General features: G+C 43.0%; 5 protein-coding genes and 1 pseudogene across 16 annotated transcripts in view; 3 read left to right on the forward strand and 3 right to left on the reverse strand.

Moving 5' to 3' along the window:
• Window positions 1–4041: 4041 nt before the first annotated feature.
• ADPRH (ADP-ribosylarginine hydrolase) lies at window positions 4042–14241 on the reverse strand. Of its 3 annotated transcripts, none has more exons than XM_059687752.1 (5): window positions 14037–14241; window positions 12763–12865; window positions 11009–11332; window positions 8431–8791; window positions 4042–7260 (listed from the first exon to the last, which is right to left on the reverse strand). In XM_059687752.1, exons 3-5 carry the CDS (start codon window positions 11319–11321, stop codon window positions 6846–6848), a joined length of 1089 nt encoding a protein of 362 aa, XP_059543735.1. In that variant the 5' UTR covers window positions 11322–11332; window positions 12763–12865; window positions 14037–14241; the 3' UTR covers window positions 4042–6845. The 3 variants fall into 3 exon arrangements, with proteins under 3 accessions (XP_059543735.1, XP_059543736.1, XP_059543737.1); XM_059687753.1 differs by lacking the exon at window positions 14037–14241 and adding an exon at window positions 13196–13286; XM_059687754.1 differs by lacking the exons at window positions 12763–12865; window positions 14037–14241 and adding an exon at window positions 12498–12716.
• Window positions 14242–18235: 3994 nt separating this feature from the next.
• Window positions 18236–76795, forward strand: CD80 (CD80 molecule). 7 transcript variants are annotated; one of them, XM_059687762.1, is made up of 8 exons: window positions 18236–18743; window positions 21399–21702; window positions 29326–29384; window positions 31310–31630; window positions 51433–51714; window positions 58914–59027; window positions 60396–60511; window positions 61012–62854. In XM_059687762.1, the coding sequence occupies exons 3-7, from the start codon at window positions 29381–29383 to the stop codon at window positions 60494–60496; spliced, it is 822 nt and encodes a 273-aa protein (XP_059543745.1). In that variant the 5' UTR covers window positions 18236–18743; window positions 21399–21702; window positions 29326–29380; the 3' UTR covers window positions 60497–60511; window positions 61012–62854. The 7 variants fall into 7 exon arrangements, with proteins under 7 accessions (XP_059543745.1, XP_059543742.1, XP_059543740.1 ...); XM_059687759.1 differs by lacking the exons at window positions 29326–29384; window positions 61012–62854 and adding an exon at window positions 63643–63900 and having other exon boundaries at window positions 21399–21707; XM_059687757.1 differs by lacking the exons at window positions 29326–29384; window positions 61012–62854 and adding an exon at window positions 76086–76795 and having other exon boundaries at window positions 18237–18743; window positions 21399–21707.
• TIMMDC1 (translocase of inner mitochondrial membrane domain containing 1) lies at window positions 68203–95394 on the reverse strand. 2 transcript variants are annotated; one of them, XM_059687763.1, is made up of 7 exons: window positions 94909–95258; window positions 92431–92596; window positions 87482–87570; window positions 86531–86598; window positions 82898–82976; window positions 72094–72204; window positions 68203–69307 (listed from the first exon to the last, which is right to left on the reverse strand). In XM_059687763.1, exons 1-7 carry the CDS (start codon window positions 95115–95117, stop codon window positions 69157–69159), a joined length of 873 nt encoding a protein of 290 aa, XP_059543746.1. In that variant the 5' UTR covers window positions 95118–95258; the 3' UTR covers window positions 68203–69156. The 2 variants fall into 2 exon arrangements, with proteins under 2 accessions (XP_059543746.1, XP_059543747.1); XM_059687764.1 differs by lacking the exon at window positions 92431–92596 and having other exon boundaries at window positions 94909–95394.
• Window positions 95395–101314: 5920 nt separating this feature from the next.
• On the reverse strand, window positions 101315–122444 carry POGLUT1 (protein O-glucosyltransferase 1). The gene is given in 12 exon segments (XM_059687768.1): window positions 101315–101802; window positions 102238–102294; window positions 102989–103156; window positions 104431–104489; window positions 106032–106131; window positions 107485–107544; window positions 113148–113269; window positions 116615–116750; window positions 119530–119673; window positions 121463–121553; window positions 122299–122390; window positions 122392–122444. Coding segments are annotated over 12 exon segments (1239 nt in total). The 3' UTR covers window positions 101315–101645.
• A 6522-nt stretch (window positions 122445–128966) lies between these two features.
• The window catches only part of TMEM39A (transmembrane protein 39A), a 33605-nt gene continuing 18392 nt past the window's right edge, over window positions 128967–144179 (forward strand). The window contains exons 1-3 of one of the 3 annotated variants that reach the window (XM_059687769.1): window positions 128967–129303; window positions 130465–130651; window positions 138461–138683. In XM_059687769.1, coding sequence (XP_059543752.1) covers window positions 130539–130651; window positions 138461–138683 — 336 coding nt within the window. In that variant the 5' untranslated portion in view covers window positions 128967–129303; window positions 130465–130538. The remainder of the gene's footprint in view (window positions 129304–130464; window positions 130652–138460; window positions 138684–144179) is intronic. The other 2 variants (XR_009451866.1, XR_009451865.1) reach the window with 2 other exon arrangements.
• Window positions 142632–144179, forward strand: part of LOC132231845 (methylosome subunit pICln-like) — a 2244-nt pseudogene continuing 696 nt past the window's right edge.

Raw genomic sequence — 144179 nt, forward strand, 5'->3', positions numbered from 1 at the left:
ACCTTTACTTTCTTTGCTGCCAACTCCTGTTCACATTTGAGTGGACTTTGATGCCTGCAGGCAAACGATCCCATTTAGTTTGGTAACACAGGAAGTAGGGTATGTCACCCTACACATTTTAGAAATTGAGGATAGAGACCTTTCTACCAGGAGACATTGAGAGAACCCCAGTCGGGGTGTATGGTCGTCTTCCCCAAGGAGAATGTCAGGGCAAAATTCTGGTATGATTTTCTTCTCGCGGGATCCCCAGTGCCTAACACAAGGTCAGCCACGTAGTTGTTGCTCAAGAAATACTTGCTCGGGGAAGGCATGGTACATCGATCTCCTGAATTCAGGGCTGGTGTGGAATGACACCAGAAATCCCATCTCACTCCCAAATATTGCCTGCCCTCGAGTGGTCTCCAGTGGAGCTAGATCATCCTGCTGGAGATTCATTTGTGTGTTCAAGGTCATGTTTTCCAATTTCATTCATTCAGGTTCTACCTTCCCCACTCCTGCCATACCCGCTTACCACCTGTGCTAATATGTATTTCAAGTTTTTATTTCTATAACTTCCATCCACTGGCATTGACAATGGTGGATGGTTGTTCATATATCATCGCAAATGACAGAAAACACTAGTTTGAAGCATGGCCCTCTATTTAAAGTATAAACCTCTATTTGCAGCTCTACAGATCTGGAAAAATCTAAGGGTCTTCCTTTGATTCTGTCCCCCATTCTCCAGACAACCCCATTTAAGATTCACGCTCGCCCTGACCGGTTTGGCTCAGTGGATGGAGCGTCGGCCTGCGGACTCAAGGGTCCCAGGTTCGATTCCGGTCAAGGGCAGGTACCTCGGTTGCAGGCACATCCCCAATAGGGGCTGTGCAGGAGGCAGCTGATCAATGTTTCTCTCTCATCGATGTTTCTAACTCTCTATCCCTCTCCCTTCCTCTCTGTAAAAAAAAAAAAATCAATAAAATATATTTTTTTAAAAAAAGATTCATACTCTTTGGCTGTTATAGTTGAAAGTGCACGGACTCCAAGCCCAGACACCCTGAGGGGGCACTGGCCTGAGGACACCCAGCTCGTACACATGATGATACCAATGCCCATAAACGTGGAGTAGGAATCTTAAGTGAGGCAAGTGTAACCGAGCACAGAGAGAAATCCACGTCACCATCCAGGCATTGGGCGGGGTCTCCTCGGTGGCAGAGGAAAGGAGGCTCTTTGAGGAGAGAAAGGAGGAGAGTGAAGAGGCTCCATTTCGTTTCTGCCTGGTCTCAGCTCTGCCCCGTCCCTACCCTTGTCCAAAATTTGGGTCTCAAGCCCATAACTAGCTTTCCTCTTGACTTTACCTCCTAGTTGTGGGAAGGTGAAGAGAGGGCACAGGCTGCTGCTGTCACCATCTCACTCTTGGGTTTCATTTTGGCTTTGAATTTTAGAAAAAAAAAAAAATCTAATTATAGCTAACAATGAGAGTGTAGTGGAGGGTGTGCAAAGGAAAAAGCCTTTGGACATAAACAGTCCTGCTCCATCTCATCCAGCCGTGTGACTTTGGACAAATGGAGACTTCTCTAAGCCTAATTTCTCCTTCTGTTAATGGGCTGTGGTGAATTGCCTGACATACGGAACTCTTTCTCCCCCTCTTCTTTTTCCTTCTCTGAATGGAAACAGTCTCATCTACTCCCTACATGTCACTTTCTCAACTACCAACCCCGAAGATGAAAAAAGGATGGCAAGGCTATTCCCCATGCCATGCCATGCCATGCCTGGATGACCTCTGGATGACCTCTGGATCCGTAACCAGACTCCGGCAGCCACACCTCAAGGAGCTAACCCAGTGGGCTGGATGACTGTGAAATCAGAGTTTCCATTCCTCTCCCCACACTCCCAGGAGCTCTGTGGCTGGGGGGGGGGGGGAGGGGGGGGGCACATTTACCTGCCCTGGAGAGATAAAGAAAAATAATGGAGAATGTGGTGGTTGAAGAAGCTTGAAGAACAGTGGATGGATGAGGCCAATGTTAATTTTGTAGATCTTAAAAAGATACATATTGCCAAGACTGCTAAACAACATCTAGCAATCTTAGGTAACAAAGCAAGCAAATGAAGCACCATCACATAGCAGTTTATGTATGTTAACTTGGTAAGCATGACAAATGTATACTGTGTCAGATCATGTTTATTGATTTCTGTAATATTGTGCTTATAATTAAGTTTCTTATCTCTTTCCCCTGTTCATTCTTATCCTCTCACCTTCTCTCTCTTTCTCCATCCCTCTCTCCTCCCATCTCTACCCCCCCCCAACCCCCACTCTCAACCCCCCTACATACTCACACACCAACATTCACAGTCAGGAGAGAAGCCAGAGACTATGGACCAGATGCAGGTGGATGGGCAGAGGTGGTGACGGGAGTGTGCAACTGCTTTCTGCTGACTGTTCCTTTTTTCCTCACAGAAATAGGAAGCAGGGTCACCAGTTGAGTTTGGGGAAGAAGTTTTGAGGCTTGAGAAAATAGAGTCTGAAAGTCTAAACTCGTTTTGAAGTGTGCCTGTGATGAAGAGTGAGAATCTGCAAAGCAAATATAGCCGGTTCTCTAAAGTCTTTCCCTATTGTCTCCAATTGTGGCTAAAGTCTAATACCATAAAACAACAAATACTATGCCCCCATCCTCCTACTCCCCTCCCCATGTTCTAAAAAGAATGGAAGGATTTGAAAAACAAATTCCTGTAAGACTTAGAAGGTAGCAGAACTGCTCTGTGGTCAGACCTCCCTCCTGCACCTCCACCAGCTAAAAACATAAACTCATGAGTTATAGTTCTGAGGTGATGTGGGGCGTAGGGGATGGGGGAGTGCAGGAGGGGGAATCTTCCTTACCTCTCACAATAACCCCAATGAGGGTTTACACCTGAGACTGGTAACCTCATGAAGGTGATAGTGGCATCTGTTTCCAAGTTAGCTGTCCACTGGGCAGCCTGATCAGTCCTCAGGGCCTATGTAAGCAGGATGGGGGGCAATGTAAAGACAGTGGCAGGCCGGGCAGCTGTGACCAGGAGGGATGAGTTTCCCTCATGTTGAGTGGACCCCTCAGAAGACAGCTGGTTTGAGCCTTTTTGAACCTTTCAAACCAGTGCTCTACCCATGAGGCCAGTCTTAGGGCAATATGGAGAGAAGCAAGGAACCCCAGAAGAGGGAGGGGAGAAATGAAAGAGGCATCCAGGTCCCCATTTCTCCTCCAAGTCTCTTGGGCCAGGACTGACCTTGGTGGGGAGAAAGAAGAGCATGACATGGAAGTTTTAGAATTGATTAAACTGCACTGGGATTCCCACTTCTGGGTGTATCTGCAAAGGAAATGAAAACAGGATCTTGAAGGGGTATCTGCACTCCCATGTTCACGGCAGCATTATGCAGCATAGCCAAGATGTGCAAACTACCTAAGTGTTTTCAACAGATGAATGGATAAATAAATAAAATCACCTCACATTTTATTTATCCGTTCATGCCAGGGCTCCTCGCATGGGGCACCACCTTGCCGGGGCTGACCAGCAGCCCCTGAACGACGGATGAACAGATTACTCTGACACAGTCTCACTGTCGGGGAGAGGGCTAAGGGACAGCCCGGCTGAAGAAGCCAGGCAGCCCCAAATGCCTGCCTCGTTAGGCTTTTATTGGAATTTTTACCTATAGATACAATCAGTAAAGTGAGTAATCTTGAGAGGACACATGTCCTTTAGGCAAGGGCACCCAGGGCTTAAGCATAGGATTCCAGTAAACACCTGGGGGTCTCATATGCACAGACTTGTTTGGAAAGGTCAAGGAATAATTAGGGGCACTGCCTTCGACACTCCCCTAAGTCTCCCCTAAGTCAGAATTCCGATAAACAGGGCAGGCGGCCTTCCACACACTTCCCTTTTCTCAGAATGTCCTCCTTACAACTTTCCAACCAAGTCTCTTGTGCTCCCCAACACATTCATATATATATTTCTTTTTTTCTCCCATAACATGGATGGTCCTTGAGGGCATTATTCTAAGGGAATAAGCCAGCCAAGAAAGACAAATACTACTTTGTGTCATTTATATTTGGAATTTTTTTTATTTAAGTCAAATTCATAGAAAGAGTAGAAAAGTGGTTGTCCGGGGCTGGGGATTGGGAAAAACAGGAAGAAGTTGGCAAAAGGGTACAAACTTTCAGCTATAAGATAAATAAGGATCTGACTTAAAACATGGTGATTAAAATTGATAATACTGTATTGTATAATTGAAATTTACTAAGAGTAGAACTTAAATGTTCTCATACACACACAAAAAAGATAAATATGTGAGATGATGGGGTATTAATTAATTAGATGAAGGAAATCCTTTCACAATGTACAAATTTATCAAATCACAACGTACATTTTAAATATCTTATAATTTTTGTATATCAATTATACCTCAATAAAGTGGAAATTTAAAAAAACTGGACTGGGATGGACTGGATTGCGTTTTTAATACTCGCCACCCGACCCCAAGACCAAAAAACTGTGTGATCTGCCCAAGATGATGCTGGGGGACAGGAAAAGCAGCTTCAAAAGAGTATGCATGAGGCCTGAGTTGGAGAAAAATAAAATCATTTTGTTTGCTTCTTATCCAGACCATTCGCCAATTACAAAACAGGCCAGGCCTCACAATCCACTTGTTAAATACACTCTTCTGCCCTTTTCTATATATAAGATGTAAGCATCTCGGGTCTGCTGTCTGGTCAGTGCGAATAGAATTCTAGTGCTCCACCTTGCAAATGCAGGCTTTACTAACCACTGGTAGGACAAAACTCAGAAAGGGCCTTCCTGTCCAGATGTCGGCGTAGGTGAATGCTGTACTTGCTGTCCTCCCACATCCACATCAAAATTACAACTAAACTCAGAACCACCATCATTCAGAAACAACTGAAACCAAGCCGAATGGAAGTCTTCCAACTAAAGAATTAAAGGAGAAGCCACATCAAGATTGGTAGGAGGGGCAGAGACTCGCAGCGGGTTGATCACACACCCCTGTGTGGCAGATAAAAATCAGGAGAGCCCTGGCAGGTGTGCTCAGTGGTTGGAGCATTAGCGCACACTACAAAGGGTCTTGTGTTTGATTCCTGGTCAGGAACACATACCTGGTTTGCAGGTTCACTCCCGGCCACACCCCTGGTCAGGGCATGTGAGGGAGGCAACCAGTTGATGTGTTTCTCTCACATCAATGTTTCTCTCTCACTCTCTCTCTTCCTCTCTCCCTCCCTCCTTTCCACTTTCTCTGAAAAGCAATGGAAAAAATATCCTCATGTGAGGATTGACTACAACAAATCTTGGGAGGGGTATTTTGTCTACAAAGGTCCCCCTGAGGAGTGACAGGTCCCAACCCCACACCAGGCCCCCCAGCCCAGGATTCCAGTGTCAGGAAGAGAAGTCCCCACAACTCTGGCTGTAAAAACCAGCAGGGATTGTGCCTGAATAATCGGAGCAGGTTTCATCTAGGTCAGTGATGGCGAACTTTTTGAGCTCAGCGTGTCAGCATTTGGAAAAACCCTAACTTAACTCTGGTGCCGTGTCACATATAGAAATTTTTTGATATTTTCAACCATAGTAAAACAAAGATTTATATTTTTTATATTTATTTTATATACTTAAATGCCATTTAACAAAGAAAAATCAACCAAAAAAATGAGTTCGCGTGTCACCTCTGACAAGCGTGCCATAGGTTCGCCATCACTGATCTAGAGGGTATATGTGAGCTGGGGCTTGAAGGATGAGTACAAACTTCTCAGGAAATGAAGAGAGGGGCGATGTATTCATTGGACATCATTAGCAGTGCAGCATGATCAATTTGTTATTTGTAAAGAAAACTCTGGAGGGCAACGAAGACAGCAAGATTGGAGGTAGGAGGCTAACTAACCACATTCACGTAATGTAGGCTGATTACACATTTTCTGTGTGCTAGGTTCTGTACAGAGGAGAATAAAGACAAGTAAATAAGCAACAACAAACTATTAACATGTTAAGTGCCATGCCTAGGATCAGCACCTCCGCAGAGGTGAGAAATCCAAGTGAAAAATACTTGCTGCAAAAAGGTAAAAGAGGTGACAGATTTGAAGGGTATTTGGGAGATAGAATCATCTGTGCATACTGCTGGCTGTTCCCATGCACCTTACAGCTAACCATTGCAAGCATCGGAGTCTTTACTTGAAGGCATTAATGTTTGCCTTGCACAAGAGGAGGCTGAGAAGCACCAGGGGCTTAGTAGTGAGGACCACCAATGTCAGATGGAAGTCGGTGGATAAATACTCCAGGTTTGCTTGTCTCTCAGGGGGGACAACCATGAGGAATGCCTTACACAAAGGACCCACATGGACCGAGTCCCAGCTGCTGACAGTGGTAACCTGCTCATTACTGCACTTTGTACTGTCTCCCCTCCCTTCCCTGTCTCACATCCCCATGGTCCTACCAGTGCTCCCTGGTATCACCTCTCAAACTATCTGTACTCAAATCCTTGTCTCAGAGTCCACTTTTGGGGTAACCCAACCTGAAACAACAGAAAAAACTGAATGAAAGATTAGCTGATAAAGATGAAAATGCAAATAGGAGGCTATGAGATTTCTAGCTTGGGAGATGCTGACCGCATCACCCGAGTTAATGACCCTTCAGGAGAGGAAGACAGATAGATTCAGGGAGAACAGAATGAGCCTGGGAAGACTGAGTTTCAGGGGACCCAGGGACTTGTTACCTCAAAATTCCCTGAATACGTACAAGGTTAAGACTCTTGACTTTGGAAAAAGTGAAAAGAAACTGAGCAGAAAGGGCACTACACAAGAGAAAAAACCACCAGAAATGAACATCCTCTCTCCCTAAAGGGCAATTACAGTATCTTCCTTTGACCCAAGAGAATATAAAGCTCTAGCTACTTCCTCCAGCCGGTTTCTGTATTCTAGTTTCTCATAGTTGGAGGGACTCACTCCTTTAAAACCATGCATAACTCCCCACCAGCAGCCAGCAATGGCAGCGGTGGAATCACTATCTCCACCATGGAAAAAGGCTCGGTGGGCAAGCTCCTTCCAGGAGTCTCCTGCAGCCAGGATGGCATCATAGGCAATCATGGGGGCATCGTGTCCACTGCTGCCGCCCCAGCCCGAGTAGCTCACAGAGGCGTAGAACTGATCCCTCGCCTTCACATCGTAGGGCTTGGGGAAGGTAGGGCCTGATTCGCCGTCCAAAATCCCTCGAAGTTTTAGGTACCTTTCCCATTGGTCTTGGAAGTAGGACCTGTAGGAAGGAAAACAATCTACAGTCAATTGAAAAGTTGATAACCATAAGGAAAGGTACCAGATGGATGTGTGAACAGGAAAAAAACTCCAAGATGACTTCAACTTCTTGTATTAATATCATAAATGACATTAAAAATTTGCCCTGACTGGTTTGGCTCAGTGGATAGGGCGTCAGCCTGCGGACTGAAGGGTCCCAGGTTCTATTCCAGTCAAGGGCATGTACCTTGGTTGTGGGCACATCCCCAATAGAAGGTGTGCAGGAGGCAGCTGATCGATGTTTCTCTCTCATCGATGTTTCTAACTCTCTATCCCTCTCCCTTCCTCTCTGTAAAAAAATCAATAAAGTATATTTAAAAAAAAAAATTTCAAATTAACTCATCTAAGTAAGAGCCATTCAATAAAGTTTTGCTAAGGATTGATATAAATAAGGCACTGATACCTACTGCTAAATTAGAAAGGCATATAGCAAGCTAAAGGTGAGAATTAAAGATTTGTTTTTCTTGAACTGAGATTAATGTTAAGTCGCACCTTTCAGGGGGCACACTTTATTTATTTAGTCTATCCTTATACATTTTATTGTATTTTCTAATAAAAATTATATATATTTTAGGTGTACCGCATAATTATTTGATATACTTATACATGGTGAAATGATTACTAAGAGTTGTGTGCTGTTGTTTTTTCAAAAGGGAACTTTGGAAGATCATGATCATGGGTGATTTCAGCAAGAAGCCTCTGGACCTTTTTATTCTAAGAAAGGCAATGTGAAGTAAACTCAGAAAAAGGGGAAAATGTGGTTTTACCACCTTTTCTTACTAATTAGCAAGTCGACACTGAAAAACAAGTTCCAGGAGATGGACGGGAAAGTTCATCTCAGTCTAGGATAGCCACAAAGACTGTAGAAAGAACAGGATCCCTATACACAAGGGAAGCACTGCAGCTGCACTACTCACTGAGGTCTTCACTGGGCCACCCAGTGGCAACCACTGCTAGAACTTGAAGTCCTTAGCAGGTGGGAAGGGAGGGGGCTGGATGCAGTAGATGACAAAACTGGATGGTGAGAACCATGACAGTTGCTATGACCTAAGAACTCTAGGCATACACAGGCACGCACGTGTATACACAGATGCAACGCTTTTCCAGCAGGAGTATGCACCTATAAACTTACCAGTGCTCAAGATTCTTCTCCACAAAGTAGCCTGCTTGGACAATGTACTTTTTAGCTTCTGGTAGCACCTCCATCAGTCCTTTCCCCCATTGCCAGGGAGGCTTGCCATTCACAGCATAGGCTGTAAAAAGAGCAGACACAAGGGCTCCCAGGTAGCCGGTGGGGTGGTGGTGGGTCATTCGGCCACTCTCGATGCTCACCTGGATCAGCATGTCCAGCTGGCAGGGGTAAGGGAACCTGAGACCGATGCACATGGCTCGCATAGCAGCCCCACAGCCTCCCTCGTGGTTGTTAAAGGGAATCCTCCAACCATTGTCTTTGTCTGGCTCCAACAGCATGGCATTCTGCACTGAGGCGCCTCCTGGGGAAGAGTCAGAGAGGGTATGGGGTCAGTGTAACCAAAGCAAAGGCTCCAGCAGGGGGGAAGACCAAGCTCTGGTTCCAAGTCTCTTAAATGGAAACTGAAAACAAAACAAAACAAGAAAATTATGACAAACACCCTCAAACTCCAAGCCAACATTGTGCCTTACTTTATATATAACCCTTAGCATGATCCTATATAATAAAGAGGTAATATGCAAATTGACCGTCACACCCTTGCATAAGATGGCCACCCCCATGTGTTCAAAGATAGCTGCCACAAGATGGCCTGTGGGGGAGGGAAGTTGGGGGTGACCGGGCCAGCAGGTGAGGACAGTTGGGGGCGACCAGCCCAGCAGGGGAGCAGTTAGGCATTGGTCAGGCTGGCAGGGGAGTGGTTAGGGGGTGATCAGGCAAGGAGGCAGGCAGGCAAATGATTGGGAGCCAGCAGTACTGGATTGTGAGAGGGATGTCCCAGATTGGAGAGGGTACAAGTTGGGCTGAGGGACACCCCCCCCCCCAGTGCACAAATTTCATGCACTGGGCTTCTAGTAAGATTAATAAAAGAAGCAGATTCATATAGAGAGCCTTGGAATCTTTGCCAGTTATTACTGAGACATCACAATAACTCAAAAAGGTAAAGTATAACATACCCTCTTTTTTAAATGAATAAGCTAAGGCTCAGAGCTTAAGAACCTTGCTCAAAATCATGTAACCAGCTCATCACCAGCCCCATCAAAACCTTTTTCTCCCAGCCCAAGCCCTTAAAGAATCCAAGGAGAAACTGACAACTGGAATTCCCAAATGTCAGAAAGAGGACAGTTCGAGTGAATAGCGCTAGGCTCAGAGACAGAGCAATGGGTTCAGAGCCACAGTGTGCCCTTGCGTTTCCCCCACTATGTGAGAGCAGTGTGATCAGGCTTGTCCTATCACCCTATCCTACTGGAAACCGGGAACGCACACATGCACAAGCAGCAGCAGTTATATACGGTGGGGTGGGGGGTGGTGTTACTGTTCCCTTATGGTCAGTTATTCACAACAAGGTCATGGAAGGCATAAGTGGATAATGAAAACTTTCCACTTGTCAATCTGATGAGATATCAGATGTACAGAAAGAATGAACAGACTGGCTTTGAATGCCAATTCTTGGGGTCACCAGAGACCCTGGGTATGTGTGTGGGAGGGGGAGCATTTTCATCAGGAGGCACTTTTCATCAGCTCATAAACTGAATTGTGTCCTCTAAAATTCCTATGTAGAAGCCATAACCCCCTGGTACCTCAAAATGTGGCTGTACTAAGAGACTGGACCTTGAAAGAGGTGATGCAGTTGAAATGAGAACATCAGAGTGGGCCCTAATGCAATCTGATGAGAATAAGAAGAAATCTGGACACACACACAGAGACACCAGGGGTGTGCACCGTGAAAAAGAGGACGCAGATATAAGGAGGTCGTCTGCAAGACAAAGAGCAAGGTCTCAGAAGAAACCAAACTTGCTGACACCTTGGCCTCAGACTTTGAGCCTCTGAAACAGTGAGAAATAAAAGTTCTTTAAGCCACCAGTCTGTGGCAGTTTATGATGGCAGCTCAAGCTGACCAACACAGAAGGGGAGGTAGGTCAGATGGGCTAGGGAAAGGCGATTCAAACCACCTGGTGACCCAAGTGGCTGCAACAATGTCCCAAGCGGGCAAGAACACTTGTGAACAAACCTGGAAACAGAAAAGGAGTCTCTGCAAGACACTTTCCATTTTCTTTAAAAAGAAAAAAAAAATGTTTTCTTTATATTTGTTCATTACAAGAAACTTAGAAAATACAAATGCGCAAAAGGAGAATCAGAAACTATAAATACGCCCATTACACAGATATAATTAGGAATATCTTTGTGTATGTTCTTCCAGACTTCTCCCAAGAGATATACATGCATCCTTTATTACCAGTGGGTTTGTAAGATACATCGGGTTTTGTAACCTATTTATCTTTCACTTGATATATAATATCCTTCCATATCAGGAAATACTTATCTGTATAATTTTAAGTGGCTACAAATGTATTGCCATAATAAAATAAATTATGGGACATTTAGGCGGTACCTATTTTTTAATCACAATTATAAAAACTACTGTCTCCTTGATATGTAAATCTCAGTGTCAACACTGTAATGACTTCCTTGGGCCTGTTTTATTCTCCACTTGCCCAGTACCTCCACTGGCTGCCCTCACCTGGTGCCCGGCCATCCATGTCTTCCATGCAGTCTTGGTAATGCTTAGCAAGGAGTGAGTACAGTCGACCCAAGTCTGAGACTTTCCCGGCTTCCACAAGGGCGTCTGCCGTGGCCAGGTGCATCACTGTGTCATCGCTGACTCTCCACCTCTGCACATCTATGGCGTCCAGGCCCCCAAGCTGGGCCAGCTGCTGGTGGATCTTCTCCCCGCTCCTGAGGAACTCCCACTTCCCGTTGAAGTACCCCAAGGCATCGCCTGCTGCACTCAGCACCATGGCGGCCACATACCTCTCAATCAGTCCCCCACACATGGTGAGGCTGTCTGTAGGGGGAAATTAAGACACACAGAGGACAAGGAGAAAGAAAAAAGTCAGAAAAATAACAGCCGTATCTACATTTTATTGAGCATCCACTACTTGTAGGCACGGTAGTAAATGCACCTCATTTAACACTCACAACTAGTCTGTGAGGAATGTATTATTAGGCCCATTTTATGGATGAGTTAAATGAGGGTTATAGAGATAATTCCGTTTCAGAAATGCTAAGTGACTTGTCTTGGGTCACAAAGCTAAGTTGCATGGCTCAGGCTCCATCTGACGCCAAAGCCCACGATTTTAACTACCACTCCATCTTTGCCTCTCTGAGAGGGTCAAGCCCATTACATCCTGCAAGGCAAGCCAAGCTTAGCATTTTCTTTTTAGTGGGGACTTGGCCTTGGAAGTGCATCCCTCCTTTACTTAAACAATACTTCCCATTACAATGCACAGCTCACAAGGCACCTGCACATTCTCTGTTCTCATTTTTAGACAAGATTACAGTACCCATTTCTCAGATAAGAAAACTGGGGATTGCCCTAGCTGGTTTGGCCCAGTGGTTAGAAGGGTCTCGGTTTTAATGATAGTCAAGGTCATGTACCTTGGTTGCAGGCTTGACCCCCGGCCCCAGTCAGGCGCCTGCGGGAGGAAACCAATCGAGATACCTCTCTCACATGGATGTTTCTCTCTGTCTGTCTCTCTCCCTCCCTTCCACTCTTTCTAAAAATCAATGGAAAAATGTCCTCTGGTGAGGATTAACTTTTTTAAGAGACAGAAAAACAAACAAAAAACCAAAAAACAACAACACTGGGGCTCAGAGAAGGTACATTAACACAACCAGCAAGTAGAGGCACTGGGACCCGAACCTGCTGATTCCAGGCCACTCACCTCAGCACAGACCTACTTACTAGGCAATCTCTTTGTGCCTGAGCCTCTACATCTCTAAAATGGTGATAAAAATAGTAACAATTGCCTGGGTTTGTTCTGAGGAGTAAATAAATACATTGTTTTGTTAAGCACTTAGGCCAGTGCTTAGCACATCATAAGCACTATTTGTATTATTCATATACAACCAGGGAAAAGATTTTTCTCTTCCTGAACTAGAATACTTCCTTCTCACAACCTTCCTTTCAATAGCAATATTTAAATTTTGTTTTTCTTCTAAATGATTACCTTCTAGAGTCCTAGGAGCTCCACAAAGATAACCGCCATGAATCTAATCCTGGTCCAGTGCTGGTTCTCCTGCAGGCGCATTTCCAGGGCTCCACTGTACCCTGTTGCCTTAGCACTCAAGTTCTAGGACTCAAGTTCAAAGCCTTTACTGGGCCCATCCTGCCACTGCATAGGCCAGCTAAACACCTGTGATGGCTGGCAGACTAGCACCTCCTCAGCTCAAGCTCTTTCCACACCCAAGATGCCCATCCTCCCCCCCACTTACCTAAACCCTATGGACTCAGGGTTTATAGTCCAAGTACTGGGGCTTCCAAGAGTCCTTCCCGAGCTGCACTGCTGCTGGCCTGGGAAGGCAGGCTGGCCAGCACCTGGGGAAGAGTAAATGAAGACTGAGCATATCAATCCTGGTCATGCTGAATTTCTTAGCTCACAAAGGATGTTTGTAAACGTTATTTACATGCCCAGAAACTGGAGTTGGGGGCCACTAGACCTGAGTCTGCCAAGAGTTGGCTGTGTGATTGTGGGCAAGCCATCCACACTGGACCTGGGTTTTCCCAATTTATACTAGTAATTGGAGACGGGGAGGGGAGGGGTGGGGTGGGGGTGGGGGGGAGGGGGGGGAAGGAGGCCACAGATGCTCCCTGGGCTCCGGTCCTGTGCTGGCGGCTTCACAGGACCAGCTGTTAGTCCCTCTGTACCCGCTCTCCCAAAGTCCTCAGCTTCCTTTCTGTAATTCCTGGCTCCACCGAATATGTGTTTGTGACTTGCAAGCGGGGGCGGGACAATGACCACCTCTTTCCGTTGGAAAATCCTTTTAACTTTCACATGGAACTGCCCTAGCCTTCCGCTTTCAGACCGCGCTCATCCCCTAGCAGTGGTTCTCAGCCTTCTGGCCCTTTAATACAGTTCCTCATGTGGTGACCCAACCATAAAATTATTCTCGTTGCTACTTCATAACTGGAATGTTGCTGCTGTTATGAATCGTAAATGTAAATATCTGATATGCAGGATGGTCTTAGGCGACTCCTGTGAAAGGGTCGTTTGACCGCCAAATGGGTCGCGACCCACGGGTTGAGAACCGCTGCCACTCCTCAGTACAATTCTCTCCCCGACTCTAAATTCGAAACTAGGATTGCTCAGCTGCTTCCCGACAGACATCAACTTTTTGGGGAGGGGCGGGGGGACACGTCTGTCCCAGCCCGGATGGGGGTGGAGAACCTGGTCACCGCGTGGGAGGAGGGCAACCCCCAAAACGCTGTGACCCGGGTGTACCTGGTCCCTGGGGAGGTGGGGTGACCCCCAGACCGGCCGAGGAGGGGGAGGTAGGAGGGGGGGAGGGAGCGCTGGTGGGACCTGGTCACCGCCAGGAGAGGGGGCGGGAGAGGGGCGCCGGGGGGAGGGGCGGGAGAGGGGCGCCGGGGGGGGGGGGGGGGAGGGGCGGGAGAGGGGCGCCGGGGGGAGGGGGTGGGAGAGGGGCGCCGGGGGGAGGGGCGGGAGAGGAGCGCGCAGGGGGAAGGGGGGGAGTCGGGAGACGGGTACCTAATGGCGGACAAGGGGGGCGCGAGACTAGGGCGGGGCCGGGCGCGGCGAGTTCAGGGTCCCGGCGAGGCCTGGTCGCTTCGGGCGGAGGCACAGGGCGGCGGGGAGCCGGGCTCTGCGCGCCTGGGCGGAGCCTGTCCCGGGCGGGGCCGCGCCCCGAGCAGCCCGCCGGGGGCGCCTTCTGCTGCAGCCTCCCTGTCCTGCAGCGCCCTCCGGCCGGCGGGGACCGCAGGGCCCGCGTCGCCAGCGACCTCGGTCCGGCCGTCCCGTCGGGGACACGTGGGCCCCGGGCCGAGGCCTCTTCCTGCCGGGCTATGTAGCCAAATGCTTAGAAAAGGGCCCTTTTCAACTTCCTGGTCCCCTCGCCCGTGAAAGCGGACAAGAATAGTTAGCACTCCCTAGTGAAAGGCGCACCGCCTCTCCGGGCGGTGCGGGGGGAGGAGTCTGACCGCCCGGCTCTGAGATCCCTCCGCGCCCGCCGTAGGGCCTGGCCTCCCCGGAGCGGGTCGAGTCTCCGACCGGCTGCGTGGTGGCCGGCGGCGGGCCGAGGGGTGGGGCCGGGCGGCGACCGACCGCGGGGGAGGTCCTGGGAGCGGAAGGCCTCACCGCCTCGCTCTTTCCTCCCTTCCCCGTGGTTGGCTCCCTGCTTGCCCGCGCTGGGGCCGAGGGTCCGTGCAGCCCTCGGGGCCCGGTCGGGGGGACCGGGGCCTGCGTGGGCCAACCGCCGGCCCCCATGTGGGGGGCATTGGCTCCCCGGCCCACAGCGGGAGCCCAGCGCAGGCTGCCCCCCCCCTCCACCGGGCCCAGTGCAGCAGCGGCGGCAGTGGAGTGGGGCGCGTGCCCTGGCTCGGGGAGGCCGCCATGCTGCAGTGCGCCGGTCCCATGGGCCGGGCCTGCTCCGAGCGGATGCCGCTCCCCCAGAGCTGGGCCGCTCCACCGGCCGCACCCCGTTTGCTGGGCCTGTGCCGCCCAGATGCGCTGGAGTCGGTCTGCCCGCAGGCCAGCTGCGGGTGCTGTGCGGGGGGGCCATCCTGCCTTGTGGCGAGTTCGAGCGGCGGCAGCGGGAGCCGGACAAGGACTGCGCCCTCCATCTTGCCTTGGGTCCTCCATCTTGGGACAGAACCATGTGCGCCCTCCATCTTGCCTTGGGTCCTCCATTTTGGGACGGGGCCATGTGCTTCCTCACGGGAAGAAGCCGCTGCTAGCCACACCCAGGATTTCTCTGGATTAACCAATGGTGATCAAGGGAAGTGCACGCCATCACTATGACCACATCCTGTACCGACTGGCGCCTGGCCAATCGGCAGGGCCCACAGTGCCCTCTCCTGCCCTCACTCCACCCCCCTTTAAAACCCCCTGTCCCATCAGGCCTCGCTCTCTCGGCCACTGGACTTTCCGCTGTGTCGGTGGGTCTGGTGAACGGGGAGCGCAGGCCGGCTTGCATAATAAAGGACTCTTTGCTTTTGCATCGGACTGACTGGCTCCCTGGGGGTCTTGGGAACTTTGAAATCTGGGCACAACACCTAGGGCGGTTGCTAGGATTAATTTTAACTCTTGTCATTTATTTGGCAGCTGAATATTATTTTTTCATCCTGCTAGTTAATAAAAGCACAGAAATACTAAGACTACTTTTGTCTAAATAAATGAATGTGCCAGTTTTTTAAAAAAAAAATTAGAATCAATATATATGTGTACCAAGAAGAGGTTCAGGCTAGAATAAAGGACAGAGCATTTATTTGAGCAAAAGGAGACAAAAATCTGTGGCAGGTCCATTCTCGGAAATGCCAGACTGCAGACTTGCAAGGGCCTGCGTGCGGACCTTGAGCAGGGGTTTTCAAATGGTTTTCACACTGAATATTTTCTGCAAACAAAGCCTTACCTACGGCCATTATATAAAATTGATGGAAACTACGCTGCTTGGGGCGAAGCGGTGCCTGGACCCCAGTTCCCTTTCCCCTGTAGGAGATGGGGGTGGGGTTGGTCCTGGGGGGGGGGGGGCGGGCAGCCAGGAGAGAGGGCGAGCCCTGGAGAGAGCAGGGGCTGGTATTTACCAACTGGTGCAGAGGGCTTCAATGTTTTCAGAACTGTGTGTTCACGCCAGTGTGGCTGGGCCGACGAACTCATCTTTCACAGCAAGAAGTCAATCTAGACACACAAAAATAAAAATATGTCCTTGGAGAGCATAATCATGACTGCAACCTTTAATGTTCTCACAGTTTCTTTTTTTTAGTCTTGAAGGGATATTTTAGGGGAAGTGCCTCTTGTCTAGAGGAAATATTTATATGAATTCAGCAATTCCATCAACTTGTCTTTCTCTTTAGTGAAATTCAAGTAAAATTAAATTTAAAATTGTATCTGAAATGTGGTTGTTATCGTTTTATAAAAGTATCTCTACCCATCTGGGAAAAAAAAATCTGTGGCAGGCAGTTAGACACAGTAGCAGAGCAAGGACTATGGGCCAGGTACAGAGGTCACCAGGGCAGAAAGCCCCAGGTGCCTACCAAGGGACAATTGGAAGGTGGGCCCTCACCCCCAGGGGACCTTCCTCCCCTCTAAGATCAATGGTCCTGCTGGACCCCCTAACCTTCCCTTCCTAGAGACAAGCTCTAGGCCTCAGTTGTATTTGAGCTCAAGGCCTAGAAAAGCAACAAAGCCAGAGAGGAGATCCCCATGGCTGACCTCAGGACCAGCTGCATTGAATAATGAACCCCTGCCCAGGCACCAACCAATCAGTGGAGACCTAGACCCTGAGAGGGCACACCCGGAAAATTGCTGAATATTCTATTGAGATCATCCTCTCGGATCTCCCCTAAAATCTCCACCCTTAAGACCCTTAGCTCAGAGGACCCAGCATGCTCTCCCTTCCTCCTCCCATCTCGCCGTTCCCTCCCCCAGGCATTACCATGACCTTCCTTACTCCCAAGCTCCAAGGGCCCTGCTTCTACCTCTGTAACTTGTTTCCTAAGCCCATTTCATCTACAAATTACTACTTCTACCTCTGTGATTTTATAAATAAATATGGAGTCTTGGCTCTGAATTCTTTCCTAGCCAGACTCAAATATGGAGGTTGCTGAAACCAGGTGCAGTCTGACCCCACCCATCTAACAGTGCAGTTCCCGCAGCCTATGAAGGAGCAGCCCAAACTCTGCCACAGTGATCAAAGAAAGGCAGGGTTCATTAAGGCGAAAACCACAAAATGTAATTTTTTCATGCGAATGAAGGATTGCTGGCGAGGTTAACAGGGATTGATTAGTCCAGTATGCAAACTAGGGTGTTTCAAAACTCCAAAGAGGTAGAGTCCACTTATGTCCATGGAACAGTGGTTCCAGGATGTTTATGGCTCAGCCTGGCGCTGAGTTTAGCAGCAGGTTTAGCAACATATCAGTAGCTCTGAGAACTGAGGCACCAAACTCCATGGGCCTCATTTCCTTAATTGTCTCTTGACTCTTTTTAAGTGACTCAGCAATGTTATTTCATTTTATTTTTTCTATTATCATTCATATATTTTGTATACCTACTCAAATTTTTTATTTATTATGCCTATTTTTTCTGGCTGTAATGACCTAGACATGGCCTGAGAGCTTTTTAAAAATAAAATAAAAAAATTTTTGAGATACAATTTACATGTAATGAAATGCACTCATTTGGTGTGTTGTTCAGTGAGTTTTGATCATGTACCTTGGCACTCTCCACCTGGGTGACAAAGGGGAAAGCAATTATCCATCACCTTCCAGCCCCATTTGGTTAAGACTGGCCCCACAGGCATTAACTCCTCCCATATTTTCAGACTGCACACACTTGAGTGCAAAACTTCCAAAGGTCCCAGCCAAAGCAACAGAGAAGCTCAGGGCCAACAGCAGTCAAAGGTGCCGGCCCAGGCAGGCGCTGCTGTCAGGTTCTACCTGTGCAAAACAGGTCAGCTGGATTAGCACCGGCCGGCCATTAACCCACAGAACGCTCCAGAACTCTACAGAGGACATAACCACAGCAAGCTGGCTGGCAATGGGATTGGTTGGAAATGGGATGGATGAGAGGCTAAATCCTCTTCACCCCAGGCCTTGGTTCTGTCATTGTGGTCCCCTGAGGTGCATTCAGTGGTGCATTCAGCCGTGGTGAGGGAGACATTGTCTCCCTCACCACGGCTGCCAGGATCCCACTCTGTGAAGAGGGTGGGATGGAGAGGTGGGCATGCAATCAAGAGTGGCCTTATGAGCTGAGAACTCTCCAAAAGATGTCCACTACATATGATGGCCCATTCCTTCAGTGGCATGACTAGGGAGGGAGAACTCTAGGTGCTAAAACAAAACTTGCGATTAGAACAGAAGCAGGCAGCCCATAAAGCTCACAAGCATCTACTGCCAAAAGTCAACCCTCCAATCACTTTCTTCCCTCCCCCTCGCTACCCGCTGCTCTGTTAGGACAGTGTGTGGTTGGCCCCACCCATCAGTCTAAGAAACTGACTGAGCTCTCGGGAGCTTCCTCAAATCATATCATCATAACCATACCTTGTGCTTTTATTTAATTATGCCTGATGGAAAACTCGAGTAAGAGGAAGTTGGAAGGGGAATGCCGCCTCTGTGACATAGAACTTAAAGTACAACTGAGCAATTTGACAGCATTTCAAGCTACCCAAACGAGACCATCTCAGAAGAGGGTCCTCCTACTTTAATTTTCAACACAAGAGAAAAAGAGAAATTGTTCTTCAGCGTAAGTAAATTTACTATTATCTTAATATGGGATAGCTTGTTATGTCTTTCTTCTTCCCCTTTTATTAATAGATTTTCTGTTGATTTATTCTTTTTCGAAGAGGTATTTAAGAATTGAGACACTTGTTTTTCTATGTTAATATGTTAAGAAGGAAGTCGTTTCCAGGACTGTTGAATAAGAGTGGTGAAGGCCAGCGGTCCTGTCTTGTTCTGATCTTAAGGGAAATGCTTTTACTTCTTGCTCATTGAGTATGATGTCGGCTATGGCCTTGTCATTTATGTCCTTTTTAATGTTGAGGTATCATCCCACTATTCCCACTTTACTGGGAGTTTTTATCATAAGTAGGTACTGGATTTTATCAAATGCTTTTTCGGCATCTATTGATATCATCATGTGATTTTTAACCTTTATTTTGTTTATGTGATGTATCATGTTTATTGATTTGCGAATATTGTACCAACCTTGTATTCCCAGAATGAATTTTACTTGAACATGTAGTATGATCTTTTAATTGTATTGCTGGATCTGGTTTGCTAATTTTTTTTGAGGATTTTAGCATCTATGTTCATTAGAGATATTGACCTATAATTTTCTTTCCTTATAGTGTCTTTTTTTTTTAAATATATTTTATTGATTTTTTACAGAGAGGAAGGGAGAGAGATAGAGAGTTAGAAACATCAATGAGAGAGAAACATCGATCAGCTGCCTCCTGCACATCTCCTACTGGGGATGTGCCCGCAACCCAGGTATATGCCCTTGACCAGAATCGAACCTGGGACCTTTCAGTCCACAGGCCGACGCTCTATCCACTGAGCCAAACCGGTTCCGGCTCCTTATAGTGTCTTTATCTGGTTTTGGAATTAGAATAATGCTGGCCTTGTGAAATGAGCTTAGAAATTTTCCTGCCTCTTAAATTTTTTGGAATAGTTAGAGAAGGACAGGTGTTCATTCTTCTTTGAATGTTTAATAAAATTCACCTGTGGTCTAGGACATTTGTTTGCTGGAGATTTTTTTTTTTTTTTTTTACTGCTTCAATTTTATTAGTTGTAATCAGTGTACTGTATTCAGGTTTTCTGATTCGGTTTTGAAAGATTGTGTGTTTCTAGGAATTTATCCATTTTGCACAGGTTGTCCAATTTGTTGGCATATAGTTGTTCATATTATTTTCTTACAATCCTTTGTATTTCTGGTGTGTAAGTTGTCATTTCTCCTCTTTTGTTTCTGATTTTATTTATTTGGGTCCTCCCTTCTTTTTCTTGATGAATCTGGTTAATCTCTGTATCATTTATTTACTTCTGCTCTGTCTTTATTATTTCCTTCCTTCTACTTACTCTGAGCTTTGTTTGTTGTTATTTTTCTAGTTCTTTTAGGTGTAGTAGGTTTAGATTGTTTGAGATTTTTCTTACTTTTTAAAAAAATCCTCACCTGAGGAGTGAGGATATTTTTTCCATTGATTCTAGAGAGAGTGCAAGGGTGGGGTGAAAGGGGAGAGAAACATCTATGTGACACATCAATTGGTTGCCTCCCACATGTGCCCAGTGGTGGCAGGGATTGGAACCTGCAAGCATCAGGTGAGCAGGCTGATTCTCTAACCAGTGAGGCACTCTGGCCAGGGCTTTTCTTGCCTTTTGAGATAGGCCTGTAGTGCTAAGAACTTCCCTCTTAGGACTGCTTTCACTGTGCCCCATAGATTTGGGGTTGTTGTCTGTTCATTTTCATTTGTTTCCAGGTAACTTTTTATTTCTTCCTTGATCTCATTGTTAATACATTCATGGTTTAATAACATGTTATTTAGCCTCCATGTGTATGAATGTTTTTAGGTGTTTTTTTTAATTGTAATTTCTAGCTTTATAATATTGTGGCCATAGAAGATGCTTAATATAATTTCAATCTTCTTGAGTTTATTAAGACTTACTTTGTGTCCTAACATGTGATCTATCTTTGAGACTATTCCATGTGCACTTGAGAAGAACATATATTCTGCTTCTTTGGGGTGAAATATTCTATAAATATCAAGTAAATCTACCAAATCCAGCATGTCATTTGCCTTATTTTATGTCTGGAATATCTATTCACTGATGTCAGTGGGGTGTTCAAACCCCCTACTAAGACTGTATTGCTATCAATCTCTTCCTTAATGTTCACCAAGAATTTCTTTGTATATTTATATGCTCCTATGTTGGGTGCATATAGGTATACAAGGATTATATCCTCTGTTGTACTGATCCTTGTAGTATTATGTAGTGACCTCCTGTGCAGATGATGTTTTATTGAGTTGTACACTTGAAACTTGTATGGTTTCACAAGCCAATGTCACCACAATCTATACTAATAAAATGGTAATATGTGAATTAGACCAGATGTCATACCGGACATCCTTCCTGACAAAGCCGGGACCCAGGCGGTGCCGCCCAGGATCCCCGGGTGCCTGCCTGGGCAAAGCCACCCAGGGTCCCCAGGTACCTGCCCGGGCAAAGCCACCCGAAAGAGGAAAGCCTGGGTCTTGGGTGCAGGGGCCGAGGCAAAGGCGGTTAGGGGATCAGGCAGGCTCAGATTAGGATCCCCAGACTATTTTAGGCAGGCAACTGGAGAGTTTTACAAGCCACAGTGGACTGACCTTCCTTCCTGAGTGACTTTTATTTTCTTCTTTTTCAGGGTGTCTGAATAAATCCACAATCTTTTATATTCAGGATTTTAAAGACCTGGGTACATCATCAGCCTCTCCTCAGTGTGTTTTGCAATTGAGTCCTCTGTGTGAGGCAACTGAATTTCTTCTGCACAAGCCTGGGACTCGCTTGGAAGGTGCCCAGTTCTCACTTGGTGCAAAATTGTTTGCTTTCGTTTTTTCATTGTAAGGAGCAGAAGCCATGGGTCAAACAAAGTGGAGAACACTACCCTCCAGGTGCTCGTACCTCAAGCTCTTCCAGTCTTTGGTGCTGGCTGGTCATTTTTACTTCTCGTCAGGTAAGCAACTTGGCTGAGTCCATTGTTCCAGGGCTTAGAGGAATGGCAATCTTTCTAATTTGAAGAGGGAAAGAAAGCAGTTGAGGTGTATAATCTTCCTAATGTTAAAATTTTCGCTTGATGTGTATTTTTATGCTTTAGGTGTTGATGCCCTTTGTGCCCACTGGCATCTGACATTAAGTGGTATCAGATTTAGAATAAAACTATTTTGTTATTTTTAACTTACTACATAGGTATTTCATGTGTGTTCTGCAAAGAATATTTTATCTTCTGGAGGCTTTTGTTTCATCTTAGGTGCTAGGTTTAGGGGACTATTTAGAAGGGTGGGACTCATCTTAGCAATAGGATGGCTCAAACTCTATTTTTTCTATCTATCTATCTATCTATCTATCTATCTATCTATCTATCTATCTATCTATCTATATTTATTTTAGAGAGAGGAAGGGAGAGGGATAGAGAGATAGAAATGATGAGAAACAAACATCAATCAGCTTTCTCTTGCAGGCTCCCCACTGGGGATAGAGCAGGCATGTGCCCTGACCTGGAATCAAACCATCACCTCCTGGTTCATGCGTTGACTCTCAACCAGTGAGCCACACTGGCCAGGTCCAACTTTTTTTTTTTAAATATATTTTTATTGATTTCAGAGAATAAGAGAGAGGGAGAAAGAGACAGAAACATCAATGACAAGAGAGAGTCATTGCTGGGCTGCCTCGTCCATGCTCCACACCAGGGATCAAGCCCATAACCCAGGCATTCGCCCCAAGCAGAAATCGAACCGTGACCTGACTCATAAATCTATACCTAGCCATTGAGACATGTCCACCAGGCCCGACTTTATTTTTAAAATCAAAGCAAAAGCCCTAACCGGTTTGGCTCAGTGGATAGAGCGTTAGCTTGCGGACTCAACGGTCCCAGGTTCGATTTCGGTCAAGGGCATGTACCTTGGTTGCGGGCACATCCCCAGTAGGAAGTGTGCAGGAGGCAGCTGATCAATGTTTCTCTTTCATCGATGTTTCTAACTCTCTATCCTTCTCCCTTCCTCTTTGTAAAAAAGTCAATAAAATATATTTAAAAAACAAAACAACAAAAAAAACCTAAAAAGATAGCCCTAACCGGTTTGGCTCAGTGGATAGAGCATTGGCCTGCGGACTGAAGGGTCCCAGATTCAATTCTGGTCAAGGGCATGTACCTTGGTTGCGGGTACATCCCACGTAGGGGGTGTGCAGGAGGCAGCTGATCGATGTTTCTCTCTCATCGATGTTTCTAATTCTCTATCCCTCCCTTCCTCTCTGTAAAAAAGTCAATAAAATATAAAAAATAAATAAATAAATAAAATAAAATAAAATAAAATAAAAGCAAAAGATTTGCTTTCTGCTGAGCAGTATAGTATCTGGTTTCCCCAAAGTAAAAAGAAGGCTTTGGCTACCACAGTTTGCCAGTCTACAAAGAGCCGAGTATCAGAAGTCCTCATGTTAAGAGGTCTTACTTAAAACCTGTCTCACTGTGGTGTTGCCCAGAATGTCTAAGTTGGGAGGGAGAGAAGGAAAGGGAAGGGAAGAGAAGTTAGGGGACACAGATTACTTGACTATTTTGTATATATTTCATAGTTATATTCTATTTCCAACAGTTACAATTTTCTTCTGGGAAGTTGGGAAAGCACTCCCAAATTAGAGTCTTAGAGAGTCTAAATAAGTTTCAAAATATTTAGAAGAAAATTTGTACAGGCTTCCTAGGTGTGTGTGTGTGTGTGTGTGTGTGTGTGTGTGTGTGAGAGAGAGAGAGAGAGAGAGAGAGAGAGAAACAATAAAAAAGATAATATAAAAAGATCATTAACAATAAATTTAATAAAATTAAAAATGTATATTAAAAATTATAGCAGCAAAAAAACCGCCACACACATTAAAATGAAAACTAAGGCTTTAGCAATTATGCCAGAAAATTCATCATAGGCAAAAGGAAGACAATCTTTGAGCTAAAGAAAAACATTTAGGAAAGCACCTTGTTCTATTTTCATCTCATGGCACACATAAATTAATTATGTTAACATTCTGTGGCACACCAAAATATGTATTGTATTTGTTGCCAATCTGACCAAAAAACAGGTGTAATTTTGATTCATTCACACCAGACTATTGTTGTGTTGTCTGTTGTCATTGTTTTATTTGACAATCTAAGGGAAAAGAGGTCAGTGCCCCTGACTAAATAGTACTGACTATTTAGTATTGCATGTTGTAAGAATTCTTGTGGCACACTGGTGGATCACAGAATCACTGTTTTGTAGTTACATCCAGATTTTACTGTTGCTGTTCTGAGTCACAAATGAACCCATGAGCAAACAAAGTCACAACACGTGAAGAGCAGTGAAGTACCTGGTTCTGACTGTAAGAGCCCAAGATCAAGCAGACCAGGGTGGGCTGGGGCAATTGGGCAGCTGGGAGATAGGTGGTGGTGCGAGGATTCTCTGTGGGGCAACAGTCTGGACAAAAGCACAAAAGTAAGCATGAATCTGACACATGCGTTCATTCCTTTATTTAACCATTTATTAATTCAACAAACACAGCATCTCTTACGCACAGATCCTTTTCTCGGTCTTGGGGACAAGTGATGAGCAAAATTGACATGGCTTTTGCTTTCATGGAATTTATGATGATTAATGAAAATTAAAATGAAGAAAATGAAAATTAATCAAATAATCATTCAATTGAAGGTCTGACTAACAAACGCTGTCTTTCCTTGCCAGAAGGGAGAGTGGTGAGAGTGAACTGGGGAGAAAACAGAAGAAAACAGAAAGAGAAACCAAGGACTGAGAAACTGAAGGGGTGGGGACCTGTGGGGGTAGAGACCAGGCTCCGTAAGGGCTTGATGGCCGCAGTCAGGAATGTGAATGTTACTTGGAGGCCACCCGGAAGCCATGGAAGGGTTTTGAGCAGGGCGGTGACATGGTCTATCCCAGTGCGGCTCACACTTTCATTTTGCATACCAATTACCTGGGCCCTTGTTTAAATGCCGTTTCTAGCACAGGGGCCTAAGTATAGAAGCTGTCCCGGTGGAAATTCCAAAATGCTCAGAAGATTTTTGGTTCCTCTTTTCAGTCTGGTTCTGCCTCAACATAGGCATCTTGTAAGGGGGCCTCACATAGGAAGTCACTGACCTTTAGAAATACTTACACTTCTCAGTGAACAAAAATTTCTTAAGAACCATCATTGAAATTAGCTCATTTTCACCAACATCGGCATCATGGCAGAGTAAGAAGGCTTCTTTGTTTCTCTCCTTAAGTTGACAAGTCAGACAACTATAACTCAACAAAGGATCCCTTGCTCAACACACAAAGTCTTCCTGAGAGATCCACGCATCCGAAGGTGGGCTTATTGGAATGAGTAGGGGAGGGAGGACAGGGACTAAAGAACACGGTTCGGCACCCACCATAGCTCCAGCGAGCACAGTAGTGGTGATAAGTCAGGCCGCAGCCCTCCCTCAACAGCCTGGAGCATAAGAGGATCAGAGGCTGTGTCCCTCCCTTCTCCCATTGCAGCAGAGTCCAGGAAAGGTGGCTGGGATGCTTAAACAGCACAACAGGCTGGCAGCCATTGCTGACAGGAAGGCAGAGTTGTGAAATCATGAACTTGCCTCCCTTGCCCCACCCATCACCACAGACCCTCGCAGAGGTAGTGAAGACAACTCCAAAAACACAGTGGGGTCAGCTGCCATTAATAATGAGGAGGCAGTGATGGAAGCTAACAAAACTGGTTCTCCATTATGGTGTTCACCTTAACCAAGATGAGCAGGTCACAGAGGAGACATGCACCACTCCAGCGGTGCTGTGGCATTTTCCTCAATTTAAGCAATGTCATTAGTAAGAGAAAACAAAGACTTGTGCTATAGCACCATCTACTGGAAAACAAAAGAAAGTAACCTACCTAGCAGCCTACTCAAGAGCAAAACAGTATCTAAACAAGAAAAGCATTCCCTTCCTTGAATGCACAGACCTAGAAACATGAAGAGCCATGAGCAACCAAGGTAACATGGAAGCACAGAAAGAAAATGGAAAGTCCCCAGAAACCAAACTCAAAGTCATGGAAGACTTCAATTTAAATAACAGAGAATTTGAGATTGCAGTTATGAAGAAACTCAAGGAAGTACAAGAAAGGCCATTTGATGAGCTCAGGAATAAAATTAATGAACAAAAAGAACACCTTACCAAAGTAATTAAAATTATAAAAAAGAACCAAATAGAAATTATGAAGTTAAAGAACTCAATAAATGAGATGAGGAATGCATTAGGAAGCATTGGATATAGAGCAGACCAGAAGGAACAGAGCATCAGAAAGCTCAAAGATAGGAGCCTAAAAATGAACCAGGAGGAAGGAGAAAGAGAACTACGAGCTACCATATGACCAGCAATCCCTTTTCTGGGTATCTATCCAAATAATTTAAAAACACTTTTTTGGTAAAGATAAATGTACCCTTATGCTCATTGCAGCTTTATTTATAACTACAGGCCCAATGCACGAAACTCATGCACTGGTAGGGTCCCTAGTGACTGCTGGCTGTCGGCCAGGGCCTCCCTCCCTTTCCCCGGCCACCTGCCAGTGCTGGGGCCTCCCTCCCTTCCCCTGGCCACCTGCCAGTGCTGGGCCTCCCTCCCTTCCCTGACCATCTGCCAGCGCCAGGGCCTCCCTCCCTTCCCCCAGCCAGCTACCTGGTCGAACTCCCAGAAGAACTCCAGTTGAGGGGACAATTTGCATACTATGCTTTTATTACATAGGATAGCTAAGTCATGGAAACAACTTCCACGGATGATTAGTTAAAGAAGATGTGGAGAGAACCAAGATGGTGGTTTACGTAAATGCCAGCACTCGCCACCTCCTACAACCACATCAAAATTACAACTAAAATACAGAAAACCATCATTCAGAACCACCTGAAATCTGGTTGAATGGAAGTCCTACAACTAGAAAAGTAAAGAAGAAAGCACATCAAGACTAGTAGGAGGGGTGGAGGCAGGGAATGGACTTGTCCAACATCCATGTGTGGTGTTTGTTTGTTTGTTTTAATTGGGAGGGATATCTCCAAGGCCTCTGGTGAGAAGCAAGGGGCCCTTAGCTCCACACCAGGACCCTCATCCCAGAGTTCCAGAGCTGCGAAGAGAAGTCCCCGTAACTTCGGGCTGTAAAAATCAGCAAGGATTGTGACTGAGTGACACAAAGGCTGCTGGAGTCTCAGATAGTTCCTCGTAAAAGGCAGGCACATGTACTTACACGGTCCCACTTCCTCTGAGCTCCAGCACCAGGCAATGACTTTGGGGGGTCCAGGGGCATACAGGGAGGAACTGGATTGTCTGGCATCAGGGAAGGAACTAGGTAGCAGCTTTCTCCCAGCTGGGGGTGCTCACAAGGATCATTGTTCCTGTGCTGGGACCTCCCCATCATGACAAAGCTGACTGGCAGCCATATCTGAGTTTCCATCAGCATGGCTCACACTGTTTGCTCTGCCCTGGTGATTCCTTGAGATCCCACCCCATCCAATTTGCAGCCCCACCCAAGCTGTTTGCAGTGACTTTTCCATATGAATGGCCTGTCCTGGCTCAGCCTTCAGACTTTTCTAAAATCTCTCAAACAAGCAGCAACTGGTGTCAGCATGCCCAAAGTATCAATAAAAGGCCCAAGACCTGGCACTAGCAATAAAATGGCAATACATATATATCTATCAACAATGGAATGTGAAAAATCAAAATAAATGAACAAGAAATCTAATGAACAAAATAAACTGATGAATAAAATAGAATCAGAGGCATGGAAACATGGAACAGACTGAAAAATCCCAGAGGGAAGTGGGGAGGGAGGGTTGGCAATAGATTAACCAAAAATATTATATGCATATACCTGGTATGTATTACCTATGGACACAAACAATAGGGTAGTGAAGGCCTGAGGTGGGGTGGAATAGGGTGGAGGGGGACAATGGGTGGAAAAATGGGGGCATCTGTAATACTCTCAATAATAACGATTTTTTTAAAAGAAGATATACTACATGTATAATAGAATACTTAGCCATAAAAAATGAAGTGTTTCTATTTGTGACAATATGGATGAATCTTGAGATTATTGTGCTGAGTGAAATAAGTCAGATGAAAAAGGACAAGAAGTGTATTATTTCACTCGTATGTAGAATATAAAACAAAAACAATTATTTCACTCTTATGTAGAATATAAAACAAAAACAATAAATGCATAATAAACAAACAAAACTCATAGATACAACATAAACAACAGAATGGTGGTTACTAGTGCAGAAAGGGGGGTGAGGGGAGGATGAAGAGGGTAAAGGGGATCAAATACCTGGGGATGGAAGGAGGCTAGACCGTTAGATGTCGTATTCTAAACTTGTACACCTGACATTTCTATGTTATTAACCAATGTTACCCCAATAAATTTTGTTTTAAAAAAGTAGGTCACTTTCAGTTAAGATTTCTCTTTTTACAACATGTCAAAATCAGTTAGAAATCCTGGATTCTTTTTGGGAACAACTAACCTATTACTTAAAACCCCTAGACATGGGCCTCCCCAGGGGGTCTGTTGGGTCTGGGCATGGTGTGGGTGTGGGTAGGGCAGTTGTGAAAGAGCTTGGGGCTCAGAGGGACTCTGCACAGCATTGGAAAAGTGGCCATGCCTTCTGAATGAAAAATTCATAAAATATAGTCTGGGAAGGGATTTTGGTGCTACTGATGAGTGCTCAGGAGCTAACAAAGAGATGGAGTTTGGAGGCTGAAATGTTGGCATTTCTGCAATATGCCGATGGGAAAACGGGTAGAATGTTTTTAATGGGGGCCCTCTAGCAAAACTAGGTTGTAGGGCAACTGCTGCATGGATTGCAGATGGCAAAGAGATAGGAAGATGGATGTAGGTCTGTTTAGGGTAGCTGAAGAGGTCAGACATGGTCCAGAATGCTAACAAGGCCTTGTCTGGTGGGGATGATGGGAATCATTTCAATCTGAAGTCATGGGGTCAGTCCAGGGCTGGGGGGATAAAGGACTCTGTTTCTCAAAGCAAAAGCACTTGGTGGTGGGGCCCAGCTGGGGTGCCAGCAGTGCTGGCTTACTTATTCTAGCTCTGGGCTCTGAAGTTGAGAAAACCAGTAAACGAGGGGAGTGGCCTGAAAATCTTTTCTTTTTTTTTGCTAAAGCATAGCAGATGACATTTTTAATATATTTTATTGATTTTTTACAGAGAGGAAGGGAGAGGGATAGTTAGAAACATCGATGAGAGAGAAACATCGATTAGCTGCCTCTTGCACACCCCCTCCTGGGGATGTGCCCACAACCAAGGTACATGCCCTTGGCCGGAACCGAACCTGGGACCCTTCAGTCTACAGGCTCTATCCACTGAGCCAAACCGATTAGGGTGGCCTGAAAATCTTTGGCCAGAAAATGTAAAACTGGAGCAGTTTGCTTTCCAAGGCCTCTTTTCCTCCTCTGTAAAATAAGACCATCTGTACAAATGAATAATCATGAAAATTGCTTGAAGATCTCACATGTCTTAACTATGACTTCCAGATTCCTGTGGAGCCGAGCACATGTCTAACCTGTGGTTGGGCTCATATGCTAGGTTTCCTACAGCCCTTCTTCTAATGGGACTAGTGGACCTTCTTCCTCACTGTCTGTCGAGAGATAAATGGGTAAAGAATTCATTATCATCATTATCTTATTCTCCTTAAAATAGGAAGGAATTCTGGCACATGCTAAAACATGGATGAAACTTAAGTACATTATGCTAAGTAAAATAAGCCTGTCACAACAAGACAAATACTGCCCTGGCCACAGTTCTTTCTTTCTTTCTCTCTCTCTCTCTCTCTCTCTCTCTCTCTCTCTCTCTCTCTCTCCCTCAAATCAATTTTTAGAAAAACAACACCAAAGGAGAGTATCATGCTAGGTCAGCGGTTCTCAATCTGTGGGTTGCAACCCCTTTGAGGGTCAAACGACCCTTCACAGGGGTCGCCTAAGACCATCGGAAAACACATATATAATTACATATTGTTTTTGTGATGAATCACTATGCTTTAATTATGTTCAATTTGTAGCAATGAAATTGGGGGTCACCACAACATGAGGAACTGTATTAAAGGGTCAAGTCATTAGGAAGGTTGAGAACCACTGTGCTAGGTGAAGTAAGTCAGTCAGAGAAAGACAAGTATCACATGACCTCATTTATATGTGGGATCTAAGTAACAAACTGATGAAAGGAGTGGATCCAGAGACTCAAACATGAACAGAGTCTGGAATCTCAGAGGGAAGGTGGGTGGTGGGAGGCAATCAACAAAGGATCTTGTTTGCATATACGCATGGCCCAAGGACACAGACAATGGGGCAATGAGGTGGGGGGGGGAGGGGACGGGCTAGAGGGGGTCAATGGGGTAAAAAGGAGGCATATGTAATACTTTCAACAATAAAGAATTATTTTAAAAAGACAATTTGAAAAAAAGCTACATGCTATATTATTCTAACTATATGACATTCTGGAAAAGGTAAAACTATGAAAGTGGTAAAGAAATCGGAGGTTGCCAGGGGTTAGGGTGAGAAATGGATGAATAGACAGAACACAGAAGATTTTTAGGGCAGTGAACTATTCTGTATGATGCTGAAATGGTGGATACATATCATTATAAGTTTGTCCAAATCCGTAGAATGTATAACACCAAGAGTGAGCCTAACATAAACAAGGATTTGGGGATAGTGATGTGTCCTTGTAGGTTCATGAGTTGTAACAAATGTACCATTCAGGTACAGAACGTTGATAATGGGGAAGCTAAGCCATGTGTGGGGACACACTGTATAAGGTAAATCTCTGTACCTTCTGCTTAATATTGATGTGAATATAAAACTGTTCTTAAAAAAAAAAAAAAAAAAAAAGCCCAGCTGGAGTGGCTCAGTGGATTGAGCATCGTCCCATGAACCAAGAGGTCCAGGTTCGATTCCCAATCAGGGCACTTGCCCGAATTGCAAGCTTGATCCCCAGTGCTGGGCGTGCAGGAGGCAGCCTATTGATGTCTCTCTCATTGATGTTTCTCTCTCTCCCTCTCCTTTCCTCTATGAAATCAATAAAAAATGTATTTAAAAAAACAACACACCAAAATACTACATGATTCCACTTCTATGCAGTATCTAAAGTAGTAAATTTCATAGAAATATAAAGCTGAGTGTTGGATACCAGGGGTCAGGGAGCGGGGGGTGGAGGGAAAGGGGTATTGTTGAATACATACAGACAGAGTTTCAGATTTACAAGATAGAAAGGTCCTGGAGATCTGTTTCACAACAACGTGAATATACTTAGCACTACTGAACTGTATTCTTAAAAATACTTACGATGGTAAATTTTATGGGGCAGTGAGGTCCTGGGAGGGGAGCGGGTGCAGGCTGGAGGGTGTCAACTTTAAAAATGAAGAAAAAAACAGTATTGGCATCTAAAAAAAAAAATCAAAATGAATCATTTGAATATGCTTAGGCACAAGATATAACACTGTTACTGCCAACTCTGAATTCCTACTTGTGCAGGAATCTGTATTTACTAAACATATAAAATCTTGTTCTATTTGCCACTTCTTAGGCATCATCCAGGTGACCAAGCCGGTGAATGACAGGGCAGTACTATCCTGTGATTACAACATTTCCACTGATGAACTGACAAAAGTTCGCATCTACTGGCAAAAAAATAATAGTGATATGGTGCTGAGTGTCGTTTCTGGAAAAATGGAAGTGTGGCCCAAGTATAAGAACCGCACCGTAGCCAACATCATCAGTAACCCTTTCATTGTGATCCTGGGTCTGCGCCCATCCGACAAGGGCATATATAGCTGCGTCATTCAGAAGCCTGAAAAGGGAGCTTACAAGTTGGGACACTTGACTTCGGTGATGTTATCAGTCACAGGTCAGTGGAATTTTCTGATTTACTCTAAGCCCGCAAACTCTTCATGCCCTTCAAGATATACGCTTATTGAATTAGGTGAAAATTTTCTCCAAGAGGGATGTATCTCATTTTATTCCTTAGGGTTAAGTGAATCTCTCAGTAAACCCCAATTGGTTTCTCATTATGTCCTGGAAATATCTATTAGCATGCATTTCTTGCACTTTGACAATCCAAGTTTGTGACCATCATCCTGGGGCACTAGCATGACCCAAATGCCTTCTGAGTCATTAGGGGACTCGTTTGATTTAATGTAACTATACTATTAACTGCTCTTGATCTGGTAATATATTCGTGTGAAAGTATGTTGAAGGTAAAGGGTGTCCCAAAATTCACGCAAGAAGTAATTTTGATAAAAACCACAGGTTTATAATTAAAAATTGTAACTTTTTTATTGATTCATAAAGTATACAGTATAGGGTTACGTATGGAATAGGATATCGGGTAAATGGCCTCCAAAGCTTTGCTGGCACATACGCAATCTTTTGTTGAAATTTTCCATGACCAAAATGCAGCTGCTCAGGCAATAACAGTTAATGGTGCTCTCTATCACGACATGATAATCCAGTTTTTTGTGCCGTGGAGGCCATTTACCCGATACGCTATTCCATGCATAACCCTATACTGTATACTTTATGAATCAATAAAAAAGTTACAATTTTTAATTATAAACCTGTGTTTTCTTTTTTTTAAAATATATTTTATTGACTTTAGAGAGGAAGGGAGAGGGAGAGAGAGAGATAGAAACATCAATGATGAGAGAGAATCATTGATTGGCTGCCTCCTGTATGCCCCATCCTGGGGATCAAGCCCACAACCCAAGCATGTGCCCTTGGCCAGAATCGAACCTGGGACCCTTCAGTCTGAAGGCCGACACTCTATCCATTGAGCCGACCCAGCTAGGGCTAAACCTGTGTTTTCTACCAAAATTACTTCTTGCGTGACTTTTGGGACACCCTTTATAAGAGCAATGGAGGCATAAATATTTTTCAAATAGTATCTGAATGTCTATAACTATGGCTATTGTACTGTTATTATATGTACTAGAGGCCAGATGCACGAAATTCATGCAAGGGGCTCAGCCCTAGCAGCCATGGCAGCTTGCCTCGGCCCTTGCAGCCCTGGCTTCATCTGGAAGGTCATTTGGCTGTCCGGTCTAATTAGCATATTACACTTTTATTATTATAGATTGTGTATTTGAAGCTCTCATCTAGCAGTCACTCCTAAAAGTTAGATGTTAGAGAACTGAAAACATAATTTATGCCTGCCACAGGAAAGAAAATTAATTCATGAATCAAAGCCCTATTTATACATCTACTGTGAAGGGTAAGCATTTCCTATCTTGGGTAGAAAGGAGCTTGGACTCACAGGTGATAATGCTAGAGGACACCGAGGTAGCCTGAGCCTCCTTGAGAAAGACAGCCTGGGCCATGTCCTCACACTTGAAAAGCAAACACATTTCTTTTTCTTTCTGGGTAGTTGAGCTTTTAATGGAAACCAAACCTCTTAATAAAAGACATTATAATAATTATGTATGGTGCCAGGTGGGTTTTAGATTTATTGGGGGAAATCACTTCTTTTTTTTTAAATTGCTAAAGTATTACAAAGGGTATTACATATGTCTCCTTTTTTCCCCTGCCCTTGACAATCCCCTGGCCTCCCCTACCCCCCAGTGTCTTATGCCCATTGGTTATGCTTATATGCATGCATACAAGTCCTTCGGTTGATCTCTTACCCCCTCTTCTGCCCCCTACACTCCCCGGCCTTCCCGCTGTAGTTTAACAGTCTGTTTGAGGCAGCTCTGCCTCTGTATCTATTTTTGTTCATAAGTTTATAATGGTCTTTATTATCCATGAATGAGTGAGATCATGTGGTACTTTTCCTTCATTGACTGGCTTATTTCACTTAGCATAATGCTCTCCAGTTCATCCTGGATGCTGTTGCAAATGGTAAGAGTTTCTTCCTTTTAACAGCAGCGTAGTATTCCATTGTATAGATGCACCACTGTTTTTTAATCCACTCATCTGCTGATGGGCACTTAGGCTGTTTCCAAATCTTAGCTATTGTAAATTGTGCTGCTATGAACATAGGGGTACATATATCCTTTCTGATTGGTGTTTCTGATTTCTTGGGATATATTCCTAGAAGTGGGATCACTGGGTCAAATGGAAGTTCCATTTTTAATTTTTTGAGGAAGCTCCATACTGTTTCCCACAGTGGCTGCACCAGACTGCATTCCCACCAGCAGTGCACAAGGGTTCCTTTTTCTCCACATCCTTGCCAGCACCTGTCATTTGTTGATTTGTTGATGATAGCCATTGTGACAGGTTGTGAGATGGTACCTCATTGTTGTTTTGATTTGCATCTCTCGGATGATTAGTGACTTTGAGCATGTTTTCATATGTCTCTTGGCTTTCTGAATGTCCTCTTTTGAAAGGTGTCTATTTAGATCCTTTGCCCATTTTTTGATTGGCTTGTTCATCTTCCTTTTGTTAAGTTGTATGAGTTCCCTATAAATTTTGGAGATTAGGCCCTTATCGGATATGACATTGGCAAATACATTCTCCTATGCAGTGGGCTTTCTTGTTGTTTTGTTGATGGTTTCTTTTGCTGTGCAGAAGCTTTTTATTTTGATGTAGTCCCATTTGTTCATTTTCTCTTTAGTTTCAAGTGCCCTAGGAGCTGTATCAGTGAAGAAATTGCTTTGGCATATGTCTGAGATTTTGTTGCCTTTGGATTCTTCTAGAATTTTTATCGTTTCTCGTCGTACATTTAAGTTCTTTATCCATTTTGAGTTTATTTTTGTGTCTGGTGTAAGTTTGTGGTCTAGTTTCATTTTCTTGCGTGTATCTGTCCAATTTTCCCAACACCATTTATTGAAGAGACTATCCTGACTCCATTGTATGTTCTTGCCTCCTTTGTCATATATTAATTGAGCATATTGGTTCGGGCCGATTTCTGGGTTCTCTATTCTATTCCATTGATCTATATGTCTGTTCTTGTGCCAGTACCATGCAGTTTTGAGAACAGTAGCTTTGTAATACAGCTTGATATCTGGTATTGAGATCCCACCTACTTTGTTTTTTTTCTGGAACACTGCAGCTATTCGGGGTCTTTTTTTATTCCAGATGAATTTTTGGAGAGTTCGTTCTAGATCTCTGAAGTATGCTGTTGGTATTTTAATGGGAAGTGCATTGAATTTATAGATTGCTTTGGGTAGTATGGGCATTTTAATGATGTTGATTCTACCAATCCATGAACACGGTATGTTCTTCCATCTGTTTATGTCTTCCTCTATCTCTTTTTTCAACATCCTGTAGTTTTCTGTGTAGAGGTCTTTTACCTCTTTAGTTAAGTTTATTCCTAGGTAGCTTAATTTTTTTGGTGCGATGGTAAATGGGATTTTTTTTTAGTCTCTCTTTCTGAAAGTTCACTATTGGTGTATAGAAATGCCTTAGATTTCTTGGGGTTAATTTTGTATCCTGCTACTTTGCCAAATTCATGTATTAAGTCTAGTAGTTTTTTGATGGAGTCTTTAGGGTTTTGTATGTATAATATCATGTCGTCTGCAAATAAGGACAGTTTTACTTCCTCTTTTCCAATTTGGATGAATTTTATTTCTTCTTCTTGTCTAATTGCAAAGGCTAATACTTCCAGTACTATGTTGAACAGAAGTGGTGAGAGTGGGCATCCCTGTCTTGTTCCTGTTCTTAGGGGAAATGGTGTTAGTTTTTGTCCATTGAGTATGATGTTGGCTGTGGGCTTGTCATATATGGCTTTTATTATGTTGAGACATGATCCTTCTATTCCTACCTTGCTGAGAGTTTTTATCAAAAATGGGTGTTGGATTTTGTCAAATGCTTTTTCTGCATCAATTGATATGACTATGTGGTTTTTTTTAATTTGTTTATGTGATTTATCACGTTTATTGATTTGCAGAAATTGTACCGTCCATGCATCCCTGGGATAAATCCTACTTGGTCATGGTTTATGATCTTTCTGATGTACTGCTGGATCCGATTTGCTAAGATTTTGTTGAGGATTTTGGCATCTATGTTCATGAGGGATATTGGCCTGTAATTATCTTTCATTGTGTTGTCTTTACCTGGTTTTGGTATTAGGGTGATGCTGGATTCATAGAATGAGCTTGGAAGTGTTCCTTCCTCTTGAATTTTTTGTAGTAGTCTGAGGAGGATAGGTTTTAGTTCTTCCTTGAATGTTTGGTAAAACTCCCCTGTGAAGCCGTCTGGTCCTGGGCTTTTGTATGCTGGAAGCTTTTTGATGACTGCTTCAATTTCTTCCGTAGTTATTGGCCTATTGAGATTTTTAGATTCTTCCTGATTGAGTTTTGGAATGTTATATTTTTCTAGGAATTTGTCCATTTCCTCCAGGTTGTATAGTTTGTTGGAGTAGAGTTGTCCATAGTATTTTTTAACAATCATTTGTCTATCTGTGGGGTCTGTTGTTATTTCGCCTCTATCGTTTCTGATTTTGTTTATTTGGGTCCTCTCTCTTTGCTTCTTGGTGAGCCTGGCTAGAGGTTTGTCAATCTTGTTTATCCTTTCAAAGAACCAGCTCTTGGTTTCATTGGTTTTCTGTATTGTTTTTTTGGTCTCTATGTCACTTATTTCTGCTCCAATCTTTATTATCTCCTTCCTTCTGCTCACTCTGGGCTTTCCTTGTTGCTCTCTTTCTAATTCTTTGAGATGTAGAGTTAGATGATTTACTACCATTTTTTCTTGTTTTTTGAGATAGGCCAGTAGAGCTATAAACTTTTCTCTCAGGACTGCTTTCATTGTGTCCCATAGGTTTTGGATTGTTGTGTTTTCATTGTCATTAGTTTCCAGGATGTTTTTAATTTCTTCTTTGATCTCATTGGTAACCCAATCAATCCACTCTAATAAAAGAGAAACATGGTAATTAGCGTACGTCCGCTACCTTTCCCATTGGCTAATCAGTGAGATATGCAAATTAACTGCCAGCCAAGATGGCGGCCGGCAGCCAGGCAGCGTGAAGCTAACATGAGGCTTGCTTGCTTCAGTGACGGAGGAAACCAACGTTCCCGGCCTGCCTTGCCGGCCTCTGAGCTTGCAGTTTGAAACATTGTTACAAATATAGAAGCTAAAAAAAACCCAGAAACCTGCTTTCAGCCCACCGGGATCTCAGAGCTGGAGTTGTTACAGTGTTTCGATTATAGAATGCAAACAAACCAGATACCTGCTTTCAGCAGCAGAGGCCTCAGAGCTGGAGCCAGAGCTAAAGCTGGCCAGAATAAAAAAAAAAAAAAAAGATAAAAAGGAGCAGTTGGGAACTTCAGTCACCCGCCAGCCTGAAAACAGCCCTCAGCCCCTCACCCAGACTGGCCAGACACCCCAGTGGGGACCCCCACCCTGAAGTGTGTGTGACCAGCTGCAAACAGCCATCATCCCCTCACCCAGGCTGGCCAGGCACCCCAGTGGGGATCCTCACCCTGATCCAGGGCAAACCAGCCATCCCCCACCTGTGCACCAGGCCTCTATCCTATATAGTAAAAGGTTAATATGCCTCCCAGCACCAGGATCAGTGGAGCCACGAGGCCTCCCGGCACCCGGATCAGCGTGACAGGGGGCAGTACCCAAACCCCCTGATCGCCCTGAGGCTCTGTGTGAGACAGGGGGCGGGGCCACAACCTCCCTATCCACCCTGCTCTGTTTGTGACAGGGGAAGGCACCCCAACCCCCTGATCAGCCCTGCTCTGTGCCTGATAGGGGGGAGCTCCCCAACCCCCTGATCGCCCTGCGGCTCTGTGTGTGACAAGGTGCGGCACCCCAACCCCCTGATCAGCCCTGCTCTGTGTGTGACAGGGTGTGGCGCCCCAACCCCCCGCCCCCCCCCCCCCCGCCACGGGCCCTGCTCTGTATGTGACGGGGTAGAGCCATAACCTCCCCATCGGCCCTGCCCTGAGTGTGACAGTGGCGTGCCCCAACCCCCTGATTGGCTCTGCTCTGTGGGTGATAGAGGGCAGCACCCCAACCCCCTGATCCGCCCTGCTCTGTGCATGACAGGGAGGAGCTCCCCAACCCCCTGATGGGCCCTGCTCTGTGGGTGACAGGGTACAGAGCCCCAACCCCCCTGATGGGCCCTGCTCTGTGCGTGACAGGGGGCAGCGCCCCAACCCCCTGATTGGCCCTGCTTTGTGCGTGACAGGGGGTGGTGCCGCAACCTCCCCATCGACCCTGCCTTGAGTGTGACAGGGGGCGGTGCCCCAACCCCCCAATCGTACCCTACCCTGAGGGTGACTGAGGGTGGCAGCGCAACCTCCCAATCCGCCCTGCTCTGTGCATGACAGGGGGCAGCGTCCCAACTCCCCAATCAGCCCTGCTCTGAGCCTGACCAGGGGCTGCACCTAGGGATTGGGCTTGCCCTCTGCCACCCGGGAGCAGGCCTAAGCCAGCAGGTCATTATCTCCCGAGGGGTCCCAGACTGCGAGAGGGCACAGGCCAGGCTGAGGGGACCCCCCCCCCCCCCAGAGTGCACAAATTTTTGTTCACCGGGCCTCTAGTATTTAATAACATGCTATTCAGCTTCCAAGTGTTTGAGTATTTTGGGTTGTTTTTATTGTAATTTATTTCTAATATTATGCCATCGTGGTCTGAGAAGATGCTTGGTATGATTTCAATCTTCTTGAATTTGGGGAGACTTTGTGACCCAATATGTGGTCTATTTTTGAATGTGTCCTATGAGCACTTGAGTAGAATGTATATTCTGTGGCTTTGGGGTGAAGTGTTCTGAAGATGTCAATTAAGTCCATCTGATCTAGTGAGTCATTTAGGATTGCTGTTTCTTTGCTGATTGTTTGTCTAGAGGATTTATCCAGTGATGTCAGTGGTGTATTAAAGTCCCCTACTATGATTGTATCATTGTCAATCTCTCCTTTGATATCTACCAGGAGTATTTCTATGTATTTGGGCCCTCCTGCGTTGGGTGCATATATATTTATCAGGGTTATATCTTCTTGTTGTATTGATCCCTTTAGTATTATGAAGTGGCCTTCCTTATCTCTTGTTATGGCCTTCACTTTGAGGTCTATTTTGTCCGATATAAGTATTGCTACCCCAGCTTTCTTTTCCTTTCCATTTGCCTGAAAGATATTTTTCCATCCCTTCACTTTCAGTCTGTGTGAGTCCCTTCTTCTGAGGTGGGTCTCTTGTAGACAGCAAATGTATGGGTCATGTTTTTTATCCATTCAGCCACTCGATGTCTTTTGGTTGGAGCATTTAGTCCGTTTATGTTTAGTTATTATTGAAAGGTACTTGTTTGTAGCCATTTCTTTTTTTGTGTGGCTGTTTTCTTTCTGAGCTTTTTATTTCTTCTTTTTACACCAGTCCCTTTAGCATTTCTTGCATTGCTGGGTTGGTGGTGATAAACTCCCTTAGCCTTTTTTTGTCTGTGAAGCTTCTTATTTCCCCTTCAATTTTGAATGATAGCCTTGCTGGATAGAGTATTCTTGGATTCAGTCCCTTGCTTTGCATCACTTTGTAAATTTCCATCCATTCTTTTCTGGCCTGATGTGTTTCTGTTGAGAAATGATTTGATAATCTAATGGGAGATCCCTTGAATGTAACTTTCCGTCTCTCTCTTGCAGCCTGTAAGATTCTCTCTTTGTCCTGAACATTTGCTGTGGTAATTATGATGTGTCTTGGTGTGGGTCTTTTCGGGTTCATCTTGTTTGGGACTCCCTGTGCGTGTGTGACTTTTTTCTTCCCCACCTCAGGGAAGTTTTCTGATATTATTTCTTCCAATAGGTTTTCTAATCCTTGTTCCTCTTTCTGTTGTTCTGGCACCCCTATTATTCGAATGTTGCTTCGTTTCATCTTGTCCCATAGCTCCCTTAGGCTCTCCTCTTGTCTTTTAATTTTTTTCTCCAATTGCAGTTCAGTTTGGGTGTTTTTAGCTTCCCTATCTTCTAATTCGCTAATTCAGTCCTCTGCTTCTCCTAGTCTACTGTTGAAACTTTCCATGGTGTTTTTTAATGCAGCTATATCACTCTTCATTTCTTCTTGATGCTTACATAAGTTATTGATTTTTTTCATCCATTTCTTCTTGATTCTTGCATAAGTTGTTGATTTTTTCCTCCATCCGGTTTATGCACTCTAGGACCCTTATTCTGAATTCTTTTTCTGACATGTTGCATGCCTCTGTTTCACTTATCTGCTTTTCTGGCAAGTCCTCCTTTTCTTTCCTTTGGGGGTTTCTTTGTCTACCCATGTTTGATCTCACCAACAGATCTAGATGTTGAGTTGTTCAGGGGCTGCTCCTTGGATGGCAGTGGCTCCTCAGGCTGTGGTTGCTCCTTCGGTGGTTGTGGTAGCAGCTGCTCCTCAGTTGGCAGCAGCTCCTCTGGTGGGTGCTGCTCACAGCCATGGTGGCTCCTCTGGCTGGTTGGGGAGGCTTCTCACACAGCTGCTGTTCCTCAGACAGAGGGTGTGTTGATCACGAGGCTGCTGTTCCTTGGATGGGGGCGGGCTACACACACAGCTGCTATTCCTTTAACTGGGGCGGACTGTTCACGTGGCTGCTGTTCCTTGGATGGGGGCTGGCTGCATGCTGCTGTTGTTCCTCTGATGTGGTGGGCCACTTGTGGGGCTACTGCTCCTTGGACATGGGCAGGTTGATTGCAAGGCTGCTCCTCCTCGGATGGGGACGGGCCACTCACACGGCTCCTGCTCGTCGGACAGGTGCAGGCTGTGTGTGGCTCTGCTCCTCGGACCAGTGTGTGCTGCGCAGGGCTGCTGCTCCTCAGACATGGGCAGTATGCTCGTGTGGCTGCTGCTCCTCGGACCAGGGTGGGCTGCTGCTGCTCCTCAAATGGGGATGGGCTGCTCACAGAACTGCTGCTCCTCAGTTGGGGGCAGGCTGCTCACACAGCTGCTGCTCCTCGTATTGGGCAGCCTCCTCTGGCGGCTGCTGCTGCTTGGACGAGGGCAAGATGCTTGTGCAGCTGCTACTCCTCGGACTGGTGCAGGGTGCAGGCTGTGCGCAGCTGCTGCTCCTCAGATGGGGGCAGGCTGTGCAGGGCTGCCACTCCTCAGACATAGGCAGACTGCTCGTGCGGCTGCTGCTCCTCTTACCGGTCAGGCTGCTCACATGGTTGCTGCTCCTTGGATGGGGGAGCGGGCCGCTCACACAGCTGCTGCTCCTTGGACAGGGGCAGGCCACATGAGGCTGCTGCTCTTAGGCCTGGAGCAGGCTGCTCACGGGGCTGATATTCCTTGGACAGGAGCGTGCTGCTCATGTGTCTGCTGCTCACATGGTTGCAGTGCCCTGGACTAAAATGTTGGGCTGGTCAGAGGGGAGCATACTTCAGAACTCACAGGAACCTGCGCCCAGGGTGGCTGGAGACTCCGTGACCGTGAGACCACAGCCGAGGTAGCAGGTCCCTGGCAGGGGTGGCTGTAGAGTCCCAGGTGTTACCTGAGGGCACCCTGGGTGGAGGTGAGGCTGGGCTCTCAATTACATCAGCTCACCCCTTCGAAAAAGCTAGGCCTCTGAAGAAGAGCTGGCCTCCTGGTCCTGTTTGCAATGGTAGCAGAGGCTGCCTAGTTAGGCTAGCCCAGTTAGCCTGCCCCCGAAGGTCCTGCAGGGTCTAACTGTGCCTCATTCACTCACCCACACACACACACCCCACACACAACCACACACTCCTCTTTTGCTCCCTTGCTGCCACCTTCTTCCTGCCTCTGTGTCTGGGTCTAGGGCAGTGATGGTGAACCTATGACATGCGTGTCAGAAGTGACATGCGAACTCATATTTTTGGTTGATTTTTCTTTGTTAAATGGCATTTAATATATAAAATAAATATCAAAAATATAAATCTTTGTTTTACTATGGTTGCAAATATCAAAGAATTTCTATATGTGACACGGCACCAGAGTTAAGTTAGGGTTTTTCAAACTGCTGACAGACCGAGCTCAAAAGGTTCGTCATCACTGGTCTAGGGTGTAATTGACCCGTTCGTTAATGAAGTTTCCTCTCCAGGTGTCTGGTTATGTGGCTTGCTCTCTAGCACTTTAGCCGGACAGGATAAAATTCACCTTAACAAGACATGACCTGGAGAACCAAGATGGCGGCGATATAGGCAGACGTGTCCCAGGTCGTGTCCGGAGCAAATGGAGCGAGCAGCTGAAGCTAGTAACACTCACACTGAATTGGCGAAATTGCTCAGCTGGTGAGAGGGTTTACAGCCAGGAAGAGCAGAACTCCCCTGGTAAGGTAAAAAAAACCCAGGGATTTGGGCAGGAAAGTTTGCCAGACCTCTGAGCCCAGAGAGTCGGAGGGAGACCGCGTGGCAGACAGCCGCGTCCCTTGGGACAGGCACAGCCCCTGACGGGGGAAAGGAGAACCGCGGGATTCCTGGCGCCGCCAGGGAAATTGAGAGCTGGGTTCTGTGATCACGGAGGACTGAGCCTAAAGGGGGCAGCCTGAAGAGCTGACCTGACCATGCAGTCCCGGTAAGAGAAGAAGCTTACAGAAACCAAGCCTTCCCCGTTTCCGCGACCGGCATTTGTTTGTTTGTTTTCACTGAACCCTGTTCATGGGACATTTCGGATACAGACACTCACCTGTGCTGAAGAGAGGGAGAGTGTGCTGGGGAGTGGAATCTGGGGAGAGACTGGGGAAAGAGGGGGAGCCGGGAGAGGTGGTAGTGAATTGAGTGCTGAGACACCCCAGAGCCCGGGACTGGGGCAGCCACCCGCTCCTGAGAGGGAGTCTCCTCCCCCCAGCCCCCAGGCAAGGAGCACAGCCACACCCAGATTCCACCCTGTACGAGATCAAGGATTAAGATAACCTGATCAGTCCCTGGGAGTTAACAGGGTCTGGCCTATAGGGGGATTTTCAATCCCAGCAACAACATAGCGCCAGTAACTAACTATTACGCAGTCAGCTTTGGGCAGTGAACTTCCACTGGACAGAGAGGCCCTATAGCCTCAGAGGCCAACCCCAGAACACTGCCACCCAGAGGCTGACCCACAAACTGACACTTTGCTAAACACAAAATAAGGCAGTCTGGGAAATAAATGCGGCATGCTTTAAAATAAGGACTGTGGTTTACAACACAGAGGAACAGTATATCGCAGGGAAACTCAACACTCTCCTGAATACCTGGAAGGTCTAAGGCAAGTCACACTGAAGAATAGAAGAAACGAAGGACCTTCACTACTGCAATTTTTTTTCTTTTTTCACTTTTTAACTAAGAAACCAATTTTTTTTTCATTCTTTTTTTTTTCTTTTTCTTTTTTTTTCTCTTTCTTTTCTTCTTTTTCCATCACCTGATTTTACCCTTTTAATTACTACCTTCTTATTTTTAACCAGTATTATTACTGCTACCATTTTACCATTTTTTTAAAGTGCCATTTTATTTTTTCTTTATTTTATTTTGGGATTAGTGTTCACCATTCTATTTTCATCATTATATTATTGGTTGTTTCTAGTTTGCATTCATATCCAGGGAGCTGTTGCTGGAATTTGTTGGGATTAATGGCTGTTCTATAGGAGTATTCTCCTCATATAAAAAGTCTCTTCCCTCTTCCACTTCATTCTCTCTTTTCGCTCTTTTTTTTTTTTCTTTTCTTTTCTCGCTTTTATTTTCCCCCTTCCTTTTTCCCAATTTCATTTTTGCACTCCCTTTTTTTGGTCCCTACTTTTCTTTCCCTTTTTCTCTTTTATCTTTTTCTCTTCCTTCTTCCTTATCCCCTAATTCTCTTAATTCAGGTGGTCACCTTTAATTGGGGTTATTAATATCGTGAATATATTTGTGTATAGTGCCTGGTACGTGGTGCCTTGTTGTGTTGTATTTTGTGCCTTTAAATCAACGCAGCAGATCCAAGCAACAGCAACCTCCTGAGCACCTCATCCTCTGCTGAGGAACAGCAGCTGTACGTGAAACCTCGCCCCACCAGCCAGAAGAGCCACCACAGCTGTGAACAGCACCCACCAGAGGAGCTGCTGCCAACTGAAGAGCAGCTGCTACCGCAACCGCCCGAAGAGCAACCACAGACCAAGGAGTCACTGCCACCAAGGGAGCAACCACTGAACAACTCAACGTCTAGATATGTCAGTGAGATCAAACATGGGTAGACAAAGAAACCCCCAAAGGAAAGAGAAGGAGGACTCTCCAGAAAAGCAGCTAAGTAATACAGAGGCATGCAACATGACAGATAAAGAATTCAGAATAAGGATCCTAGAGTGCATAAACCGGATGGAGGAAAAAATCGACAACCTCTGCAAGAAGCAAGAAGAAACAGATGAAAAAATCGATAACATATGGAAGAAGCTAGAAGAAACAGATGAAAAAATCGATAACATATGGAAGAAGCTAGAAGAAACAGATGAAAAAATCAACAACCTAAGTAAGACCCAAGAAGAAATGAAGAGTGATATAGCTGCAATGAAAAACTCCATTGAAAGTATCAACAGTACACTAGGAGAAGCGGAGGACCGAATAAGTGAATTAGAAGACAAGGAAGCAAAACACACCCAAAATGTACTGCAATTGGAGAAAAAAATTAAAAGACAGGAGGAGAGCCTAAGGGAGCTTTGGGACAACATGAAACGAAACAACATACGAATAATAGGAGTACCAGAACAACAGAAAGATGAACAAGGATTAGAAAACCTACTCGAAGAAATAATATCAGAAAACTTTCCTGAGGTGGGGAAGAAAAAAGTCACACAAGCCCAGAGAGTCCCAAACAAGGTGAACCCGAAAAGAACCACACCAAGACACATCATAATCACCATGGCAAATGTTCAGGACAAAGAGAGAATCTTACAGGCTGCAAGAGAGAGACGGAAAGTTACATACAAGGGATCTCCCATTAGATTGTCAAATGACTTCTCAACAGAAACACATCAGGCCAGAAAAGAATGGACTGAAATTTACAAAGTGATGCAAAGCAAAGGACTGAATCCAAGAATACTCTATCCAGCAAGGCTATCATTCAAAATTGAAGGGGAAATAAGAAGCTTCACAGACAAAAAAAGACTAAGGGAGTTTGTCACCACCAAGCCAGCAATGCAAGGAATGCTAAAGGGACTGGTATAAAAATAAGAAATAAAAAGCTCAGAAAGAAAACAGCCACACAAAAAAAGAAATGGCTACAAACAAGTACCTTTCAATAATAACTTTAAACGTAAACGGACTAAATTCTCCAACCAAAAGACATCGAGTGGCTGAATGGATAAAAAAACATGACCCATACATCTGCTGTCTACAAGAAACCCACCTCATTAGAAGGGACTCACACAGACTGAAAGTGAAAGGATGGAAAAATATCTTTCAGGCAAATGGAAAGGAAAAGAAAGCTGGGGTAGCAATACTTATATCGGACAAAATAGACCTCAAAGTGAAGGCCTTAACAAGAGATAAGGAAGGCCACTTCATAATACTAAAGGGATCAATACAACAAGAAGATATAACCCTGGTAAACATATATGCACCCAATGTAGGAGCACCCAAATTCATAAAAAAACTCCTGGAAAATATCAAAGGAGAGATCGACAACAATACAATCATAGTAGGGGACTTTAATACACCATTGACAGCACTGGATAAGTCCTATAGACAAACAATCAGCAAAGATACAGCAATCCTAAATGACTCACTAGATCAGATGGACTTAATAGACATCTTCAGAACACTTCACCCCAAAGCCAGAGAATATACGTTCTTCTCAGTTGCTCATGGGACATATTCAAAAATAGACCACATATTGGGTCACAAGCAAAGTATCCCCAAATTCAAGAAGATTGAAATCATAAAAAGCATCTTCGCAGACCACGATGGCATAATATTAGAAATAAACTACAATAAAAACAACCCAAAATACTCAAACACCTGGAAGCTGAATAGCATGCTATTAAATATTGATTGGGTTACCAATGAGATCAAAGAAGAAATTAAAAACATCCTGGAAACTAATGACAATGAAAACACAACAATCCAAAACCTATGGGACACATTGAAAGCAGTCCTGAGAGGGAAGTTTATAGCTCTACAGGCCTATCTCAAAAAACAAGAAAAAATGGTAGTAAATCATCTAACTCTACAACTCAAAGAATTAGAAAGAGAGCAACAAGAAAACCCCAGAGTGAGCAGAAGGAAGGAGATAATAAAGATTAGAGCAGAAATAAATGACATAGAGACCAAAAAAATAATACAGAAAATCAATGAAACCAAGAGCTGGTTCTTTGAAAGGATAAACAAGATTGATAAACCTCTAGCCAGGCTCACCAAGAAGCAGAGAGAGAGGACCCAAATAAATAAAATCAGAAATGATAGAGGCGAAATAACAACAGACCCCACAGAAATACAAATGATTGTTAAAAAATACTATGGACAGCTTTACTCCAACAAACTAGACAACCTGGAGGAAATGGACAAATTCCTAGAAAAATACAGCATTCCAAAACTCCATCAGGAAGAATCTAAAAATCTCAACAGGCCAATAACTATGGAAGAAATTGAAGCAGTCATCAAAAAGCTTCCATCAAACAAAAGCCCAGGACCAGACGGCTTCACAGGGGAGTTTTACCAAACATTCAAGGAAGAACTAAAACCTATCCTCCTCAGACTACTACAAAAAATTCAAGAGGAAGGAACACTTCCAAGCTCATTCTATGAAGCCAGCATCACCCTAATACCAAAACCAGGTAAAGACAACACAATGAAAGATAATTACAGGCCAATATCCCTCATGAACATAGATGCCAAAATCCTCAACAAAATCTTAGCAAATCGGATCCAGCAGTACATCAGAAAGATCATACACCATGACCAAGTAGGATTTATCCCAGGGATGCAAGGATGGTACAATATCCGCAAATCAATAAACGTGATACATCACATAAACAAATTGAAAGAAAAAAACCACATGGTCATATCAATTGATGCAGAAAAAGCATTTGACAAAATTCAACACCCATTTTTGATAAAAACTCTCAGCAAGGTGGGAGTAGAAGGATCATACCTCAACATAATAAAAGCCATATATGACAGGCCCACAGCCAACATCATACTCAACGGACAAAAACTAACACCATTTCCCCTAAGAACAGGAACAAGACAGGGATGCCCCCTCTCACCACTCCTGTTCAACATAGTACTGGAAGTGTTAGCCATTGCAATTCGGCAAGAAGAAGAAATAAAAGGCATCCAAATTGGAAAAGAGGAAGTAAAACTGTCCTTATTTGCAGACGACATGATATTATACATACAAAACCCTAGAGATTCCATCAAAAAGCTACTAGACTTAATACATGAATTTGGCAATGTAGCAGGATACAAAATTAACCCCAAGAAATCTGAGGCATTTCTATACACCAATAGTGAACTTTCAGAAAGAGAGATTATAAAAACAATCCCGTTTACCATTGCACCGAAAAAACTAAGCTACCTAGGAATAAACTTAACTAAAGAGGTAAAAGACCTCTACTCAGAAAACTACAGGACGTTGAAAAAAGACATAGAGGAAGACATAAACAGATGGAAGAACATACCGTGTTCATGGATTGGTAGAATCAACATCATTAAAATGTCCATACTACCCAAAGCAATCTATAAATTCAACGCACTTCCCATTAAAGTACCAACAGCATACTTCAGAGATCTAGAACGAACTTTCCAAAAATTCATCTGGAATCAAAAAAGACCCCGAATAGCTGCAGCAATCCTGAAAAAGAACAAAGTAGGTGGGATCTCAATACCAGATATCAAGCTGTATTACAAAGCCACTGTTCTCAAAACTGCCTGGTACTGGCACAAGAATAGGCATATAGATCAATGGAATAGAATAGAGAGCCCAGAAATCGGCCCGAACCAATATGCTCAATTAATATTTGACAAAGGAGGCAAGAACATACAATGGAGCCAAGATAGTCTCTTCAATAAATGGTGTTGGGAAAATTGGACAGATATATGCAAGAAAATGAAACTAGACCACCAACTTACACCATACACAAAAATAAACTCAAAATGGATAAAGGACTTAAATGTACGACAGGAAACCATAAAAATTCTAGAAGAATCCAAAGGCAAGAAAATCTCAGACATATGCCGAAGCAATTTCTTCACTGATACAGCTCCTAGGGCACTTGAATCTAAAGAAAAAATGAACAAATGGGACTACATCAAAATAAAAAGCTTCTGCACAGCAAAAGAAACCATCAACAAAACAAGGAGAAAACCCACTGTGTGGGAAAACATATTTGCCAATGACATATCTGATAAGGGCCTAATCTCCAAAATTTATAGGGAACTCATACAACTTAACAAAAGGAAGATAAACAATCCAATCAAAAAATGGGCAAAGGACCTAAATAGACACCTTTCAAAAGAGGACATTCAGAAAGCCAAGAGACATATGAAAACATGCTCAAAGTCACTAATCATCCGAGAGATGCAAATCAAAACAACAATGAGGTACCATCTCACACCTGTCAGACTGGCTATCATCAACAAATCAACAAACGACAAGTGCTGGAGAGGATGTGGAGAAAAAAGAACACTTGTGCACTGCTGGTGGGAATGCAGACTGGTGCAGCCACTATGGAAGACAGTATGGAGTTTCCTTAAAAAACTGAAAATGGAACTCCCATTTGACCCTGTGATCCCACTTCTAGGAATATATCCCAAGAAACCAGAAACACCAATCAGAAAGGATATATGCACCCCTATGTTCATAGCAGCACAATTCACCATAGCTAAGATCTGGAAACAGCCTAAGTGCCCATCAGTAGATGAATGGATTAGAAAACTGTGGTACATCTACACGATGGAATACTATGTGCTGTAAAAAGGAAAAAACTCTTACCATTTGCAACGTCATGGATTCAACTGGAGAGCATTATGCTAAGTGAAATAAGCCAGTCAATAAAGGAAAAATACCACATGATCTCACTCATTCATGGACAATAGAGATCATTATAAACTTTTGAACAATAATAGATACAGAGGCAGAGCTGCCTCAAACAGATTGTCAAACTGCAGCGGGAAGGCCGGGGAGGGTTGGGGGGCAGGAGGTAGGGGGGTAAGAGATCAACTAAAGGACTTGTATGCATGCATATAAGCATAACCAATGGACATAAGACACTGGGTGATAGGGGAGGCTAGGGGACTGTCTAGGGCGGGGGGATAAAATGGATACATATGTAATACCCTTTGTAATACTTTAAGCAATAAAAAAAAAAAAGACATGACCCAAAGGGAACAAAGCATGAATGTACTCACGACACCGATAGCCCCAATGTCAGTGACCACCTGATAAAAGAGAATTAGGGGAGAGAAAAGAGAGCACAATTGATATCTAAGAGAGAAAAAAAAAAAGATAGAAGAGAAAAGAAAAAGGAGAATATATATATTCTCATGGTTGCAGTGCCCTGGAGAATATATATATATATATATATATATATAGAGAGAGAGAGAGAGAGAGAGAGAGAGAGAGAGAACACCACAGAACCAATAGATAAACCAAACAAATACAAACACCAAACACCCAGTAAAGAGGGTGGGGACAGAATCTGTAGAGGCTGAGCTTTTCTGGGGAACTCTAACCTTCCCGGCTGCAAACTGTCTCACCAGCTGAGTCTCCTTCGCAAATTCAGGATGGATGTTATTTCAGCTGCTCATTCTATTTGCTCCTGGACAAGCCTTGGGACACGTCCACCTATTCCACCACCATCTTGTCTCTCCGCACTTTAGTATCTTATTGGGGCTCAACTGTGTAAATGCAGGAGTGTCTCCAGGCTCCTGGAGGAATGCTGGGAAGGCCTCTCTGTCCTATTAAGGCATATCTAAATTGCAAGGGGGTTAGTAAAGGCTAATGATTAAAATCACAGGCTTACTAGTGTACAATTTGGACAGAGGTTTACCTGACTAAAAGACTACTTTTGAAAAAGAAAGGGGGTGCTAAACAAACTCTAGGGAAATGGTTATCTCGGGTGTGAGAAGGAGACAGGACAGCTGAGACTACACAAGGATCCTATATAATAAAAGCCTAATGTGCAAGTTGTCCTCTTGGGCGGTCTTTTTGACTGGGATTTTGACCACTCACTATGATTGCGCTGACCACCAGGGAGTGGCGCGGACAAGGCGGGTGTCGGCGATGTGGTGCTGGCAGCAGGTGGCAGTGGAGGAGCTGCCGGCCCCAGTGGGCCCCGATGAGAGTGGGACCATAGCAGGATGGTGGAGCAGGTGAGCAGGAGGCACCAGGCCAAAGCAGGTGCAAGCAGGGGCCTGATCGCCCCACCAATGGCCCCACAGATGGCAACCAGTGGTGGAGGTGGGGGGCAGGGCTGCTGCCTGGCTCCCAGGCGCTGAGGGAGCTGTGCTGTGGAGGCCTGACCCTGATTGATCACCCCGCAGGCAGGATGATGGAGCCGGTGAGGGGGCGGCACTAGGCCATGGTGAAGTGCCAGGCGGGGCTGCGGGGCTGCAAGCCTGGGGGCGTGAGCTTGGGCCAAATCCCCACAGGCCACCCCAAGGGACCCCACCTGTGCATGAATTCATGCACCAGGCCTCTAGTATTTATATAAGTTACTGTCAGTGTGCTGGTTCTCAAGTTGGATGGTCGGTTCATGGGTGTTCACTATATTAACTAATAAACAGACAAGTAAAAGAGCTACTTTGTGGCCTTAAAAGTCAGGATGAAAGGAAAGGAAACCAAGTACAAGAAAGGAAGACAAGGAGAGGGAAGGCTCTGATACCTGAAAAACTTGGATTCAAATACCAGTTCTGCCACTTACTGGTTATGATTAGACCTCAACTTCATTATTTATAAAATGGAAATTGTATTAAATTAAATCATATGAAATTAGTAATATTTAATCTTTTTTTTGCTACAATCTACCTCCCAGGGTTGTTGTAAAGACGAAATGAGGAAAAGTCCAGACTGAACAAGCATTAAGAGCTCACTAAATGTTGTATTATTTTTCTCTTCAATTCTTACAAATGTGTCAATATTTCTTCACATGAAGCTACTTCTCTTTTCTCTAATAACTTCCCTCCTACCTCTATCAAAAGTGATGAAGAGCCCTAGCCTGCTTGGCTCAGTGGATAGAGCATCATCCTGTAGAACAAAGGGTCCTGGGTTTGATTCCAGGCACGGGCATGTACCTTGGCTGCAGGATCCTCGGGCCCTGGCCCTGGTCGGAGGCAACCAATCGATGTATTTCACATCAATATTTCTCTGTCTTCCCCTCTCTCTTCCACTCTCCCTAAAAATCAATGGAAAAAATATCATTGGGTGAGGATTAAAATAATAATAATAATAATAAAAGTTTTTTAAAAAAGTGATGAAGAATTCCAAAGTCAGTCTTTGGATTATACATAACTACTGACTTATGGGAAGTTGTAAATTATATATAATTTTTGCATTCTTATTTTTTTAATGTATTTTTATTGATTTCAGAGAGGAAGGGAGAGGGAGAAAGAGATAGAAACATCAATGATGAGAAAGAATCATTGATTGGTTGCCTCCTGTACGCCCCACACTGGGGCTCAAGCTCGCAACCCGGGTATGTGCCCTAGGCCAGAATCAAACCTGAGACACTTCGGTCTGCAGGCCGACACTGTATCCACTGAGCCAAATTGGCTAGGGCTACATTCTTATTAAAGCTAGATATTTTATTAAAAATATAACACCTCCCAAAGAAAAAAAATATATATATATATATAACACATACACACACAGATATAATGATATATACTTATATCCTTGTTCTTTCTTTAGCTGACTTTCCTGTCCCAAGTATAACTGAGCTTGGAAACCCAGCTACAAACATCAAAAGAATAATTTGTTCAACCTCCGGAGGTTTTCCAAAGCCTCACCTCTCCTGGTTGGAAAAGGGAAAAGAATTAAATGCCATCCACACAACAGTTTCCCAAGACCCTCAAACTGAGCTCTACACTATTAGCAGTGAACTGGACTTCAATGTGACCAACAACCACACCTTCATATGTCTTGTCAAGTATGGAAACTTAACAGTATCACAGATCTTCAACTGGCAAAAATGTAAGTCACGTCCTGGGAAGTTTCTACTGTGGAGAACCTAAAAGGAAAATAACTCAGCCAGATACAGTTTAGAATTGTGCATATCGACTTTGACTGTATTTTTTGTAGTATTTTTAGACATGCAAATAAAATGAAATAAAATGTTATGGTGACATATTAAGGTCACTCACTGTATAAGGTATGACTATGTTACTAGATTAATTTTCTTTTTTTAAATAAACATTCTAAAATTAAGAGTACATATAATTGCTATTCATCAAATAGTCATCTTAGAAAGTTATTATAATAATGTTATTGTCCTTGAAAGCACTAATATTTGTCCTTCTTAGGAACTGCCCTCAGGGCTTTGGCAGTTTCGTTTTGGGCATTGCCTCTCCATGGTCCCATGATGTCAATCACTGTCTTTTGTGGGTGACAGTAAGTTTAAAGAACTACTGGTTCATTCAGAACCAAGTCTAGTGAAGGAGCTGAATAACAAGCTACTGTGGACAATGCCTGAAAAAATAGGTCTTTTTTGAGCAAATACCATGACCAGATGCTTTACAAATGGTAAACTTAGAGAATCCTCCTTTCTCTAGAAGTAAAATCATCTGAAAATATAAAATAGAAAAGGTTGGGTTTATATAAATTTGTGCATGACAAACCCATAATGGGCTGTTACAAGACAACCCAGATACTCGAGATACATGTCTAACCTGTATGCCTGATTATATAGAGAAATGACAGGCCTCTTCCACACCTCCCAGCCCCACTCCTAACAATGTGTTTTGTGGCTACATAGTAAGAAACAACACACTGAGTTTGCTATACAGTAGTATGTAAGTGTAAATATCTATAAAGAAGCTTAAGTGACCATCGCAACTGTCGCGACCGTCATGATCAAACAGATGGCCGAACAGGCTGCATAGGGAGACCAGGCCAGCAGGGGATTAGTGAGGGACAACCAAGTGACTGAGCAGCAGGCTGCATGGGGCAACCAGGCCAGCAGGGGGGCAGTTGGGAGCAACTAGGCCACGTGGGGGGGGGGGGCAGTTGGGGGCGATCAGGCCAGCAGGGGGTGAGCAGTGAGGGGCAATCAGGCCAGCAGGCAGAGGTGGTTAGGGGTGATCAGGCTGGCAGGGGGGGCAGTTAGGGGTGATCAGGCAGGCAGGCATGTGAGCGGTTAGGAGCCAGTGGTCCAGGATTGTGAGAGGGATGTTCGATTGGGATTGGGCCTAAACCAGCAGTTGGACATTCCCCAAGGGGTCCCGGATTGGAAAGGGTGCAGGCTGGGCTGAGGGGACCCCCCCCTCATGCACAAATTTTGTGCACCGGGTGTCTAGTAATATATAATGTATAGTGTGTCTTATGAGTTCCTCTTGTGACTGGTAGTAAAGAAGATATTTTAGATAGTCTCTAGTTCATTCTAGTGAATGATTTACCCTAGACCAGCGGTTCTCAACCTGTGGGTCGTGACCCCTTTGGCCATCAAACAACCTTTTCACAGGGGTCGCCTAAGACCATCCTGCATATCAGATATTTACATTACGATTCATAACAGTAGCAACATTACAGTAATGAAGTAGCAACAAAAATAATTTTATGGTTGAGTCACAACATGAGGAACTGTATTTAAAGGGCCAGAAGGTTGAGAACCACTGCTCTAGACCTTTCTGCTTGAGGAGGATTCTTTTTTTTCCTCACTAGATAATGAGATAAAAATTCCCAGGGAAAAATAGTTCAAATATATAACAAATTTTGATGATTTTATTGATAGTCCAAACTCCTCTCTCTCAATTATCTTTATATATTCTAAAAAATGTGTAAAAATGAATCTGAATAATATAGTAAATATTATTCATTAATTTAGCATTACTTTTCACTTAACATCATTATTTAATCAATTTTAGATTATGACTAAGGTGGGAAGTAATACACAAATTAGTAATAGCAGCTTCAGTCACATTTTATTTTAGACATTATTTATATTTGGAATATGGGTATATATGATATTCTAAGACAGAGGTTGGCAAAATTTTTCAGAAAAGGACCAGATAGTAAACAGTTTAGTCTTGTAGGTCATATGGTCTCTTGCAACAACTCAAATCAGCTATTATAGCATGAAAGCTGCCATAGACAAGACATAAATGAAGAACATTGTTATGTTCCAACAAAAATTGTATTTAAAAAAATAGGTAGTAGGCCACATTTGGCCTATGCACTGTAGTTTGCTAATTTATAGGAAATAGAATGTAGCTCTTCAATAAAAAGGTGGAGCCATATTTAAAGATGATATTATTAGACTACCAGCTTTATCATCTTTCCCCTAATAGGTCTTCTCTCAATTTTTCCTTCATGCTAAGGAGGAGCAGAATCCTATTTCAGTATAATTAAAATATGAGTTCTTTGCCCTATTTGGTCTACTTTCACTATGATTAATGAAGAGATGATTAGGTGTATGTGTTTATTCATTCCTTTATTCAATCTTTAGGTAGTTATCACATCGCAAGCATTTTGCTAGATACTGGTGTTGTTTCTATGGTCAGAGAGCTTTTGTGTATAAACACTTCAAACCTTGTTGACTGGATTGAAGGCATCATTTAGAGTCAAAGCAAATAATGCATTTGTGGGTGGTCAAGGACTGACTGCATAAGCACACACAACTTAGGTGTGCAGTTCATAGAAATGTTACAAGCCAATGTGAGTAAAGCTTTACTTTATAAGTATCCACTAAAAAACCCCACCAAATTTATTAATTAAATAAATCGGGTCTATGATTATTTAGTCTGGGCTTACCAAATTTGTTAAACCTTGATGTGCTAGAAGATGTGTGTGTGTGTGGGGGGGGGGGGGGGGGGGCGGGGCGTGCGTGGGGTGTGTGTGTGTGTGTGAGAGGGGTAAATTAGAGAGTACCACACATAGTGTCTCAAACTATCTGTGCAGATGTCTTCACATAACTATGCACTTAGATTCTGGGTCTGTTCTATGGTGTATTACCAAATTCCTAATAGGCATTATGACAGAGCCAGCTTACTGGTTCCTCCTTCTTTCCCTTAAACACACACCCTCTCTCTAGGCAGAGGGAGGCTTAAGGATGGATGGGAGTGGCCTCTCAGAGGAAGTCAGGTGTGGTCAGAACTGTGAAACTTTTAGAATCCCAAGAGTTTCTTTGTTATTTTGGGTGTCATTCCGGTCTTTCATGGCAAACATTGGTAATCGCTTCAAGTATCCATGTACTTTAGAGAAAGAGAAAATACCAGTCTTTTCTTAGTCTCCTAGGGGGTAGGTGCACTATGATCAAGTGTGTATTTTAGAACAGATATTGCAGTGTGTAGGAATTATTAGAGCCCAGGAAATCAGAGTCAAAGCAACCATTATGGAGGCTAGTAGGTAGGAGATGAGAAAAACCTGAACTAGGACAGTAGCTGCAAGAAAGTTGGAGGAGAGAAACCAAGATGGCAGCATAGGTAAACACCAGAAATTGCTGCCTTGCACAACCACTTCAAAATACAACTAAAAGACAAAACGGACATCATCCAGAACCATAGGAAGGCTGGCTGAGTGGAAATTCTACAACTAGAAGGAAAGAGAAAAGCACACTGAGACCCAGAGGAGGTGCGGAAGTAAAGTGCAGAGGTACAGAGGCACACGTGGAAAGGGCTGGCAATTGAGGACACGGTGATCTTTTTCAATCGGGAGGGAGTCTCAAGCTCCCGACTGCTCTGAACTCCAGTTCTGGGCGAGTCTCTGGGGACCCAGACTCATAGGGGGAGAAACTGGACTGTCTGGCATCGGGCAGAACTCAAGGGTGGCTTTTTCTCAGAGGTTCTTGTAGCGATTACTTTGGGAAACTGAGACCTGGGACCTCTTAGGGCAGGGCTGAGGATCAGCCACAGCTGTTTGCTCCACCCTGTTGATTCCCTGAGACCCTGCCCCACCCAAGCTGTGCACAGAGACTTTTGTGTATGAATGGGCTGGCCCTTTGCAATGTAAAATTACCTAACAAACTGCAGCTGGGTCAGAGAGAACCAGAACATCCAAAAGAAGGCCCAAGGCCCCACAGCAGCTTGCATTGCTTCACAGCTGGGCCTCATCTGGGCACCTCCAAAGCCCAAACAAAGAAGAGAAATCTGCAGATCTCTCCATAGATCCTGCTGGGTAGCCTCAGGAAGAGGCTAAATTAGCACCTCCTTAGAGATCCAAGAGCCAGTGTACCCAGTGGTCAGAGTGGGACCATCCAGATTACAACTCCTCAGATCCATAAGGGACACACTCAGGGACAGACTCAGTGAGCACCAAAGCCCCACTGAAGCAAGTCTTGCCCCAGAAGGGTGTCTCCAGCACAGAAGTTCCCCCATCATAGACACACCTGATTCTCACAGCCAATTGGCCTGGAGGTCAATTCCTCCCACTGATACCAACAACAGTCAAGGCTTAACTACAACAAGAGTGTGCACAAAGCCCACAAAGGGGTGCACCAAGAATGTCCACCTCAGGTAATTGGGGAGGCTGAGCCACTGGGCCCCATAGGACACCTAGCACACAAAGCCACTCTATCAACACAGGGAAGCAGCCAAAATGCAGAGACAAAGAAACAGGTCACAAATGACAGAAATGGAGGAAAGCAAACTACTGGTTATAGAGTTCAAAACCACAGTTATATGGTTTTTCAAGGATTTTCTAGAAACCGCCGATAAATTTAGTGAGACCCTCGAGGATATGAAAAAGGACCAACTAGAAATTAAGCATACACTGACTAAAATAAAGAATAATATACAGAGATCCAACAGCAGACAAGAGGATTCCAAGAATCAAGTCAAAGATGTGAAATATGAAGAAGCAAAAAATACCCAACCGGAAAAGAAAAAAGAAAAAAGAATCCAAAAATATCAAGATAGTGTAAGGAGCCTCTGGGACAACTTCAAGCATACTAACATCAGAATTATAGGGGTGCCAGAAGAAGAGAGAGAGCAAGATATTGAAAACCTATTTGAAGAAATAATGACAGAAAACTTCCCCTACCTGATGAAAGAAATAGACTTACAAGTCCAGGAAGCTCAGAGAACCCCAAACAAAAGGAATCCAAAGAGGACCACACCAAGACACGTCATAATTAAAATGCCAAGGGCAAAAGACAAAGAGAGAATTTTAAAAGCAGCAAGAGAAAAAAAGTCAGTTACCTACAAGGGAGTACCCATACGATTGTCAGCTGATTTCTCAACAGAAACCATGCAGGCCAGAAGGGAGTGGCAAGAAATATTCAAAGTGATGAATAGCAAGAACCTACAACCAAGATTACTTTACCCAGCAAAGCTATCATTCAGAATTGAAGGTCAGATAAAGAGCTTCACTGATAAGAAAAAGCTAAAGGAGTTCACCACCACCAAACGAGTATTATATGAAATGCTGAAAGGTATTCTTTAAGAAGAGGAAGAAGAAGAAAAAAGGTAAAGATAAAAATTATGAACAACAGTTACATATCTATTAACAAGTGAATCTAAAAATCAAGTGAATAAAAAATCTGATGAACAGAGTAAACCAGTGAATATAATAGAATCAGGGGCATAGAAAGGGAGTGGACTGACAATTCTTGGGTGGGAAAGGGGTGTGGGGGGTGCAGGAAGAGACTGGACAAAAATCGCACACCTATGGAAGAGGACAGTGGGGGCGGGTAAGGGAAGAGGGTGGGGTGGGAACTGGATGGAGTGGAGTTATGGGGGAAAAAGAGGAACAACTGTAATAATCTGAACAATAAAGATTTAATTTTTTTTAAAAAAAAGAGTTGGGGAAAGGAGTCGATTGCAGAGATATTCTGAATATAGATAGAAAGTCCACGGGAGCCTGCTGGGCACAAACACAAGCCTTCACTCTTGTTTGGGTAACTAATGGTGTTGCCATTCACTGAAATATGAGCATCTGTGTTAGATATGCTTTGGAAAGAATATAGTGAGTTCAGTTTTAATCAAGTGAGGTGCTGGCATCCAACCGTCTATTCAACAGCTGGAAATACAAATCTGGAGCTCAGAAATGGGATCAGAAATATAATATACAGATTTAGAAATCATTTAGTGTTTCAAACCTTAGGTGTGGATGAGATCACCCAGGAGGACTGGGGTCAGTGGCAAAAGTATGGGATCACAAATGGAACCATGGGGAACAACAAAATTTAAAGGACAAAAAGAGGAAGAAGAGCCTAAAAACAACAACAACAAAAACAACAACAACTGAGTCACAACCAGCAGAAACAGAAGAATGTGATGTCATGGAAGTCCAAGGAGGAAAACATTTCAACTTTGGAAAGTTATCCACAAGGCTTGGTAATCAGAAATATGAGAAACAATAAGTTAGTGTTTAATATTTATTGTAAGCTATTCCAGAGAAACCGGGAGAGGATGAGCTATGAATATTCCTTTTAATTTGTGTTCCTGCCCTTTCTCCAGATATTGTTGCCCCAAGGGGTTGAAGAATAGATGTTATAGCAGCTGCTCCTAATACTCTCTACCCGCCCCCCACCTACATCCTTCCTTGTGTCCCTGTGTTCCCTCTGTTCCCTGTGTTCTGCATCTGATAGCCAGGACGATCCTACCTAATACCAAGCCACATCCACTCTTAGTTCTCTGCTGAGCCTCTTCTACCAGTCCAGAAACTCTCTAGGCTGTATGGTGAAAAATGTGTATCCGAAAATGAATGCAGAATGAATGTTTTAGGTAGTTACTAAGAGGTGTGTGTGTGTGTGTGTGTGTGTGTGTGTGTGTGTGTGTGTGTGTGTGTGTGTGTTAAGAGAACATGCTAAGAGAAAGGGAGCAAGCATGACAGAGCTGGATAAGGAAAAATAAGGTACATCTAGAACACAAAATCAACTGATTATTATTAGTAATACATAGTAATACCAACTATAAAAGTGAGATTCAAAGACAGGGCGACTTTTAAAGTGTCTCCTTAGAGTCCTTTTTATGCTAGCTTAACTCAGTAAGTACAGAAGTTCAAAATTTATTTTTATTTCTCACATTCAATATCTGACATCTGGATTATCAGCTGCCCACAAGTATATATCTGATTTGTGAGTTATCAAAGAAAATGCTATCAGCTCAGTATTGGAGAGCTGACCAGGCAAAGAAGTGAAAAATACTCTTTGCAGTTCTGTCAAAATAAGAGGCATACAATGGGTATCAAGCAACTGGAAACACATTAGAGCTAATACTATCCTTTTTCCTCCACAGCTGAGCCAAAAACCTCTCCTTTTAGTCAGTCCTGGCTCTGGATCTTAATCATAGTGGTTGGGATTTCCGCGATCGTTGTTATTGCAGTATTTTGTTATTGCTGCCTGTGCAACAGTAAGTGCTTTCCTATTATCATCCTATAAGCCAGTGGTTCTCAATCTTCTGGCCCTTTAAATACAGTTCCTCATGTTGTGACCCAACTATAAAATTATTTTCGTTGCTACTTCATAACTGTAATGTTGCTACTGTTATGAATCATAATATAAATATCTGATATGCAGGATGGTCTTAGGCGACCCCTGTGAAAGAGTCGTTCGACCGCCAAAGGTTGAGAACCGCTGCCAAGCTCTATTAGTACAATTTAGCATCTTTCTGAGATGTTAAGCTATTCTCATTTTGGGAAAGTCTATGGAAATTTCAGTGTCTCCTTTCCATGGCTCAGCAAGTTCTATTCACTCACTAGACAGACATTTCTTGAACACCTACTATGTGCCTGGCACTCTACTAGGCAATGAATTTACGGAGATAAGAAATCACGGCCCTGAAGACACTAAATTCTAATTTAGTCCTTTCATTTCCCCCCTAACTTTATAATATTGTCTTGGAGACACTGAGGCTTGCTAACTAAGATGAAAACATTTCCGATGTAATGTAATATTCTAATTTTTTATTCAGAATTTGAGAAAAATCATAAATGACAAGATTTGGGGGACAGGAATCATTTTCTTGGAGAAGGGTAAAATGCACTAATGGAGTTAAGAAACTACATAGCCACAAGTGATTTTACCAATTCTCAATTCTACAGAATACATTTTGGGGTGAAAGATCAGGAGTAGTTGAGGAAAGAAAATACATCTAGGATATTTTTCCCTACAAGTTTAAAAGTTTGGCTTTACATTTATACTTCCTTCAATCTCTAATTAAATGAAGAGGAACTGCTAGGCCAGAGTTAAGGCCAAGTTTGCCATGAAGGAGTATCAACCTTTCTTGGAGGAGAAATCATATACACTGAGGGAAAAAACATCTACTGATTTTCTCAACCTTCAACACAAAAAATGTCAAAGGTCAGGGAAAACACTAGAGACTCTTTGTTATGAACAACTCAACCCATGGGTAGGATGAGAAAGGTCTGGTGGCTCAAGGATGGTTCTGATACAGACTACCCAGCCTTATCTCTCTAGTTCAGGTTTCCCATCCTTAGACTATGGACATTTGGAAATGAATAATTATTTGTTTTAGGGTGCTACTCTATGCATTGTAGTATGTTTAGCAGCATCCCTAGCTCTACTCCTTTATATCAATAGTACCCCTTTCCCCAATAATGACCATCAAAAATGTCTCCAGGCATTGCAAATGGCTCCTGTTGGGGAGGGGGTGGAAATCATCCAAGTTCTAAGCCAATCTGAAGGTTTGCTGAAATATATGGGCAGTTTAAGGGAAATTCACCTATCTGAATTTTTATTTTTTGTGTTTATCTTAAAGGACCTGCTGCAAGATGGAGAGAGAGAAGGAAGAGTGGGGAGAGTATGGAAATGAAAACAATCTCCCCTATCATCTCAGGATCTGCAGAAGCATCAGGCTGAACAGAACATCTAAAGGTAGCACCCTTTAGCTCTTCTCTACCATAGTGGGACATATGAGATCATGGCCATCAGGAGGCACAGGGTTTTCTTCCTCCCAGTAGCAAATTTAAGATCTTCTACTTCTTAACCCACCTTCTCAAAACCCTTTTTCAGATACTCTAAACAAAGGATTGGCACCTCTGTCCTCTTTCCCTGCAATTTCCTTCTTATAACCTCCTTTGCTGTTCTATTCTGCCATCTTGAAATGTTCCTCTCTTGTAAGCTAATTCAATGTCTTTCATTATATACAAAACACTAAGTTCATTTTGAAGTAATATTCCTGATCTAACTCCTTATTCTAATCATCTCATTTTCCCTGTTTCCCTCAGTACTGATGGACATAGATTCATGTCATTTATGAGTCACTCTGTACTAACTCAGCAACACGTTCATTGTTCTCTCTGCCTTTTAGTAACAAAGTCATCCTATTGATCCAACCACAGAGCCAAATTTCATAAAGAATTATTTCTCATCAGGTTGGTGTGGCTCAGTGGTTGAGCATCAACCTATGAACCAGGAGGTCACGGTTTGATTCCCAGTCTGGGCAGAAGCCTGGATTGTGGGCTCAGTCCCCAGTAGGGGGCGTGCAGAAGACAGCTGATCAAGGATTCTCCTTCATCATTGAAAACATACCAACATTTGCATCATGGGGGTGCTGGAAGAAGAGAAGGAGCAAGAAATTGAAAACCTACTTGAAAAAATAATGACAGAAAACTTCCTTAATTTTGTGAAGGAAGTACATGTATACGTCCAGGAAACACATAGAGTCCTTAACAAGATGAATCCAAAGAGGCCCACACCAAGACATATCATAATTAAAATGCTAAAGGTTAAAGACAAAGAGAGAATCTTAACCAGTTAACTGCCATGCATCCAAAATAGAAACTATCCCCACACGCCACAATATTTTGAATTTAATTTTAAAAAATCATCTGATTCTGGAGTTGAATAAAGGATATCATCTTACTCTTGCAAGGTGCTTGGTTCGATTATTTCTTCATCTGATGCCATTTATGGGGGCTTAATTTTATTTGCACAATATATTACAACTATAAATTCAATAATAAAATAATAATTTTCAATTCTACGGAAATATCAACAAAAGCGAGTACGAAATAAAAATAAACCGTCGACACAAAAAGCCTCAAAAACACTAAATTCTGTTGATGCGCCAAAGATGATATCTGTAAAAAAATAATAAAGAACGCACACCATGTTTACCATTTTAGGTGTGAAATTCATGATAACACAAACAAATCTCAAGTGTCACAATGAACCAAAAAAAATCTCAAGTGTCGCAGTGTTTATCTCTCACGAGTCTGAGTGGCAGCCCTATACTAGTATATCAATATTGGAATTTCTTCCCTATGTACTAGAATATTTACATATTTAAGTTACCATAATTTTCTTTACAAACCCAGAGATGTCACTAACAAGTCTGATTTTTAAAATTGGGCGACCAGAGTTGATATGTGAGATTTGCAGCTATAGACACGTGTGGCGTGTGGGGAAAGTCCACCGCTTGCGTCTATAGACACTTATGGCTACAAAGGGTTAAAAGCAGCCAGAGGAAGACAGTTGGTTCCCTATAAGGGAACTCTCTAAGACTGTTAGCTGATTTCTCAACAGAAACTTTGCAGGCCAGAAGGGATTGGCAAGAAATACTTAAAGTGATGAAAAGCAAGGACCTACAAGCAAGATTACTCTATCCAGCCAAACTATCATTTAGAATGAAAGGACAGATAAAGAGCTTTCCAGACAAGAAAAAGCTAAAGAAGTTCATCACCACCAAACCAGTATTATATGAAATATTAAAGGGTCTTCTTTAAGAAGAAAAAGAAAAGATTAAAAAAAAACATGAATAAAATGGCAATAAATACATATCTATCAACAACTAAATCTAAACAAACAAACAAATGAACAAGAACAGAAACGGAATTATGGATACAGAGAACATGTTGACAGTTGCCAGATGGGAGAAGAGGAAGGAGGATGGGTGGAAAAGGTGAAGGGACTGGGAAGAACAAATTGGTTGTTACAGAATAGTCATGGAGATGTAAAGTACAGCACAGAGAATATAGTAAAAAATATTCTAATAACTATGTATAGTGTCAAATGGATATATTTATTGAGATCACTTAGTAAGTTATGTAATGTCCAATTACTGGGATGTACATCTGAAACTAATATAATGTATGCCAACTGTAATTGAAAAATAAAATAATACAGTATATAGATGACGTACTATAGAATGCACACCTTAAACCTACATAATTTTATTAACCGATGTAACCCCAATAAAGTCTACTTATTTTTTAGTGATTTTAAAAATGTTTTTATTGACTTTAGAGAGAGAAAGAAAGGAGTGAGATAGAATCATCAATGATGAGAGAGAATCATTGACCAGCTGTCTACTACATGCTTTCTACTGGGGATCAAGCCCGCAACCTGGGCATGTGCTCTGACAGGGAATCGATTCTCTTGATTCATAGGTCAATACTCAACCACTGAGCCACACCCAATAAATTCAATTTAAAAAAGGAAAAGAAAAATGAATTAAAAAATAAAAGATGATGCTTGGCCAATGTGGCTTACTTGGTTGGGTGTCATCCCATGCACCTAAAGGTTGCTGGTTTGATTCCTGGTCAGGGCACATTCCTGGGTTGTGGGCTCAATTCCCAATAGGGGGCATGCAGTAGGCAGCCAATGGATGTTCTGCTCTCACATTGATGTTTCTTTCTCTCTCTCTCTCTCCCCCCATCTCCCTCCTTCTCTCTCTAGAAATCAATAATAAAATAGATGAAATACCTGAGACATATAACAGGTTATATTTTACAAAAACATTTTACTTTACTCTTGTAAAAATCTCTACAAGCATGATCTTTCTACCTCCACTTTATGGGAGAGAAACACAAGGATCTTAGAGGTTAAATGATTTGCTAAGGTCAGACAGAAGAGGAGCAAAACCAGAACTCAAATTGGACATGAGGCTCAGATTTCTTTCATAACACCACAGCAGCCTGTATATATTTCCCCCACAGCAATCTCTCAGTTTCTTATTCTGTTTTCTTTTTATTTCAACTTCTTGTTCACTTCTCACTTTCTAGGAAGCCCTATCCCACCAGGATGATTGTTACTGGACAGGGGACTCTGCCCTGACCGGGTCTGCTTATGGCCAGCTGGTAGTGTGTGGGTTCCTGACTTTGTGCAGGAAAAATTCCACAACATGTGTCCAGGTGAATTTTAGAGAACATTTATTAAAGCTGGGGACAGTGAAACAAGGAAGGGCCTAGGCCAGTGGTCGGCAAACTGCGGCTCGCGAGCCATATGCGGCTCTTTGCCCCTTGAGTGTGGCTCTTCCACAAAATACCACGTGCAGGCGTGCACGTACAGTGCGATTGAAACTTCGTGGCCCATGCGCAGAAGTCGGTATTTTGTGGAAGAGCCACACTCAAGGGGCCAAAGAGCCGCATATGGCTCGTGAGCCGCAGTTTGCCGACCGCTAGCCTAGGACCGTGGTCGGCAAACTGCGGCTTGCGAGCCACATGCGGCTCTTTGGCCCCTTGAGTATGGCTCTTCCTAACCTAAGCCTTAGGAGTACCCTAATTAAGTTAATAACAATGTACCTACTTATGCCGGGAGCCGGTCCATCCTTGCTGTTTCAAGGGACCTGGCATATATGGCATGCTGTTCTTAATATGTTTGCTCACCTTCTTGGCACTATGTGTTTTAACCAAGGTCACCTCTCTGAGAAAGGTTGTTTCCCCAGGTAGGGATTTTCCCCTGAAGTTAGGGAGGGAATAAAACCTCTTAACTAAGTCCCAGGCGGGTAATTAATCACTTTAACTATGAACAATCATGCTTAAGCTACATAATCTTTACTCCCTGGAATGGAGATAAGAAACGCCCTAACCTTTGGAATAGAGATTGATAGGATTGGAATCAACTGGTATAAATACAGATGTAACAAGACAACAGGACACAGAACCTAGACACAGAACTTAGAAGACAGAACCTAGACACAGAACCTAGACACAGAACCTACACAGAACCTAGAGACAGAAGAACTTCGCTGGAGAGAACATGGCAAAAGATCCTGGACAGAAACTGGCCACAGAACCTAGAGACAGAACCTAGCGAGAGAACCTGGCTGAAGAACCTAGAGACAGAACCTGGCTACAGAACCGGGATAGAACATGGCAAGAGAACCTGACTAGAACCTGGTGACTGAACCTGGCTGGAGAACCTGGACAGAACCTGGCTGGAGAACCTAGCAAGAGAACATGGACACAGAACCTGGCTGGAGATCCTAACCAGAACTTCGCTGGAGATCCTGACCAGAACTTGGCTAGAGATCCTGGCTAGGCTGCTGATCAACTGAACACTGTCTCTGTGTCATTCCTTCTTCACCAACTCCGTCCACACCTTTGGGGACCCCTGGACCTGCTGGGGCTGGACCCCAGCATACTTATATAGTGTAAGTTTAGAAAATTTGGCTCTCAAAAGAAATTTCAATCGTTGTACTGTTGCTATTTGGCTCTGTTGACTAATGAGTTTGCCGACCACTGGCCTAGGATAACAGGAGAGGGACTAGGTGGGGAAATGAGTCTAGATAGGGCTGCTTTAGCTCACTAAGAAGCCAGAGAAAAGAGGGCTTTGGGAATAGGAACTGCTGCTGCCCATTGCTGCCCTATTTCTTTTAAAAAATGACATTGGTATTTTGATGGAGATTGCATTTAATCTGTATATTGCTTTGGGTAATATGCATGTACTCACTATGTTGATTCTTTGAATACATGAACATGAAATATCTTTCCATTTCATTGAGTCTTTTTCAATCTCTTAATAATGTCTTGTAGTTTTCACTATATAGGTCCTTCACATTCTTTGTTAAGTTTATTTCTAGGTATTTTAATCTTTTGGTTGCAATTGCAAAATATTTTTTCATTTCTTTTTGATGTTTTGTTGTTAGTATATATGAAAGCAGTGAATTTTTATACAGTGGTTTTGTACCCTGCAACTTTACTATATTTATTGCTTCTAATCGTTTTTTTGGTGAAGTCTTTAGGGTTTTCTATATACAGAATCATGTCCTCCATAAAAAAAAAAAAAAAAAAAAAAAAGACAATTTTACTTCTTCCTTCCCAATTTGGATGCCTTTTACTTCTTTCTCTTGCCTAGTTGCTCTGACTAGGACTTCTAGCACTATGCTGAATAAGAGTGGTGAGAGTGGACATCCTTGTCTTGTGCCTAATCTTACAGGAAAAGCTTTCAGTTTTTCACCATTATGATTAGTTTAGGGTTTGTCATACATGGCCTTTACTATATTGAAGTACTTTCCTTCTATACCCATTTTATTGAGTTTTTAAATCATAAATGGATGTTACATCTTTTCAAGTGCTTTTTCTGTATCTATTGATAAGATCATATAATTTTTACCCTTTGTTTGGTTAGTGTGGTGTATTATTGCTTGATTTGTGTGTATTAAAACATTCTCGTGCCCCTGGAATGAACTCTACTTGATCGTGATGTATTATTTTTTAATGTATTATTGTGTTCGATTTGCTAGTATATTGTTTAGGATTTTAGCAACAGCAGCCATTACTCTTTAAAAATGGAAGATAATTCTTGTTTCTTGCCCTGTATTGAATAGCAGTACTTGGCCCTTTCCCTTCGTGGAAAGTAAAATAAACTTCCTCTCTACATCTCTTCTTTTAGTTGTGAATTCTTTCACAGCCCATGTCATCAGCAAAACCCTAACAACTTCCTTCTTATTACTGTTTTCGCTGTATCCCAGAAGTTTTGATAATGTTGTACTGTCATTCTCCTTTGTCTTTATATATCTTTTGATCTCATCTTTTATTTCTTCTTTGACCCAGTCATTTTTTAGTAGTATGTTGTTTAATCTCCACATATTTATGGGTTTCTTTACTTTCTTTTTACAGTTGATTCTAATTTCAAGACATCATGGTCAGAGAATATGTTTGATAAAATTTCAATTTTCTTGAAATAAATTCAATTTATTTGCTAGTTTTGTGACCCGACATATTGGTCTATCCTTAAGAATGTTCCATGTGTACTGGAGAAGAATGTATAATCTGATATTCTGGGATGAAAGGCTCTCTAAATGTCAATTATGTCCATTTGCTCTTGTGACCCATTTGGGCCAGTGTGGCTCCGTGGTTGAGCATCGATCCAGGAACCAGGAGGTCATGATTCAATTCCTGGTCAGGACCCATGCCCAGGTTGCAGACTCTATCCCCAGTAAGGGGCATGCAAGAGGCAGCTGATCAATGATTTTCTCTCCTCATTGATGTTTCTATCTCTCTTGCCCTCTCCCTTCCTCTCTGAAATCAAATATATATATATATATATATATACAATTTTTTTTAAGTGGGCAGAGGACCTGAAAATACATCTCTCCCAAGAAGACATACAAACAGCCAATAAATATATGAAAAGATATTCAACCTTACTAGCAATTAGGGGAAATGCAAATCAAAACTACAATGAGATACCACTGCACATCAGTGTGGCCACTATCAACAAGACAAGCAATAACAAGTGTTGGGGAGATTGTGGAGAAAAGGCAACCCTTATTCACTGCTTGTGGGGATATAGACTGGTACAAGCACTATGGAAAGCAGCCTGGTGATTCCTCAAAAAATTAAGAATAGACACAACAACCCATCTCCTGGGTACATATTGGAAAAAGTAGAAAACATGCATTCGCAAAGATATATGCATTCCTATGTTCATTGCAGCATTATTCACAGTGGCCAAGACATGGAAACAACCAAAGTGTCCCACAGTAGAGAACTGGATAAGAAGATGTGGTACATATACACAATAGAACACTACTCAGCCATAAGAAAGGATGAAAAATTGCCATTTGCAACAACATGGATGGACCTTGAGAATATTATGCTAAATGAAATAAGTCTATCAGAAAAAGCTAAGAACCATATGATTTTACTCATATGTGGGACATAAACTGAAATTCGTGAACACAAACAGCAGTATGGTGATTGCCAGAGAGAATGGAATGAGGGGTGAAGGAGGTCCTAATATATGGTGATGGGAGAAGATTTGACTTCGGGGGGGTGGGCACACAGTGCAATATACAGATCTTGTAATGTAGAAACCCACACCTGAAACCTATATGATCATATTAACCAATGCCACCCCAATAAATATAGTAAGAAAAGAAAATAAAATACAATGCCCTATATGCCGGGACGTTGTGCTACATTTTACATACATCATTTCATTTAACATCCATTTTGAGTTAGAAACTCTCTTATTTGACAGATGAGAACACTGAGACTTAAAGGAAAATGGCTTTCCTACAGTCCTAAGGCTATGAAGCCACGTGACTGCTATTCCAAGCCAGTGGTCTTCTTCCAGAGGCAACTGTTTTAGCCACCACACTAGCTGCTTCGCCAACCTTGTTCCTTTGAACAAGGTATTTTCAAAGTAGGAACTATGAGATCTAACACTAAAACAAAGCACTAGCAATTTTTTCCCTTTGAGAATTCAGTCATTTCACCCCCTCTAGACACTTTGTCAGCAATACTGAGAGAGGAAACAAAATTGGGCTGTTTCTTTAATAATGCTTAATTCCTTTTTGTGAAATTTATCTTTTCTTTCAAATGACATAGAAATCATTTTCTTTAATTGTTTATTAAAACCAAACACTGCACCCTGGTTGGTGTGGCTCAATTGGTTGGAACAGTGGTCGGCAAACTGCAGCTCGCGAGCCACATGCGGCTCTTTGGCCCCTTGAGTGTGACTCTTCCTAAGCCTTAGGAGTACCCTAATTAAGTTAATAACAATGCACCTACCTATATAGTTTAAGTTTAAAAAATTTGGCTCTCAAAAGAAATTTCAATCATTGTACTGTTGATATTTGGCTCTGTTGACTAATGAGTTTGCCGACCACTGGGATGGAACATCATTCCATACACTGAAAGGTCTCAGGTTCAATTCCAGTTTAGGCACATACGTAGGTTGCAGGTTCATTCCCTGATCGGGGCACACATGGGAGGCAACCGATCAATGTTTCTCTTGCATCAATGTTTCTCTCTCTCTCTAAAAAATCAATGAAACTATCTTCGGGCAAGGATTAAAGAAAAACAAAAGCCAAACACTACTACAAATGTAGGCCCATACTGTTACTAGGACCCAAGGGCAGGAGGATTTCACAGACAATTTGCCTTACCTGGTTCTTTTCTCTCCTCCTAGAGATTCCAGAATACCCTTTAAAAGAGCTACAAGAATACATATACAATCTATAGAACTCAACTTTAATCTTTTGAGAAATTTTTAATTTACTGTTGTAAAATTCAGGAAAAAGATCTACTGATAGATCAATATAGATATGTCAAATACATATATTGACCAATATAAATATATGTATGTATTTAAATTTAAGGATAAATAAAGTGAGAGTACAACAGCCCAATTCTTGGTTTTATAAAAGGTGAGAACAAGTCACTGCCATTATAGGTGCTAGCCCTTACACCTATCATCAGCTACCCAAGGAGTAGTCAGACTACTGGCATTCAATGGGCATGGCAGCTCTCTTCAACTCTCCAATGAGTTTCAGGTCCAGAACATTTTCAGTCCTTGTCTTGTTTATCTGCTGATGAGGGGTTTCTAGGAAGATTTAGCAGTGCTTCAATTTTCTCAATATCATCCTTGGGTTGATTTTTCTGTAGGCTACTTTCAATTTCTTCGGGGAGGAGCTCAGTAATTTGTAATCTGGCTTTCCTATAATCAAAGAATGAAAAGAATATATCAAGTACTGTTCTGCTTCTTTAGTTCATAGAATTATTTTTTAAAATATAGCACTTGTCTTATTCTCCCTGCAACTTATGAGCAAACACTGTTCCTTGCACTTAAATACAATGACTTTCTTCTCCTGTTCCACTCACAAGCCAACTAGAATTTTCACATTACCGAGATGGATATTGCTGCTGTGACAGTAGAGTTCTTGCAGGAGCAACATGCAGGAGCTGAAGCACCCTAGCTAAGGTGTGAGCCTTGCAACCTGGTTATCCTCTTGCCCTCAGGATCAGGGTACATGAGTCCCCTGCCACTCTGTTAAACTCTCTATTGCCAGACCTTTCAGAAACTGCACAGAGGTTCTAACAATGGTAATCCTGGTACAGAAAAATCAGATGGGACAACACTATAGATGTATATATACACAAGGAATTAAAATATAATTTCTAAATAACAGGTCAGTTATTATTCTAAACCAAGCATTACTGTCTTCCTTTCTTTAAGTGATTATCAGGGTCACCTATGACTTTCTTTTCAACTCTTTACAACCACACTTGACCATTTCTTCTTCCATATGTCTATAGCTGGTTTTCTACACTTTCTACTCACGACAGCAATTTTTTAGACTCTCACTTTGCTTGATTCCCCTAGAGAAGTAGACAAAGATTCTTAACTATATATTAGATTAATACTACTCAGAAATATATATATATTTATATTCTATACATTTTTGTTACTATTCCCTTCTGCCAAAGTATTCTTTCATTCTGATAATTGTTTTCGTTTTTACCCATTATTGAGGTTTTTCATTTCTGAATAACTGATCAACTTCTCTAATTTTCTTTTTTTATTGTAATAATATTATTTGTTCATATTTTTCCAAATGCTAATTCTTCCATACTACATATGTCAGATTCAAGTAGTCAATATACTTTCCCTATCTTTCCAACTCCTTTCCCAAAGTTTTCTTTTTAGAAAAAGAAGTCTCTTATGATATCTAAGAACTAGAAATGAGGTAATGCTTTCAATTCTTCATAACATTAAATTTTATGTTGGTATTCAGAAGTTTAAGTGCTTTATTCTAGAACCTACATGACCGCATATCCCATCCACTCTCTTAGTATGGAGAAGAGAACGGAACAAAACAAACATATATTGAATATTGTGGTGTGATTCTGCCCTTAGAATGACTGAGAAAACTGAGGGCTTAAAGTTAAGAAAAATATCTAAGATCATAGACTAATTAATAATCTAGCTAGAAGCATTGTTTTCAAGGTTTCATTGGCTCCAAAAATCAATGCTTTTTCTCCTATCCCACCTAAGTCATTAAGATACTGTTGTAATTGACTAGTTATCAATAATAGGAAAGGAACAAACGGAAGTCAGGCCAGACATTCTCGGTATGTCATTTGGGCAGCTTCACTAGGAAGCTGTAATTTCACACTCTCTGGGAGCCAACAAAGAGGAGACAGACACATGCCCAGTAAAGTTAAGGTGGCATAGGGAAGGTACTTGTCTGGCCGTCACACCTGGGAACAGAGATCTTTGGCCAGAATGGGCATGACCATTGCAAGCCCACAAAAATTTGGGACTACATAATCTCCTAAACAAAGGAATTCTCTCTCTTGTTGCCTCTCTTGGCTTTCTAGCATTCGCCTGTGTTTCCTCCATAGACATGTGGCCCTGTGGACCCCACATGCAATGGACTGATGGACTGCAGCAGGGAAACACAAGTTGAGCTGGCCTGATACTGAACTGGACTGTGCAGACGTGGAACAGAAACTCTGGACACTGGTTTTGATTTTAGCTCTACTGGAACCCAAGCTATACTTCTTCTATGGACTAAGGGAAATGGGACTTTGGAAACTTAGGGATTTAATTCCACACTAATAAAAATCACTCATTCTCCCATTCAAATCTCAGAAAATTCCTCTTCTCAGGATATTGCAAGAAATCCACCCCCACGAAAACCTAGTGGGGATGAGGACCCCCCACTTCCACCTGTAACACTTGGACAACAATTTTACAGATATCAAGAATTCCCATGTCTCTGGGTGTGTTTAGCACAAATGGAAGTTTCGAATAAAAATCTGGGGGACTGCTTATCTACTCAACTATCAATGCAGCAGGTGCAGCAAATGTCATCTGAGGTACCCAGGAAGCTGAACCCTGACAATTATTTGTACAAGGAACACTAAATGGCAGCCCGTTATGTTGATCTTACAAAGAACCAGCATGAGGTCTGCTGTTAGTCTGACTACTGGCCCAGGGAATGACTACATGTAACCGATGAAAGTTTTCATCTTCCACAGTGGTATCCAGTCCATGTCCAGACACTACGTCTACCTAACTCCTCTGCATCCACAGCAAGAAGCAGAATCTTTTAAGTGGAGACTGAACATGTTCCACATTGTTTATAGATATATGTGTACACTGGGATACCACCTTTTACATAAAGCCAAGTAAAGTTCACTCACTGCTGTGCATTTTCTTTATATAATTTCCTTATGCAGTCGAAAATATAGGAAAAGAGAAAACATGCAACCAAAGGAAATTTACATTTTAACTTAAAAAAAATGTATTTAAGGAAAGATCCTCATCAGATTAAAAATAAAATTAGTGTCTTCCATTTTTCTAGTCTCCTTAATTAAAAAGATGAGAAGAACAGGTAGGGTACAAGTTGAAGAACTCAGTAAAAATAAACTTTTCTTTGAGCTGAATCGTTTAAGAGAACAGCACTATGAAAGGCCTAGTTTTAGCATGTTCCTTACCACTCTTCCAGTTTCAGCTCTTGGAGTACTTTTTTCTCCTTCTGTTTTCTCTCCTGAATCGTCTCACCACAGTACTTCTGGAGTACCATCAACAGGCTCCCGACAGGAGTACTGCGGAAGAAGCAGAGGGGAAGCTTAGGAAAAACAAGCCATTAGATCAGGCAAGATGTGAGCATCTCTGCTAAGACACGAGCAACACCAACTGAGCCACTTGTTTGCTGATAGGTACAGGAATATTTGACAATTAAAGTGTCCCTGTTGAATAAAATAAAAAAAAATCAAGGTAATTTCCTTCATGGTCTGAACAACAGAGAAAAACAGTAACGGTATCTTCCTAAAAATAAGTGACATACATCTGGTCTATAAATTGGCTGTTTTTAATGAAAAATTAACCAGGAAAATAAATATTTGTGACAAGCTCTAGTAAGTAGCTATATACTGAAGGTTTCTCAGAATAAAGTTAATATCTAGAATGGTACCAGATCCTCTCAGGAGCAGGTATTTTTGGTTGGAGGAGGAATGCTACTAGCTTTTGGGGTTGAAGCCACCAAAACATCCTAAAATTGAATCTCACCCACAATGCCAATAGTTATCTATTAAGAAACTGATTTACATAAAAATTATCACTGCAAGGAAGAGGGTTTCATTCTTGTTTTCTCAAAGAAAAGGATTTTTTAAAAAATGGCAGCATAGGTAAATGCCTGTATTCACCGTCTCCCACAGCCACATCAAAATTACAACTAAAATACAGAAAATCCATCATTCAGAACCACCTGAAATCTAGCTGAATGGAAGTCCTACAACTAGAAAAGTAAAGAAGAAAGCACATTGAGACTGGTAGGACGGGCGGAGGCCTGGAATGGGTTGGTTCGACACCTACGTGTGGCAATTTTTTTAATCAGGAGGGATATCTCTGCTGCAGAGACCTCCTGTGAGGAGCAAAGAGTCCCAGCCCCACACCAGACCCCTCAGCCCAGGGTTCCAGTGCTGGGAAGAGAAGTCCCCATAACTACAGGCTATAAAAACCAGGCCTGGGGTGAGGTGGAAACCAAGTGGAGGAGAGTAATAGGGGGGGAAAGGGAGACATCTATTAATAATCTCAACAATAAAAATGTGTCAAAAGGGGTTTTTGGCTCTGATATAACTTAAATTTACTCTGGCTACAACTTAAGTAGGCTAATTTTAAAAATTATCTTTGCTAGGTGGAAATGATCATTGACAGATGAATGATGAAAATGTTAATACAATGGAATGTTACGCCACCTTAAATAAAGAGATCCTGTCATATGCTATAACATGGATGAATTTCAAGGACATTATGTTAAGAAAAATAAGCCAGTTACAAAAAGTCACATATGATTCCACTCATATGAGGTATCTAAAGTGTTCAAAATCATAGAAACAGAAAACAGAAAGGTAGTTGCCAAAGGCTGAGGGGCAAGGAGAGGAAGAATTAGTGTTTAATGGGTACTGAGTTCCAGTTTTGCTAGATTAAAAAGTTCTAGAGATCTGTTGCATAACAATCTATACTAATAATAGAGGAATATGCAAATTGTCCAGGACACCATCACAGTAACAACCAGCAGGCTGCGTGGGGCCACAAGGCCGGCAGGGGGGTTAGCGAGGGATGACCAAATGACTGAACAGCAAGCTGTGTGGGGCGACCAGGCCGGCGGGGGGAGGGGGGGGGGCAGTTGGGGGTGAGCAGGCTGGTGGGGTGGGAGCAGTTGGGGACGACCAGGCCGGGGTGGGGGGCAATTGGGGGCAACCAGGCTGGCGGGGGGGGGGGGAGGGGGAGGAGTTGAGGGCAACCAGGCCAGCAGAGGGGGGCAGTTGAGGGCAACCAGGCCAGCAGGGGAGACAGTTGGGGGCGACAAGGCCAGCAGGCAGAGGCAGTTAGGGGTGATCAGGCTGGCGGGGGGTGGGGGGCAGTTAGGGGTGATCAGGCAGGCAGGCAGGTGAGCAGTTAGGAGCCAGCGGTCCTGGATTGTGAGAGGGATGTCCAACTGCCGGTTTAGACCCAATCCCTGGGATCGGGCCTAAACCGGCAATCGGACATCCCCCGAGGGGTCCCGGATTGGAGAGGGTGCAGGCTGGGCGGAGGGGATTTCCCCCACACACACACACACACAAATTTCGTGCACCAGGCCTCTAGTGTGAATATACTTAACACCTCTGAACTGTGTGATTAAATATGGGTAAGACAGTAACTTATTTTTCCCCCACAATGAAAATAGTTTAGTTTTGTTGCTAGCTTCAAGAATTCTTATATTAAGAACCTGGTATATAAACAATACAACAAAAATAATGTCAGCAATAGATTATGAAATGCTAAATTCAAAAAAAATTTAGTTAAAAAAAATCCATAAATCTATAGTGTTACCATCCCCTGAAAAGGGGTTGGGAAAAGGGAGTGGGCAGAAGGAGGGGAAGGGAGAAACCTTTTGTTCAAGTGAATGCTATCTAAAAAGAACAGAAGAATGATGGAATAGCTAATCAATGTTTTGTCTTTGGAATAACTGATTACAGCATGAATCCTTAAAAATCACTAGAAGCAGCTGGAAAACAGGCTATTCACTGACTTTCACTCCCACAGAGTACTTAACCAGAATGGAAAAAAGATACCTATGCAGTAGAAAAATGTATTAGATACCCAATATGCATGCAGAATTCTAAAAAGTCTCCCTAAATTATCCTATCCTGATACCCCAACTGTGAATATGATGAGATATTATGCCCATGATTGTATTACATTACATGGTAAATTGATTTTACAGACATAATGAAGGTTATTAATCAGCTGAATTTGAGTCAGTCAAAAAGGAGATTATCTGTGTGAACCCTTTCCAAGCAAAGCTTTCTCTGGCTAGTGTTAGAGTTGAAATCAGAGAGATTTTTTTTTTTTAACATTTTTCAGTTTAATTTCTAATACAATAAATGTAAATGATATAATTCACAAAAATAAAAGCACTTGGAGGCCCTCCATTATTGTTAAGTGTGTAAAGGAATTCTGAACACAAACCTTTGTGAACCACTGGTCCAAAACATGAAGAAGTTACTGTGGATCTCAGCTTGAAGCTGAAGGGCCTGGGCCAAACGGTGGGCACTCAGACCTCTCTTGGTATTGATCGATGTCATCTATTACATAACATTTATTGAATGTTTGCTATCTGCCAGGAAGGTGAGGCTTGCTGTATTGTCAGGAGCCAGATCATGGGAAGCATTAGGTACTTGGCCAGGGTTTTGATTTTACCTGAAGGACTTCAGTACAATGGTTGCAATACCATTATTAGCAAGACCACAAGGTCCTGCTTCTTCTGAGCTCCAGCACCAGGGCGAGGCTTTGGGGGACCCAGACACATACGAGGAGGAACTGGATTGTCTGGCATCAGGGAAGGAACTCGAAGGTGGCTTTCTCCCAGACGGAGGTGCTGGCAGGGATAATTGTTCCTATGCTGCGACTGCCCCAGTCATGGCTGCTGGCAGCCATTTCTCAGTCAGAGATTTGAAGCATGAGAAGCATTCAACATGCTGGTTGCTAGTATGAACATGGAGGGATACTGTGAGTTGGAATGTGAATGCCAATAAGGACTTCCCTCTTATTGCCACAAGGATTTTGTCAACAACCTGGTTTTGAAACAGATTCTCCCACAGAGCCTCAAGATAAGAGCCTGACTGGCCAATACCATGATTTTTGGCCTTGTGAAACCTTCAGCAGAGAACCCATTCAAGCCTACCCAGACTTCTGACCTACAGAACTATGATATAATAAATGGAACTTTTCTACATTAAAGGAATCTAAAAAGACACAATTACTAAATGCAATATACAAATGGATCCTGGGTTTAAAAAACTTATATACACATAATATTGTAATAATTAAAAACTTTTGAATATAGAACCTATCTTAGATAACTGTATTGAACCAATGCTAAATGATGCAGTGTGATATCACTGGACAATGTTCTTTTTTTTTTTTTTTTTTTTTTTAGGAAACGGTTCATTGGACAGAAGAATCTTCAGTGGATGGGATGTCATGGAAGCCAAGAAAAGATAGAGTTTCAAGACGGTGGAATTAGCCCTGGCTGGGTCGCTCAGTTGGTTATGTTGTAGGCAGTTAGACAGGAGCAGAGCAAGGATGATAGACCAGGTACAGAAGGTGTCAGGGTGGAAAGTCCCAGGGGACTTAGCCTCCAGGGTGACTTTTCCTCCCCTAGCATATCAACGGTCCTGCAGTTTGGAACCCCTAACCTTTCCTCCCTCGAGATAAGATCTAGGCCTCAATTGTATTTCAGCTCCAGGCCCAGAAAAGCAACAAAACCAGACCACAACCCCAGCTGGTTTGGCTCAGTGGATAGAGTGTTGGCCTGTGGACTGAAGGGTCCTGGGTTTGATTCCAGTCAAGGGCCAATGCCTGGGTTGCAGGTTTGATCCCCAGTAGGGGGCATACAGGAGGCAGCCGATCAATGATTCTCTCATTGATGTTTTCCACTCTCTCCCTCTCCCTTTGTCTCTGTAGTTCAGTGATGGCGAACCTGTGACACACGTGTCAGAGGTGACACACGAACTCATTTTTTTGGTTGATTTTTCTTTGTTAAATGGCATTTAAATATATAAAATAAATAACAAAAATATAAATCTTTGTTTTACTATGGTTGCAAATATCAAAAAATCTCTATATGTGACACCACACCAGAGTTAAGTTAGGGTTTTTCAAAATGCTGACATGCCGAGCTCAAAAGGTTCGCCATCACTGCGTAGTCAATAAAAAAATGTATTTGAAAAAAAAAAAAAAAAAGACAAAACCCATGGCTTGTACACTGGACCAACTACATTGAATAATGACCTCCTGCCCTGGCACCAACCAATCCATCAGTGGAGACTTAGACCCTAGCATATTGGTAGTCATGTGGTTTGGACCAAGACCCCCTCCCTTTCCTCCGCAGAGATACCATCTATACCTCAGGTTGTATTGCAGCTCCAGGGCCAGAAAAGCAACAAAACCAGCCTCAGGACCAGCTGCATTGAATAATGACCCTTTGCCCTGGGGAAGACCAATCAATCTGAGGACACCTAGATCCTGAAAGGGGAAAACTGCTGAATATTCTATTGAGACCTTCCCCTGGGACCTCCCCTAAAATCTCCACCCTTAAAACCCTTAGGATGGAGGGCCCAGTGCATTCTCCCTCCCAAGAGCAGGCCCTCTTGTCTTTCCCTTTCCCTTCCCCCTCCCCCTCTCTGCCCCAGGCATGTTACCATTAGCTTCCTCACTCCCAAGCTCCAAGGGCCCTTCCTTTACCTCTCTAACCTGTTTCTGAAGCCCTTTTCTTCCAGGAATTGCTTCTTCTTCCTCTGTGATTTACCAAATAAATGTTCTCTTACAGTTAGGTCTTGGCTCTGAATTCTTTCCTAGCCAGAACCCAAGTATTTACCCAGTTGGTAAATATCTCCTCCTCTTCTATTTTCAGGGAAAGTTTGTGTAGAATTTACATTATTTCTACTTTAAGTCAATTTTTCAAAACTTTATCAGTGAAGTCATCTAAGCTTTCTTTTTTGGAAAGTTTTAAACTATAAGATATATATATATTTTAATTTAGGAGAGGAAGGGCGAGGGAGAGAGATAGAAACATCAATGATGGGAATCATTAATCGGTTGACTCTTGCATGCTCTTACTGGGGATTGTGCCCTGACCAAACCGTGACTCCTGGTTCATAAGCGATGCTCTACCAACCACTGAGCAACACCAGCTGGGCTAAGATTGTTTTTTTTTTTTTTTTAATACACGTGGACTATTTCGATTGTTTGTTTCTTCCTCATGAGCTTTGGCAGTGTGCAACTTTTAAGGAATTTGTCCATTTCAGCTAAGTTGTAGGATATCTATATCCTATACTAATAAAAGAGAAAAATGGTAATTGGCGTACAAACGATACCTTTTTCATTGGCTAATCAGCAAGATATGCAAATTAACTGTCAGCCAAGATGGCGGCTGGCAGCCAGGCAGCTGAGAATAGGAGGCTTGGTTGCCACAGCGATGGAGAAAGTCAAGGATCCCCTCAGCTGCAGGGCTCTGAGCTCCTGAAGCAACAACTCCAAAAGATACAATGTTTCAATTATAGAAGCTAAAAGATGGCGGTTAATTTGCATACTCAGGCTCCAAGCAGAGCGAAGCCAAACAGCCCTGAAGCAGCAGGGCAGAGAGGCCTCAGGGCCTGGGATCAGCAGAGTCGAGAGGCCTCCCGGCCCCGGTGATCAGCGGATCCGAGAGGCCGCCCGGTCCCAGTGATCAGCGGAGCCGAGAGGCCTCCCGGCCCAGGTGATCAGCGGAGCCGAGAGGCCTCCCGGCCCAGGTGATCAGCGGAGCCGAGAGGCCTCCCGGCCCCGGTGATCAGCGGAGCCGAGAGGCCTCCCGGCCCCGGTGATCAGCGGAGCCGAGAGGCCTCCCGGCCCCGGTGATCAGCGGAGCCGAGAGGCCTCCCGGCCCCTGTGATCAGCGGAGTCCAGAGGCCTCCCGCCCGGTGATCAGCCGAGAGGCCTCCCAGCCCCGGTGATCAGCGGAGTCCATAGGCCTCCCAGCCCCGGTGATCAGCGGAGTCCAGAGGCCTCCCGGCCCCGTGATCAGCGGAGTCGGAGGCCCCGCGATCAGCGGAGCAGAGAGGCCTCCCGCCCTGGTGATCAGCGGAGCCGAGAGGCCTCCGGGCCAGGGATCAGGGGAGCCAAGAGGCGTCCTGGCCCTGGGATCAGCGGAGCAGGGAGGCTTCCCAGCACCGGGATCAGTGTGACAGGGTGCGGAGCTCCAACCCTCTGATCGGCCCTGCTCTGTGCATGACAGGAGTGGCGCTGCAACCTCCCTATGGACCCTGCCTTGAGTGTGCCAGGGGGTGGTGCCCCAACCCCCCAATCAGCCCTACCCTGAGCATGACTGAGGGTGGCATCACAACCTCCCAATCCGCCCTGCTCTGTGCATGACAGGAGGCGGGGCCCCAACTCCCCAATGGGCCCTGCTCTGAGCCCGACCAGGGGTTACACCTAGGATTAGGCCTGCCCTCTGCCACCCAGGAGCAGGCCTAAACCAGCAGGTCCTTATCTCCTGATGGGTCCCAGACTGTGAGAGGGCACAGGCCAGGCTGAGGGACCTCCTCTCCCAACCCCGAGTGCACAAATTTTTGTGCACCGGGCCTCTAGTATATATATAAAAGCCTAATATGCTAAGTGTCCAACCGTTCAACCAGTCACTATGATGTGTACTGGCCACCAGGGGGCAGACGCTCTGACCAGTGGGTTAGCTTGATGCTGGGGACCGGCTGATCCGGACTGGGCGAGACGGGCTGGACATGCCCTGGAGCCCTCCTGCGGTCCCTCCCCAGCCGGCCGGCCCTGATCAGCCTCGATCGGTACTGGGTGAGACGGCCCCAATCAGCCCCAATCAGACTGGGCAAGACAGGCCGGACACGCCCTGGAGCCCTCCCGCAGTCTCTAAAATATTTCTTCTAATTAATTTGCTTTCAATGTGCACGGATTTGTGCACCGGGCTCCTAGTAAGGGCATAAAATATTCCCTAATACTTTTTTTCATACTTTACATGATCTCAGGATCATTAAGTTGTCCTCCTTTTTATTCCTATACTAGAGGCCCAGTGCACGAATTCATGCACAGTTGGGTTGCTCAGGATAGCCTGCAGGAATCAGGCCTCAGCTTGAGCCCCCAGCCTTGCAGCCCCAGCTTGCATACCCAGCCCTGCAGCCCCGCCTAGCACTCTGCCTTGGCCTGGCACTGCCCCCTCACCTGTTCCACCATCCGGCCTGCAGGGTGATTGGTTGAGACTGGGCCCGCTGCCCGGCTCCCTCAGTGCTTGGGAGCTGGGCGGCAGCCCTGCCCCTCACCGCCGGTCACCATCTGCAGGGCAAACGGCAAGGCAATCGGGCCCACGCTCGCACCAGCCTTGGTCTGGTGCTGCCTGCTCACCTGCTCCACCATCCTGCTGTGTTCCTGCCCTTGTCAGGACCCATAGGGGCTGGCAGCACCTCCACTGCCCCCTGCTGCCAGCACCTCATCGCTGATGCCCGCCATGGTCTACACTGCCCCCTGGTGGTCAGTGCACATCATAGCGAGCGGTCGAACCCCCAGTCAAACTCCCAAGGGGACAATTTGTATATTAGGCTTTTATTATATAGAATTGATCATTTGTTTTCTCTTTTTCACTTGATTGGTCTGGTTAGCAGTTTATTAATTAATCTTTCTAAAGAACTTGATATTGATTCCATGATGTTTCTGTACTGATTTTGTTTTCAATTTTATTAATTGTAACCTCTCATCTTTATTATTTTCTTCCTTCTGCTTGTTTTGAATTTAATTTACTTCCTTTTACTAATTGATTAAGATGGAAGCTTAGATTACAGTGGGGCCTTGACTTACAAGTTTAATTCGTTCCGTGCCGGAGCTCGTAACTCAAATTACTCGTATGTCAAAACAAAAAGTGAACGAGTGAGACACGTGATGCTGGGCTGATGTTGTGGCGTTCACTGTGACGTTCGCTGCGCCAACTAGTGGTGGGGTATCTGAAGCTGGCTCGTAACCTGAATTTTAGCTCACAACTCAAAGCAAAAAATCGGCCGAGAGACAGCTCGTATCTCGAAAAACTCGTTAGTCGGGACACTCGTAAGTCAAGGCCCCACTGTATTATTAATGACTTTCCTTCTTTTCTAAGACGACATAGGGGAAAATGTTAAAAAGTTAAAACAGTAAAATTTATGCTGTGTTTAGTGTCACTGAAGATAAAACTGCATTCTACATATAGGGTTATTTGTTCAATTTAGGCCCTTGTCAGGAACTAACTAAATCTTGCTTTCAAAAGGCCATAATAAAATGTTTCTCTTTATCTATGTAATTCAGAAAGGTCATAAGGATAAAGCACACCATAAAAGAGTTATAAAATTCTTGGCATTATACACTTTTTAAAAAAGAACATTTTTTTCAGAGCATACTAAAAACCAGCATCTGCCTAATATGGAACTTAAATTACTTTGAAGAAACGCCAAGGGACCAAAAAAAGGAGGGGTGGTGCTTTCTTTACATACCAAATCTATCACAGCCATCAACTTATAATGTAAGTACATCTGAAAGGAAGACCTCCATAAATGATGATAGTTTATGTTAGTCAAAGCATGGATACTTAAATACACACACACAAAAATGGTCTATCAAGCCCTGGCCGGTTTGGCTCAGTGGATAGTCGGCTTGCGGACTGAAGGGTCCCGGGTTCGATCCAGTCAAGGGCACATGCCCAGGTTGTGGGCTCAGTCCCCAGTGGGGGGCGTGCAGGAGGCAGCCGTATCAGTGATTCTCTCTCATCATTGATGTTTCTATCCCTCTCTCCCTCCCCTTTCCTCTCTGAAATCAATAAAAAAATATATTAAGAATATATGTGTGTGTGTGTGTGTGTGTACATATATATATATATGTACACACACACAGACATATATATATATATATATACAAAAACAAAACAAAAACAAAAATGGTCTATCAGGTCCTAGCTGGTTTGGCTCAGTGGATAGAACGTCAGCCTGCAGACTGAAGGGTCCCAGGTTTGATTCTGGTCAAGGGCACATGCCTGGGTTGTGGGCTTGATCCCCAGTAGGGGGCGTGCAGTAGGCAGCCGATCAATGATTCTCTCGCATCACTGATGTTTCTATCTCTCTCCCTCTCCCTCTCCCTTCCTCTCTAAAATAAATAAAAATTAAATTAAAAATGGTCTATCAGCAAGAACAGCTTGGAGGTATGACTCATCTACCATAAATTCAACTCTTTAAAGTGTATAATTTAGTGTTTTTTCATGTATTCATGCAATTACCACTGCTAACTAATCCCAGAACATTTTCATCACCCCCAAAAGAAAACTCATACCTATTAGCAGTCAATGAGCTGCTTCCCACATATACACCCTGACCAGAGATTGAGCTGGCAACCTGGGCATGTCCTCTGGCCAGGAATCCATCAGCTACCTTTCAGTGCACAGAATGACCCTCAACCAACGGAACCACACTGGTCAGGGCACATATTTGCCTCTTCTAGATACTTCATATAAGTAGAGTAGTACAACATGTGGGGTTTTGTCCTGGGTTTAATCAAGGATTACTCATATTGTGGTGTGAATCAATACCTCATATTTTTATGACTGAATATTATATAGTATAGTTATACCACATTTTGTTTATTTATTGTCACTGGACAATGTTCTTATCCTGGGAGATACACACTGATGTATTTAGGGATGTAGAATTATGAGGTCTCAAATGGTTTAATTGAAAAGAAAAGGAAATATACACACATTCACATATATAGAGAGAGATGGACAACAAGTATGGCAAAATGTTAACAATTGGTGAATTTAAGTGAAGGGACATATAGGTGTTCAATGTATTAATTCATTCAATGTACTTTATTGTAGGTTCAGGATTTTCGAAAGTAAAAAGTAAGACTTTTTTAAATTAATTAAACTAAACAAATAAAGCTGAAACTTTTTTAATAGAATGTGCTTAATTTTCTTATTCCTTTTTCCTGCTCATTATAAGGACCTTTGTTCAAACTATAAATAGTTTCAGATGTTCGTGATATTTAAAGAGTGTTCACCCAATGAAAACTGGAAGTAAATGAATAATTGGGGTAGAATTAGAATTGGAGAGTCAAAGTTACTACCAATATAAGACTAGAGATCTTTGTTCTTTAGAAATGAATGAGATGTTTAACAGGCCAGGCATTAATGAAAGTTGTGTTAATTCAGAATCAAACCATGTTAACACTTACCCTAGCAAGGCGCCAATTATGCCACCAGCTACGAAACCAGGCAGACCTAAATTTATTCTAAAAAGGCTTCCTGTGACAGCTATTTAAACAAACACAGAAAAACAGTATTATTAAGTCATCTTTAAGCACTAGAATTCTATTTTAAAATTATTTCTTCTATAAAAAGGACATAAATACCTATAGTAAGCTTTCTGACCCCAACATTAATATACTACTACAACCTAGACTTTCTGAGTTTAAAATGCCAATATAGCTAGCGTCTCTTCTATTCTGCAGGTTCAAAGAAAAAATGTTCCTTTACAAAACTAATTCCTCAGTGTGTTCCATGGATCCAACCTCTTCTCATTTTGCTTCATTTTTGTCTGCCTCCCCCTTAAAAATCTGTAATCTCTTCACTTCCATCTTTCATTTCTTCCTTCTTCAAGGAAAGCTTTCCCCAGATAAACAAAAACCCCTGCAGCTTATGCCTTCCCCCTTTCTGTACTGCCAGGCTACACCTCTCAGGCAGGCCTTAAAACGTGCACCGGGCTTACCATGCCACCTGGTGGCTGCTGCACATGTACTGTTTCCTTCCTACTAAGATTGTACATCCAAAACGGTCATTCATTCTCCCCTTTTACTATGTACAACACAACTAATGGCATCTGAGGTGACAACATTTTTAAATATAACACTTGTGTCCTAGCAGGGTTAGCTTAGTGGGTAGAGCATTAGCCTGTGGACTGAAGGGTCCTGGGTTCAATTCCGGTCAAGGGCACATGCTCAGGTTGAGGCAGCCGATCATTGATTCTCTCTCATCATTGATGCTTCTATCTCTTTCTCCCTCTCCCTTCCTATCTGAAATCAATTAAAAAAAAATGAAGGGAAGGGAAGGGAAGGGAAGGGAAGGGGAGGGAAGGGAAGGGAAGGGGAGGGGAGGGGAGGGGAGGGGAGGGGAGGGGAGGGGAGGGAAGGGAAGGGGAGGGAAGGGAAGGGGAGGGAAGGGGAGGAAAGGGAAGGGGAGGGAAGGGGAGGGAAGGGAAGGGGAGGGAAGGGAAGGGAAGGGAAGGAAGGGAAGGGAAGGAAGGGAAGGAAGGGAGGAAGAAAGAAAGACTGATTAAGTAGGGGCTGAACAAAATTAGTTCTGGGGGTGGGGAAGGTGGGTTCAAGAAGAGGGACCAGCCCTAGCCAGTTTGCCTCCATGGATAGAGTGTTGGGCTGCAGACCAAGGGGTCCCAGGTTAAATTTTGGTCCAGGGCATGTACCTTGGTTGCAGGCTTCTCCACAGCCCAGGCCCCGGTCTGGGCGCATGCAGGAGGCAACCAGTCAATGTGTTTCTCTCACATTGATGTTTCTCTCTGTCTTTCCCTCTCTCTTTCACTCTTCCTAAAAATCAATGGAAAAATATCCTCGGGTGAAGATTAGCAAAACAAAAAAAAAAGAAGAAGAAGAGGAGGGACCAATACATGTAAAGCAAGAATATCCTGGGTTTAGGAAATCCAAGTAGATTCATAAGCCTGAAGCAAGAGTGGTGCATGGGGCCAGATCAAGAATCAACATTACAGTGATGGGAAACTGCGGGAGAATCTCAAGCAGAAAAGTATTATGATCATATTCATATTTTAAAACTAAGACAACAGAGGAGGTGGAATGACAAGATTAGAAACAGGGAAAACCTAATAGTAGCAGTAGGAACAAAGAGAAGGTGAGAGAGTGCATATATATTTAAGGAATATAAATGATTGGTCCATAGGAAGTTTGGAAAGAAATAAAGGGAAGAGCCATCATTACTTGATTTCCACTTTTAGGATTTAACAGGGTAGACAACAGAGAACATAATAGAAGAACCAAGAATGGAAGTGGGGGGAGGAAGACAAGAATTTGGTTTGAATATAAACATTTGAGCCTTCAGAACATGTAAAACTGTTCACAAGGTCAAAAAGGGCAAGTCCTAGCTACTTCAATGTTATTAATGTCTATGTCTAATTTCATATTTAAAAATGTTTTCATTAAAATGTGAAGTTCAGCCCTAGCCAGTTTGGCTCAGTGGGTAGAGCAGTGGCCTGTGGATTGAAGGGTCCAGGGTTCAATTCCAGTCAAGGGTAATGCCCAGGTTGTGGGCTTAATCCCCGATATGGGATGTGCAGGAGGCAGCCAATCAATGATTCTCTCTCATCACTGATGTTTCTATCTCTCTCTCCCTTTCTCTTCCTTTCTGAAATCAATAAAAAAAACACATTTAAAAAAATTTTAAGTTCAAAATATATATTCACGTGTTTGTCTGTGCATGTATAGGACACATAGAGAAAGAGAGAGTATACTCAAAATAGAGCACAAATGATAGAGTACATGGGCTAAAATATTAATAGCTGAATCTCTGTACTAAAGGGTACTGATCATGGTGTTCCTTGTATCATTTTTATTTTTGTAACTTTCTATAACCATGAAATTATTTCCAAATTAAAAGAAAAAAATGTATGTGCAATATATGCGGGTTTTTGTATGTGAGAGAATGTACATAAGTTAGTGTCTGAGTATATACGGCAGGTAACTTCATCTACATTTCTGAAAATAATACTTTAATACAGTAAGCCCTCCCTATCACGGTTCCACATCTATGGAGTCAATCAACTGCAGATTGAAAATATTCAGGGGGGAAAATCCCAGGAAATTCACAAAAGCAAAAGTTGAGTTTGCCACATGCAGAGCACTATGTTGAATCCACGTGAATGAAGTGATGTGTAGGCATACCCCATAGCCCACGTGTAAACACTGTGCCAGTTTACATAAGGGACTTGAACATTTTCAGATTTTGGTATTCACAGGAAGGGGGGAACCAGAGGGGAATAATATCCTGGAATCAACCCCCCACAGATACCAAGGGATGGTTGTACTTTTGTTGTTGTTGTAATTATCTACCAGAGGTATAGAGCTTTAAAATAAAATCCAAACTCTTACCATGAAAAATCTGGCCCCTTTCTACTGTACCTCACCAATTTCATCTCAAGCCACTCTTACCCTCATTCACCCTGCTTCTGAGAAACATTCCCTCTGCCTGGGCTACACTTCTTCGCAAGTCTTGCTCCTTCCCATTCTTAAGGTTTTGGCTTAAATGTCACTTCCTCAGAAAGGCCTTCTCTGATCGCTCTGTCCACTTAGATCCCACTGCCCCACCTATCTGGTACTTTCCATCATAACAACCTGTTTTTCCCCATATACATTAGACCAGGGGTGGGCAAACTTTTTGACTCGAGGGCCACAATGGGTTCTTAAACTGGACCGGAGGGCCGGAACAAAAGCATGGATGGAGTGTTTGTGTGAACTAATATAAATTCAAAGTAAACATCATTACATAAAAGGGTACGGTCTTTTTTTTCAATAGTTTTATTCATTTCAAACGGACCGGATCTGGCCCGCGGGCTGTAGTTTGCCCACGGCTGCATTAGACTGTAACACTCCATGAAAGCTCATACCTTATCTGCTTTGTTCACCAAGTGTACCAAGGATTAAGCCTAATACTCTCTATACTAGTACATTTTGCACGAATGTTGAATAAGCCAACTAAAGGATTCAGCAGCTGTGACTTAGGTCCTGACATATTTCCCAAACCATATTTGAGATTGAAAAACATAAACAAGAACAAACATGTCTTACCTCCTGCAATGATAAAATGGCTTAGGGCATTTTTATCTCGGTATACACTTAGACCAGTGTTCACTGTGCTGGAGAGACGACAGGAAGAGGAAAACATAATTTGAAGCACAACCCATTTACCTTCTGGAATGCACCTTTCACTAAAGACATCTGTATTATTTCAGAAGAGCCTACTACACCCATCCCTGGTCCCAGGCTAGTCCTGACCTGTGTCTCAGACTGCTAATATAACACGGGCTTTAGGAGCACCTTCTACTACAGAAGGAACAAATTTGGGAATAAATAGTCAATGCTGCTCTAAAAAGGAAGGAACTCTTACCATTTGCAACGTCATGGATGGAACTGGAGAGCATTATGCTAAGTGAAATAAGCCAGTCAATGAAGGAAAAATACCACATGATCTCACTCATTCATGGATAATAGAGACCATTATAAACTTTTGAACAATAATAGATACAGAGGCAGAGCTGCCTCAAACAGATTGTCAAACTGCAGCGGGAAGGCCGGGGAGGGTTGGGGGGCAGGAGGTAGGGGGGGTAAGAGATCAACTAAAGGACTTGTATGCATGCATATAAGCATAACCAATGGACATAAGACATTGGGGGATAGGGGAGGCTAGGGGACTGTCTAGGGCAGGGGGAAAAAATGGACACATATGTAATACCCTTTGTAATACTTTAAGCAATAAAAAAAAAAAATAGAAGCGTAAGAAAGAGTTTTGCAGAGTTTCTCTTACTAAGAAACCTTGTATCTATTTTGATACTAGTTGGTTCACCTCCATTCATCAATGGGAAAACTACAACTGGACCAGTCTTCTACACAGATAACACTATTGGGGAAAAGGTATTATGAATCACTTTCATGTAGGTGTTCAGTTTTCATAATCCCACTTAAAAGATGTGCTGATAAAAGAATACCAAGACCCTGTGTCACAATTCAGAGAGAACTTACTTGAATATAGTCACAAACACTGCAGTTCTCCAGCTCCAGCGCCAGCCGTATCGGATGAAGCCTCGCGTGGCAGCACGATGTGCAGATTGCTAAAGTTAATAAAAAGGCTGTGAGGTTCCAAGACACCTTGGTACTTTCCTTATTCTAAAACTGTGGTGGAGGAATGTCAGCTATGGATTAGGCAGGGACACCTAAACAGAAACAATAGAAAATCTGTAGAAATATCATTCATTCAGTATTGTAGCTTAAGCTAAAGTCCCAGGTGCATCCTATTCTATCAGGAGATAGAAAAGAAACTAAGAATTTGCCAGTGTCAACCAAGTAATCCATTAGTTAAATATCACTGAGAATCTACATAGCAAACACCACAACAGCTATAAAATCAGTATTAGATAGGATTTTTTTCCCCCAAGAAATCTTGATGAGGCCCTGGCTGGGTAGCTCAGTTGGTTAGAGGATTGTACACACCAAGGTTGCAGTTCAGTCCCCGGTCAGGGCACATATAAGAATCAATCAATAAATGCATAAGTAAGTGAAATAACGAATCGATGTTCCTCTTTCTCTCTCCCCCTGCCCCTTCCTCTGTCTGTAAAAATCAATAAAAAAAAAAAGAAGGAACTCTTACCATTTCCAACGGCATGGATGGAACTGGAGAGCATTATGCTAAGTGAAATAAGCCAGTCAATGAAGGAAAAATACCACATGATCTCACTCATTCATGGATAGTAGAGACCATTATAAACTTTTGAACAATAATAGATACTGAGGCAGAGCAGCCTCAAACAGATTGTCAAACTGTAGCGGGAAGGCCGGGGAGGGGTGGGGGGCAGGAGGGAGGGGTGTAAGAGATCAACCAAAGGGCTTGTATGCATGCATATAAGCATAACCAATGGACATAAGACACTGGGGGGTAGGGGAGGCCAGGGGATTGTCAAGGGCGGGGGAAAAAAAGGGACACATATGTAATACCCTTTGTAAGACTGTAAGCAATAAAATAAAATTTAAAAAAATTTAAAAAAAAAAGAAATCTTGGGGACAAGAAAAACATAAAATAAAGAACTGAGTAAGTGGTACATTAAAGGGTAAGGATTAAAGTAATACATATGTGTAGGAAAGGAGCAGAGGAAGGAAAAAAAATAATTTACTGACCACATTCTATGTAAAAGTTGTGTTAACATATTACCTCATTTAATCTTTTTTTTAAAAAATATATTTTTATTGATTTCAGAGAGGAAGGGAAAGGGAGAGATAAAAACATCAATGATGAGAGAATCACTGATTGGCTGCCTCCTGCACGCCCCCTACTGGGGACCAAGCCCGCAACCCAGGCACGTGCCCTTGACCAGAATCAAGCCCGGATGCTTCAGTCTATAGGCCGACCCTCTATTCACTGAGCCAAATCAGCTAGGGCGCCTCATTTAATCTTTACAACATTTTCTTCAGGCAGGTATTTTAATTTTAACTAAAGTATATAGAGGAAGTTTCTAACCAATAAGGAATAAAGTCAGAATTGGAAGGTAGGTTGTCTGTCTCCACAGTCCATTGTTACTAGACCAACATTAAAACAGATCTGGTATCTATCTATATAAAAGGCTAATATGCAAAGTGTCCCCACAGGAGTTCGACTGGGAGTTCTATCACTTGCTATGACGTGCACTGACTAGCAGGGGGTGACGCGGAACAAAGGAAGGCCCTGGCCAGCAGTCGGCAGCCAGAGAAGGGAGGCCCTGGCTGGAAGCCAGAAGGCCCCAATTGGCCCTGATCACCGGCCAAGCCAGGGGACCCTACCCATGCACGAATTTCATGCACTGAGCCTCTAGTAATATATAATATTGTGAGAATAAATATTTCTGGATTTTTAGAGAATCTGAGAGAATCTCTGATTCCAAACTACTATATGATATTGGGCAAGTCAAAACCACTCTGAAGCTCTAGCTGGTTTGGCTCAATGGATAGAGCCTTGCCTGCAAACTGAAGAGTCCCAGGTTCAATTCCAGTCAAAGGCACATGCCCAGGTTGTGGGCTCGATCCCCAGTAGGGGGCATGTAGGAGGCAGCCAATCAATGATTCTCTCTCATCATTGATGTTTCTATCTCTTTCTTCTTCCTTCCTCTCTCTGAAATCAATAAATATATTTAAAAGAAAAACACTCTGAAAAGTATCTGTATGAACACATGGCTTTTAAAAAGTAGGTAGATATAGATGTATATAGGAATGTGTATATGAATATAAATATCACACACATGTCCTGTGTCTTCCTAGGACTTAGAAGCCATGACATCTCAGTAGCAATGACCATACTTAGCACCAAATCTTGGTTTTTAAGTACCATTTTCCACTAAAAAAAAATAACTAGAGGTCCTTGGTGAAATGGCTCATTCCGATTTGAAAAGTAAAGCAATAGTCAGGAGCACCTTGCTGTGCCAAGAAGTTAAAGGGGTGCTCAAAGAATGATGGGACATAGCAAAAGGACACAGGGTCTAGCTTGAAAGGGTTCCAACTGTCCACATGTAGGTCAATATGGGTATTAAAATAAATGATAATGGATTATAAACCTACAGAATAAAATAAGAAACCAGGAGTCCACTCTGAATAAATTAAATAGAGATAAATAAATAGAGAGAAAATGAAAGCTCTTGCTGATAGTAGAATACTAACCAATAAATGTAGATGGGATGATAGAATTAGAAAATGGTCATTTGGCAACCACCACAGCAATAACTGTTTTAACATAAGAATCATTATTGAATGCTAAAGCTAGAAGGTAGACGTTTGATGAAAAATAGGATATTTGCATAGTCTCAAAGTATCTAATAAGTATTCTTAAGGTAACAGAGGGTAGTGGTTTTCAACCTTTTTCATTCCATGGCACACATAAACTAATTACTAAAATACTGCAGCACACCAAAACATGTATTATATTTGTTGCTGATCTGACAAAAAATAAAAAGGTATAATTTTTATTCATTCACATTGAATGACTTTATTGTTGTTGGCCGTTGTCATTTTTTTAATTTGACAACCTAAAGGAAAAGAGGTCAGTGCCCCTAAGTAGTCAGGGTTTGCATGTTTTAAAAATTCTTTTTTTTTTTTTTAAATATATTTTATTGATTTTTTACAGAGAGAGAGGGAGAGAGATAGAGAGTTAGAAACATCGATGAGAGAGAAACATCGATCAGCTGCCTCCTGCACATCTCCTACTGGGGATGTGCCTGCAACCCAGGTACATGCCCTTCACCGGAATCGAACCTGGGACCTTTCAGTCCGCAGGCCGACGCTCTATCCACTGAGCCAAACCGGTTTCGGCTGTTTTAAAAATTCTTGCGGCACACCAGTTGATACAGGGGAAAAAACAGTAATTTTGTGGTGGATAAACCTTGCAGAGATAATCTTAACCAAGTGTCTAAAGTAAACATCACCAGTAAAGGGACAAACAGGTAGCATGAACTGTGATATATATTTCCTAAGAAGGATATAACATCAATTCAAGGGTATTCCTGTTAAAACACATAACCAGAATCTAATCATGAAAAAAAAAAATCAAACAAATCCAAATAGAGGGAAATTCTACAAAATATATAACCCACAATCTTCAAAAATGTAAAGGTCAAGAAAGTCAAAGAAAGACAGAGAAACTTCCAGATGGAAGGGGACTAGAGAGGCATGACAGGCAAATTCAACATTTGAATCTAGTATTAGATCCTGGCTCAGAAAATCTTATTTATTTACTTACTTTTCAAATAGATATTAATGGGACAACTAGCAAAATTTACATAAAGTTTATAGATAATATATACTCTTATCAGTATAAATTTCTGATCTGCAAAATTATTTAAGAGATGTCCCTTTTTTCAGGAAATAATGTTGAAGTATTCATCCTGTCTATAACTTACTCTCAAGCAGTTCACACACAAAAATAATAGTAGGCATTACACAAAGAAAAAATAATAAAGAAAATAAGTGGTAAAATGTTAACATTTGGAGAATCTGGGTGAAAGGTATGTAGGAATTCTTCGTACTTTTTAGTTTATGTCTGACATTAATTTTTTAAAAAACAAAAACTCCCTGAGGTATAACTTCCTCACTAGCACAACAGAATTAATACACAGACCTAACAAATGAGTTACTACCCTATAAGCTATAAAGTTATAAATGTTAATTATTGTTTTAGTGTGAAGTAGTGTACTCCATGGAGGATTTGTGAATAGGATAAATATGCCACAACTGAGCCTTGATGATTTAGCAGATCAGAAATATTTTTCAGAAAATAGAGTTATAGCCTGGGCCGCTATGGCTCAGTTGGTTGGGTGTTGTCCCATGCACCAAAAGGTTGTTGTTTTGATTCCCAGTCAGGGCACATGCTTGAGTTATAGGCTCAATCCCCAGTAGGGGGCGTGCAGAAGGCAGCCTCTAGATCAGTGATGGCGAACCTATGACACGCGCAGAGGTGACATGCGAACTCGTTTTTTTGGTTGATTTTTCTTTGTTAAATGGCATTTAAATATATAAAATAAATATCAAAAATATGTCTTTGTTTTACTATGGTTGCAAATATCAAAATATTTCTATATGTGACATGGCACCAGAATTAAGTTAGGGTTTTTCAAAATGCTGACAAGCAGAGCTCAAAAGGTTCGCCATCACTGCTCTAGATGTTCCGCATTCATGTTGATGTTTCAGTCTCTCTCTCCTCTAAAAATCAATAAAAATATTTAAATTTTTAAAAAGAAAGAAAATAGAACTATTGTGGTGATCTCTTCCAAAGATAAGTGGTCTGCCAGGCCATGTGTATGCACCTTAGCACTAGTACTTCCATTGTTACTAAGGATACACTTTGTTTCTTTACTCTGACATCCTTAACCCTCCCAACCTACCACCTAACTGAATAAGTCTAAAGTGAATTGCTAAATTAGTGTGCCCTCAAATAAATTTAGAACACCAGTACCTACCACAGCATCAAACCGGTTATAATAAACTTCTGCTTGGCTCTGCTCAATGTAGCGTCGTTTAGCATGTATAAAAGCTGGTACTCCCCCATATACCCAGCCAATGATGCCTCCTGTAATGGCTGCCTTATAAATATTCTCAAGTTCCTTTGAATTTCTCTGCCGTTCACTAAAACATCAACAACAAAAGTTTGGGATTAGTATATGCATACTGCTCTCCAAAAGACAGTATGATAAGAATTATCCCAAAGGCTAATACAACCACATTTTAAATTATGGGCTGAACCAATTAAATCCTCTGATGCATTAAATAGTGCAGTTATAAGTAACTCAAATTTCAGCCAAAACTAATTTATGCTGTTAGAAATTAGGATAGTGGTTGGTTACTCTTGGGAAGGTAGTGACTAAAAGGGGCACAAGGGGAGCTTCAGGGATGCTGGTAACAAGTCTCTTCGTGTTGGGTTTATAAAAACCCACTAATCAATATACTTACATATTTTTCTAGATGCATTTTATACTCCAATAAAAAGGTTTTTGTGGAGTTTTTTAAAATATATTTTTACTGATTTCAGAAAAATGAGAGGGAGACAGAAACATCGATGACAAGAGAATCATTGATTGGCTACCTCCTGCCACTGGGGATTGAGCCTGGGTTGCTGGAATTGAACTGTGACCTCCTGGTTCATAGTTTGATGCTCAACCACTGAGCCACTCTGGCCGGGCTGAAAAAGTTTTTTTTAAAGGTGCTTTTATTTAATGACTATTACAACTGTACTATACCTTCTAGAAAGAGGAAGAATTTGAGTTGGATATAGAGATCAATATTTCCTTTATGTAATTTTAAGCTTTTAAAAATTACACACATAAGGAATTTTAGGTCAATGTATGCAAGAATGAAACCTTAGATGTATAAGAAAAAAAATTTTAAACCCTATCTTTTTTAATACTTCAGGTTTTATGACTGTTAAGTGACTCGCAGTCAGGTCACAGGCAATGTGAACCTTGGTTTCCTCATCCATGATGGAGGAGAGCATGAAAGTTACACTAGATTATCTTTCACATTTCTTTCAGCTCTAACATTCTGTGGTTTATAAAGCTGATCAAAATAACCCTCTTCTGTTATATACTACATAGGCTCTATCACAAGTATCTCAAATATTGGAAGGACTGACGAATGAGAAAGGCTAACTCATCTTTAAAATAAATATGACGAGCCCTAGCTGGTTTGGATCAGTGGATAGAGCATCAGCCAGCGGACCAAAAGGTCCTGGGTTCGATTCCGATCAGAGGCACTCCAGGGCACTACCTTGGTTGCAGGCTCTTCCCCAGCCCGCCCCCAGTTGGGGCTCCTGCAGGAGGCAACCAATCGATGTGTTTCTCTCACATCGGTATTTCTCTCTGTCTTTCCCTAACTCTTCCACTCTCCCTAAAAAAAAAATCAATGGAAAAATATCCTCAGGTGAAGATTAACAAAGAAACAAAAACAAATAAAAATGATGAGCCCAGCAGGAGTGGCTTAGTTGATTGATTGTGTCATTCTATGCACTGAAAGGTTGCCAGTTCCAGTCAGGGCTCACAGGGAAGGCTACTGATCAGTGTGTGTGTGTGTGTGTGTCTCCCTTCATCTCTCTAAGCATGTCCTCGGGTGAGGATTAAACAACAACAAAAAGATGATAAAATCTAAACGTAGTTATTAAATATAATTCTGCCAACTCCCTTGCCCCAACTATATACCTCTTAGCAACATAATAAAGCTTCAAAGTTAATTTAACCATTTGACAACACAGTGTAGTATTGTAAAAAAAAACTTCATGAAAGGGCAAACTTTTCACCAATAACTGATGAATAGATTAAATGAATCAAAGAATGAATGAAATATCTGGAGTTTTTCATTAAAAGTAATTCAATTCAAAGGATTATACCTTATTCTGAAACTTTCTTATGTGTTAACCCAGCTGATATCTTTTATATGATGATGACACAAGTGGTGCTATTTTACACATTCCTTATGTGGCAGAATAAAAATTTTACAACTCTCCGCCTATCTCTCCAACTTCCACCTTTTGGCGGGGAGGGGAGCTACTGGTCATGAAATAGAGACGTTTGGGATCAAGTGAAATCCAAAAAAAAAAACAGTGCAGTGGGATCCTGCAGATATGGGTTCCAGAGCCAATTATGACACTAATTAGTTCGGTGCCGTTCTTCTAATCTGCAAAACCAGGGTATTACACTAAAACTATATTCCCTTAATATGCCTATAAGCTCTGACTTATGAGTCTTACCCTAATCGTTTGAAAGCCGTCCTGTCACCTACACAACTTCCAAATGGACATGACAGGATGCAAACTCGGGGTGCAAATACGGGAAGCCCAAATCCCATTTAAAAACAAACCACACCACCCTGTGGTCCTCAGCCCCGGGCTAACCCAATGCTGCAGGACACTCTCTCCGCAGCCCCGCCCAGACCCCAAGCACTGTTACTCTTTGGCAAACAGCTCCCGGAGGCGGTCCCATCCAGACTCCAGGGGCTGGGGTCCTGGGACGTATGGAGACGGTAGCTTCTGGTCCTCCACAAGGACCTCCGGGTCGGCGGCTACAGAACTGGTGGCCACGGCCTCCGCAGCAAAGACCCGAGGGAAAGGACCCAGCGTCCAGAGGATGCTCCTCGGCGCCCGCGGCCGCTGCTCCATGGCCGTCCCCGAGCCTGCGGACAGTCACCAGCTTGGTGATCGGGCCTCTCGGGGACGCCGTGGGAGGACAGCCAGGAGAACTGCAAGAACGAGAGGGTGAACGCCGGTGCCTGGCTGCGAACTTCTCCGCGTCACGGGTCCTGACCATCGGGACCCGGCTTCACTTTGGGGGTCCTTGGACACACGAGACAGGAAGTCCTGCCCCAACCAGGGCAAAGGCCAAGGGGCGGGGCGACGGCGACAGCACTTCCGGTCTGAGGCGGGACGGAACTCAGGAGTCCGGAAGTAAGTTAGCGGCGAGTAGCCTCGCTCAGCGCCTCTGGCCCCGCCTCCGGCCCCGTCTCCGAGGGCTACGAGGGCCGCGCGTCCTCGGGTCTCCGGCTGGTTCCTGGGGCAGATGTGGTCGCAGATTGGCATAATTTAGCGTATTTAAACACCAGAAAAGCCACAGAGATGAATAGGAAAGTGCAATAGTCAATACAAGTGGAGCACGGAGAGAGGAATTTTGTGCAAAAACAAGCTCAACCCACCCTATCCCGGCAGGAGGAGCCTCCTGGGCTAGGTCCACACACACTCCTGCAAGTTCTGGTTTCCAGAAGGAGCGGAGGCATGGAAGAGAAGTCAGGTACGCTGAGATTGCAGAACACTGTTTTGAATAGTCAGCTTTGGCCAGTTCCTCACAAGATGATGCATCCTCCCCACCCCCCCCCCCACCCCCCCTTAGTTCCTATACGTACTGCTTCTCACAAGACAGGACAGTTTCTGGAATTTCCAGCAGGTGTGCGTTTGATAGTGCAGCAATAATTTTCCATCAGTGCAGCCTCTGCTAACATATGCTTCGAAGTAAAGTCTTTATTAAAATGCACGTCTTAAAAATAGTCTCATCGGGTGTGTGTGCTTCCATTTAATCTCTGCTAGCAACCCAATATAGCCTCTCATATTTGCCAATCCCTACCCTTCCTTTATTCCTTTCTAGATGCAATTCAGCGCTTCTACACCCCTTATTAAATAGAATTCTGGAATTTAATAGCTGGTGCGTAGAGCAAGAGCAGAGCAGGCTTTTTGGACACTTTGCAAGAATCCAGTGTGGAGTCACTGTCAGCCATGGCTATTATGTCAAGTGTCATGATGCCCAGAACTGAGGTAATGGGGTGAAACAAGAATGCCCTTAGGGCGGTCCTGGACCGTCCCAAAACACAAGCCTGAACCCTCAGGTAAGGACTTCATCTGGACACTGATATGAGTGGGACCCCCACCCGCTGTGGGCTCTAAGAACTCAGAGCTTCCACCATTTGACGCTCAAGCTTGGCTGTACCAGGAGTCGCACTTGGAGCCGGAAAGGACTTCTGCTCCACCAGACCATGTCGCCCCTGTAGCTGCCTGGCTTGAGCCCTAAGCCTGCCTCTCCATCCACATCCCCCACTAGTGATCAGGACTTAGCACCGGGTGCTTACCATGCTCCTTGCTATGCCTGCTCTATCGTACAAGCTCCCCTTTCCTGCGTGTAACCTCTGTGTAACCCTCTTGGCTCCTTGGGGAGGTGTCCTCTAATAAAGCTGGCGTTGTGGAAAGACACAAGCACGTGTGACCCCTTTTGGGGATGCTCCCTTGCTCACTACAGCTGGAATTTCATAGGTAAGTCCAGAGAAATGACTGACTAGACTAGCTGAATTAGTGACAATGCCAGAAAGATTTCTTTGGTGTCTGGGAGACAGGATTAGATTCAGCTCCCATCATAACACTACATTGCATCACAACTTTCTATTCGCTGTCTTCGTAGACTAGCTTTAAGGTCAGAGACCACATATATTCATCTCCATGTGCAGGACCCAGCACAGAATTCAGATCCCCTGACGCCTGGCTCTGGCTCTAGGTTGCTGATTATCACATATAGGCTCAGGTGGGCATCAGTATAAAGTCCTAAGGCCTGAAAGCCCAAGAAAATGGATGTGCACTCTTTATAGTCTACATGTAGAAAAAGCTAAATGCTTAAGATGCTTGATCCCATAATCATTCTGAGATGAGGGGAGACTTGGAGCTGTTGGGCAGGTGTGTTGGGCAGATACTAGTGAATTTATACCCAACTCACATGTTCCCAGGACTCCCTACCTTGTAGGTGCAAAGGAAGTCATATTGACTGCTGGAAGCCAATTCCAGCATGACAGAAGGGCTGAATCCGGGAATGGCTGATGGCATTTCCCCAAACCCGAAAAGGGATGATTGCTTGCTGCCAGACAGTTCAGGGCATCTTAATCTACATGTTATTGCCTCCTACTGGCCAAACACCTGGACAGCCAAAGGCTAATTCCTCCATTTTGTCAATGGACTCTGTATACGAAACCCTGACCCTTTGAAGTGTATATCTCTACCTCGCCTCAGGACAATTTGTGTTAATAAAAAGCATGGGGTCCTGAGACAAGATCTTAGTTTCCTTTAAACTAGGCTCCTCTGACCCCCAGATGCCTTTCAAAATTATATTTTGTCTCTCGACTCCTATTTAATCTACGCACAGCCTTCTCCAGATTCCATAACCCTTCTTGATGCCGGAACAAACCCCGGCATTAAGCAGAAAATTTCACTAACTCCATAGCTGCCTTTCCCTTTGGGTAACTGGAGTTTCATTTGTAAGGTTCCCTTTGCCAGCCAGTACCTCAAGAAGTTCCTAGGACCTTGGCCACTGCTTAGTTATTTCATCTCAGCTCCTAAGTATCTGTCACGCTTCCACACTCCTGTTTCTGCAAGCCCCTGGGTTTTACTCTCTTTTACCACCAGGGAAATACTCTCCTTACTCTGTGGTCTGCTTTTGAAGGGTCTCAGAGCAATGATAAACCAAAAAGTGTTATGAGGTGTAGGTGGGCCACTCTGTTTAACATACAGCTCTGTCCTCCCCAGGATGTGCATTTGCCACCAGAATAAAGGAGTCCAGGAAGGATTTCAGTACAGTCACATTGTGCCTGGAACTACCATTCTCCTCCCCTTAGTCCTCATTGCTGAGTTCTGCTCATAGAACTCAATAGCATCTTCCCCCATCATGAACTTTCTCCCAGGGGTCAAAAGGTTTCCGTTCCCTGCCAGGTTCACTAGGTACTGCCCATGTGACATTAGTCTGTTGTATTACATGTGACATAAACTGTTTCCATAGGTAGAATGAATTTGGAGAACTCCCAAGAACCACTTCATTTACTCATCCCTCAGAGCATAACTCAATTTTTACCTCCATAAAATTTCACTTCTGCACCAGATGAGGATTCCTTCTTCCTCTAAACTCCAAATCCATTGTCTTTATGAATAATTGGCCTTATAAACAATTGACCTCATGTCCTTTTAATCACTTTCTTTAGGATGCCTCTAGTATTGTTATCATCTCAATGACAGAGCTCCTTTGTGATAGGGAGCCTATTGTATACATTTTCTTATCTCCCACTGTTTGTGCACAGTAGATGCTCAAAAAGTATTTGATAAATATTACATGAGTAATTATAATTGTACCCCTCTGTCTCACTCACACTTTATCTCTGGATGCAGTAGACTTATCTAAAGTGAAGGCATCTTTAGATGCATGGGAAGATGGGTTTGTATTTATGTGTGTTCTTATTCATTATCAGTGTAGGGGTGAAGGACAGGGATATCCTCTTTGGAGCTGACCCAAAAGGAGCCCATTGTTTTTTCTCTTGGGAATATTAGGCTGAGAGAGAGCCTGGCAGATTCTGGAACTATACACAGTAGTACTCTAGAGATAGTCCAGAACTGAAAGGGTGAGGGCTATGCCCTCCATCTTGCCCCGTACCCTTGATGTTGGGGCAGCCGCCATGTGCTCAGGAGAGTACCTTCTTCCCGGAAGCCCAGGCCCCTGCTGGCCACGCCCAGGATTTCTTTAAACTAACCAATGACAATCAAGGGACGTGCGAGCCATAGAGATGACCACATCCTGTGTAACAAGACCCGACTAGCGCCTGGCCAATCGGCGGGGCCCACAGTCCCCTCCCCTGCCCTTACTATAAAACCCACAATCCCATCAGGCCTCGCTCTCTCTCAGCCACTGGGCTACCGTCGCATCGGTGAGTGTGGTCGGAGAGCCGAACTAGTTCGAAATGAAGGACTCTTTGCTTTTGCATCGGACTCGCTGGCTCCCTGTGGGTTCTTGGGAATCTTGAAATCTGGGCATAACAAGAACTGTTGCTGAGATTCCTGAAGTTGCCTTGCTCTCTACCCTTCCAACTGCTATGGACCTTGTTAAGATTCTTCAAGATGTCTTCATATCCTTTTAATACGTTTTTTTGCTTAATCTAGCTGGGGGCTGTTTCTGTTCTCAGCAACTAGGAGAGCCTGACCTAACAGTGGGATAGGTGGGCCACTGACAACATCACACAAATCATACTTGCCAAATAAAGAAAGGAAAAGCATTACCTGTCTTATCCAAGTATCCCACTTCATTCAAATAAACTAAATTATACTTTTTCCTTGGGGAAAAAAAAAAGAGTGGCCTTTAGCTCACTGAGGAGGAAGGGGTAAGTTTGGGACCCAGCTAGTATTAACAATAACAAACAACCATCAGAAATTATAGGGATAAAAATTATTTTCAAAAACATACATTTTACATATTGTTACACACCATCCTCATACCATCTACACTGAGGTAAACAGGTAAGTATAAAAACCGAGTAACATTTGCTGTATTTAAATACAAAGATGCCCTGATTGACTTTGCAAAGGGCAGATGGTAATTTGAATTGTTCCAACTGTTAGTCTCACACAGTCCCCCATTGGAGCCAATGGCCAGGCAATCTGTGAATAGGATCTAGTTAAGCCAACTGTCTCCATCCATACACCCATTCACTGAGTCACTGTTCCAAAAATACTTCAGGGTCTACTCTGTGTGAGGCTGGATATCCACTGTACTGGATAATGGAGACATCAAGATGAGTAAAACGTGATTCCCACCCATCAAGAAGCTCGCAGAACAGCAGTCAAATAACTACAGTACAATGTGATGTCAAAAATACAGGCATGAGCAAAATATTGTCTCTAACTGCCTAGAGGAATGAAAGAAAGGCTTCAGAGAAAAGGTGATGCTTGAGCTAGAACTTGAAGCAAAAGGGAAACACTCCCAGAAAAATGTACTTTCAGCTCCTAATCCAAAGGACAGAAAATTTTCCTAGTTTAGTGAGAGAAAAAGTAAAATACGAAATAATGACATCTATTAGGACCTCATACGGACAAGGCAAAACCATAATATATATAACTCATAAATCTGGAGCTCTTATCACTACACTCATAGCACCTAAGGACACAATCCCCATTAATTTTTCATGCTAAAAAAGTTCAACTTTAAATGTCTGGCTTATTCCATGCAATGGTCTTACCAGTGATATTTAACTCCTCTAAGAAGGTCTTTATGCTTAAATTTTTGTGGAAGGAAGTTTAAAAGGCCATTTCTCACAAAGAGAATAAAATCCTGACTTTATATGACTGAATCTCACATTTACTAATTTTGAAACCAATTTATACCAATCTGTTCTTAGGAGTCAAAGGGAAAGAACTGATTTCTTTATAGAAAGGTTGGGCTTAAGGGACAAGGATGATTCTAAGTCATCAGACTATATGAGTTTCAATCTAACAATTTTTCTTCATTTTTGACTGTTAGCAAGAGCATCCTGAGAGATTAAACTAGTATTTAATAGTAAAAAAGGGGAAAAGCAGATCCTGCAAGACAGTGAGAGTGTGGACTGCTGCCAGTTGAAGGAGGAAAAATATTAGGGATGTGCAAAGAGTGAAGAGTGAGGACTCCTTCCTAACTTGATTAAGAGGTTTATGTATTTTTTTTAGAGACCATAAAAAGAAGGGTATGAAGGCACAAAAGGAACTTGAGATCCAATTGCAATTACTCATGCAACTGGTCCCTTTCTATATGGCATTATAGAAACCTCCTGAGTTTCATTAACCAAAGAGTTAATGCTTTTACAGAAGGGGACTCCTGTGTCAGTGCATGGCACAACTACTGCTTCCTTAGACCTTTCAAAAAATAATCCCCAAGTGCCTTTCACAAAGCCTATAGACTGAGCTTCCTACATTAAAATAGAGCATCGAAGTTCAAGCCTAGAATAACTGCAGAATTGCGGCGATGAGTTGTACTAGTTCCAAATGATTGAGTTTCTGCTCCAAACTGTGGCACAAAGAACATCATCCTGTGGACACAGTCAGGTTCACAGTGATGTACATATATATGTGGATGACCTGAGGCACAAGCTGTGATTGGTCCTAAGAAAATGAAAGGTAGAATCAGGTACAAAACCCATATATCATGATTTCTGGTCCTTGTTCAGCCAAAGCGTTGAGCTGCTTCATATCTGTGTTCTACATGTTTTGGATCTTTCTCGAGACTTGCTCTGGGTGCAGCATGACAAGGAAAACAAGATATTTGTCTTGGTAACAGTATTCAAGGTATAGGTGCTACATTCATGGTAAGGTCCCCACCACAGGATATCTCAGATCTGCTGCCCTAGAGAGGACTTGATCCGATGATGGCTATTAGAGTTCAGTTTTCAAAATTTTGGGAATAATCTGATCATAGCCTTTTCTTCTTGTTACATTATAGGACAGGAATTTAGAGTATTCAGTCAACAGGTTCTCCCAGTAACAGGTGATGTCATCCATCCTCAAGTGGTTCATAATAAAATGGCTTCCTCTAGAGACAAAATGAACAAGAACTTTTAAAGCACAGCATTTAATAGTACTAATAGCTTATAATTGAGTGCTTACCTTGTGCCAAGCACTGTTCAGAGTACTTTATATGATTTAACTCTTTTGATCCTCAGAACTAACCCTCTAGCCTTCATATCCACACCTGTGCACTTAACAATAGAACTTAAATTTTTTTCTTAAAAACAAACATATAAACATTGAGTACTCAGTTATCTCAATAATTTCAGTCTACTTCTATAAAATATGGGCTTGGGACATTTGTGAATGTGTGCTTTTCTCCCCAGAGTGGCTTTAATTTGGATTATCTCTGTATAATAAAGATCCAATCCAGTTATCACCATGGTAACACTATTAATATAACTTTGCTAGGGCAAAATAGGGATGATAAAGTGGAAAAGGAAAAATGAACAGAACTTACCTTTCAGCGATTTCTTGAGCTATGTCATCATTTGCTTTTACAAAATGCAACAGTTCCCTAAAATGGAAAGGATTATTAGACTCTGAAATATAGAACAAGCTTATTAGCACTAAATCAGAAATACCATAGATTACAGTTAATCTCTAGGTATCTGGATGGTAGATTTTTTTTTAAAGGGAAGATATCAGGGTCCCCACAGGAACAAAATAACAACAAAAGTCCCCCCACACGCTAAAGGCAATGTGTTCTAGTTTTGGATCACATTTGAGAAAATAGAGAAACGTTCAATAACACACATCAAAAATCCATAGTGAAGAAGACACTTCCCTCCTGTCTCCTGCTCTGGCCCCTTATGTTTTGGGCCCCTCTCCTTCCCTCTTGCTAGCTCCTCCCATCATGAGAGGAAATTTTTCTCAGCTTCACTGGGGGCAATTCTCATGCTGTATCAGAAAGTTTCTTAGACAATATAATAATATCCAACATCCCTATCTCCAGTCTTTGAGAGATTAGAGTTTTTTCACTGCGGACTGTCTCAATGTTACATTTTGAACCAGCACTAGAGCACTTTTTCAAATGAAATCCTACTGATAGCCTAGTTGGATAGAAGTTCAATAATATCTATGTGAACCAAATAAGAAAGAAAAAGCTCTTAATGGAAAAAGTCATCAGGAGTAAATGCCTTAAGTGGCTGGGGACTTAGAGGCAGATTACGGGAGGGATTGGAATCTCTGCTTGGGAGAGAGTAGCTTACTGGACATTGGAGAGATCTGTTTTGACTGGGATATAGTGAACCCACGGCTTCAGCTGTGGATAGAAGAATTCCAGCCACTCATCACCAACGTGGAAAACCAGTGAACCACACAGGAAGAGGTGCTTGAACCGGAAACTTGCAGCTACCCCTCGAAAATTAAACAGATACCTGAGAAAGAAAGAGCAGAATACACTTGGTACTACATACTTGCTGCCACAAAGGACCTTTTTATTTTCTTAATCCCTTCTCCCCTTCTATGACCCCTCTTCCTTCTCCTTCCATTTTGATTTTTCAAGAACACATCAGCATGTCCCTATGGAGTTTCCATAAACTCCTTGCTTTTCCAGGGGCTACCGGTTGTTCTTATAAATGTCAGGATGAAAGGGAAGGGGGATACTTTCTCCAGGCAAAGCTAGATAGGGCCAGGAGCTGGGTGCTGAGTAGAAAGGATACAAAGGCTCAGATGGAAATGATACCTCATACTTGCCTATAAGCTAGCCAGGCCTCATATCTCTAACTCATCTTGCCCACCCCTAGCCTCGTTTCCCCCATAGGGTATCCCATCTGGTCAAAAGCATCCCCAGTTCCCTCCTCTTCTGAAGTCTGGAGAGGACGGCCAGGCATGCCTAATCAACCTTCAAAGAAATACCTCCTGTAAAAAAATCTACCTTAGCCCTAGCCGGTTTGGCTCAGTGGATAGAGCATCAGCCTGCAAACTGAATGGTCCCAGGTTCAATTCCGGTCAAGGGCACATGCCCAGGTTGTGGGCACGATCCCCAGTGGGGGACTTGCAGGAGGCAGCCGATCCATGATTCTCTCTCATCATGGATGTTTCTCTCCCTCTCCCCCTCTTCCTTCCTCTCTGAAATCAATAAACATATATATATATTTTTAAAAACCTATCTTAGAAAAAACATTTTCTTTTCAACATGTCTCATGCATGCACCTCTGTCTCCAACCAGCGTTGCTCCTCCCTATAGTTCCCACTGTGCGCTGCAATCAGCATTCATCTCTCTGAATCCCCCCAGCATCCCGTTCCTGATCTGGTTTTAGCTGTTCTTCTAATTCCTAGTCCTGGCATTTAAATATTTTAGTTATACATGCTTTATTCATGTTGACCCTTAAACTGTGTTATTAACCTGATAAATACGTCATCTAACTTCAGCTATTGACTGGGTGGGGTGTGGAGAGAGAGAACACCATCACCCTGATTAGCACACAGGCCTTATGGAAGCAGGGACCATATTTCATTACCTACGCGGTTTCCCACAGAACTTAGGCCAGAGCCTTGTGCGCAGCATGTTCTCAGTAAGTAAGAGTTAAATGAATTATTGTGACTTTCATAAATCCCAGCTGGGCCCTGGTATTGAAATTCTCCCCCAAAGTACAGCTCTTCCAAAAGCAAAAGGGAAACCGAGAGTCAGGAGTTCGGGAAGTCTTACTTGTATTTGCAATGATCCACAAGATGGACATCCTTAGCAGCTGGCTTTCCCAAGGTATCCTTTAAGTGAAAAGGAAGTCATTAATATTAGTAATGGTAGCATTTATTGAAGACCACTGTGCAGCCAGCAAGGTAAACATTTCAAGAACATGATCTCATTTAAGTCTCATAATAAACATACTCTGGAAGCATTATTACCCCATTTGATAGATGAAGAAGCCGAAGCTTTGAGAAGCTAGATTTGCTCAGGGTCACATGTCTTAAATTGTAGAGGTCATGGCCTACAGCAATATTTCACTCTATGTAATCTCGGCATGCAGGAGGTCACAAGTGGTAGTTGTTGGGCTTAGAGGTGTGAACCACCCACAAATTTTGTTGGCCATGCAAAGTTTTCAAGTACTAAATATTCAAACCACTGCTAACACTTATAGGTAGTAAGATAGTCCTTACAAATATCCAGATTTTTGGCTTTTCTTGTAAAGAGAAAGAAGATGTGATAAACTGGGCACCGATCCCCCTCGAGAACAATGACTGGACCTTTAGCGCTGACTCCTGTGGCACCTGGGGCCTCTGCAGCTGAGACCCCCCATCTACGCATGTTCCAGCCACCTGAACAGATGGCAAACTAGTTGATGAGGGGAACAAAGCCTGTTTGCTTCTGCAGCCTCCTACAGTAGCTGCTCTGCTGAATGGATACATTTTTTTTTCGTATTTTTTTATTTTTACACAAAGCTTCTTAAGCTTCATTTGCACCCATTTGATTAAAACGATCCTATAATAAATATACCCATCTTAAAGATATACTTAGTTTTTCACACAAGAAGTTTAAAATTTTTTCTCATATCATGTGGAAGTTTCAGATGAGTACATTTCAGGCTTAAAGTCCTTTGAATAAGGCAAGAAGTCATAGAGTTAATAGGACAGAGATGGGCTCCAAACCAAAGCCAATCATTGCTGGCTTTACCTTAGAATAGTTGGAGAGTTTTAAACAAATCAAGATGAGATTCTCATTTATTTGAGTCATTTTTAAGCTCTCTGGCTGGACTGTATAGTCAGGGTTAAAAACCACTGCTTTAAAACAGGGGTTGGCAGACTACAGTCCATAAGCCAAATCCAGTTTATTATTTGTTTTTTGTATACAACCCATAAACTAAGAATATTTTTACCTTTCAAATGGTTGCAAAAAATCCAAAGGAGAATATTTTGACACATAAAAATTACATAAAATTCAAATTGCAGTGCCATAAAGCTTTATCAGCACACAGTCACGCTCATACATTTACACGTTGTTTATGGCTGCTCTCGTGCTCACGATTCACAAAGTCTAAAAAATTTACCATCTGGCCCTTTACATAAAAAGTTTGTGACCTCTGGTTTAAACCTTCAAAATAGCATAAAATACTACTCAGAACATGGGCCAGGAAAGCAATGTGAGTTTGAAAAAGAGTAATTTACATGTGTGCTAATACTAGTTCATGGAACTTCCTCTACATTCTTCCCATGATGGACAGGGAACCTAATCTGAAATTCTACCCAGGTGGCAATGTTCTTTGAGTGAGAATGTTCGCTGCTTTAGTTTCTATTCAGAAGATTGGTGATTACTTTCATAGACTTCCAGGCCTGGTTCTTGGTGTACTCTGCATCAACAAGTTTTGGATTTTTCCGAGATAGAAGAATGAGAGGATCTCGTTCTGGACTTGTCCTATAAAAGAAACACATGACATAAAACTATGTGTTCTACACCATAATACTGTTCCCCATCTCTGGAAGGTAAGCAGTCATTGGACCCAATGCAACTCAGGTGGACAACTCACTGGTCACTTTCATAGCAGAGGAGGGGGATATTGGATACTGCAGCCTCTAGGTGGTCCTGGGCTGTCCCCACTTTACCCTTCAGGGATGAGAATTTGGTCCTTCTTTGCTTGCACCTAGTTTTTAAGATTATGATGTTCTGGTCACTACAGCCATATCTCAGGGAATGATTTCCCTTTTAGGAGGGTTCATGTAGCCTCTATAATCAATAGTACCCATAGCTGTGTGACTATGTAATCACCACTCACCAAAATAGCTGCATGACCTTTGTTGCGTGTGCTCTGTAAAGTCTATATAGTATTTAAATGAAAGAGAAAACAAAAAGGCTTAAAACCCTAAGATTATACGGAGAAAAAGTCCTTGCTAAGTGGTCTTGACATTGGGGGGTGCCATGGACCCCCTGAGAATGTGATAAGAACTATGGACTCCCCTCTCTAGAAAAAATGCACATATCCCCCTATAATTTCAAGAAAGTCCTAAAACCTTTGAAGTCCGCACATGGACCCCACGTTAAGAATCTGTGATCTCAAGACTTGAGCATCAGAGAAGTTGATAAGGAACAGTAAGCAGTGGCTGAAGCTCATCTGCACTTGAAGTCCGCTGCTCACAGTAAATAGAGGGTGGGATCTCTGATGAGGACTCACTGAGAAAATGACAAAACCCTCTCTTCACAGTCTCTTCTGTATTCATCTGTTCAACACACATTCATTATGTGTCTACGTGGCAGATGCTGACCTTGACACTGGGGATACCGAGCTGGACACGGAAGGGGTCCTTCCCCAACCTTTCCCTTTCCCTCTTCCTCTCCGTTTTTACAATTTCAGTCTGTGCTCTCAACCACTATGTGGCAGCCACATGGGCTGATGAAAAAAAGCAGTCAGGAGGTCCACTGATGGTATTAACCGGCAGAGTGACTGGGCAAGGTCATAGCTACTCCTAGGAAACTGTCATCGCTCAGGCAAGAAGACAGCTCATCTTAACGTTCAACATTATATACTCAATGCCCATCACTCGTGGCACTCTGCAAATATCTGTTGAATTACTGGGTGAACTTCGAATTTCAGTTCAATTAAGAGTGCTTTGGGCAAATAATTTGAGTTCTTATCTAGTCTAAAATTCTGTGATTCTTTGTTTATGTCTAGGTCTTCTTTGTGAGATAGAGTTTGCTACGTCCTCAAAATTACTTACATTTTACACATTAACTGTAAGAATATCTTTGTAAAATGTACAAAAATATAATCACCTCGATCCTCGGAAATATGCTGTGGAGTTTTTCTTTTTCCATGGCCACTGTGCTGCTGACCTGAAAATAGATTTTGATTAGTTTCTGTGTTTTCTTCTTACCTTTATAAGGATGTGTTCTAACCATTTCTGAGGATAAGTTCAGAGCTTTACATTTTTATAGAGAGGAAGGGAGAGGGATAGAGAGTTAGAAACCTCGATCAGCTGCCTCCTGCATACTCCTCACTGGGGATGTGCCCGCAACCAAGATACATGCCCTTGACCGGAATCGAACCTGGGACCTTTGAGTCTGCAGGCCGACACTCTATCCGCTGAGCCAAACCCGTTAGGGCTCAGAGCTTTACATTTTTAAATTAAGTCTGAGCCAGGCTATTCAAAAGAAAAAATCTCACCCTGGCCAGTTTGGCTCAGTGGATAGGGTGTCGGCCTGTGGACTGAAGGGTCCCGGGTTCGATTCTGGCCAAGGGCACATGCCTGGGTTGCGGGCTCGGTCCCCAGTGGGGGGGGGCGTGCGGGAGGCAGCCAATTGATGGTTCTCTCTCATCGTTGATGTTTCTATCTCTCTCTCCCTCTTCCTTCCTCTCTGAAATCAATAAAGAAATATATTTTAAAAAAGAAGAAGAAAAAGAAAAATCTCTAAATGGCATGCTGTTCCTTTTTGGTATTACTTCATTCTTCTGGAGGTGTTAGCTCGTAATATCTACAAATCTACTGCTCCATTACTAAGTTGACAACGTTGAAAGAAAAGTTCCCAAACACTGAATGACATGTTTAGGGCTATTTAATTCAGAGGATTTCTTCCCTACTTTAAGTAGAGTGCTGTCGATAAATTAACATACAGATAGGACTGCAGAAAATATCAGAAATTGAATTAAGGTCAAGAAAACAAATCATGTTTTGGAGACATAGGAGATGTCGTTAGATTTCATCTGATTTTGCAAAGCACCCTGGCATTCTCGAAACTGTACTAAGTGCTCCACAAACATGAAGTCCCTGAAACTCAGTTCTCGGAACACACATTGCCCCGACCAGCTCTCCTTGCTGAACCTACTAGCTCACAGACATAGCATTCTTAATTTTCTTCGTAGGAACCCTGCACAGAATTTTTTCAATGTCTTCCTCTGAAAATGGAGGAGAGGGCTCAACTGGAGTTAAAGAGGGCTTGCTGGTCTATATTGGTGAAATGAGACTTAGCTTACAAACTTTTTAGGTAGAGATACTTTTCAGACACATAGTGTTACATTACTCATTTCTCTCTGCTGAGAGCACTGCTCCATGTTTCCTGGCATATCTCCAGCCCTTTCCTGCTGGTTCACCTTTTCCCAGTTCTCCAGCCCAAAACCAGCACTTTCTCATTCTCTGCCCCATATTCCATTCCACCAAAATACAAACACTACAGCACTTGGTTTTTTGTTTTGTGGATTTTTCAGCAGAAAAATGATATGTGCTCATTATATAAAATTCTAATGGAAAATCATCAAATAAAAGCAGAGAAAGCATCGTCAAATTCCCCTACTCACAGATAAACACTTTTAACAATTTAATGTTTCAATGAAAAATTTCCTTCCAATCATCTCTCCTATCAGGGATCTAACTAGAGGGCAATTTGACCCTCTCTCTCAGGGGACATTTGGCCATATCTATAGACATTTTTTATTGTCACTCCTGGGGGATTGCTACTAGCCACTAGTGGGCAAAAGCCAAAGGATGTTGCTAAACATCCTATATTGCACAGGACAGCACCCTACAACGAAGAATGATCTGGCCCCAAATGTCAATAGTCCCAAGATTGAGAACCCTTATTCTATATAACAGATCATACCATACATTCTTATAAGGACATATATTATAGATAATAACAGCCAACATCTATATAGCACTTACTATGTTCCGGACACTGTTCTAAGTGATTCATACCTTTATTAACTTATCCTCACAACCTTATGAGATGGGTTTCATTTTTCTTACTTTACAGTTGAGGCTCTTACAAGGTTAAGAAATTTGCCCACAAGTCCCATAGCTAAGGAGAGCCAGGAGTTGAACCCAGAGTCCTTGTCCTTAAGCCCTATACTAATTTTATTTTCACTCACGCACGGTATGTCGTAATTTGTTTCTTATGGGTGGACTTTTAGGTAGTTTCCAGCTTTTTGCTTTAAGAAACAACACTGTCGTGAGTATCCTCATATATACATCTTTGCACACTTGTCAAATGAACCCATCAGGATCAATTCTAGAAGTGAAATGGCAGGGTCAAAGGATATATACACTTTAAATTTTGATATATTTTGCCAAACTATCCAACAAAAAACTGTATTAATTTATATTCAAATTTTTAGTATACATTTCCTTGGTGCCTGGGAAATTTGTGTTTAATATACACAGACTTGAACGATGCATCATCTCTATTTCCCCTCCCCCTCATTCTTCCTACCCACCTACCAACTTCTCAAAAGACCTATCTTAGAACTTCTTTTCCGGGCAAGTGCTAACAGTGGTCACCACAGTCTGGGGTGTCCCAGCCCTCTTTGATTACCCTCTCCCCCCACCTCTGACAGTAGAGAGTGAAATCTTTAAATCTACAGGGACAATGAATTTCCTATAGAATGAAAAATAAGTCAATAGGAACAAACTCCCCCAAAATTATAAAAATAGAAAAATGGCAGGCCAATGTAGTTGGATAAACGAGCAGACTATTTAAGTTTCAAGATAAAAAATAAAATCACATAGCTAGAGATTCTAAATGAAAGGATCTAAGAAATAAAATGGCAATTCTATAATCCTATATAATAAAAGCCCAGCCCTAACTGGTTTGGCTCAGTGGATAGAGCGTCGGCCTGCGGACTCAAGGGTCCCAGGTTCAATTCTGGCCAAGGGCATGTACCTTGGTTGCGGGCACATACCCAGTAGGGAGTGTGCAAGAGGCAACTGATTGATGTTTCTTTCTCATTGATGTTTCTAACTCTCTATCCCTTTCCCTTTCTCTCTGTAAAAAGTCAAGAAAATATATTAAAAAAAAAAAAAAAAAAAAGCCCAGAGACCAAAATGGCAGAACAACCAGAATGACCAGAGACCAGAACGACTGCAGCCCCTCGCCCCGGCCAGCCCCACCCCCCAGTGGGAATCCCCACCCCAATCAGGGGTGTAGCCAGCCTGCAAACCACCCCTGGCCGCTCGCCCTGGCCAGCCCCTCCCCCAGTGGGGACCCCCACCCCAATTGGGGGCATGGCCAGCCTGCAAACTGCCCATGGCCCCTCTCCCTGGCTGGTCCTGCCCCCCAACAGGGACCCCCTACCCCGATCTGGGGCCCCCATCTGGGCAGGCTGGCTGTCCCCCACCCTGTGCACTGGGCCTCTATCCTATATTATAAAAGGGTAATATGCAAATTGACCCTAACAGCAGACGACTGCTCGACCAGTCACTATGAGGCGCACTGACCACCTCTTGGTCCCTTTCCCTGGCCGGCAGGCTCCGATCACCTGATGGCGAACGGGGAACCAGGGATGGGTGGCGGAGGATGTGGGTGGCGCCAGGCCTAAGACCCCGTCCCACCAGTCGCCCCACACACAGAGGGCAACCCGTGGTGGGGACAGGGCTGGCGAGTGGGCGGGGACAGCTGACCTCTTGTTCCCTTCTCCCAGCCATCAGGCTCCAATCGCCCGACGGCGAACCGGGAACCAGGTGGGTGGCAGCGGAGGAAGATGGCCCTGATTGCAGGCCAGGCCTAGGGACAGTACCTGCACACAAATTTTGTGTGCTGAGCCTCTAGTCATAAATAAATTCAGTTGAAGAATATAAGGGGAAGGTATCAAAAGAAAAAATTCATCTAAGATTAGATTTTAAGACATATTCTATCTCACTATAAATTGCTTATTAACTTACAAGGGGGGAAATAGTAACTATACAATGAAGGAAATGGATAACACCTTGAAAAGGTGATCCAAATCAACATCACTAATGAGGGGTGGATGGATGAAAAATGACTTACGTGGTAAGTAAATACAGTATTCAGACCAGCAATGCATAAACTGAATCTGATCATGAGGAAACAGACAAAACCAAATTGAAGAGTGTTCTGCATTCTTCAAAATGTCAATGTCATGAAAGAGAAAAACAGACTAAAAAGCTGTTCCAGATCAAAGGAGACTGGAGAGACATAACAACTGCATGCAATACATGATCTTGGCCTGCATCCTGTACTGGAGGGGGAAAGCACTATAATAGGGCATTACTGAGACTATAAAGTGTTGCAACAATACTGTTTCCTGAATTTGGTAATTACAGTGTGGTCATAAAAGAGAACACCCTTGCTTTTAGGAAATATGCAACTAAAATATTAAAGGGTAAAGGGTCATACTCTGAAATAGCCCACAAAAACCAAATTATGTGCCCTAACAGTTTTGTTCAGTAGGTAGAGAGTTGGCCCATGGACTGAAGTGTCCTGAGCTTGATTCTGGTCAAGGGCACGTACCTTGGCTGCAGGCTCGATCCCCGGCCCTGGTTGGGGCACGTGTGGGAAGCAACCAATTGATGTGTCTCTCTCACATTGATGTTTCTCTCTGTTTCTCCCATTCTCTTTAAAAATCAATGGAAAAATATCCTCAAGTAAGGATTTTAAAAAACTATTAAAAATTATGCATATATTATATATATATGGCTTAAATGTCCATCAAAAGACATAATAAGCCCAGCCAGTGTGGCTCAGTGGTTGAGCGTCAACCTATGAATCAAGAGGTCACAGTTCGATTCTAGGTCAGAGAACACGCCCAGGTTTTGGGTTCGATCCCCCATAGGAGGTATGCAGTAGGTAGCTGATTGATGATTCTCTCTCATCACTGATGTTTCTATCTCTCTCACTCTCCTTTCTTCTATGAAATCAATAAAAATATATTTTAGCCGAAACCGGTTTGGCTCAGTGGATAGAGCGTTGGCCTGCGGACTGAAAGGTCCCAGGTTCGATTCCAGTCAAGGGCATGTGCCTGGGTTGCGGGCATATCCCCAGTAGTAGATGTGCAGGAGGCAGCTGATCGATGTTTCTCTCTCATCGATGTTTCTAACTCTCTATCTCTCTCCCTTCCTCTCTGTAAAAAAATCAATAAAATATATTTTAAAAAAATAAAAATAAAAATATATTTTAAAAAATTAATTCTGAAATGAAGGCAGGATGGGATGGAACCAACAGGCCAAGGCATATCTCAGTCATATATAGAGAGGATCTGAAGGAAGCTTGTCTTTGAGATTCCTACGGGACATTGATGCCCACTCCATCCCCACCTAACAGACTTAGCTCTAAATTATAAAGTGCATTTCTGTTCCCCTAAGTAATGTTCTATCCTCCCTCACAACACGCTCATTCATTTTTCCCCCTCATTATAAAAGTAATTCACTCTTAGAGAATCTTAAAAGCCTAGAAATGTTTAAAGAGGAAAAGGCTTCTACAATCTTCCACAGAGGCACTGCTGATAGTTTAGAGCAGGTTCTTCTGTTCTTTTTCTATGGATACATAGATAATTTATACACAGGTAAAATTGCTTTTGCTATAAACAGTTTTTTGTCTTTTATTTTCAACTTAAGAGTTAGTCATTTTAAGGTAATGGCTTATACGCTACTGTTTATTTCAAGAAGACCCATAAAGAGGGAAAAACATAACCTCCCTAAAGGACCTACCTTACCAGATCTTCTCTGAAGAGGTCCCACCGTCCAAGACCCGTAGGATAAATTGGCCAAACAGCGGGTCCCCCTTCCCAGAAGGTCCAAGCAGGATACATGATATCATGGTACTCTGATGTCTTCAATAGAAACAGAAAGGTCGTTCTAAATCAGCTGCACAGCAGAGGGAAAAGCAGCCAACTGCATTCATGCCACAGGATCTGGACAAAGGCCTTGCAAGCCCTAGTGCCACATTGTCAAAGGTAAAGCTGCCCTAGTCTGCGAAGTCTAGACTCCAGTCATTAAAGGACAAAAATGACCACGAGTTAAAATTCATGGATTTGAAACTGCACTGAAGGCCAACTTTCCCAGTTACCAAAAGTTCCGTTTTTCTAGAGGACATCCACTGTCAGGGTTTTTAGTTTAAGGAAATAATATACACAATCCTGAATGATTACATAGCTCTCTCATCTTTTAGCTGCTATGACACTTGGAGGGTATACTGACTCACCAGTTCTTGGTTATTTCCTAGATGGGTCTTTTGGGAGCAAGAATTAGGAAATACAGCGCAGTGGTTTAGAATGTGGGCTTTTGAGACAGATCATCTAAATCTGAATGCTGACTCCACCTCTTTTCAGCTCTAGACAAGTTACTTAATCTTTCTTCTACGCCCAGTTTCCTTATCTTTATAATGGGAGAAATAATATCAATAATACTATCTATATAATAGGCTTGTTTTGAATATTAAATGAGCTATACATGTACAAAGTTATAACAGCATCTGACACATACTGGGTACTCAGTAAGTATCAGTGCTACTCAAGACTGGCACTGCTGAACTCACATTGGCTGGTCAATAAAATCTTGGTTACTCATCTATCAGGGTTAGAAGTGCTGATGGGCAGAATGGGGTAAGAGGTATTATCTCACATCTTTTGAAAAAAGTTTGAAACCATTTGTTTCCTTTTTATGGTTATTTCTGTTAAAATTCTAGCCACTCACCCTTGTTAGTTAGAGCATTATCCGGATATGCTAAGTTGTGGGTTCAATCCCCAGTCAGGGCACATGCAAGCAACCAATGAATGCATAAATAAATGGAACAACAAATCGATGTTTCTCTTTCTCTCTCCCCAGCCCCTTCTCTAAAAAGAAAAACATTTTGGCCACTGATAAACCTCTAACTCTACTGTTTCTTCCATTGAAATCACACATGCAATATGCTGTTTGCATTCTCTCAAATACTTAAAAATGTATTTGAGCAGCCATAGCTGCTCAATAGAAGATGCACAATTACTATAAAGTTGACAGTCTAAAATGCCTCCTTTGGCCTTAGCTGGTTTGGCTCACTGGACAGAATGTCCAACCACGGACTGAAGGGTCCTGGGTTCGATTCCAGTCAAGGGCACGTACCTGGGTTGCAGGCTCGATCCCTGTGCCAGAGGCAACCAATCAATGTGTCTCTCTCACATCCATGTTTCTCTCTCTTTGTTTCTCCCCCTCCCTTCCACTCTCCCTAAAAATCAATGAAAAAAATACCCTTGGATGAGGATTTAAAAGAAAAAAAAATCCCTTATTTGGAAAGTAGAAGTCACTGATTAAAAAAAAAAAAAAGGAGGGAGGTAAAGATGAAAAGGAAGTTAGTATACTGATGGTCATACTTGATTATCCACAGAAACAACAGGTAAATAACGAAGTCCTCACTAACTTATATGGGAGCCTCTATTTGTTCGTCTGGAAGGCGTTCATGACAAACAATGGGACCAAGCACTTTTGAGAAATGAGGCTAAGTCATGGGAAATGCGCACAAATGTGCCTCAGACCACTTGCAATACAGGAAATAAGCAAGTCTGGAAGGAAAGTAAACTGTGATAAAGAAAAGGTGGGGGTAAAAAGTCCCTTTGCTTTGGGAAAACCAAATCAGAGATGATGTTCCTTTTCGCAAAGTCCATAGGGTTTTCCTAAACCTACTCTTCCCCATAGAATCTTCCACCCACTCCCTTTTGGTTCCCCCACCCCTGCCCTCAAATGCATTCAAACTCAGTCTCTAGGGATCCAAGGCCCATCGCTGCCGATACGCCATTTACAAGAACCTGAGCTCTGGCAACACATTAACTGTCCCAAGTTCCACAAGCCCACAGATGTGTCCTAGTATCCTATCCTTCCATAACTGGACCCAAATGCCACCCTCTCGCAAATCCCTCTTGGATATCCCAGGCCTAGCCCCTCAATGTGCTGCTTGGACACAAATTGTGTGGAGTGATCTAACACATTCGGTGTCACTGTTAGCCATGCTGGGCCCCTGGGACACAGCGGCACATAAGCCAGATGTTACCAAATACTGTGGCTGATGTACATATTATAGGAGCTCAACAAATATTTTTTTAACCCATTGTACGCCATAGGTGCCTGTCGATGCAAGCGGCAGACCTTCCCCACACGCCACACACGTCTATAAAAAAATGTTTTCACTAAGTGGCAGCCCTGACCGACTTTAAAATCATTTATTTGTGTGAATTTTCAGCTGAAAATATTCCAGAACACCCAAATTGTGAGTAATATATTTATTTTTATAATATTCATTGCAAACTGATTTTTTAAATTAAATTCAAAATATCATGGCGTGTGGGGATGGTTTCCGTTTTGGACGCCAGGCAGTTAACTGGTTAAATGTGCTCTCTAATTCCAAGCCCAGAAGCTTTCTCGGGTCTCTCTCTCTCTCTCTCTCTCCCTCTCTCTCATCTCTGAACCCCATCTCCAATGTCCACTAGGTTCTTCAGGCCTCTCCTTCCCTACCCTCTATCACTAGCTCTATAGACACTCAAGCAATCTCACATTACTTACAGATCTTCAACCCTATCTCCTCAGTCTCATTGCTCAACTACTGTGAAACCAACAGGGACACAGACCCAGTCCTGGATCTCAGGCCTCATCCTTACCGTGACCCATTAGACTCTGTCATAGGACAATCATCTCCTGCTCATATCCTAGAGCAGGGTAGGGAACATTTGGCCCACAGGCAGTATAAGGCTCTCAAAATCACTTGGTCTGGCCCTGCCAAGGCATTGGGGGTGAATTAATTAAATGTATGACCAAAAATTGCAGGCTAATTTTTAAGTTGAGAATTTTGTATGGCCCGTGAATGATGTTATGGATATCCAAATGGCCCAGCCAGCGTGGCTCAGTGGTTGAGCATTGACCTATAAACCAGGAGTTCATGGTTCAATTCCTAGTCAGGGCACATGGTCAGGTTTCGGGCTCGACCCCCAGCGTGGGGGGAGGGGTATGCAGGAGGCAGCCAATCAATGATTCTCTCTCATCATTGATGTTTCAATCTCTCTCTCCCTCTCCCTGCCTCCCTGAAATCAATAAATATATATAAAAAATAATAAACAAATATCCAAACGGCCCTTGGCAGAGAAACGGTTCCCCACCCCTGTCCTAGAGGCTCACCCTGCGTCCCCTCATATGGCTCTTCCTACGCTCACCTTGCTGAAGGAGAAGACTGGAATGGCAGGCTCCATCCATTTAGGAACCTGAGGATAATCTCGTACATTGATCACCATCTCCATGTCAGGAAGGCGCCCGATAACTTCCAAAATAAAGTGTTCCACACCACTGCATCTGCCAAACAGAAATACCACAGATTCACCAGAGCAGTGCCTGCTCTAGGACAAGGCAGTCTCCCAGGTACACTTTATTTTTATTTTATTTTTTAAATATAGTTTGCCCAGCTGGGTGTGGCTCAGCGGTTGAGCATCGACCCAGGAGCCAGGAGGTCACCAATTCGATTCCCGGTCAGGGCATATGCCCGGTTGCTCGATCCCCAGTGTGGGGCTTGCGGGAGGCAGCCTATCAGTGATTCTCTCTCATCATTGATGTTTCTATCTCTCTCTCCCTCTCCCTTCCTCTCTGAAATCAATAAAGATATATATATATATATATATATATATATATATATATATATATATATATATATATATATAGTTTATTGGCATGACATTCTTTTTTTTTTCTTCATTGATTTTTAGGGAGAATGGAAGAGAGAGGGAAAGACAGAGAGAGAAACATCAATGTGAGAGAAACACATCAATTGGTTGCTTCCTGCATGAGCCCTGACCAAGGCCTAGGCGGGGAGGAGCTTGCAACCAAGGTACGTGCCCTTGACCGGAATCGAACCCCAGACCCTTTGGTCTGCAGGCTGATGCTCTATCCGCTGAGCCAAACTGGCTAGGGCCCTAGGCGCACTTTATTTTTTTTTTTTTCTTCTTTCATATATGTCATCAATCTATATTTTCTTTTTTTTTTTATTGCTTAAAGTATTACAAGGGGTATTACATATGTATCCATTTTATCCCCCCGCCCTAGACAGTCCCCTAGCCTCCCCTATCACCCAGTGTCTTATGTCCATTGGTTATGCTTATATGCATGCATACAAGTCCTTTAGTTGATCTCTTACCCCCCTACCTCCTGCCCCCCAACCCTCCCCGGCCTTCCCGCTGCAGTTTGACAATCTGTTTGAGGCAGCTCTGCCTCTGTATCTATTATTGTTCAAAAGTTTATAATGGTCTCTATTGTCCATGAATGAGTGAGATCATGTGGTATTTTTCCTTTACTGACTGGCTTATTTCACTTAGCATAATGCTCTCCAGTTCCATCCATGACGTTGCAAATGGTAAGAGTTCCTTCCTTTTTACAGCAGCATAGTATTCCATCGTGTAGATGTACCACAGTTTTCTAATCCATTCATCTACTGATGGGCACTTAGGCTGTTTCCAGATCTTAGCTATGGTGAATTGTGCTATGAACATAGGGGTGCATATATCCTTTCTGATTGGTGTTTCTGGTTTCTTGGGATATATTCCTAGAAGTGGGATCACAGGGTCAAATGGGAGTTCCATTTTCAGTTTTTTAAGGAAACTCCATACTGTCTTCCATAGTGGCTGCACCAGTCTGCATTCCCACCAGCATTGCACAAGTGTTCCTTTTTCTCCACATCCTCTCCAGCACTTGTCGTTTGTTGATTTGTTGATGATAGCCAGTCTGACAGGTGTGAGATGGTACCTCATTGTTGTTTTGATTTGCATCTCTCGGATGATTAGTGACTTTGAGCATGTTTTCATATGTCTCTTGGCTTTCTGGATGTCCTCTTTTGAAAGGTGTCTATTTAGGTCCTTTGCCCATTTTTTGATTGGATTGTTTATCTTTCTTTTGTTAAGTTGTATGAGTTCCCTATAAATTTTGGAGATTAGGCCCTTATCAGATATGTCATTGGCAAATATGTTTTCCCACACAGTGGGTTTTCTCGTTGTTTTGTTGATGGTTTCTTTTGCTGTGCAGAAGCTTTTTATTTTGATGTAGTCCCATTTGTTCATTTTTTCTTTAGTTTCAAGTGCCCTAGGAGCTGTATCAGTGAAGAAATTGCTTCGGCATATGTCTGAGATTTTGTTGCCTTTGGATTCTTCTAGAATTTTTATGGTTTCCCGTCGTACATTTAAGTCCTTTATCCATTTTGAGTTTATTTTTGTGTATGGTGTAAGTTGGTGGTCTAGTTTCATTTTCTTGCATATATCTGTCCAATTTTCCCAGCACCATTTATTGAAGAGACTATCTTGGCTCCATTGTATGTTCTTGCCTCCTTTGTCAAATATTAATTGAGCATATTGGTTCGGGCCGATTTCTGGGGTCTCTATTCTATTCCATTGATCTATATGCCTAGGCGCACTTTAAAAAAATGTTTTTAGCTTCCTGCATGCCCCCTACTAGGGATTGAGCCTGCAACCCTGGCATGTGCCCTGACCAGGACTTGAACTGGTGACCTCTTGGTGCATGGGATGATGCTCAACCAACTGAGCACACTCGCCGGGGCTGGAAGTTTCATTTACTAGTATATAGAAGACTCCTAAAAGGGAGGTTTATCATTAGTTGTATCATCAGTCCATGACCCTCCTGCTCACCCCCAACTCTCATCCCACTGATTCAAAATTTGTGGCTCCAGCTACTCCTCGTGACTTTCTACCATGTTACTTCGCATACTTGGTATCTAGAACAATAGTTGGCCTTTGACAATCCATGCTTTGCCTCCACCTTCAGCACAGCTCACTCCTGCTAGGTCTCATCAGCCTGTTTTCTGCAGCTACAACATCCAGAGAAAGAAGAGAAGGGACAGAGCAAAGGCCAGTATAGTCAGTGACATGCCCAAGCCTCACAAAGAGAGAAGACAGGCATTGATGTAGGAGAAGGGAGGATAGGAGTTGGCAAGAAAAATTCACAGGCAAGAAGAGCTTGTCATGGGAGGAGGAATTGGCCTGGGGGGTCCCTTTAATAGGTTTCCCATAAGGACAGAATCAAGTAAGCCCCTATGTAACAAGGTCAGAAGATATATTTGCCTTATAACTCTTACCTTGAGGGAAACATGCAGTCATTTTCTCGGTATAATCTGTTCTTAATGATCTGATAGTGGGTTCCCAGCTTCCGCCTGACTACCTCCGCCATCATCTTCCTTGAGATACCTCCTCGGAAAGGAGTCAGATCCTCTTCTATGACACTAGGAAAGAATGCGAATCGTCAAGGAAAGCAGGCCAAGGTGGTGGCACCATTCTGCCTACTTCCTTGGGTTTAGGGTTAGTATTAAAGAACACAGTAAGCTGAGGGAAAGAATAGAGGGCAGGAACGAGTACCCTTTCCCCTAGAAACACCTTAGGGAATCTAAAACATCACCAACATCAAAGTCACCAAACGGAAAAAGCAAGTAAATTTCTCTTCTTCCTCCTCCATCTGCATTGCCCCTCCCTTGCCTGATGCATATTCCACCTTCTCTTCACAAGCCACATCCGCGTGCTCCAGTCACTGCAGCCCACTGACGTCCCCTCCTCTGAATCCCAACGAAGGTATAGCTTATGCCTTGCATTCTGACACTGTCTGACTCCCTTGTTCTGGTCTGTCTGGCTCCTACCCACCCCACCCTAAACCATAGCAGCCTAACAGCAATAACAAAAAATTACACTTGTTTTTTTTTTACTGATTTTTTTTTTTGGGGGGGGGAGGGAGAGATAGAGAGATGGAAACACTGATGGGCTGACTCTTGCAGGCACCCTACTGGGGATTGAGCCTGCAACCCTGGCATGTACCCTGACTTGAATCGAACCGGGGACTCTTGGTTCATGGGGTGATGCTCAACCACCGAGCAACACTGGCCGGGCAAATTACATTATTCTGGATCCCTTTTATAAAGTTCAATACATAGTAAGCTTTTAATAAGTATCATAAGCACTAGGTGAATTTTTTGAGGAGCTGTGGAATACTATATAATAAAAGGGTAATATGCAAACTGACCCTAACAGCAGAACGACTGGGAATGACTGGTCACTATGACACACACTGACCACCAGGGGGCAGATGCTCAATGCAGGAGCTGCCCCTTGGTGGTCAGTGCGCTCCCACAGGGGGAGCTCTGCTCAGCCACAAGCCAGGCTGACGGCTGCCAGCACAGTGGTGGTGGTGTGAGCCTCTCCCACCTCCTCAGCAGCACTAAGGATGTCCGACTGCAGCTCAGGCCTGCTCCCCGCTGGCAAGTGGACATCCCCCGAGGGCTCCCAAGCTGCCAGAGGGATGTCTGACTGCCAGCTTAGGCCCGATCCCCTGGGGAGCGGGCCTAAGCCAGCAGGTGGACATCCCCCAAGGGGTCCCAGACTGCGAGAGGGCACAGGCCGGGCTGAGGGACCCCCTCCCCGAGTGCACAAATTTTTGTTCACCGGGCCTCTAGTAACACAGTAAGTAGCTAAAGGACTCTGATATTCAGCTGATGCAGAAGCTGAGACCCAGAGAAGTTAAGTGGCTGGCCATGGGGATAATGAGTGGGAGTTCTGAGACTAGAAGTGATTATTGCTTTTGAAGTACTCTTTCTTCCACACTCCAGCCCTAATTTGCATACTTTAAAAATAATCAACAGGAAAGGTATAATTAGATTCATTCATAAATACATTCATTCCTTCAACAATATTTATTGAGTACTTGCTGAGAGCCACACCAGGGATACAACGGTGAATGACCTGAAGAAGCTTTCAGTGCAGTGGGAAAAACAAACAAGCACAGATACTGACCCCCACAAGGAGGGGGGGGGGGGGCGGGGAGAAGGCTGAGACCACCTGGGCCTCTCCCATCCCAGGGCAATTTTATTCCCTAGAAATAGAAAACCACCTCAGGAACCCCATCTGCTTTCACAAATATGCTTGGCTCTCTGACCACTGCAACCAAGGCCTCTTAGCGATCTTAGGGGACTTGCTTGTGACAAGAACTAAATTCTCAAAAACAAATAAATCAAAGAACTGACTCACCCATGGTAGCAGCTGCAGTTTTGACTTGAACATGGTTCATAATTCTCCAAAGACCTGTTAATTTGGTCAATAAATACTTTCCATTTTGAACCTTCAAAAAGGGAAATGAATCAAAGTTAACAAAATCCCCCCGAACATTCTTACTTGCTAGTGGCAGACAGGCAGAACCAATAGACGGCCGAAAGTTCTAGACACCCGGCTTCCCACCCCACTGGTGGAAACGCAAACCTAGGAAGGATTCCTGCTGTAACTCTCCAGCATGTCTGCTCCCGCACTCGGCCGACAGGTATCCAAGAAACTGGAAACTTCCCCCAGCTTAATGCCAGACGCCCAGAAGGCTACGGATATACAGTACTGCACTGGTGAGAGTTACATCGATTCCCACCGTTCACTAACAAAACCGAGTCCTACAAAGAGGATCAATTAAAAGCCACAGACATTAACCCTCCCTTCATCTCTTCTGGCAATGGTCTGAGAAAACACACACCACACAGCCACCCCGTGCACGGGGTTTACCCCCAGTGTGTTCTAGCGGGGTGCAGAGCTGCCAGGCGCGGGCGATGCCTGCTGTGGATGACCAGAGGGATTCCCTCTCCTCCCCACTGTCACTCGGAATCCCGGGGAGCCGCTGACTCTCCGGGACCCGGGGCAGGAGAGGCAGCGGCAGACTCCCACTCTCCGCCCCAAGCCCCCTCCCTCCCCACCCGCACATCCTGCCGCCCTGTGCCCGGCGCCCAGCTCCGCAGGCATCGCGGCCACAGCGGAGCAAAGAGGCAGGAGAGCGCCTCTGCACCGAGCCAGCTCCGGCTCCGCTCGGCCCGCCCGCCCGGGCCCACCTGACTCCTTCTGGCGGCCCTGCACCGGGGACAGGAGCAGCACCAGCAGCCACAGCCCCCGCGGGCAGCGCGCGCACCGCTCCATCGCCGGAGCCGCTGCGGAATCCCGCGGTGCCACCCGCGGAAGCGCCGCCCCGCACAAACATGGGAGCCGCACCACGTGCACCGGCGCCCCGCACAGAGATGGCGGGTGGCCTCCGCCTCCCCGGGGCTGTTTCCCGGGACTGCCCGCCTGGAAGCCAGGGCTTCTTCCCAGAGCTTTGTGCACGCGCTGTTCTGCAGGCCGGGTGGTCCTGCGCCGCGGTTTAGAGCAGTGGTTCTCAACCTTGGCTGCACATTAGAATCACCTGGGAATCTTTTTAAAATCCTGATTTCTGGGCCTCATCCTCCGGAAATTCTGTCTTTTTGTTACTAATGTTGTGGCCCCACCCCATAACAAAGAAACAGAATTTCCGGAGGATGAGGCCCAGAAACCAGGATTTTAAAAAGATTCCCAGGTGATTCTAATGTGCAGCCAAGGTTGAGAACCACTGGTTTAGAGCCAAGCTATACGGTTCGCTCTCCAAGGGGACCAAGAGTTTGCCTTTTGGGATAATGATTTTAAGCTGTTTATTAAGAAACAAGAAACTCAGAAAGAACCTTTGTCTGCATAAGCGATTCCGATAGAAAGGCCTGCTCCAGGAAGGGGATCCTAATGTTTGCCTTAGCTTAGTTTGAATGAAGGGTGGTAAATGCAGGGCTTCAGGCAGGGCCCTATTAGCTAGATACCTACCGCGCCCCGATGTTTCTTGCGTTACCTTGTAAGAATTTGCCTGTCGTGTGTATTCCACTCTTCCTCAACTACTGGTAAATAGCCCATTCTCACTTCTGAAATCTAAGATTCCCCCATCACCACCCCCCTTTTCTCATGATACATATGTCCAATATTGCCTCACTATCTTTGGAATTTTCATGCTTATGTGAGTTCCCTATGCACATGCATTAAAATTTTATCTTCTCCTGTTAATCTGTTTCTGTTAATTTGATTATTAGCCCAGCTAGAAGGGGAATATATATATATATATATATATATATATATATATATATATATATATATATATATTCAATATTACACTATAGTGTATAGCACTGTTAGATCCCAAGGGCTTGCAAATAGTATAGCATGGGTCTCCTCGTAATAGGAAGTGATCAGACAAGGAAAAATATCAGTGGGTAACATTATACTGGACAGTATAGCTGTTTAGGTGTATATATAGTGACCATAAAACTACAAGTTTTAACCATTGTCTAAAGTGTGCATAGTGACTGTTAGGTCCACATCAAAAGGAGCCAGGCCGAGAGATGCTGTGAGAGTTTAAGAAATGTTACCACATTCTCTCACAGCAGGCCGAGACTAATATTGGTGTCAGACCAGCCGGGTGGTTAGGTTCTCTTATATAGGGTAAAAGTTTGCAATATTAGCCGAAACCGGTTTGGCTCAGTGGATAGAGCGTCGGCTTGCGGACTGAAAGGTCCCAGGTTCGATTCCGGTCAAGGGCATGTACCTGGGTTGCGGGCATATCCCCAGTGGGGAGTGTGCAGGAGGCAGCTGATCAATGTTTCTCTTTCATTGATGTTTCTAACTCTCTATCTCTCTCCCTTCCTCTCTGTAAAAAATCAATAAAATATATTTAAAAAAAAAAGTTTGCAATATAGGGTCAGGATGTGGGTGCGAGAGTTGGTCAGTTGGAGGGGAGGTCCCCAATGGTCAAGGGAGGAGAGTGCCTAGGTCGATCAGGTGGAAAGAAGTTCTTCTCATCCTGCCTCTGCAGGCATCCATCGTCTGCTCAGACCTATGGGAACAGCTTATAACAATATATATTTCAGAAAACATGTCCAAACAGGAGAGATTAGAGGTAGTTCATCCTAACAGAGACAGCTTTAGGCTCCATGGAAATACATGGAAGACCAAGATGAGATCTGTGCCCTCGAGGGGTTTAGAACTAGTGGGAAGACAAATAGGATTCCCAGAGATACTAGTAACTTATAATTTTAGGCAATAAGTAAATGTTCCTGGTTTCAGTGGAGGGAAAGATCAACATGAACTGGACATCTGGAGAAAGGGGTAAGAGAGGTATATTCCAGGTTAAAAAAAAAAAAAAGAAAATATTGCAGTGAAAGAATATTGTGCTGGAGACACTAAAAAGGGAAAAGCCATAATCTGTAGAGGATGGGGGTAGAACTTGGGGTGTTGGTAGTGGAGGGCAAAACTTAGGATGCATGTTGAAGAATAATGAAAGACAAAATAATATTGATTAACTAGGAATAGGCCATGTCACTCACTTTGGGAGAAGAGAAAATAGATCTCCAATACTATCATACAAGACTCCTTCGGGAATCCAAATGAAAACTTGAGTCAAAGTTTCTTTTATTTCTAGGAAGGTGTGCACACCTTCAAAATGAATATTCAACCAAAACCGGTTTGGCTTAGTGGATAGAGCGTCGGCCTGTGGACTGAAAGGTCCCTGGTTCGATTCCGGTCAAGGGCATGTATCTGGGTTGCGGGCACATCCCCAGTAGAAGATGTGCAGGAGGCAGCTGATCGGTGTGTTTCTCTCTCATCGATGTTTCTGACTCTCTGTCTCTCTCCCTTCCTCTCTGTAAAAAAATCAATAAAAAAAGAATATTCATCAAAAGTAATAACAAGGCAGTGTACTCCATAAATGAACAACACAATAACTTTCATTTTCAAAGTTACTCTAAAATGAATATACAGGTATAGGCAAAAGTAGGGTGACAGTTATGAGTACATGTAACAGCTTATTCTTGCATTATTTTTTATTATGGTATTATTTTCCATGTGAGCCACTGTAAACCTACTTTTGTCCACCCTTGTAGTGGAGAATAATTTTTAAAACTTGAATAAAAGAGCTTTTCTTTTCCACAAGTACGGATTTCTGTGATCAGAAGAAAATGGAAATCACCTTGCGTTACAATGAAAATATTTTCTGCAATTTTGCAGTATTTATCTCTGTGAAAGGAGGGCAGTGAGGTTGGGAGTTAAGTGGGCCCTATGCACAGGAGGAACACACTGCATGTGAATCCATGTAATAGTTTCATTTCCTTAACAGGTAAGGTATTTCATTCCAGTGGTTCCTCGGTGTAATAAGTACCAGAATCCTAGAGTTTGTGAAAAATCACAGATTTCTAGGTCTTATGCCAGCTACTAGTTTAAAATGCAAACACTATGGTTTAAAAGATCCTCCATGTTCAAACTCCTAGTGGTCTTCAAATTAATTTCATGCCACTATCAAGAAAAAAAAAAATCCTGAGATGTTCTAAGTTAAAATTACAGTGAGCGAAAGAGAACAGTTAGCCTGTTAATAGTTGTAAACCAGCTCTGATAAGGCTGCTCATGTTCTTATATATCTGTTGGAATTTAGGATTAATTTCCAGGTGGCTATTTCCATTATTATTCACTTTTTTTCAATTACAAACATTCAAAATTATTTTATATTAGTTTCAACTATATAGCATAGTGATTAGACATTTATATAATTTATGAAGTGATTCTCCCATAAATTCAGTACCCACCAGGCACTACACATAGTGATTACAATAACTGTGCTCTACTTTATATCTCTGTGACTAGTTTGTAAGTACCAGTTTGTACTTCTTAATGCCTTCCCCTTTTTCACCCTGCCTGCTAACCCCCTTCCCATCTGTCAACCATCAGTTTGTTCTCTATGAGTCTGTTTCTGTTTTATTTTGTTCTTTAGATTCTACATATAAGTGAAATCATATGGTACAGTATTTGCCTTTCTCTGACTTAATTCACTTAGCACAATACCCTCTAGGTCCATCCAAGTTGTCACAAATGGATGTTCATTCTTTTTTATGATTGAGTAATATTTCATTATATATATGTACCTACATCTTCTTTATCCAGACATTTAGGTTGCTTCCATATCTTGGCTATTGTAAATAATGCTGCAGGGGGCCCCTTCTAATTGCTAAATGAGATGCTGCCCAATTAATGGAATGCTTAATAAACCCAATTAGATCTTAAAAAAAAATAATGCTGCAGTGAACGTCGGGGTGCGTATATCTTTTTGAATTAGTGTTTTGGATTTCTTTGGATAATTACCCAGGAGTGAAATTGCTGGGTCACAAAGTAGTTCTATTTCTATGTTTTTGAGAACCTTACATACTGTTTTCTATAATGGCTGCATCAATTTGCCACAATTATCCACTTATTAACACATGAATTTTCCAGTCTGCTGCTTACAGCTCACCCACAGCAGCAGACACTTCTTCCTGGCAGATTCTGCTTCCCCTTTTCCCATTGTCTTTATCTACAGCTAATGTAAATCTTTCAGAACAGCTAAGATCTTTCTCCCTGCCCCCATCCCCATCACCGCCTTCGCCTTCTTGATGTATAATTTGCAAAATTTTGAGGTAATGGAGTTCATGTCCCAAGACCAGTCTTCTTTTGGGCCAGCAATTTTGGCTCTTTAATTAACCTTTCTTACAAAAGACTTTCAGCTGTGGGAGTTAAGTTATTTGTTAACACCACATTTCCCTTTGCTCACCATGACCTAGCTATACAATTTTGTGTTAAGTTCCTCAAACATGGCAAGCTCTAACCCACCTTAGAATCTCTGCATAACTTTTGTTTTCTATCTAGATTGATTTTCTCTCCCATCTTTGCATCTCTGGTTCCTTCCCAACATGCTGAAATGTCATTCCTTCAGACAGATATATCCCTTCAAAAGAGCACCCTCCTTATTGTCTACCTCATCCCTTTGTTTCCTTCATAACACAATCTCTAATTATTTCATTTATTAAATAAATGTTTCCCTCATTAGAATACAAGCTGCAGGAGGGCAGAGACATATCTGTCTTGTTCACTAACACTATGTCTGGTCCATAATAGTCATTAAGTAAGTAGGTGGCAAAGGAGTTTCAATGTATCAAGCTAGGAAACAGTTTACAGAACAAATAAGAAAATATTTGTTGTCTCAGTGGTTGAGCGTTGATCTATGAACCAGGAGGTCAAGGTTCAATTCTGGTCAGGCACAAGCCCAGGTTGCAGGCTCGATCCCCAGTAGGGCGTGTGCAGATGGCAGCTGATCGATGATTCTCTCTCATCATTGATGTTTCTATCTCTCTCCCTCTCCCTTCCTCTCTGAAATCAATTTTTTTAAAAAAATGTGCAAAACTCCTTACACTTACAGGTGAATATGATGAAAGTATCTGTGTTGGATTTTGTATATTCATGTCTTCTAACTTCAATTTCTTCTGTAAAATAGGAACAATGGTAGTATGAAAGAATTGAGATTTAAATGAAATATATAAAACTACAAGTCTAGTATCTGGTGCCAAAAAGAACTCTCAATAATGGTTAACTAGTCATTACCCCAATACAAACAGTTTTCTCTTAAGGCTCTTAAAATCTCTAGCGTGAGAGATCTCACATAAGTGCTCCTTTTGACACTTTTACTCTTCTTCTAATACCAAACTACTGGCAGTTTCTGATTTCATGATGCTGCTGTCCACCTCCTTACCTTATCTGACAATTCCTCTATAGGCGCTTGGTAGGAGAAAGTCATTCTTGGAGTCTTGGTTTTATTTATTTATTTATTTATTTATGAACATACAAACAAGGAGCATTCTTTTATTTTAATATATATTTTTATTGATTTCAGAGAGGAAGGGAGAGGGAGAAAGAGAGAGAGAGAGAAACATCAATGATGAGAGAGAGTCATTGATCAGCTGCCTCCTGAGTGCCCCACACTGGGGATCGAGCCCGCAACCTGGGCATGTGCCCTTGACCAGAATGGAACCCGGGACCCTTCAGTCCGCAGGCCAACGCTCTATCCACTGAGCCAAACCAGCCAGGGCAAGGAGCATTCTTTTAGTCTGGGTTTTAAACCCCAAGCTCTCTGTGAAGCTTTCCTGGGGAGACACCTCCCTCCTCCCACAAAATTTATTACGCTGTCTACGTGCTATCTCCGGACCTCGGGCAGAATATCAATGTTGCATTTATTTTAACAAATTGTAACTTTCTGTAGCATTGTAGCATTTATTGTTACAATCTGTCTCTTCCACTGGACTGTGAGCTCTAGTTCTTTACAATAAGAGGATGACTGGAAGCTAAAGCAAGACTGTGCGACTTGGGCTCCCTTACTCAGCAGTGACATGACCTTAGTGACGTCTCCCAACTTCCCTCATCTGTAAAAATGGGAGTGACAACGTGCAGAACTGTGGCTTGGAGTCCACGAGATTCCCAGAATGACCCTGCAGTGGTTCTCAAACTTCTGGCCCTTTAAATACAGTTCCTCATGTTGTGACCTAACCATAAAATTATTTTCGTTGCTACTTCATAACTGGAATGTTGCTACTGTTATGAATCGTAATGTAAATATCTGATATGCAGGATGGTCTTAGGCGACCCCTGTGAAAGGGTCGTTTGACCGCCAAAGGGGTCGCGACCCACAGGTTGAGAACCACTGCTTAGGGACTGGGTCCCTGAGGTCCTCGTGGACATCCACCAGCCCTGGCTGGGAAGGCGGGACCAGGAGTCCCGGGGAGCAGGCGCGTCCCACTGCGCAGGTGCAGGCAGGCGGGGCGGGGGGCTCGCTCGGGGCAGCGGGAGTAGTTCCGGGAGTCAGCTCGCCGCAGGGGCCGAGGCCGTCGCGGGGCTGACGTCATCGCCGTGCGCTGCCACGTCTGCTCAGCTCCGCGGTAATGGAGGCTGCGGGAGAGTGCTGACGGCACTGGGCTCTGTAGCTTTAGCTCTGGCTCTGGCTCTGCCGCTGACGCAGGGTCTGGGTCTAAGTCTGGGTCTGGCAGCTCGAAGCGTGGACATCTTTTTTTCGCGTCTGTGGGCTGGACGGCCTGCGGACAAGCACTCGGTTTGGAGCGCCTCGACGCGGGGAGGGAGTTCTCTTGCTTGGGGTCTCTCGCGTCAAGCTGCTGCCTGCTCCCAGGGATCCCGCCCCACCGGCCGGGCCTCCTCCATGCGTGAGTCTAACGGCACCGCCGTGCTGTCCGTCTGTCCGAGGCCTGCTTCGGCTCTCCGGGTGGCGGGGCGGGACCGCTCGTCCCCTCTTTGGGGGCCGGTCTATTGGAGTTGGTAGCCTCTCGCCATCCCTCCTGCATCCTCTCGCCTCTTCCTTTCTGGGTTTTTTTGCTCCACACCTTTCTTTCCCTGTGAGCAAGGACCGGCAGTCGCTGCCTACATCCAGCGGTTTGGATAAAGCTATAGGGACAGTGCAGTCTGCCGCAGGGTTTTGGAAGCCAGAGGCTGTGTGTGTGTGTGTGTGTGTGTGTGTGTGTGTGTGTGTGTGTGTGTTTTACGGTGTCATTCTTTAGTTTTTAAATTGTATTGTTTAGTAGACAGATGTTCGTATCCATATTGGTGGAGCCGTGATTTTGCCAGATCGACGAGGACAATTTCTTTTTTTCAGCCAGGATCTTCATCTGTGACTTACCTTTTCCTCGTGCAGGTTCAGTAATTTCTAAGAAATCATACATACGTTTTTCTGGAGTGGGCATCCATTTGAGCGCCTTCGAATAGTTTCACTCTAGCATTGAGATACCATTTGAACAGTTTTACAGAGTTAGAAGGGTGGACCGGTGTACTCACATGCATCATTGTCAGTCCCGACAACAACCTCTGTGGGACAGGGAACCCCCCCCCGCCCCTTTTGATAAGGAAGCGGAAAGTCAGATAATATGTAACACATCTGAGCCAGAACCAGATGGCTTGGTAACAAAAGGTAACATTTTGGACAGTGCTGATTCTCCGGTATTTCAAGGGCCTTACTGTGAAATAATTACGTTTGAATTGGAAGTGTCTGTATTAGGTGTTTCTTGTAAATGTGTACCTGATTGTGGTATCTTTCATGTTCTGTACTTAACTGACACAAGATACAAAGTGTGACTTCCCTAGTGCTGAACACACCTTCGATCAGCACTTATGCTTTTGATCTGTTAGAGTTCGAGTATTCATTTCATTAGAATAAAGTAGGTAATAGATACTGAGAGCATTTGTTTGAAAATCTGGTTTTACAAGCCCCATTCGCTCAGTTTTTCTGGTGGTTTTCTTACATTGCTTAGTTTAAAAAATAGTAAACTGACATTTAAATGTGTGTGTTTTTTGTTTGTTTTGTTATTGTTCAGAGTTGAAATAGGTTGACAACCATTGACCTGGGTTGCAGCTACAGGTGGCACTGGAAGCAGACTGGTTCCCGGACATGCCCGGTGGAAGGAGGGGCCCTAGTCGGCAGCAGCTAAGCCGTTCAGCTTTACCTTCCTTACAGACTTTGGTTGGTGGGGGCTGCGGCAATGGAACAGGCCTGAGAAACAGGTAAAGAAGAAATAAGATTATTTGTAATTTGTAATATTCTCTGATCAGTAATACATAGAAGTCATCATGCTATCAGGTATTTGTTTATGAAGATTATTTCCTGACCCTGAAATAGAAATCCTGCCTTGAAAACTGAAAGCTCAGTATTTCAGAATACTTGGGAGGCGGAGAGTTGTGATATGGAGCCCACAGAGTGAAAGCAGTCCAATCCTTAGTTATGGTTCATAATTCAAATTCTAGTCATCACCTTTTTAGCTATTAAAGGACGGGAGGAGCCCTAGCCAGTTTTGTGCAGTGGTTAGAGTGTTGGCTCATGGACTGAAGGGTCCCAGATTCGATTCCAGTCAAGGTCATTTACTGGGGTTGCAGGCTCGATCCACAGCCCTGGTCGGGTTGTATGCGGGAGGCAACCTATCAGTGTGTCTCTCTCACATTGATGTTTCTCTGTATCTCCCCCTCCCACCCACTCTCTCTAAAAGTCAGTGGAAAAAATATCCTCAGGTGAGCATTAACAAAATAATAATAATAAAAGAAGGAAGGAATAATTAAAGTACAAGGCTTTTATTTTTTGGAGGGCAAATTAAAACTAACAGTTTATATGAGATTCTAAAATTGTAAGTCATATTCCACCAAGGGTCCTACAAATTATATTCTTCAAAAAATTGTTTGAAATTAATAAACTCTCAGCTGTAACTTAAACATCTTAAGATTTGTGTCATGAGTATGAGAATAAATAACATGATTTTTTTGTTTTGTTTTATTCTCATTTGAGTATATTTTTTCCATTGATTTTTAGAGAAATTGAGAGGGAGGGAAGAAAGGAGGAAGTGGAGAGAGAGAGAGAGAGAGAGAGAGAGAGAGAGAGAGAGAGAAACATTGATGTGAGAGAGAATCATTGATTGGCTGCCTCTTGCACACACATCCCCTCCCACTGGGGATCAAGCAGGAAACCTGGGCATATGCCCTGACTGGGAATTGAACCCTGACCTCCTGGTTCATACGTCTATGTTCAACCACTGAGCCACATCAGTTGGGCTTTAATTGATTTTTTTAGAGAGGGAGAAGAAGGGAAGGGAGAGAGAAACATCAATTTATTGTTCCACTTATTTATTCCCCTATTGATTGATTCTTGTATATGCTCTGACTGGGGATCGAACTCACAAGTTTGGTTTGTCGGGTCAGTGCTCTAACCAACGGAGCTACCTGGCCAGTGCAGCTCTGCCTCTATAGTAACTCCAGCAGTTCTTTGTTCTTCTACTTGGGCTTTGAGGATTTCCCTAGATAATTATGTTCTCAAATTGTCCCGTGGAATTCCTCCTCAGTGTCTCAGGGTGGCAGGCCTAGCAATCTAGGCTTCAGGTTTCTTAGCTCTCTCTTAATCAGACTAACTCCTCCTATGAGTTTTAAGTATTGGGATACCATGTAAAATATCATTTGGGGAGAAAAAAAAGAAGTGTTCTGCTATTAAAAAGCTGAAAACCACATTCCTAGATGATTATGCTTGTACTTAAAGTATGCAAGTAGAGTACTGGGAAGAACTAGGAACATTTGGAAATTACCTCTGCTCTTAGGTGGTTTTAGCTATGATCATGTTTGCTTTTCTCTGCCTTCCTTGTGGCCCTTTATTCTGGCTTTCAAAATTCCCATCGTGGTTGCCTTGACCTACCATTCTTCATCTGCTCTCCTCCTTTAACATATATTTCTTTAGCAATTAACTGGGGTGGTGAGGAGGAAAACATTTTTCAACAGATTAGGATGAAGTGAAAGATCATAGTTGTTCACGGTTTGCAAAGTCACTGTTACTGAGTGACTATTTTGTGACATTTTTACCTAAAGAGGATATTTTGGGAGAAGATATTCTATATTTGTTTCTTTTTTTAAAAAAAATATTTTTATTGATTTCAAAGAGGGAGAGGGAGAGAGAGATAGAAACATAGATGGTGAGAGAGAATCATTGATCAGCTGCCTCCTGCATGTCCCCTACTGGGGATTGAGCCCGCAACCCAGGCACGTGCCCTTGACCGGAATTGAATCTGGGACCCTTCAGTCCTCAGGCCAACACTCTATTCACTGAGCCAAAGCACCTAGGGCCTGTATTTGTTTCTTGGTGGGAAAGAAGCAGCCTAGAAGATCTGGGGTAGAGTTATAAAAAATAGGGATAAAAACCAGCGGTAGACTAGAATATAGTTTCAGGCAGGATGTATACAAAGATAGGGTCCAGATGGGGAGAACTCTCTTCTGGAGTGTCTGTAGAGTACTGAAGAGAGAAATAGGTAATTGCTTAAGTATGATACAATTTCGGGTGATATCTTTGATTCTGCAAGACAGGTCAGCTGGGGAAGAGAGCATTGTGCCTGATCGGTGAAGTTAAACTTAAGAATGTCATAGAGCTACTTTGGTGACAGTCAAGATTGAAGCCTATAGTTCCCTGTCCTGTTTTCCACCTGTGAGGAGCAGGGATTTGTTCTTAGGACATCTTGCATAGATGATTGCCTCCTAAAGGAGGAGGACAGACTGTGAGTTTCCTAGAGCTTATAGTTGAGGGAGAATCTTATTTGAGAAGGACTGAGTGAGTTTTTCTTTGTTTTGTCCTTGCAGGTACTTTGTTACTAATATCACCTGAGCATGTTCAAATGATCACTGCTTTATCCCTTCCTATTCTTCTTTATTCCTTTGAAGCTTCCTTGCTTTATCTATTTGCTTAGCTAAATTCTTTTGCTTGCTGGCTCCATAAAGGCCAGTCTCAGATCTGGTATGTTAACTCGTCCGCACACAACCTTTATATGCAAGGACAAAGCAGGTATTCACCATAAACCGCATTGTTTGCACAAATGCTTTAAGCACAGTGAGCCACTCTTATTATTTAGTGAAACTTTTATGTCAGTAAGGGAACTGTTTTCCAGTCAAGTTCCAGATGCCAGCCTTGCAAGCAGGCATTTCTAAGATTGGCTATGCTGAGCACCTGCTTTCCTCTTGGGATTTTGGAAATAGTTGTACTGCTAGGCAGAGAGTGCCTCCATGGCCAGCCCTCAGTAAAAACTTGGGGTGCTGAGTCTATAATGAACCTTCCTCGTAGATAGCACTTAACACATATTGTCGCAAGTATTAACTGAGAGTTGTGTGTGTCCTGTACGACACCGTCTGTATCTATTGGTTATGCTTATATGCATCCAAGTCCTTTGGTTGATCTCTTACGGCCTCCCTCCCCTCCATTCCCTCTTAGGTTGGGCGGTCTGTTCGATGCTTCTATGACTCTGGATCTATTTTTTTTAATTCTTTTTTTGCATCTATTTTTGTTCATCAGTTTATGTTGTTCATTATAGTCCACAAATGAGTGAGATCATGTGATATTTATCTTTCTCCGACTGGCTTATTTCACTTAGCATAATGCTCTCCAGGTCCATCCATGCTGTTGTAGATGGTAAGAGTTCCTTCTTTCTTACAGCAGCATAGTATTCCATTGTGTAGATGTACCACAGTTTTCTAATCCAATCCACTCATCTACTGATGGGCACTTAGGCTGTTTCTAAATCTTAGCTGTTGTAAATTGTGTTGCTATGAACATAGGTGTGCATATATCCTTTCTGATTGGTGTTTCTGATTTCTTGGGATATATTCCTAGAAGTGGGATTACTGGGTCAAGTGGAAGTTCCATTTTTAATTTTTTGAGGAAGCTCCATACTGTTTCCCACAGTGGCTGCACCAGTCTGCATTCTCACCAGCAGTGCATGAGGGTTCCTTTTTCTCCACATCCTCGCCAGCATTTGTCGTTTGTTGATGATAGCCATTCTGACAGGTGTGAGATGGTACCTCATTGTACCTTTCAGATGATTAGTGACTTTGAGCATGTTTTTGTATGTCTCTTGGCCTTCTGTGTGTCCTCTTTTGAAAAGTCTATTTAGGTCCTTTGCCCATTTTTTGATTGGAATGTTTATCTTCCCTTTGTTAAGTTTGGAGTTCCCTATAAATTTTGGAGATTAAACCCTTATTGGAGATAACATTGGTAAATATGTTATAGAATATCACAGGTGTAGATCTTTTGAACTTCATTTGGAATATCTTTCTTGGGGCCCAGCATTTTATTGACATTGTTAACCACAGAAGCAGATTCGTCTTTACTTAGAAAAAATTCTATAAGAACCTTTTAAACCTTTAAATTATAACAAGTAGTTCATTCATCATGCTTTCCCCTTTCACTGAGTTTTGACTGAAGAGAATTCGAATTTTTATTTTGTTCTAGAGTAGAGGCCTCTAACCTTGTAACTTCTCAGAATTCTTTATTTCCACACCTTATGATTAATTGGAGTGAGAGAATAGATTGGCTGTTGGCATTAATCCCCTCCATTCAAGTTGACCAACTTGTACAACTCCAGAAGGCCCTTTTCATGTTGTGTTCTGTGTGAATGAGATCTCCTGGAGTTGGGAAGTGCTGTGGCCCATCTCTCAGAACAGATCACAGGGCTGTGGTGTTGATGATTGGTTTATGACTGAACAGGTAAGGTAATGAAGCCTTCTGGTAGATCACAACCTACTCCTTGATAAGCTTGTTCTATTAGAATATACACTGGCAATGAGAGGAAGAAATTTTTATAATTTTTCCTGATCCCTCTCTCCCTGTTCTTACCTTCTGGCTCCTCTGCATTTCTGCCATGTTATTCTTAACTGTTCAGTGTGACCAGAGTTTATATTCCCAGGAGTCACATAAAGTACTGTGAATGTCATATACTAATGCTAGAATTCTATATTTGGAACTTTTAGAGTAGAATGGTAATGCTAATATTGTTCCTTCTCTAGAATCTTCTTTGAAAATACAAACCAACCCTCTCTTTCATGTGCTTTAAACAATAGTAGACTCTTAGATCTCTGTAACTACTCCCATGTCCTATCTAATAAAACAGAAAAATGGTAATTGGCGTACGACGATACCCTTTTCATTGGCTAATCAGGGCTATATGCAAATTAACTGCCAACTAAGATTGGCAGTTAACTGCCAACAAGATGGCGGTTAATTTGCATATGTAGCCACAATGCAGGGAGGCGAAAGGGAAAGCAGGAAGAAGCCCCCTGCCACTGACAGTGATCAGAAACCCAGGGGGGAGCTAAGAGCTGGGGGGCAGGGCAATCATGATTGGAGAATCAGGTGCCTTTTCCGCCCTGGCCAGTGATAGCAGGAAGTAGGGGTGGAGCCAGGGATGGGAGCTGGGCACGGTCGAAGCTGGCAGTCCCAGGAGCTAGGGGCCCCTTGCCTGGGCCTAAAGCGGAGCCCACGATCGCGGGGCCGCTGCAGCTGCAGGTCCCCGCTGCCCGGGCCGGACGCCTAGGCCAGAGGCGTTAGGCCTGGGCAGGGGCGGAGCCTGCAACTGCGGGGAGCTGGGGGTCCCCTGCCCAGGCCTGACACCTCTGCCGGAGGCCTCAGGCCTGGTCAAGGGGCCGATCCGGTGATTGGTGATCGGAGGGTGATGAGGGTCAACTCCTCTGGCCGAGGCATCAGGCCTGGGCGAGGGGCTGAGCCGGGGATTGGGGGGATATGATGGTCCCCTTGCCCAGGCCTGAAGCCTGGGTCAGAGGCATCAGGCTTGGGCGGGGGGTGGAGCAAGCGATCAGAGGGAGATGGGGGTCCCCTGCCCAGGCATGATTCCTGGGCCAGAGGCCTCAGGCCTGGGCGGGGTCCAGAGCCAGTGATCAGGGGGAGATGGGGGTCCCCTGTCCAAGCCTGACACCTCTGGCGGAGGCGTCAGGCCTGGGCAAGGGGCCGATCAGGCGATCGGACAGTGATGGGGGTCTACGCCTCTGGCTGAGGCATCAGGCCTGGGCTGGGGGCAGAACCAGTGATGGGGGGAAATGAGGGTCCCCTTCCCAGGCCTGACGCCTCTGTCAGAGGCGTCAGGCCTGGGCAAGGGGCCAATCCTGCGATTGGAGGGTGATGGGGGTCAACGCCTGAGGGCTCCCAGTATGTGAGAGGGGGCAGGCTGGGCTGAGGGACACTCCCCCCAACACACACACCCAGTGCACGAATTTCGTGCACCGGGCCCCTAGTATACATATAATGGGAAATGTTATCATTCTTGATAGCCCAGCTCTTTCTCACATATAAAACAGCTTGGTAGAAGGGATAACAGGGAGATAGGGATTAAAACCTGTATATCTTAACTAGTGTTTTCAGAGATCCCTATTTTTCTTATGACAATATTGGTCTGCTGTCTTCTCAACCTAAAGGTATATATTTGTAGTAAAGTAGGAAAATTATAGTCCTTAAGATTATGGTCTGATAGACAAGACATATATACAAAAATTATATAGTAGCATGAAAAGTACAATATTAAAGATGTATCTTATGTGCCAGTGAGTCAGCTCCAACTCCTGGTGAGCCTATGAATTAGTGATGTCCACAGTGTCCTGTACTCAACAACGTTCTATGCCTATGGCTTCTTTTATGGAGTCAGTCCATTTCACATATGGTCTTTTCTTGCTGCCTTACATTTTTCCCAGCATAAAGGCCTAGTTTAGGAGTAATAGTGGCACAGAGGAGAGATGAATTAGTTTTGATTGAGTCAATCAGAGTAAGCTTCATAGAGGATATTCTTGATCATTTAAAAAGTCGTGAATGATTTTGTCAGTAAATGTGTATGTGAGAGGTTAAGGAGGATGTTTTTGGAGATGAAGCTAGTCTGTTAAGCAGAGGGCCTCATAGGACATACTAAAAATTTTAATATTATTCTATTGGTAGTGGAGAGGCATTCATTCAAGAGAGTAACATTTTAGAAAGATCAGACTTTCACTTTAGAAAGATCTCTGAAGGAAGGTTGGAGAATTTGGTGAAAGTGGAGTTGAATTTATGGGGATTACTGCAGTAGTTTAGATGAAAAAATAGTAACTGCTTGAACTAAGACAGGGGGTTTAGAGAGGAGGGTAAGTTTGGAGAAATTTTTTTTTCATATATCTTTATTGATTTCAGAGAGGAAGGGAGAGGGAAAGAGAGATAGAAACATCAATGATGAGAGAGAATCATTGATTGGCTGCCTCCTGCATGTCCCCTACTGGGGATCAAGTCCACAACCCAGGCATGTGCTCTTGACCAGAATCGAACCTGGGAGCCTTCAGTCCGCAGGCCAACACTCTATCCACTGAGCCAAACCAGCCAGGGCTGGAGAAAGTTTTATAAAGTGGAATATGTAAGATTTAGGGAGTGATTGGATGAGGCAGAAGGAAAGTTCTAATATGACTGCCAGGTTTCTGATTCAGGCAGCTAACTGGATGGGACATGAACTAGAGCCAGGACCACAGGAGGAGGAATACAGAGATGTCCAGTAGACAACTTGATTACATGGGTCTAAAACTCAGCAGTGAGCTCTATGGAGAAAAATTTTTGTTTTCAGCATCTAAAGCAATGGTTCTCAACCTGTGCATCGCGACCCCTTTGGGGGTGGAACAACCCTTTCACAGGGGTCGCCTAAGACCATCGGAAAACACATATATAATTACATATTGTTTTTGTGATTAATCACTATGCTTTAATTATGTTCAATTTGGAACAACGAAATTGGGGGTCACCACAACATGAGGAACTGTATTAAAGGGTCGCGGCATTAGGAAGGTTGAGAACCACTGATCTAGAGGATAATGGAAACCATGGCCACATATTAGATCACTGAGAGGGTGTGTATGAAGGGAGAAGCCAAGGATCCTAGGGTAGAGTTTGGGGGAAAGCTAAAGGTTAAAGGGTAGGTGGAGAAGGAAGCGGGAGGCCTTTATGCTGTATGACACTGAAGGGTAATCACTATTTGAGCTAACCCTAGTTTTCTCTTCCAGGAATGGTAGTGCTATTGGCCTTCCGGTCCCACCTATCACAGCCTTAATCACCCCAGGTCCAGTTCGTCATTGCCAAATTCCTGATTTGCCTGTGGATGGGAGCCTCCTCTTTGAATTTCTCTTTTTCATCTACCTGCTGGTTGCCCTCTTCATTCAGTACATCAACATCTATAAAACAGTGTGGTGGTATCCTTACAATCATCCTGCTTCTTGTACTTCATTGGTAAGTCTTAATCGGCCTTTACGTTCTTCATGTTACTTAGCCAAGAAACTAGTTGGAAAATCTGTGTAGACATTATTTTTCTTAATAATTTTTTTTCTAATAAAATGTTTTCCTGTTAAACCAAGATTACTTTCAGAAATATAATGTCATAAAATTGTTTGAAATATAAAATATCTGGCTTTGGTCTATGACTGGAGGAAGTAAAAATACAAATGAAAATGCAGAAAACATTAAAATAATTTATTATAATAATACCATGAGAAGGTTTTTATATTTAGCTTTCTCTATACCATGTTATATATTTGTTGGAAATTTAAAGTGCCAATATGTTTAAATTCTAGTAGCTCTACCCTTTTAATGACTGTACTAGGATAATGGAAGCTTCTATAACAAATAAGCCCAAAATTTGTATAATTCTCCAAACACATAACAGTCTGAGGCATTTGGCCTAGTTGGCAGGAATAGCACACTTCCCATATGGTCACTCAGGGGACCCAGGCTGATGCTGACAAACATCTTCCAATGAGTGGCTTTTAGGGTGGCTGTGGTCCATCCCTGTCAGCCAGAAAGGGAAAAGAGGAAAGGGAACTATAAAGGAGAGTTTCTTATGGGCCAGGGTTAATTATATCATTTTCACATGTGTCCTGCAAGGGAGACTGGAAAATATAGTCCTTTTACTAAATTCATTGTTACCCTGAATAAAATTGGGTTCTGTTACAAAAATAAAACAGAGAACTGTTTCTGCTAAAGTACATGACAGTATCTTGTAGGTTTCTTCTATCTTCTCTCCAGTTATTTAGGAGGGGTGTGATAATCTTGATGCAGAGAATGTTCTCCATAAAAGGATATATAAAATAATGGTAAGGCTAGTCAAGTAAGTGGTTGGTACTGGTAGATTTGAATGGGCAATAGAGATACTCTCTAGGAGAAAGAAAGCTATTGTCCTGTGTAGTTTATGCATGCGTCTGTGACTTATAAATGAATCAAAAACCTCCCTGGCCCGGTGAACATAGAAAGGAAGGAAATGCAAACGAAAATCTAGATGGCATGGGAAGGGAATAAACATTTTTCTTTTAAATGTTTGCATCAATTGGTTGTTCTTGGAATTAACCATTAAGAATTTTCTTTCCATAGTGACTATCTGCTTACTTAGGAGAAGAAAATTTCAGTTTTTTAAAAAATATATTTTTATTGATTTCAGAAAGGAAGGGAGAGTGAGAGAGATAGAAAATATCAATGATGAGAGAGAATTATTAATTGGCTGCCTCCTGCATACCCCCTACTGAGGATCAAGCCCACAACCCAGGCATGTGCCCTTGACTGGAATTGAACCCAGGACCCTTCAGTCCGCAAGCTGACGCTCTGTCCACTGAGCCAAATAGGCTGGGGCGAGAATTTCAGCTTCTTATACTTAAGAATTGTAATGACTTAATGCCAAATTGAATGCTTCATTTATTTTTTTTTTTTGAGTTTTTGTAAAAATTGATTTCAGAGATAAGAAAGGAAAGGAAGAGACAGATAGAAATATCAGTGATGAGAGAGAATCAGATTGGCTGCTTCCTGTACGCTCCCTGCTAGGGATCCAGCCTGCAACTTGGGCATGTGCCCTGACTGGGAATCAAACCTTGACCTCCTGATTCATAGGTTGACGTTCAACTACTGAGCCACACAGGGCGAGCTGTATATTTTATTTTTAATAGTCTTTTCCCACCTGAATTTGAGTTTATTGAATGTAGAAACTATATTTCATCTATCTTTCTTTGACCATGGTGTTATAAAATGAAGAGTTTGGATTAGATGATCTTTAAGGTTTCTTCTCGTTATATAGCTCTATAAACACCTCACTATCCTAACAGTGATATTAGCAAACGCTTATTAAAATATTTATGTTCTTTGCAAGTATTATCTCATTTACTCTTTGAATAAATAGGTAGGTATTACTGTATGACTCTCATTTTATGAATGAGTTATAGGAGACCTAGAAATTTTGAAACTGGCTCAGAATCACATACTGACACAGTGAGTACTCAAATCCAAACCTATCTGCTATGTTTAACTTCCTGTATTTATTCTATATTTACTCTATAAGTACATTATACTTATAGAGTAATTTCTACTTTGACATTATATGGAAACTTCTCACTTGTTGAATTTTCAGGCTAATAAAAGAGCTTTTCTCCCAGCCACTTTTAAAAGTCTCTTACAAATGTTGCCTTAAAACAAAGGGAACTAGTGTTCTTGTCAATCAGGAAGCTGTTACTATGCTGCTGATTCCAGAACTATGCTTTCTTTGCTCTGACGTAAAGGGTGACCTTTACTTGTCCATCTCCCCACTTTACTCAGTTCTGAATTTAAGTTTTATGTAATACTTGTTTGCAGAAACGAAATCAGATCTAGAAATTCAGCTGCAAAGAAAGTCTGAAAATGTTTTTAGCTTTCCAGTCTCTGCTGTAGAGAGGAAGGCACACTTAAACGAGGTTATTGTGTGGTCTAGTTCACTTATCAGCCACATGTGATCCTTCTCCCACAAAGTTCAAAATTTAGTTGTGGAGCTGAGTAACATATGTGTAATAGCAAATAAGATTTTATCCCATTAAACTGAAAGGGTCCTGAATCAGTGAACTGTTCAAAGACAAATGGGCTGTCAGAGACCTAGTTACTACCCATCACTGAAGGTGTGCAAGCATAGAATGTGGTAGCTGACAGGGATTTCTAGAAAGGACTTATACCTCAACTAGTGGTACGTCTCCTTTAAGTTTTCTTCTATTATGCATGCCACACGGAGAAAGTTGTCACATTTATATATTAGGTTTCTCTTTTTCCATTTCAAGAGCTTAGTAATTATCAAAAAGAAACTGTGAACACCTAAATATGTAAAGTATCATTCTAGCTATCAAGAAACTCGCTAAATGAGTCCTAACCCCAAGAAACATAAAAATAATAAGTAGTATAGTAAATTATTCAGAATAGTTAGGAGTGGAAGACTCTGATTAATCAAATATTTTGGTTTACAGAAAGTTAATCATAAGCAGATGCATTTTTAGAAATTTAGAATATAACAAAATTTGCTTAACATTAAGATATATTAGGCACTCAAACCAATGGACATGGACAACAGGGGGATGAGAGCATGAGTGGCGGGGGAGGATGGGGGTTTAATGGGTGGGGATGAGGACACATTTGTAATACCTTAACTAATAAAGAATTTAAAATTAAAAAACAAAAAACAAAATTCTTCACTGTTGGAAGGTGCTAGGGAACCAGCTCATTATTTTGAAGACAGATGAGTAAAGGGAAAGAATCTAGCATTATTTATTGTACCTTTCTGATATAAACTGTACTACTGGGCCTCTTTTATAAAATATTCCAGATAATAAAAAAGGAAGGAAGCACCATTTTACAACATCTGATGAGCTAATGGATGTTGGCAGTGACCAGTGACTGCCAGCAACATAAGGAGAGACCATCAGCCATTATGGGCCTTCGGATGGAAGAATATGCCACCACCACGCAAGTCGTCTCGCCAAAGGAAAACCTGAGTCTTTGACCAGAGTCCTCAGAGTCTAGATCTAACACGCAATTTGTAGGAGATTCAGAGGACAGTTAAATTACACCACAGGGCTTTGTCTGAGAAGCACAAATGAAATATTCACAGACATAACATCTGAGATTTACTTAAAAAATAATATAGTTGGAAAAATAGAATCATCTGTTGAGTGTGGGATGGAGGGTGAAGGTGGGGGTGTGATGAGGCAGGATTGGCCATGAATGTTGGTGGTTGGGTTGGATCATGGCTGCAAGGTAGTTACTGTTTTTCTTTATGTGTGTTTGAATTTTCCATTTTAAGAAGTTTTAAAAATAAAAGTAAAGGTCTGAAAAAAAAAGATACATTAGGCACTTAAATCTTTTTATATTAAAAAATGTCTTAGATGCACTAGTGTTGCATAAATGGACCCCCAGACATTAGCTAGGGAGTCTAGTAAATTTGCTTGCATTATTTTGGAGGAGTCGGGTGAGCAAGGAAGGATATCAAAACTAAGGGAGGATAGATTGCTTCCGGAGTGGGATGCGGGGAGCTGGGTATTGCTGTGCTTCCCTCTCGGTCTGATTCTTAGCCCTCACTACTGCAGTGAGTTTCCTCAAAAGTTTCCCGCCACCCAGGTCGGCTGATACCAGATACCAACGAGGTGCTGAACGGGAAGGGCTTGGGCACCAGCACTCAGCACTCTTTACATCGCTGAGAGCCGCTTGTCTTGGTTAGATGGCTCTGGATTGGGGCTCTCACTGGAATACCCCACCATTAGTTTGCATGCAGTGTCCAGGGACCTAAATGCCTATCCATGAGAGCATTTATATGTTATGGTGAATGCCAAATTTGAAGAAGAATCAAAAGAATCTTACTGATGAAGAAGAGGAAGACAGTGAAGAGGATGTTGAACCTGTTGCTGAATTTAGATTTGTGCCTAGAGGTAAATCAGCATTGGAGGCAATGTTCACCGCAATGTGTGAATGCCAGGCTTTGCATCCAGATCCCGAGGATGAAGATTCAGATGATTATGATGGAGAAGAATATGATGAGGAAGCACATGAGCAAGGGCAGGGGGACATCCCTACATTTTACACCTGTGAAGAAGGATTATCCCACTTAACAGCCGAAGGCCAGGCCACATGGGAGAGATTAGAAGGAATGCTTTCTCAGTCTGTGAGCAGCCAGTATAACGTGGCTGGAGTCCAGACAGAAGATTCAGTGAGAGATTATGAAGATGGGATGGAGGTAGATACTACACCCACGTTGCTGGACAGTGTGAGGATGCAGATGTTGATCACTGAAAATGATTTTATGTTGCTTTGGGGTTCTCATAACTGTAGGAGAGAATTTGGTGCCTTTTCCTCTGTGGAGTGGGTGTTGAAAATATTTTTCCTTCTCCGAAACTTCCTGAACCAGTTCTTTCTTGAGATAGACTGTATGAGACAACAAGTTGTCACCAGCAGAAGAAACTATGACCTTTATTAACCAAGGTGAATTTACTTAACCAAGAGGGTATTTGTAGTTTATCTTTTATCCCCAAATTTTCTGTGTCTAGGTACCTTCTGAGTAGGCCTATAATTCCTGCCTTCAGTGTATGTATCTTCTGTAACCTAGCAGGGGTATGTGGTGAAAATGCACGGGCACTTAGGTGTTGGTAGACGGGATGGAAGAGAGGTTGAATCTAAGATAGACCCTTTAGGGCCTAAGGATACCCTTACCCTTAAAAATAGGACAAAGATCTCAGATGAATCTGGCCTCTGCTCATTCTCCACAGGGGTACGGATCTTTTTACTATTGGGACCCAGATTAATTCATTCAGGCATTTCTAGAGAGCCTTTTTGAAAACATCCCAGCCACACATACTAACACAAGTGCTTCTTCTGACTAGCTTTTGCTCCTTTCACCATGTTTCACCAGTCTGTTCTATTATAGCTTCTTAGGTTATGTTATATCCTTTAATTTCTAGC

This window comes from Myotis daubentonii, chromosome 3, assembly GCF_963259705.1.
Source record: "Myotis daubentonii chromosome 3, mMyoDau2.1, whole genome shotgun sequence".
Classification (NCBI taxonomy): Eukaryota; Metazoa; Chordata; class Mammalia; order Chiroptera; family Vespertilionidae; genus Myotis; species Myotis daubentonii.

Coding starts and splice junctions, on each gene's coding strand:
- ADPRH (XM_059687752.1), bottom strand. CDS start 11,321: ATGTGTGGGGGACTGATTGAGAGGTATGTGGCCGCCATGGTGCTGAGT. Junction 8,792..11,008: donor CATGGATGGCCGGGCACCAG/GTGAGGGCAGCC, acceptor ACTCTTCCCCAG/GAGGCGCCTCAGTGCAGAAT. Junction 7,261..8,430: donor GAGAAGAATCTTGAGCACTG/GTAAGTTTATAG, acceptor TCCTTCCTACAG/GTCCTACTTCCAAGACCAAT.
- CD80 (XM_059687759.1), top strand. CDS start 21,611: ATGGGTCAAACAAAGTGGAGAACACTACCCTCCAGGTGCTCGTACCTC. Junction 31,631..51,432: donor GGTGATGTTATCAGTCACAG/GTCAGTGGAATT, acceptor TTCTTTCTTTAG/CTGACTTTCCTGTCCCAAGT. Junction 51,715..58,913: donor GATCTTCAACTGGCAAAAAT/GTAAGTCACGTC, acceptor TTTCCTCCACAG/CTGAGCCAAAAACCTCTCCT.
- TIMMDC1 (XM_059687763.1), bottom strand. CDS start 95,117: ATGGAGCAGCGGCCGCGGGCGCCGAGGAGCATCCTCTGGACGCTGGGT. Junction 82,977..86,530: donor CCATTTTATCATTGCAGGAG/GTAAGACATGTT, acceptor TTGTTTAAATAG/CTGTCACAGGAAGCCTTTTT. Junction 69,308..72,093: donor GAGCTGAAACTGGAAGAGTG/GTAAGGAACATG, acceptor CTTTGATTATAG/GAAAGCCAGATTACAAATTA.